The 144,179-nt window shown below is 38.3% G+C and overlaps 3 protein-coding genes and 1 non-coding gene across 4 annotated transcripts; 1 reads left to right on the top strand and 3 right to left on the bottom strand.

The window, feature by feature from the left end:
• Positions 1 to 46,703: 46,703 nt before the first annotated feature.
• On the bottom strand, positions 46,704 to 46,810 carry LOC138884433 (small nucleolar RNA R71). Its single transcript, XR_011404627.1, has one exon. It is a non-coding gene; the product is annotated as a small nucleolar RNA R71 (small nucleolar RNA).
• A 5,354-nt stretch (positions 46,811 to 52,164) lies between these two features.
• LOC104222132 (patatin-like protein 3) lies at positions 52,165 to 54,386 on the top strand. Its single transcript, XM_009773326.2, has 2 exons — positions 52,165 to 53,197; positions 53,629 to 54,386. The coding sequence occupies exons 1-2, from the start codon at positions 52,256 to 52,258 to the stop codon at positions 53,968 to 53,970; spliced, it is 1,284 nt and encodes a 427-aa protein (XP_009771628.1). The 5' UTR covers positions 52,165 to 52,255; the 3' UTR covers positions 53,971 to 54,386.
• Positions 54,387 to 58,084: 3,698 nt separating this feature from the next.
• LOC104222130 (casein kinase 1-like protein HD16) lies at positions 58,085 to 66,499 on the bottom strand. Its single transcript, XM_009773323.2, has 17 exons — positions 66,199 to 66,499; positions 64,908 to 65,389; positions 64,590 to 64,715; positions 64,433 to 64,506; positions 64,257 to 64,326; positions 64,115 to 64,170; positions 63,892 to 63,963; positions 63,614 to 63,708; positions 63,302 to 63,368; positions 63,083 to 63,212; positions 62,769 to 62,987; positions 62,552 to 62,682; positions 61,070 to 61,244; positions 60,879 to 60,969; positions 59,166 to 59,323; positions 58,898 to 59,086; positions 58,085 to 58,476 (listed from the first exon to the last, which is right to left on the bottom strand). Exons 2-17 carry the CDS (start codon positions 65,337 to 65,339, stop codon positions 58,417 to 58,419), a joined length of 2,145 nt encoding a protein of 714 aa, XP_009771625.1. The 5' UTR covers positions 65,340 to 65,389; positions 66,199 to 66,499; the 3' UTR covers positions 58,085 to 58,416.
• A 13,222-nt stretch (positions 66,500 to 79,721) lies between these two features.
• Positions 79,722 to 96,598, bottom strand: LOC138883438 (glycine-rich cell wall structural protein 2-like). The gene is made up of 4 exons (XM_070164126.1): positions 96,549 to 96,598; positions 96,141 to 96,398; positions 84,280 to 84,537; positions 79,722 to 79,740 (listed from the first exon to the last, which is right to left on the bottom strand). Exons 1-4 carry the CDS (start codon positions 96,596 to 96,598, stop codon positions 79,722 to 79,724), a joined length of 585 nt encoding a protein of 194 aa, XP_070020227.1.
• Between the last annotated feature and the right edge of the window lie 47,581 nt (positions 96,599 to 144,179).

Below are 144,179 nucleotides of genomic sequence, written 5' to 3'. Positions count from 1 at the left end.
AACACTTTGACCTTTGCTTCCCCTTTTGAGCCTTATTTACTCTTTCATACCCCTCTTTTGGAATCTGTAATGAAAACGAAAAAAGTAATGATAATAAGAACAAAAGAAAAGTCAAGAAAAAAAACAAAGGAATGGGAACTACGTTTGACCTGATTCCTCAAAGAAGGATACGTAGGTGCCTCACGGCTCGGTCATAGTGTAACATAGTGTGCATAAGGTAACATATTGTGACAAAATAAAAATCCCCAAGCAAGAAAAACTGGGGCAGAAGTTGGCGCTTGTAATTTTGGCAAGAAAGTTTGATTCCAAGAGTTGTACTATTTTACCCCTAAAAATTATTTTTGAACTTTTGATACCCCCTTCTCCTTTCAGCCATACATAAAAATCCCTATTGATGTCCAAAAAAGACCTCCCGATCAGTATCTGAGAAGTGCTAAGTCAATGCAAATGGAAGTCGGGAATAACACTCTGATCCCCAGCAAAGAAGAAGATCATAAGCTGGAACTGAATTGATAGCCGAAAGAATCCCCAACAGAGAGAGTCATATCGGCAACACTCCAATTCCCAGCTGAAAAATAAAATAAAATGAGAGAGTCTTATCGGTGAAAACCTTCACAGGCACCATAAGGCGACAGGAGTTGAGAGAAATGAGAGAGTCTTATTAGTGAAAACCCCTCGAAGGGCACTATGAGGCGACAAAACAAGATTGGCGGGAAGGATCCGCAAAGAGTTGAGTGCCTGTTTATCCCCAGCAACATGAGGCCGTCTGGAAGGTTGATTGATACAAATAGACTGGGTTGATTAATCCGGAATGCGCGACATGATCGTTGGAATCGGTTATATCATTCAGATAAGTTCTTTTCTTTCCTTTTCCCTAGCATTTGTTCAGAAAGACTTCTTCTTTTTTCTATTTTTTGAAATCATCACTTTTTTATTTCTTGGTTTAAAAGACTTACCTTCCCAGCAGTTTGTTTTTGAAAAGGATTTTCAGAGCTTACTACCAGTTGCCAAAATGATGCAAAGCAAAATGCGAATAGGACACGCCAAATATAAGGCGATAAAGAGAAAAGAAGTTGGTCGCAAGACCAAATGATGAAAGGGACCTAGATCCCAATAGGACCAAATTTCCAGGGGAAGTTGGAGAAAAACAGGAAAACAACAGTTGAGAAAATTGTGGACCTAATTCCAAGAGGGCCCCCGACAGATCATCGAGATGTAGGAGCATCCCCAACAGATTTTCGACCAAGTTCCAAGAGGGTCGGACAACATAGAGTGGGGAAGGGAGAAAGGGAAAAAACCATCCCAGTAGGAGTATCATAACCAACCACCGGGTTTTTAAACTAACAAATTTTGTTTGGTTTGAAACAGGTAAATGGAATGGCAGTGAAGACCATAAGGGAAAATGCAAACTGGGGCAGAAAATTTTCTTTTCAGTTAGAAAATTTTCTGGAAATCAGGTACCCATTTGGGGAAGAATAAAGATAGCACCAAGGAAGTGGTCTTTGAACCAGGGTTTCCCCCAACATAATAAGCTTCCAATGGAGGAAGTTGATCCCCAGCAGACAAAACAAAGAGATGACATTTGTGCTCAGAAAAGCAAAGAGCCATTATCCTCCCCAGCAGCTTCCAGAAGAATGAAGCATCAATTTGAAGGGATAAAATTCCCCAGCAGCGTTATCCTCAACAACGTTATCCCAAAAAGATAACACTTTTATCCCCAGCAGTGTTAAGAAAAAAAAAAGAAAAAAGAAAAAAAATTGAATTTAAAGGAAGGAAAGAAAGGAGACTCCCCCAGTGGTATTATCCCCAGCAATCAGGCATCCACCTGGAGAACAAGGATGAGTAGTTGAAGTATTAGTAATCAGGCATCCACCTGGAGAACAAGGAAGAGCAATGAAATATCAGAAATCAGGCGTCCACCTGGAGAACAAGGAAGAGCAATGAAAGAAACAACAATCAGGCATCCACCTGGAGAACAAGGATGAAGAAAAGAAATAGCAATCATCTGGAGAACAAGGATGAAGAATTGAATTAGCAGTCAGGCGTCCACGTGGAGAACAAGGAAGAACAGTTGAAATATCAGAAGTCAGGCGTCCACCTGGAGAACAAGGAAAAGCATCAAAACTGGGGCAGAAGATTTTCTGCCATGGTCGAAAATTTTCTCAGAAGAACAAGGAAATCAATTCAAGTTTTAAGAGATAGCAAGACAACAAGATTTGGAGAAAAACAGTCGGAGGTAAGACAATTCCAAGATGTTGAAAATGGGATCATCCGCCCTCGAATAGGATATTTGGGTTCATCCACCCTCGAATAGGATATTTTGGGTTCATCCGCCCTCGAATAGGATATTCTGGGTTCATCCGCCCTCGAATAGGATATTTTGGGTTCATCCGCCCTCGAATAGGATATATTGGGTTCATCCGCCCTCGAATAGGATATTTGGGTTCATCCGCCCTCGAATAGGATATTTTGGGTTCATCCGCCCTCGAATAGGATATTTGGGTTCATCCGCCCTCGAATAGGATATATGGGTTCATCCGCCCTCGAATAGGATATTTTGGGTTCATCCGCCCTCGAATAGGATATTTTGGGTTCATCCGCCCTCGAATAGGATATTTGGGTTCATCCGCCCTCGAATAGGATATTTGGGTTCATCCGCCCTCGAACAGGATATTTTGGGTTCATCCGCCCTCGAACAGGATATTTGGGTTCATCCGCCCTCGAATAGGATATTTGGGTTCATCCGCCCTCGAATAGGATATTTGGGTTCATCCGCCCTCGAACAGGATATTTTGGGTTCATCCGCCCTCGAATAGGATATTTGGGTTCATCCGCCCTCGAATAGGATATTTGGGTTCAACCGCCCTCGAATAGGATATTTTGGGTTCATCCGCCCTCGAATAGGATATTTGGGTTCATCCGCCCTCGAATAGGATATTTTGGGTTCATCCGCCCTCGAATAGGATATTTCGGGTTCATCCGCCCTCGAATAGGATTTTATTTTTTAAAGTTGTTGAAATCAGGAGCCCCCTGAAGAACAGAATGGCGATGTATTGGTTGAAGAGAGGAATGACATTCATTTTTAAAGTTGTTGTTGAAGTTGGGAGCCCGCCCATAGAACAGAGGCATACATTTCAGTCTTTAATTTTCAAGCATTGAACTTGGGAGCCCGCCCAGATAACAGAGACATACATTTCAAGTCTTTAATTTTCAAGTATTAAAATTGGGAGCCCGCCCAGATAACAGAGGCATACATTTCAAAATCAAGTCAGAGGACAATAAAACAGAGGGTTACAATAGGAATCCCCAGCAGGAAACAATAAAATTCCCCGGCACCGGGAAACAGAAGGTTGCAACAAGAGGTCACAGTACAAACTCAAGTACATGTGTCAAAAGAAGTAAAGCACCGAAAGAAATGCAAGCAGACAAGGAAGCAAGGCAACAAAAACAAATTGTACTCTAGCCTAGCTTCTTGTTTTTTTTAAGCACGGTGTAACAAGGAGATCGGTAAGCAGTAGTAATAGCATGCAACAACAGTAACATTGCAGTCCAACGGTAGTCCCAGCTACCAAAATTTCTCGAACTACATTGACCTGATTCCTGTTTAGCCCAGGATATGTAGGAAACCTTTGAAGCAAAGGTTCGGTCAAATCTTTTTCAAAAAAATGCTTCAACGGAGTACTCGGATGGGCAAAAATCGCTCGCTTTATCTTTGCACGAAAACCCTTCGTGTCTCCGGGCAAAGAGGGGCAGCTGTAAGCACGTGATTTTTGCCCTATATGAGAATTACTCCCAAAAAATTCAAAAATAAAATGATTTTTCTTTGGTGTACAATTTTGTGATATTTTGAAGAATTATTTGTATTTGTCTGTGCGTGTTTATTCGCTAAATTAATAAAAAATACAAAAATATGTCGCATTTTGCATGTAGGATTTAATTCTACAATTGTTAGTAATTAAAATTGTTTTACAAAAATTAAAAATTACAAAAATAGGCATCGTTTGCATTTTTAGCATTTAATGTCCAAATATACAATTTTATGCTTAATTAATACTTAATTGTGCGTTAATTGTTATTGGGAGTTAATTTGCGCCTTTATAACTTAATTTAGTTCTTAATAATAGTTTAAGTATTTTTATAATTTAGTTTTAGAAAAATAAAAGAAGAAAAGAGAGCGAAAATATAAAGAAAGTCGGAATTGAGCCTCTTCTTCAATTTCAAGCTATAGGCCCAAAAAATGGCCCAATCTTCCCTACGACCCAGTCCATTTCGAACTGGGTCGACCCAGTCCATTAACCCAACACCCCTTCTTCATTTTTGTCCAACACAAAACAAAACCAAAAAAAAAAAAAAAAGTGAATTATCACTATTAATAGTTTTATTTTTTGTTTTTTTATATATATAAAAAAAAATCCGAAAATATTTTATTTTATTTATTATTTTTATTTAAAAATATATATATATATATATATATATATATATAGTAATTTCGGAAATGATTTTAAAAAAATAAAAAATAAAAAAATAAAAAAAAAGTAAAAGAATGTAGAAATTTTTTTTTAAAAAAAAGTAAAAAGTTTTAAAAAATTTAAAAGTAAAAGAAGGTTGGAATTAAAAAATAAATATAAAGATATCTGAAAATTTAAAAAATTTAAAGTAATTGAAAGTAGCATTTTTAAAAGAAAAAGAAAAGATAGTGGTTTATTTTTTAAAGAAAAGTTAAATAAAGTGAGATTCTCTTTTAAAAAAAATAAAAAGTGGGATTTTAAATAAGATAAAGTAATTAAAGTTGGAATTTTAAAAATAAAAGTAAATAAAGGTGGGATTTCTTTTTCTAAAAAAATAAAAGCAATTTGTAAGTGGGATTTCTTTTAATTAAAAAAATAATAAAATAATAAAAAACAAATCTGAAAATTTCGAAAATTTTGCTATAAATAGAAGAGAAAATTTAGGAAGAAGGGTGGGAAAAAAAGAGGAAAAACTAGATAGAGAGAAGAAAAAAAGAGGGGGCGGAGTGAGAAGTATACACCCGATATACATTCTGGATACACTGAATATACAGGGGCAGAATTCATTTTGGAGAGTTTTGAAGTTGAAAAAGAATAGTTACTGTTTCATTGCCTCGCTTAAGATCTGAAATAGTCAGAACCTTCCTGCCTTTTACTTCTTCTCTATACTTGGAGTCGTTTATAGTCTCCTGGGTTTTCTACTATTCCTACTGTTACTGGTCTATTCCTGTGTTGCTGGACTGTCGTTGTTGTGCTACATTGTTACTACTGTTGCTGCTTCTCAGCTTCATCTTCTCTTGTTTTCCAATACCAGGTACACGAATGTAATACTAGTTATTGCAAGCTAAAAATGTGGAAGCATGAATACATATGAAGAATCGAATTTTGAAGTTTTAATTTCGCTTTTTCTCTGTTCCTTTTATTGATTGTATTTAGGCTATTTTATGTATTATTGAATAATAATTGGAATAAGAGAAAATAACATAAGTTAGTCTTTAATGAATCGGCTTGGCAAAACGGGTTAATTCACTAGCTATGAAGGTTCTAAGATTATCAACAGTAGGTTAATTGTGAACAAGTACTTAAATTTAGCTAAGGCATGAATTTGAACTAAATTTCGTGAATTAGGTATTAAGGCTTGATTTGAGTTCAAACAAAATTAGAAGAACGTTTAAGTCTAATAAACTTTCTATTAAGCTTTAGTATTATGGTTAAATCCAGTTTCAAATGGTTGTGAATAATTAATTTCAGTAGTTTTTTTTATATATATAACAATGCGAGCTTCAATCTAACTATATTTGATTCTTTTGAATATTAGTTGTCAAATTTTTATTTTATTTATAATTTCGAATTTTTTTAGTAAAATTCTTGTTCATCAATATTTGTATTAATATAGCAATTAGTATGCCATGCTTTCTTAAATAAAAAAAAGCTCGTAATTAATTAGGATTTTCTTTATTTATTTTAGAGACTAATTTTAATAGAAAAGATGTAGTCGCTTTAGGATTTGTCCATTTAAAATAAATGAGATGAGCCTCGCCTAGTAAAATATATAGATTGCGGGGCCCTCACAAATGTATGTGTTAATTACTTAGAACTCGGGATCGGCCGCTTAGCGAACTTCACGGCCTTTTCTCAAAATAACCCTGCGCTAGTCGCTTTAGGCGCGTATTTAATAATGTTATCTCCTTAAACTCGGGTGCACATTTATGTGACCCAAATCCAAATCTCAACGAAATCGAAATGTGTCTCTAATCACGGGTACATTGATTGTGACGTGGTCTGAGATGTATTTCCATGACATTGCAAATTCTTTTTAATAATGAATGAGACGAGCCTCGACAAACAAAAAATGCACAAGCTGCGGGGCCCTCTAAATGTATATATTAAAATACTTAGAATTCGAGGACAGGCCGTTTAGCGAATTTTACGGCCTTCCCCAAAATAACAAGACGCTAGTTGCTTTAGGCGCGCCTTTAATAATTTATTTTCCTTAACTCGGGTGCACATTTATGTGACCCAAATCCAAATCTCAACCGAGTCGAGATATGCCAAACAACTACGGGTGCATTGATGTAACGTGGTTCGAGATATGTTTCCACGACGTTGCAATTCTCGTAAAATAATAACAATAAGTAAGAAAGCGGTAAAAAGATAAAATTTTGCACATAAGTTCATATTTGTATAAAATCAGATAATCAAGCCGAATATAACAGTTGAGCGACCGTGCTAGAACCACGGAACTCGGGAATGCCTAACACCTTCTCCCGGGTTAACAGAATTCCTTATCCGGATTTCTGGTGCGCAGACTGTAATATGGAGTCATTCTTTTCCTCGATTCGGGATTAAAATTGGTGACTTGGGACACCCTAAATCTCCCAAGTGGCGACTCTGAAATAAATAAACGAATCCCGTTTCGATTGTCCTTTAATTGGAAAAAACTCCCTTGTACCCTCGCGGGTATGTAAAAAGGAGGTGTGACAAGAGTATCTTTCAGTTGTCGAAAGGTTATTTTCGTAAAAGAATGGACAAGTTTGTAAAGCGTCATAAAATAATCCTCCTCGGCCTCAAAATTCATGTGAGAGTTGGAAAGGGCCACGTTTGCAAAAACAACCATTTGGTTAAAATTAGCAAATGGAAGAAGGAAGTTGGCCATTTGTTTTTGAAGTTTGTAAACCTTTTGATTAAAATAGGCGGGTTGTTTGATTTTCAAGTTTGTAGGTCATCTTTAAACCTTTGAAACCCAGTTTGTTTTAATATGAAATGTGAAAAGAAAAAATGTTCATTATTGTTTATCTTTATTGGTCCGAACTACGCAAGGTCTGATTCATGCGGGGTCATGATACGTAGGAAATCTCCATAAGATTCGACCGCCAGTAATAAAGAAAAAGAAAATACAAAATAGGATAAATACAGGGGTTCCCAAAGTACTTCAAAGGGGCAAATAAGTAAGCCGGGGTGACGCATGTTGTTTGAAGCAAAGCATGTTAGAAACGGTTAACTGCCTAGGGGCATTGCATCCTCAATGTGTTGTTATCAAATCTGTTACACTCTAAACGCTAACAAGTTTGTTGTTTTCCGAATCTCAAACAGTTAGTTGTTAAAGAATTCTGGCAACACACCCTTACCAAACTAGATCCAAAGGACCGATAACAACAAGCATGACTACTTCAGAGAATAGTACCGAGGAAGAAAGGCCGATGAGCCAGTTGTTAAAGGAAGCGATGGGAAAGATAGAAAGGATGGGACTAGATATGAATGCAATGCAGCTAGCTCTAGCCAAAGCACAAAAGAGCCCTGAGCCATTGGGGCACATGCCGGAATACCCTCACTCCGGCCCTTCAACAAGCCTCCCAAATCCCCGTTACCATCAAGAAAGAAGCCCTCATGATTCCCAGGCTCCACCACCCCATCAACCTCTCCCCACACCCGATATTCCCACTTTTGTGGGACCCACATCAGCCCCCTTGCACAGAACGACCAGTGAGCCATTGTTTCAGGCTCACGATACGCAATACTATCCCCCTGAGCCTGCATTCCATGCCCCCGAACCACATGCTTACAATCCACACTTGGAGGTACCGGCAGAGATCGAAAAACCGGTTAAAGCCCCTGAACAGGATGAGGTGTTGAGAAAGTTCAAAAGCCTGGAGCAGTCCTTCAGGAGCCTGCACGGTTTGGGCAACCAGGTCAGCGTGGCCTATAAGGATCTATGCCCTTTCCCGGACGTCCAACTCCCGGCCGGGTTCAAGATGCCTAAATTTGATTTATATGAAGGGCACGGTGATCCCATGGTGCATTTGCGGGGATTCTGTAGCAAAATGAGAGGGGCAGGTGGCAAAGATGAGCTGCTGATAGCTTATTTCGGCCAAAGTCTGAGTGGATCGGCACTAGAATGGTATACCAGGAAGGATTCCAGCAGATGGTATACTTGGGATGATCTGGCGCAGGCTTTCGCAGGTCATTTTCAATACAATCTCGAGATAGTCCCTGACCGTCTCACATTGCTGAGGACTGGAAAGAAGCCTGGGGAAAGTTTTCGTGAGTTTGGGTTCCGCTGGAGAGAGCAAGCGGCCAGAGTTGATCCTCCCATGAAAGAGGGAGAAATGGTGGACTACTTCTTGCAAACACTTGATCCAACTTACTTTGGTCACTTGGTGACAACGGTTGGGAAATCCTTCAATGAAGTGGTAAAGATAGGGGTCATGATAGAGGAGGGCCTAAGGTCTGACAAAATCCTAAATTACTCAGCGCTCAAGGCAACGACCCAAGCTATTCAGAGCGGCGCGGGAGGTGCGCGCGAGGTCGCATCAGTCGAAGCAGGTACTAGGTCCAAATTCAGAGGTCCTTCCTCTCACTACCAGCCCAAACCCAGTCATCCAAATTATCCACGCACTCCATACAACCTTCCACAACCCTACTACCCACCATCAGAGCCACTCTTTTCAGCCTATCATGCCCAAGCCTGCCCCCGAGCTCCATATAATCCGCCTCAATATTATCCTCCAAACAAGGTCCGGTCGCAGGGTCAACCATCAGGTCACCCCGGCTGGCGAGAGCCAGCACCACGTAATGCATTCTTGCCTTCACATCGTTTCCAAGCACCCAACGACCCTAGAAAACAGGGGCATGGGGGAAAACAAAGGCAAGGAAACAATTTCACGCCAATTGGGGAGTCCTACGCAAGTTTGTTTGAAAAGCTAAAGCTTTCAGGACTGATTGAGCCGCTCCTTGGCTATACTCCAGATCCATATGCAAAAGGGTTCAATCCTGCTGTACGATGCATGTACCACTCTAATGTCCAAGGACATAGCATTGAAGATTGTCGTTCTTTGAAAAAGGAAATCGAAAGAATGATTCAGGAAGGGGCAATTGTGATCGACGACAGTGACAGGGAGCAGGCGAATCATCTTGAGAACTTGTTGATTGATGTTGATAATACTGAAGTTGGGGATGGTCTTGGCAATGTTGATATAGAGCTCAATGGCTAAAATGTCATGCTTTGCAGTTGGAAGATACTCCATTTTGGGTCAGCCGGAGATGCCGTGCTTGGATAGTTGGAAAGACACTCCATTTTGGGTCAACCGGAGAGGATCTTTGATGGTCTATTTTGTTGTCATTTCCGTTGTTCGGATTATTAGGATTGTAATTCGGATTTGTTTTGTGTCAATGACTTTCCGCTTATCTTTCTGTTTTGTCATAGCGGTTTGATTAAGTTTTGTCTAAGTTGTCTAGGATTTTATTCCGTTTTGTTTTGTTTTTAAAACCATTTGTTCAGTCCAATGCAAAAAAATTCAGTCTTTGATTATTCCCAGTCATCTTTCTGTTTAGTCATTATGTCATTTTTATTCAGCACCGATTCTAGTGACACGACATGCGCACACAGTTTGGGCCTAGTCTTTAAAGTCAATCATAAAACCCCAGAAAGGCGATCAAACCATTTAAAGAAAATAAGGACGGTTTGAGATTATTTGGAGCCCGAGTCATGTGGAACTGGGGCAAGTTAAACACAAAGAAAACCGTTAAAGAAAGATTCGCCTAAATTGGCATGAGGGTCGTTCATAATAATGAGGATGAGAGTGTCGCCCAACGGTGTTTTAGAAGTGACAAGTGAACAAACAGATGTTGAATATAATTGTCAAGTCCGGCACCATCGGAAGAGACTATAAATCTATTGTTTAATTGTGTTGTTTGCGCTTGGCATGTTTTGAAGACCGGAATGACGAAGGCATTTTGTTCTGCTACCCAAACACTTTATCCTTCGTTACCCCTTTTGAGCCTTATTTATTTTCTTTCATACCCCTCGTTCGGAGTTAGTAGAAACGAATAAAATACGCAAGCATGGCGGGTAAGAGAAAAGAAAGAAAAGAAAACAACAAAATAGGAAAAGAAGAATGAAAGAAAAAGAGAAAAAAAACGACAAAAGAAAATGAGAAAAGAAAAAGAGAAAAGAAAAATGATAACAAAAAGCAAAAAAGGGAAAGTCAAATGAAAAAGAGGAATTGGGAACTACGTTTGACCTGATTCCTCAAAGAGAATACGTAGGCGCTTCACGGCTCGGTCATAGTTTTGAAAAATGAAAAAAAAATCAATTAAAATATCCCCAAGCAAGAAACTGGGGCAAAAGTTACGTTTGTTGTAAATAAATCTAATTCCGAAGGTTGTAATTAATAACCCAAAAATTAATGCATTTTTGAGCCTTTAATACCCTTTCTTTCTAGCCCTATCCAAAACCCACGTTACGGTCCAAAGAAAGACCTTCTGATCAGTTTTCAAAAAATGCCAAGTCAGACAAATGAAGAGTCTTACCGGCGAACATAACATTCTGTTCCACAGCAGAAAGGACTCTAATCTCCAGCGGAAAGAGTCATACCGGCGACACTCCAAATCCCCAGCTGGAAAGTGATACAAATGAGAGAGTCTTATCGGTGAAAACCTTCACAGGCACCATAAGGCGATGAAAGCTGAGAGAAGAACCAAAAATGAGAGAGACTTGCTAGTGAAAACCCTTCGGGCACTGCAAGTCGAATAAGATTAAGAATCAGATGGGGAATCACCAATTGAGGATCTCGAAAGATGATTGACGGTAAAGGATAGGCCCCATATGCATGTCATGGCCATTAGAGTCGGTATCTGCATTTGATAGGGTTTTATTTATAGTTTCTTTTGTAAGAGAGTCATCGTTTTCCTTTGTTTTTTTATTCTGTTCCCTGTTATCTTTTTCCTTTCATAGAAAATCCCCAATAGAGTCTGTCTGGTCAGAACAAGTATGGAATGACTTCAAATATGCCATCAGCTTTTCAAGATGAGATCTGACTAGTACATCCAAATGGTATAGTCAGCAAGGAACAAGCGTGAGGCCAGTGTCAATAAAGATATCCCCAACAAAAGGGAATTGACAAAAGGATTGACGAGCGTCAAGAGGGATATCCTTGCCAAAACCAAGGTTATAAACCTCAAAGACAAGGCCCGTGAACAAAGCAAGGAGAACAGTGAGCATGATTTGGCGAAATCCATACTAGACTAAAAGGTCGGGGAAATGCCAGTTTCCAAGCTATGCCACAAAAGAAGAGGGATATCCCCAGCTGGAAGGGATTATCCCCAGCACATAATATCATCCCCAACAAGTTGTGGAACACAGAGCAAGGAGGGAGAAAGGGAAAACCATCCCAGCAGGAGTATCACAACCAACCACCATGTTTTAAACTAACAATTTTGTTTGATTTGAAACAGGTAAGGGAAATGGCATTGAGGCAGAAACGCATGCCACAAGGGATATTATCAAACTGGGGCAGAAAATTTTCCTTCCATTTAGAAAATTTTCTGGAAGTCAGGTACCCCCAGCTGATAACATTTTACCCCCCAACAGGTAAGTAAATCAAGGGAGGTAGTCTTTGAAGGAAGAAGCTATGCAAAAACAAAACAAAAAAGGGAATTAAAAAAAAGAGGAATAAAAAAAAAGAATAATAATAAAAAAAATTTGGGGAAGGTAGAAAAGGAAAATTCATCCCAATCCCCAGCAAGTATTCGAGGTAAGACATTTTCAAGTCTTAAAGATAGTTTGGGTTCATCCGCCCTCAAATAGGATATGTTGGGTTCATCCGCCCTCAAATAGGATATGTTGGGTTCATCCGCCCTCAAATAGGATCTGTCGGGTTCATCCGCCCTCAAATAGGATATGTCGGGTTCATCCGCCCTCAAATAGGATCTGTCGGGTTCATCCGCCCTCAAATAGGATCTGTCGGGTTCATCCGCCCTCAAATAGGATATGTTGGGTTCATCCGCCCTCAAATAGGATATGTTGGGTTCATCCGCCCTCAAATAGGATATGTTGGGTTCATCCGCCCTCAAATAGGATATGTTGGTTTCAGTCTTTTTATTTCAAGTTTTGAAGACAGGCGCCCACCTGAATAACGAGAGGAATACATTTTGTCTTTTCATTTCTGTTCTAGGTCACCCACCAGTATAATGCGGGAATACATTTTTGTCTTTTCATTTATGTTCTAGGTCACCCACCAGTATAATGCGGGAATACATTTTTGTCTTTTCATTTCTGTTCTAGGTCACCCACCAGTATAATGCGGGAATACATTTCTGTCTTTTCATTTCTGTTCTAGGTCACCCACCAGTATAATGCGGGCATATCATTTTTCATATCTTTACAACCAGGCGCCCACCTGAATAACGAGAGGAATACATTTCAGTACTTGCATTTCATGTAACCAGGCGCCCACCTGTATAACGAGAGGAATACTTTCAGTCTTTAAGTTTCTTACCAGGCGCCCACCTGAATAACGAGAGGAATGCTTTTATGTTTTAGTTCGACCAGGCGCCCACCTGTATAATGAGAGGAATACATTCAGTCTTTACTTTCAAGTTGAAGTTGGGAGCCCGCCCAGATAACAGAGGCATACATCCAGTCTTTTTATTTTAAGTGTTGAAGTTGGGAGCCCGCCCAGATAACAGAGGCATAAATTTAGTCTTTACTTTTCAATGTTGAAGTTGGGAGCCCGCCCAGATAACAGAGGCATAAATTCAGTCTTTACTTTTCAAGTGTTGAAATTGGGAGCCCGCCCAGATAACAGAGGCATACATTCCACGTCTTTACCCATAGGAGATGCATTTCCTCCAAAGCTAAGTTTCAGTTTCACCAGTAGGAGACGCACTTCCTAAGCAAGTTTCACCAGTAGGAGACGCACTTCCTAAGCAAGTTTTATCAGTAGGAGACGCACTTCCTAAGATAAGTTTCACCAGTAGGAGACGCACTTCCTAAGCAAGTTTTATCAGTAGGAGACGCACTTCCTAAGATAAGTTTCACCAGTAGGAGACGCACTTCCTAAGCAAGTTTTATCAGTAGGAGACGCACTTCCTAAGCAAGTTTTACCAGTAGGAGACGCACTTCCTAAGCAAGTTTTACCATAGGAGACGCACTTCCTAAGAATAGGTTCACCAATAGGAGACGCACTTCCTAAGTTAAGTTTTACCAATAGGAGACGCACTTCCTAGATCCATTGTACCAATAGGAGACGCACTTCCTAAGAATAGTTTCACCATAGGAGACGCACTTCCTAAAAGTTCAGTTTCACCATAGGAGACGCACTTCCTAAGCAAGTTTTACCATAGGAGACGCACTTCCTAAGTTCAGTTTCACCAATAGGAGACGCACTTCCTAAAAATATTTCACCAGTAGGAGACGCACTTCCTAAGCAAGTTTCACCAGTAGGAGACGCACTTCCTAAGCAAGTTTCACCAGTAGGAGACGCACTTCCTAAGTTCAGTTTCACCAATAGGAGACGCACTTCCTAAAAATATTTCACCAGTAGGAGACGCACTTCCTAAAAATATTTCACCAGTAGGAGACGCACTTCCTAAAGAAAGTTTCACCAATAGGAGACGCACTTCCTAAGCAAGTTTCATCAATAGGAGACGCACTTCCTAAGTCAGTTTCACCATAGGAGACGCACTTCCTATAAGTTCAGTTTCACCAATAGGAGACGCACTTCCTAAAAATATTTCACCAGTAGGAGACGCACTTCCTAAAGCAAGTTTCACCAATAGGAGACGCACTTCCTAAGCAAGTTTCATCAATAGGAGACGCACTTCCTAAGTCAGTTTCACCATAGGAGACGCACTTCCTAAAAGTTCAGTTTCACCATAGGAGACGCACTTCCTAAGTTCATTTCACCCATAGGAGACGCACTTCCTAAGTTTAGTTCTACCAATAGGAAACGCACTTCCTAAGTTCAGTTTTACCATTAGGAGACGCACTTCCTAAGAATAGGTTCACCAATAGGAGACGCACTTCCTAAGTCCATTGTACCAATAGGAGACGCACTTCCTAACCTAAGTTTCACAAGTAGGAGACGCACTTCCTAAAAAGTTTCACCAGTAGGAGACGCACTTCCTAAGTCAGTTTCACCATAGGAGACGCACTTCCTAAAGTTCAGTTTCACCATAGGAGACGCACTTCCTAAGTTCAGCTTTACCATTAGGAGACGCACTTCCTAAGAACAAGTTTTACCAGTAGGAGACTCACTTCCTAAGAATAGTTTCACCCAGTAGGAGACGCACTTCCTAAGAACAGTTTTCCCCAATAGGAGACGCACTTCCTAAGTTTATTTCACCAACAGGAGACGCACTTCCTAAGTTCAGTTCTACCAAGAGGAGACGCACTTCCTAAGTTTAATTTCATGCACAGGAAACGCACTTCCTGAATTAAGTTTTCATTATTAGGAGACACACTTCCTAGTCTGGTTCACTCAGGTTATACTTTTGCTTTAGGGGACGCACTCCCGAGTTTGGCTTTTTAGATTATATTTTATTTCAGGAGACGCACTTCCGGAATTGAGATTTCACCCCTAGGAGATGCACTTCCTAGTTTGATTCATTTTAAGTTCGACCATAGGAGACACAATTCCTAGTCCAGTTTTTTGAAGTTTACCCGTAGGAGACGCACTTCCTAATCGAGATTTTATTCATAGGAGACGCACTTCCTAGTTCTAGTCACTGAAGTTTTCACCCTTAGGAGACGCACTTCCTAGTTTAGCTCATTCCGATTCAACCATAGAAGACACACTTTCTAGTTTGAGTCATTGAGGTTTTTATTTTAGCAGACACATTTGCTAGCAAGAGTTTTGGTTTTACTCATAGGAGATGCACATCCTAGCCTAGTCTTTAGTTTACTCTCATCATTGCATCAGTAGTGTAAGTGAGTTACGATTTTGCTAACGACTCACAAATCTTCCCAGTACAAACTGGGTTAGGAAATTTTGTTTGTTTTGTTTGTTTTGATTGTCAGGGACCCGCCTGTAGAACGGAGGTTGTTGCGTGTCAAAGATAGAAGAAGTCAAAGATCGAAGAAGTCAGGAGTCCGCCTGTCAAAGATCAAGCAGTGACCCACTGGAAAGCAGAAGGATTACAACAGAAATCCCCAGCATTCAATCCAAGTTAGAAGCTCGCCTCAAGAACGCGAATCAATAGTCTGGGATGATCAACAGAAGCTGGTCACAAAAAACAAAAAAACAAGAAGAAAAAAAAAACAAATTACGGAAGTGGAGAACAAATGTGGTATGCTCAAGAACTAGCACCTACAACTAGCAAGTATCAAGGTTCAGATCCAAAGTCTGTATGAAGCACCATTCAAGACTCAAGACCAAGTTTCAGAAGACTTAAGAGATAGGAATCCTTGTAACTAGTAGCTGATAGGCTTAGTTAGTCTTTTTCAGTTTTCATTTTTGTTGTAATGACAGGACCGCGGACCGGAACCTCAACGGAACGGAACCTCGATCGGCTCTTCACCTCGGTACACTCTACCATCTCTCTCATTCCCGAACTACACGTGGCCTGATTCCTGTATAACCAAGGATATGTAGGCAGCTCAGATACCAGGGCTCGGTCACATTCCCTTCCTTTCCTTAAGTGTAGTCCGTCCAAGTAATGGTCGGGTCAAAAACACGGCTAGTCGTTCTTTGTCGGAAAACTCTTCGTGTTTCCAGTCAAAGAGGGGCAGCTGTAAGCACGTGATTTTTGACCCTCCCCGAGAATTTTCACATTTTTAGCGTGAATATGTGAAATTGGGTCTAGTATAGCTATTTTAACTATTTTACCTTATTTTGTTGCAAAAAGAAAAAATCACAAAATATATATATAAATTTTAGTTTATGTATTTCTCATAAACTTGAAAAATACAAAAAAATTGTACTTTATTTTGGTACTTTATATAAAATTCGAAAATTACAAAAATATATAGTTCTATTAATGTTTGTAGTCATTATAATTTTGGAAAATACAAAAAATATTACTTCATATTTTTGTCTTTATTAAAGAACGAAAATTACAAAAAAATAGTTCTATTAAGGCTCTATAGTCATTTTTAACTTTGAAAAATACAAAAATATTACCTCATATGTTATCCTAATATTTAAAAACGAAAATTACAAAAAATAGTTTTATTAATATTTTGTAGCTATTTTAAACCTTGAAAAATATTTAAAAAGATATAGTTTTGTTTAAATACTAGTCTTGTTTTTGGTAGTTATTTTGCTTACATAGGACTAGTTAAGCAACGTGTTCCTATTTCTCGGGTCCGGGCAAAAGAATAATATTCAGGTTTAAACTACCCGGTTTTAGGTCTAATTTTCGGACCTAGCCCATAATAAACCGTGTCCAGGACACATGGGGAACCCCACCACGCGTGGGGGACATATGCCTCGAACCCCACCATGCGTGGGGCTCATTTTCATGGGCATTGCATTACAAAAACACGGACAGAAAGCCAAGGACTTGGAGGATTTTTGGATTTGGAAAAAGGACTACTGTTCCTCTTTCTTCTTCAAAGAAGAAAGTAAGAAACCCTACGAAAACCAGTGAAACCATCCAGCTCCCCTCCCCTCGTCACCACTGTTCGCCACCTTCTTCCTCATCGTTACGACCACCAGTCCAAAACCAACAACCCGTCAGCCACCTTCCTCGTCGGAACTCCATCGTCGACCCCGTCCAAACACCCAGCAAAACCCAGCAGCCATCGTCGACCACTATACACGACGACCTCCGTCGTTACTGTCCCCAACCCACTGTCCAAGCGCCAAACCCTCCTCCTCTCACCTTCACCATCATCGCAACCCAACTCCCTCCAGCTCCATCCTGTCCGACACCACCAAAACGACCAACGAACCAGTCGAAAACCCTACTCCAAACACCAACACCAAACAGGCCCGTCACCGTCCTCGACCTTGCTGTCGCCACCAGCTTCGTCGCACCCCCCGACCAGCAAAACCACCAGAACCAGTCCGCCATTTTCAGTCCGATGTCGTCAACCTCCAAGCAGTCGTAGCTGCGTTTCCGAGCAACGATGGGTTGCTTCGATCCTGCTTGGCCGAGTTTTCCGTTTTCCGTTGAGGTCGTCTTTGGTTCGTCGAGGTCCAGTACGTCGAGGTTGTTGTCCGAGGTTTCGTCGCGGGTCCAACGCATCGGACGATAATATCAAGTAGGTCATCTCTGTCCATGTCCTTCATATTTGTTGTTTAGTAACATGAACATGTGTTCGTTGAGATACAATCCTAGTTCATGCGAATAGTATGCAAATGAGCGAGACATATTCACATGATGTTTGTAAGTTGCTATTCCTTGTTAATTAACTCCGTATGATATTGAAATTTGTTCGGGAATGTATTTCTTTTGTTCCGTCATGTTAAGTAGTTATTCGGCATTTTGTTTCTTCACGCTCAGATTGTTGTTATCTCAATGTTTGTCTTAATAGTTGTTTGAACATGTAGTAGCAATGTTAAAATCATAGTAGTAATTTAATCCCGCGGAAAAATACTCGTTTCATCAAATAAGTTTAATCTACGATCCATGACCTCGCGAAATAGCAAAGAAATGTAGCCATTTTAGCCTTGTTTTTTTTAAAAAAAAAATAATATAAAAAATATATATAAAAATAAATAATAAATAATAATAAAAAATAAATAAAAAAGAGACGAGCTTCGCTAAATAAAAATGTACAAATTGCGGAGCCCTCGCAAAATATATGTATTAAATACTTAGATTCCGGGACGGGCCGTTTAGTAAATTTCACGGCCCTACCCCAAAATAATAATGCGCTAGTTGCTTTAGGCGCGCCTTTAATAATGTTATCTCCCTAAACTCGGGTGCACATTTATGTGACCCAAATCCAAATCTCAACGGAGTCGAAATATGTCTCTAGTCACGGGCGCATTGATTGTGGCGTGGCCCGAGATGCATTTCCATGACGTTGCAAATTCCTTTTAATAATAAATGAGACGAGCCTCGACAAACAAAAATGTAGAAGCTGCGGGGCCCTCTAAATGCATATATATTAAAAATACTTAGAATTCGGGACATGCCGTTTAGCAAATTTTACGGCCTTCCCCAAAACAACCATACGTTAGTTGCTTTAGGCGCGTCTTAAATAATCTATTTTTCTTAATTCGGGTGCACATTTATGTGACCCAAATCCAAATCTCAACCGAGTCGAGATATATCAATAACCACGGGTGCATTGATGTAACGTGGTTCGAGATATGTTTTCACGACGTTGCAAGTCCTATAAAAATAACAGTGAATGATAAAAGCGGTTAAAAGATAAAATTGGCACATAAGTTCATACTTGTATAAAATCAGATAATCAAGCCGAATATAACAATTGAGCGACCGTGCTAGAACCACGGAACTCGGGAATGCCTAACACCTTCTCCCGGGTTAACAGAATTCCTTATCCGGATTTCTGGTACGCAGACCATAATATAGAGTCATTCTTTTCCTCGATTCGGGATTAAAATTGGTGACTTGGGACACCCTAAATCTCCCAAGTGGCGACTCTGAAATAAATAAACCAATCCCGTTTCGATTGTCCTTTAATTGGAAAAAACTCCCCTGCGCCCCCTCGGGCGCGGAAAAAGGAGGTGTGACAGGCGTATCCAAGTTGGGTTCACGTGAAACCATACTCCTTTCCTTAAACCATATATAACAATGTTATATTTCTTCAAACTTACTTAAATATATCCACAAAGTTATAATAAAATAGACTTCCTACATATTGATATCAAAGCTTCTACGATCTTGGGAGAGAATTAAATAGCTTTTGTTGCCGGAGGGTGGCGCTAGCTAAAGTGTGCCACTCGTCTGGCCAAAAATATGATAGCAAAATCATAGATAGTTGTCAACAAAATTAGATTATTTGATAAAAAGTTTCAAGATAGATTCAAGAAAAAAATAAGTTTAGAGATGTGCAAACAAATATGGCACCAGAGGAAGAAACTCTTCTCTAAAAGTTAGAGAGAATTTTTAAAAAGTTAGAAGTTGATTACGTGCTTCAACAAAATTGAGTGTTTGTGACAAAATGCATCAACTGGTGTTGAAGGCAGGTGCTTCAACAAAACTGGATGTTGATGACAAAGTGCATCAACGGTTGGTGACAAAGTGCATCAATGTGAGTTGGTTATAGGTGCTTCAACAAAATTGGGTGTTGGTGACAAAGCGCATCAACGAGAGTTGGAGACAGGTGCTTCAACAAAATTGGGTGTTGGTGAGAAAGTGCATCTACTGGAGTTGAAGAGAGGTGCTTTAACAAAAATTAATTGTTGGTGACAAAGTACATCAACGGGAGTTGAAGACAGGTGCTTAAACAAAATTGGTCGTTGGTGACAAAGTGTATCAACACGAGTGTTGGAGACATGTGATTCAACAAAAGTCAAAGTTGGAGAGAAGTGTTCTAATGCACGAGAAAAACAATGGATGTTGAAGAGACGTGCCTCAACAATTGAAGATTGGAGAGAAGTGCTCAAAGACAAGAGAAAACATATGCAACTTTGAATTACGGGAGAACGTTGGAAAACTAATTCAAAGTTGTAGTAGGAAACCTTAATTGTTTAGGATTTGGTTTATTTAATTCATGTTTCAATAGGATTTGTAGTCAGAATTAATATAAGAATAAACTTTCCTATTTCTAATTAAAATATGTTTCGTACTATTATAAATAGAGGTAGTACTAGCTTATTTTAATGTGTGGAAATTTATGGAGGAAACAAAGAATTGTAGAGAGTTTTCAGAGAGTTATAATAATCTTTTCCTTCAATATATGTACGTGAACCCATGATCAAAGACTATTATGGTACAATTATTATGGGTGTACCTCTATGTGGTGGGTGGGTGTGAAAATTACTAAAATTTCAAAAAAAAATAATATAATTTTGAACCTATAATTTTAAAAGTGTAGTGGGTCATGGTAAGAGACTATAGTTAAACCAGTCAAATATAAATTCTAAATCCACCTCTTTATCATAGTACACTCATCCTCTTGAAATTCTAAATCCGCCTCTGATTATGAGTACTCGTACTTTAGCACTAATATTTTTTGTCAATCTTCATTCTTAAGCATCAAGTTACACAATGGTGTTTTTTATTCATCTTTATATATTTAATTAGTTTACTCTAAATGGCATTTTGAGTTATTTTTATATATTTGAGTTTGTTTTCAATGTACTAAATAGAAAAATATATATATTAGGAATGCAATGCACCAAATCTTCACCAAAGGTTTCTTTCTTTTACTAATAATATGGTATTGCTATCGGCTAAGGAAATTGAAGAGAATCTCGTACCATACTCATGTCTGGTAGGTGGTGGACCTCATTCCTTTGCCTTCCCCTTTCCCTGCTTCAGTAAATGTCTTTGTCTAAAAATTAGTGATAACAACCTCTTGCAAAAATATATAATAATATTACATCAATAATATCTCATGCCTATGTAGCTAAAATTTGAAGAAAAAAAAGGGTATGTAAGCAATTAGTAGTAAGAAGATTATTCGCTTTTATCCATTAGTGTTAAGCAACATCAGACAAAAGTGAATACTATTTTAATATGATGAACATTAAAACCCCTTTGGGCCAAAACCAGAATGATTATTAATTTAAATAACACCTCTTATGATTAAAGTGGCAGCGATTAGGATACCAAATAGTTGGATACAAGCATTATTAGGGGCATTTGTATCTATATCCGCTTTTTGTGTCACATTTTAACTTGTGTCCGCTTTGCAAAAAAAAATTGCAAGCGTACCCGCTTTTTCGCATAACTTCAGCATACGGGGCTGAAGTAGCAAAGACAATCACGCAAAACTTCAGTATTCTAGTAGCGGGGCCTGAAGTTCAGCTCTAGAGCTGAAGTTTTTGTTTTGTAACTGTCGAACTTCAGCTCTAGAACTGAAGTTTTTGTTTGTAACTGGCGAACTTCAACTCTAGAGCTGAAATTTTTGTTTGTAAGCTTCAGCTCTAGAGCTGAAGTTTTTGTTTTGTAACTGTCAAACTTGTTTGTAACTGGCTTTTTGTTTGTAAGCTTCAGCTCTAGAGCTGAAGTTTTTGTTTTGTAATTGTCGAACTTCAGCTCTAGAGCTGAAGTTTTTGTTTGTAACTGGCGAACTTCAGCTTTAGAGCTAAAGTTTTTGTTTGTAACTGGCTTTTTGTTTGTAAGCTTCAGCTCTAGAGCTGAAGTTTTTGTTTTGTAGCTGTCGAACTTCAGCTCTAGAGCTGAAGTTTTTGTTTGTACTAATATTTTACTTGGCTAATAATGCAGACAAAACGTCCTAGACACCATCATTTGCTATTACAAGTATTCTTCCAGCTGATGATAACTGTTTGAACAAAAAAAATATTAAAAGAAAGCTTGTGTAGCATTAAAACATTAAAAGATTCAGACACATTTAGAGGCTTTCGTTCAAAGAAAAGAATTTCTTCACAATATTAGGAGATTTCAGAGGCTCTGGGAAGCAAGAAAGTGAATTGTTTCAATTAAAATAACTTTATGTTTACAAATATTACCTAAAATTATACTTTGATTCAGCAATCATGTACTATATGAACAATTCCAGCTCCCTCTTCTCTCACTATGAGTAATTGAAAATGGAAAGTATGACTAGACTATCATAATTTGCTATAACTTTTTCAATACAGAGGTTCAAAAAGATATTAGGTCATTCTGGGACGCTTTGTAATAGCAAACAGTTAAATTTTTTTGCATTATTAGGCCAGTTGAAAGAATATTAATTGAGACAAAACGAAGAAGAAATAATCTGCACCAACAGCAGCAGAAGAAAGAAGAAGAAAGCGAAGGAGGAGAAAAGGGGCTGAATTTATTTAAAAGTGAGTACAAATTAAAAGTTTTAAAAAAAATAGGTATAGGTTAAATGGGAGCGACCAAATAGGACGCCCCATGCAATTTTTACACATTATTAGATGTGGGATAAATTTATCCTTAAATTAAGTTTCATTGTCGGAAGTGAATTTAGTTTTCGATCAAACCTTGGATTATACGCTTGCTTATCAAGATTTTTCTTACATCTTTTTGGTTAAAAAAGAAATTAAACTTCACCTTGAAGGCAATGGTCCGACAAAGGTTTGTGGTTGATGTAATTTTTGTTGTACGATTTGCACCATTTTGTTCTCTCCACTTTTTTTATTTTAATTTTTGGTTGTATAATCCTCTAATTATGGACTTTGAGCTCATCTCTACCTACTGCTTAATAATTTGGCGGTGTGTCCCCACATAAAAATCTTGTTGATGTGCTCTCAGAATAATGTGTGGCTATTTTTTATTTATGTTTTGTTTAACGCATTTGTTGTCTGAATTGAACTCAATGGCCGTCGGTGATCCACGCCTAATCCTTTACTAACATTTGGAATTAGATTATATATAAGGACAATATAAAGGATTATATATAATACGTTAATTATCATTTCTAATATATGTTACGGATTACTTACCATAGAAATTTATTTGTAATTTCTATAATTATCTTATTACTTATAACGTGAGAGTTGAAGGCTGTAATGGGTGTGATGTTTACACTTAGCGCAGATCTCATAAGTTATTTGATTTAACCAAAAGTCCTTTGAATAATCAAATAGTCAATACGGTCACAATTCAAATTGAAATAATGTTATAGTAATGATGAGTAATCTCTTGGTCACAACTGTTCAATTATGTCTTCCGTACTTTCTTAATTATTAACGAGTATATAAAATAAAATAAATAATGAAAAACATTTACATTGACCACGCTAAAGTGAGAGTTCTAGGATATCTAATTACACAATAGATGACATTATTAACACTTATTCTGGATTTGATGAGTTATAATATACATATAATTTATGTATTTGTTGCGGCCAAACGCGCACACAAATATATGCGGTCGTCAAGTAATAAAGTGATAAGATAGAGTGTCGAACCCACGAGGACTTGTGATTAACTATTAACTAAATTAGACTATCCTAATTATCTAAACAAGAATTAAACCTATAAGTATATGATTCTAATCTAATTAAAAGAAGAAGAAAAAACAAATAATGAATTCTAAACAAAAGAAGAGCATATTTTATGTTATCAATGTGATGAACGATCTAGGGTTATAGGCTATCTAACAATCCTATTGTATTCTTCGATTGAATTGACTAACTAATTCATCTAGCTTGGTTGACAGAGTTAATATTGTTCGTAAGAATCTGTTGAGTTCTTATTCGCTTATTCAAGCTAACCTAACGCCTATATGTCTATGGAATTAGAACTAGCAAGAACGCATTTATAATTCCTGTACATCAATCAAGCAAGGCAATTAGGTATATGTCTATCCTAATCACGAATCCATTCCCCGATGGCCAGGTTCAAGAACTTGCTTTACTCAATCCTATGTGCAATCTAGAATTCCCACTTTCGAGTTCAATTCTAGATTCGTAGATAGTATTCAATTGGTGATCAAAAAATCAAATAATTAAGCGCAAGATTGAATAAATAAACTAATACAACAAATTAAGAAATCAAAATCAATATCTCAATAACAATAGTCATGAAAGAACCACAACCCTAGAACATGAAGTTTAGCTCCACATAGACATTGTAGCCAAACAACAAATCATACAAAGAAACATAAAAATTACTAAGTTTGATGGAAGGAAAGATGAAACTCGGCCTTCACGGCGGCTCTGTTCTCTCCCTTTGTCAAATCCCCTTCAAAAAGTGTGTTCATGACCTAAAAGAAGTGTTTTTGGCTTATATATTGCGTAAAGAAGTCGTGGGCCAAAGTTTTCCTTTTCCTCTTCCGAATCAGCTTCAGGAATTGATGCTAGCTTGAACATTCTCAGCATCGGATGCTGGGGTGGATGTTTTGCATCCACCCTCTGTTCCCTCAACCTTGTTGTGCCTGGGTGCGGATGCTAAGGTGGATGCCTTCTCCCAACTTCAGTGCTAAGGGTGAACCAACTAGCCTTCTTTCCATGGTTGAATGCGACGCATCCACCCTCTTCTCCTCTAGTTGGAAAATCTTTTCTTCATATTTTTGCACTTCAAATATTAGTCTTAAAACTAATAATTAACACATGTCGGGTAATTTTATAGCACCAAAAAGCGGTTAAAATATGGGTGAAGTAACATTAAAATATATAAAAATATGCCCAACATCAGTATTATATATGTATGGTCAATATATAATTTATTTATATAATTAGAAAAAGTTAAAAAAATAAATATAGTCGGCTATTTGTGTAAATATCCCATTAATGCATGTTACTTCTCTTGTCATTTGATGACCTATAAATTAAAAGATCGATTTATGCAAGTAACTGTAAATTGACGAGTTAAATAAATTCTTTCAGGTACGGCAAACCAGTTAAAATTAAATGACAAGTTGTTGACGGCATAAATTGAAATGTGTTGACTTTTCTCCTTTCTATCGTTTAACTAGGTGATGGTAGGCCCGTGGCTAGCACGGGCCCAATCTCGAAACTGAGTATATTTTATACGTTTCTCTATAAAAAAACGTTCTACTTTTTACGTGATTGATTTGTGATATTCCTAGATTAGTTTCTTGGGTCTTTGAGAATATACTCACTTCCAGATCTTATTTAGGTAAAATAGATCTACTTTAGTTATAAGTTTTATAGGTAAAGAAGTGCATGTTGACTATTTGTGCTTGAGCAAAGGCATAATATTTATCTTTCAGTCATGCGAAGAGAAAATATTTGAGATTGTGAGATAAAGACCTATGCATGAGATTTTGTATGTGGTTATATTGGTATGCCATATAATTATTTTGATTAGTGATTGGCATGGCTAAAGTTTGAAATCTTCTTTATTGTTCTACATTTCCACTTTCCCAGCGCCTAGTTTGCTTTTGTAAAATGCCGCATGCTTATTTGTGTGATGTTATGTATGATTTCTTGTAATTAAGTCAGGTGTAAAATTGTGCTTCCCTTTTTAATCATGTCTTTCTGATTCAGTTCCATACAAATTGCAATTTTGAGCTCAGATAATTTTTCTTTATGTGAAAACTTAATTTTATGATTCTGGACCTCACCTTATTAGACACTATTAAATACTAATTGTTATTGGTGAAACTTTTTGGTAAGACACTAAGAGTTGTATTTCATTTTCAAATTTGGGATATATCGACGTCTTGACCTTTTAACTTTGTGAAAGCCACAATACTGCTGCTTCCTCCTATAACACAATCATTTGTTGAACTATTCTTCATTATTATATTGGTTTGTGTTCATTTTCCCCCCATGTATTTCAATGTATTTCTTTTTTGTTTTAAATGAAATATTATAAGAACAAAGTGAAAAGTTTGGGTTAAAGAAATATAAAGATATATTTGATCAAAACCTTATTTTAGTTGAAAATACTCTATTAAACAATGCCTTGCATGATTATTTAATTAAATGTGGCATGTGCAAGAACAATAGAAGATATTGCAAGGACCAAAAGGTTTCCACGGATTAATGATTCAGTGGAATATCTACAACAAATTTTTTCACATATTAATCTCACTGGAATGTGTTAGAAAATAATAATCAAAATTGGCTTTGAGGCGTGAAAATCGACTGTCCTTAAAGAGTTATCGCATGTATACTAATTTAGGGAAAATACAAAACGATTCTCCTCAGGATACAACAAAGTCTGCAATAACACTTGTGATTTTCTATTTTCACTTCGTTGGAATTCTTGTGTATTTATAGGCAACCATCAGACCCTTTCAGAAAAGATGTCTTGTTTCACAAACAGACACGACTATTTATTCGAATTTTGAATTTAAAATTCAAATAAATTTGATTTTTCTGTTAAAAATAATTAACTCTAGGATCTCGTGCCTGTTGAGTCAATCTCGTGCCTGTTGAGACAATCTCGTGCCTGTCGAGTCAGTCTCGTGCCTGTTGAGACAATCTCGTGCCTGTTGAGTCAATTAGAAAATTGATCAGTTCCGAGGCTAACAGGCACGGTACGAGTAAGGTCGGTCTCGAAGGTGTTTCACATAACAGGCACAGAACTTCTTTCTTCCGATGTGGGAAGAATCCCACTTTCAACTTGCCAATAACAAACTATCTTACAATCCCCCACTAGTTTGTTATTTCGCTTCATAACACTTGTGAATAATTGAAAGTATATTTTACAGATTTGAACTTTCCTTTAGTGTAAGTATATTAAAGTTTTGACGAAGTTAATGGTATCTTAAGATTTGAACCACAACTCCTTGTTGTATTGGGAAAAAACTGAGTTTATATTAAAGATGATGTGGCATGACACGTGGTTTAGTTAAATGGTCAAAGCGCAACAATTGACTAAGAGGCACGGATGGAGACAGTCACGGGAAGAAGAATTTAAATAGGCATGAGACGACGTATAGATACGAGTCTCGTACCAATTTAAATTATTTACAGCCAACGGATTAGAAGGCATTAAAGACAAGGATTTGATGACAGAAAGGAGTCCAAATTCATTATTAAATACTTGATACGTTAAAAAATTGGTATTTAATAGGAATGATTGTATAACGGCTTATTTAATGTCATTTATTACTCATGATTATATCATTAAAGCTGAGGCTTCATTCCTTTACCTAGAATTATCTATAAAAGGAAGAAGTATCATCATTTGTAAGGACACAGAATACTATTGAGAATTCATTGAAATACATAACTATTTGCTGTTTTACCATCATTCTCAAAAGTATTTTATTTTGTCTCTTGATTATCAGTAACCCGAATTTCTTTTAAATTTTGACCAAAGAACTCAGATTTTTTGTTAAACAAATTGGTTCCGTTACCGGAAATCTAATAATCTTTCCTTTTAAGCTATATCTTATCTATTGTCGTCACCATGTCAAACAACAACGCCGACAACAATAGTAATAACACATTGGGAAACCATGAGAATCAAATACATCAAAATCAAGATGACGTGGTTCCCTCTCCTCTAAATTCACCACGTCAATCTCGTGAAGGCACTCCTGTTACTGAATCCCGTGCTGATCAACAAGAGCAATCTGAACATTTTGAAGGAGTTACAACTGAAGCTTTACAAAAGCTAATTGATGCACAGGTCGGCAAAGCTCTTCAGGCACTTGTTAGTCGATTGCCTGCTGCGCCACCCACACCAACTCCTAATAATAATACATTGGAGAATCCCCGTTCTGGTCTTGATAATTCTGGAAACGGAGCAACCCCCAGTGAACCACAGGAAGGGGGACCAGGTAATTTAAATAATTCATATTTGCAAAATTTAGTACTAACCTTGCAGAAACAGCTTAAGGAACAAAATGAGCGTATTGAACAAATCCCTGGAGTTCCGCCTGTAATAAAAGGAGTAGACATGGACAAATACTCACAACAACCATGGAAGCCTAGTGCTGCTCCCCTTCCAATTCCGAAAAAGTTCAAAATGCCTGACATCCCGAAATATGATGGTACTACAGACCCACGTGACCACGTGACTGCATTTACAACCGGCGTAAAAGGCAACGACTTGACCAAACAAGAAATTGAATCAGTATTGGTCAAGAAATTTGGAGAAACACTCACCAAGGGTGCATTAACCTGGTATTCTCTTTTATCTGAAAATTCTATTAATTCTTTTGCTGAGCTTGCAGATTCTTTTATTAAAGCACATTCGGGAGCACAAAAGGTTGAGAAAAGAATGGAAGATATTTTCAAAATCAAACAAGGGGATTCGGAGCTGCTTAGAAACTTTGTTGATAGATTCCAGCGTGAAAGAATGACTCTACCTCGTGTGCCTGACAATTGGGCTGCTATAGCCTTTGCAAGTAATTTAAATGACAAAAGTTCTGAAGCCACGAGACGACTCAAAGAAAGCCTTCGAGAATTTCCTGCAACCACATGGAATGATATTTACAACAGGTATAGCACGAAGCTGCGAATTGAAGAAGATAATGTACCTAAGCTTCATCATGAAGAAAGGGGCGGTACCCGAAGGTCAGAAACCGAAAAAGATCAGGTAAAAACAGGTACGATCCATATATGGGACCTGCAGGAAAAGACCCACGGTCGAAACAAGATAGCCAGCAATATGATCAAAAATCGAGGAACCGGGATTCTGGCTCTTCTTCAAAGTTCAAGAATGATCGGAACAGACAAGAATCACAAGATGATGACAGGAGTTTAAAGGCACGATTCGGTGGATATAATTTTAATGTCTCTACCTCCGAGCTCGTAGCTGTTTTAAGAAGCATGGGAGATAAGGTACGGTGGCCAAAAGAGATGCGGTCAAATCCAAGTAGACGCAATCCGGATCATTGGTGCGAATTTCACAACGATCACGGGCACAAAACTTCAGAATGTAGATTCCTGCAGAGTGAAGTGGATCATTTATTGAAGCAAGGGTACCTCACTGAGTTATTTAGTGAGAAAGGAAAACAAGCTTATATGAAAAACAGGCAAGAGCCACCACAACCTCCTTCACCCAAGAGGACAGTGAATGTCATAAGCGGGGGAGAAGATATTCACGGTATAACCTACACAGCCTCCAACAAGGTTTCTAAGGTAACAATTACACACGGGAAACGGGTGCGGCAGGTCCTTGAAAATGAAAGTATTTCGTTCGATGACGCAGATACCGAAGGAGTGACAACTCCACAAATGACGCACTGGTAATATCTTTACTTGTACATGATACTAATGTAAAACGAGTTTTGATTGATCCAGGGAGTTCTGTAAATATTATATTACTAAGGGTACTACGGGAAATGCAAGCTGAAGACAAAATGATACCCAAGGCGCACACCTTGTCAGGCTTCGACAATTCAAGTGTAGTAACAAAAGGTGAGGTATTTCTAACAACTTTTGCTATGGGTGTTGTGAAGGAAACTAAATTTCAGGTAGTTGATATGGAAATGACCTACAATATGATCATGGGGAGACCATGGATACACGATATGGATGTTGTCCCATCAACTCTACATCAGGTTATTAAATTCCCATCACCATAGGGAATTTGCCAAATTCGTGGGGATCAGCAGATGGCTAGAAGTGTTAACGCTATAACAAGTACGAGCACCGCAAATAAAGAAAAATAGCAATTACAGGAAACAGTTGAAGGTAAAAAAGATCAAACTTCAACTGAACAAGAAAAGACGGATTTGGACTCAAGGCCTGACACAATTCAAGAACCTGAAGAAAATGAAAGCATCAAAACGACAATTGAAGAGCTTGAGGCAGTGATGTTATTTGATCAATGGCCTGAACGGAAGGTTTATGTCGGGGCCAATTTAAGCACGAACATGCGAGGTATGATAATCGAATTTTTAAAAGCTAACTTAGATTGCTTTGCTTGGTCACACGCTGATATGACTGGGATACCACCGAATGTGATGACTCACAAACTCAATGAGGACCCTTCTTTCACACCAATAAAGCAAAAGAAACGAAAGCAAGGTGCTTTCAAGAACCAGGTGATTCAGGATGAAGTCCAAAAATTATTAAAAATCGGATCGATCCGTGAGATAAAGTATCCTACTTGGTTATCTAACACGGTGGTCGTACCCAAGAAAAATGGTATGTGGCGTGTTTGTGTGGATTATACCGATTTAAATAAAGCCTATCCAAAAGATTCCTTTCCCTTACCACATATAGATCAACTAATTGATGCGACCGCAGGTCATGAACTTTTAAGTTTTTTAGATGCATACTCAGGATATAATCAAATCAAAATGGATCCTGGTGATGAAGAAAAAACTTCTTTCATCACAGACAGGGGGACTTATTGTTATAAAGTAATGCCCTTTGGTCTCAAAAATGCTGGGGCAACCTATCAAAGGTTGGTCACCAAAATGTTCCAAGAACATTTAGGGAAAACAATGGAGGTATATATAGACGATATGCTCGTCAAAACCCAGCAATCTCATGATCATATTTCTCATCTATCTATTACTTTTGAAATTTTGCGAAAATTTAATATGAAACTCAACCCAGAAAAATGTGCATTTGGAGTTGCATCAGGTAAGTTTTTGGGTTTTCTTGTTTCTAACCGTGGTATTGAAGTGAATCCTTCTCAGATCAAAGCAATAGAAGAAATCCCTGATATCCTTACTAATAAAAAGGAAGTACAAAGATTAACGGGAAGAATTGCAGCTTTGGGGAGATTTATTTCCAAATCCTCAGAAAGGTGTTTTAAGTTTTTCTCTGCACTTAAAAAGCAAGATCATTTTGAATGGAATGAAGATTGTCAACAAGCCCTTAGAAATTTGAAAGCTTATTTGTCAAAACCACCGTTGTTGGCAAAACCGAAGGTGGGGGAAAAACTTCTCATTTATCTGGCCGTATCTGAAGTCGCAGTAAGTGCTGTTTTAGTCCGCGAGGACCAAGGTAAACAATCTCCTATTTATTATGTAAGTAAGTCCTTATTGGAAGCTGAGACACGATATCCACAGTTAGAAAAATTAGCATTAGCTTTGATCATGGCATCTAGAAAATTAAGACATTATTTTCAATGTCATCCCATTAATGTAGTTACTGCTTTTCCGCTTCGAAATATTTTGCATAAACACGAACTTTCAGGAAGATTAGCAAAATGGGCTATAGAACTAAGTGAGTATGAAGTTATTTATCAACCCAGGACCGCTATAAAGTCTCAAGTACTAGCTGATTTCGTGGCTGATTTTAGCCAGGGGATGCATTTAGAAGCAGAAAAAGAATTACTAGTTTTTAATGGTGCGAACCCGGGGACTTGGGTTTTATTCACTGACGATTCATCTAATGTAAAAGGGGCAGGCCTAGGAATAGTCCTCGTACCACCTGCGGGTGAGACCATTAGACAGGCTATAAAATGTCATTCTATAACTAACAATGAAGCAGAGTATGAGGCTATAATTGCAGGTTTAGAATTGGCACGAGAACTCGGCATAACACAGATTATAATCAAGAGTGATTCTTAACTCGTGGTTAATCAAATGCTGGGGACTTATACAGCCAGAGAGTCACGAATGCAAGAATACCTCGCAAAGGTACGGGAGTTAATAAAGCAATTCCAAACTTGGAAAGTAGTGCAAATCCCAAGAGATGAGAATGTAGAGGCAGATGCTTTAGCAAATCTCGCATCCGCAGCAGACGTGGAAAAGAATGCAAATGCTTCAGTCATACATCTATTTCATTCCGTTCTTGAATCTGATAAAAACGAGGTAAATTTTAATCATCTAACATGGGATTGGAGAAACGAAATTGTTGCCTTTTTACAGCACGGTACCGTGCCTAATGACAAAGGAAAGGCTCACGCGCTTCGCAAAAAGCTGCACGATATTGTTTATATCAAGGAAATCTTTATCGAAAGATGTTCGGTGGACCACTAGCAAGGTGTCTCGGACCCTCTCAAACAGAATATGTCATGAGAGAAGTACACGAAGGACATTGTGGGAATCACGCAGGAGGACGGTCACTGGTAAGAACATTAATTCGCACAGGATATTATTGGCCTAAGATGGAAGAAGAGGCAACCAGTTTCGTGTCCAAATGTGATAAATGTCAAAGGTACGACAATAATATGCACAGACCAGCTGAGTTACTACATCCTGTTATAGCCCCATGGCCCTTTATGAAATGGGGAATGGATATCGTAGGTCCACTTCCACAAGCAAAAGGTCAGGTGAAATTTCTACTTGTACTTACAGATTATTTCACTAAATGGGTAGAAGCAGGGGCATTTAAACAGGTACGAGAGAAAGAAGTTAAAGACTTCATATGGCGTAATATAATATGCCGCTTTGGAGCACCAAAGGAGATCGTGTGTGACAATGGACCACAATTCATTGGAGCTCAAATCACAGAATTTCTTCATAGTTGGCAGATCAAAAGAATAACGTCTATGCCATATCATCCAGTAGGGAATGGACAAGCAGAATCTACTAACAAAGTCATTATCAATAACTTGAAGAAGAGGTTACAGGATTCAAAAGGTAATTGGCCTGAGGTGTTACCTGGAGTATTATGGGCTTATCGTACAACGACCAAAACAGACACTGGAGAAACACCATTTTCAATGGTTTATGGTGCGGAAGCCTTAATTCCAGTTGAAATAGGTGAGCCAAGCACACGATACGATCAGGCAACGGAGGAATCTAATAATGAAGAGATGCGGGTTAACCTAGATTTACTTGAAGGGAGAAGAGAAGCTGCATTGATAAGGATGGCAGCACAAAAGCAAGTAATAGAACGATATTACAATAGGAAAGCACGCCTTAGATTTTTCAAAATTGGGGACTTCGTGCTTAAAAAGGTGTTCCAATCTACAAAGGCTGCTAACTCAGGAAAGCTAAGTCCAACATGGGAAGGACCGTACAAAGTCCGTGGCATTGCGGGAAAAGGAGCATACCAGTTGGAGACAATGGATGGTAAAGTTTTACCCTCACATTGGAATGCCGTCCACTTAAAAAGATATTACTTTTGAGAAAGAACCTACGGTCAGGTATCACCATGTTAAAATCTCTCTATTGGATTATTAATATTTTACTAACGATTTTAGATGCTAGGCAAAATACCTTAACTCGTGCCAAATGATGAGTCACAACCTGCAAGGAAAAATGGAGTATTCTTAAATTCCTAGCCCAGGGTTACAATTAATCTGATGGAAATATACACGAGTTAGGCAGTCTTCATCTATAATCGCACCTTCGGGTCCCGTATATCTTTCTGTTTCAGGAAAAAGGGCCAAAGTAAAAGAAATAAACAAGTGCTCGAGGCTTCATACTTCACCGCTCAAACACTTGGGGGACTACAATACTGTATATAGATACGTGTAGAAATGCAGATACGCAGATACGAATATCGAACAATAGAGTCAAGTGTTGAGAAAAAATTACGAAGTCTTCAGTATTCATGAGAACAACAGAGTCATCTCTCAAACTCATAAACAAAGTCACCTCTCAAACCCTTCTTAATATGTAAAGATAGGGTCATGACTATGTACTGAAACAGGTTAAAAAAACTAAGTACAAACTTAGTCAACAAAGCATTTGTTTTTTACAAATGCCCCATTATGATAACTGGGGACTTCATCAAAAGATTCTTTACAGCAATTTCATTTTTAGCTAGTCACTAAAGGGTTTGGAGCATCAGACGTTTTACCCTCGAGAGCAAGAATTGTAACTCCAATTACTGCAGTAGTCACTTCTTCATTTAAAAGTTCTTCCATTCCAGGAACTTCAAGTACAGGAGAAGGAGTATCAGTAGATTGTTGACTTTTCTCGATGGTATCTACGACTTTGGCCAGTTCAGACTGCAAGTCAAAACCTTCTTGAGCAGCTTCCGTCAAAGCATCACGGTGAGATTTCAGGAAAGCCCAACTCACCTCTATGTTGAAGTTCTCCTCCAGAAGTCCATATTCCTTTTCCCACATAGCAAGATCGTTTTTTAAGATTTGATGCTCAGTTAAATGGGAATCAAGGGAAGCTTCAAGAGAGGCATGAGAACTCTTCAAGGAATGAATCTCGTCAGAGGAGGTCTGTAAGTCAGCCTGAGCTTGAGTCAAGTTTTGCACTAACTCTCCTGCATACTCTTCCTTCTTAGCCAAAAGTGCCTTAAGCTCCCTAATTTCTTCACTAGCCTTGGATAATTGTTCTGATAAAGAGCATTCCAAAAGCTCTTTGTCTCTTTTAAATTAGCTTGAAGAAGCCTTGGCAGTTGCCAATTCAGAAGTCAAACTACGGTTTTGCTGCTCCAGGAGGTTTTTATTTTCTTGCAACTCCTCTATGGTCCCTTGAGCATTCTCAAACTGTTCCTTCCAATTGGTTGCTTCAAGCTGGGCTCCCCTGGCTATTTCTTCGGTCTCGTGGACAGTTTTTTCAGACTCACGAGCTTTTCTTTCCAGAAGGGAAATTCTTCCCATTAATTCCGTACCAATAAGGTTACCCTACAGAGACAACTCATAGAAATGAGGGATTGAAGATAATTAAAAAAAACTTGTTGGTAAGAAGAAAAAATACCTTCAAAGTAGAATTAACTATGTCATTCATCAGAGTTAAGCAGCTATGGCTCTCCATCTTCTTCTTCTCGATATCTCCAATTAGGGGCTCGAGCCAAACATCGGCTCTACCAGTCTTCCTCAAGAGGCTATGATTGGCAGGAACTTCCAGAGTAACACTTCTCATAGTCATACTTCCACTGCTAGAACCCGTCTCTGTACGATGAATAGAGGGAAGAGGAGCAACGGAAGGAATGGAAGGAGAAAATGTAGAAACAGGAATGGAAGGAGAAGATGTAGGAACCAACGCAGGAGTGGAAGCAGGTGCAGTAGAAACTGCCAAGGGAACGGACATAGGAGCGGTAGAAACTGGCAAAAGAACGGAAGTCGTCAAAACTGGTAAAGAAATACTTACGGTTGGCAGAGGAATGGAGGAAATAGGAACAAATGAGGAAAGAGGAGCTTCATCAAAAACAGGGCCGAGCTCGCCACTCCCGAAACCACTATCAAAAAGATGCTGAATTGACTCATTATTATCTCTTGGTTCGGTGTCCTCGTCAGAATGAATTAAAACAGGCTCGGTGGTGGAGGTTCGAGCAGGAGTGTTTTCAATTTCATCATCAATGATTATTCGTCTCCTGACCCTTAGCCTGGTAATTAGGGAGGTATCCTCCTCTTCTTCTTCAGAACTTTCCTTTATAGCTTTCCTTTTTGGCATCAAGGCTCGAGCCTTATCCAAATCAAGAGCAGCATTCGCAGACATGCGAATGGCCATAGCTACTTCAGCCGTCATTCCTCTAATGCCAAATCCTGATTAAAGGATGGATATACATGATCAAAGTTGAGGAAAAAATGCTTAACATGTAAAAAAACATATAAAAAGGGGGATACCATGTGTTTTGACCTTCCAACCATGTAAGGATGAAATTGATTTCCAAGTTCTTTGCTCCCTAGAAGCAATCTTCAAAAGTGAGTCTACCCAACCACGAAAGTTGGGAATAGGTTCCACATCTCCCATGGTTTCTACAAAAAACCAAGAAGAGACGAGGTTAAAAACAAAATTTCTTTTGAAATTCTCAAAAGTAGGTACGGTAAATAAAAGGAAACCTACGTTCAAAATTCCACTTCTCAGGGAAGGGAATATTTGTTTCGCCAATCAAGTCCACCATACGAACAGCAACGTAACGGATATACCATCCACGATCTTTGTCATCTTCAGGATTTACCAAAACTTTTTGCTCCTTGCAGTTAAGGTAAAAACCCCATGGCGTATTAAGTTAAGATGGTACAGATGAATGAGGTGAGAAAAGGTGAAATTGACATTGGCTTTGGAGGATAAATATCTCAAACAAGCCACTGTTCTCCACACTAGTGGACCGATTTGGGCCAAACAAATTGTAAAGAAATGACAAAATCAAGAATAACTGGGTCAATCGGAGGATTAAAACCTAAAGTGAAAGGGTAAGTATAAACAGAAGAATACCCACTTCTAAAGGAGGAAATTCTTTGATTTGGGGAAGGAATTGACATTCGGAGACTATCCTTCCAGTTACAATCTTTTCTTATGGTGGGGATTGTAAGCTCGGTTACTATTGTAGGGTAAGTATCGGCTTTTTCTAAATTTGTAATTTGTTTTTGAAGAGACGTTTTGTCACTTTCAAAAGACAAATCGCTGGGAACTATCTCATCAACTGAGGGTTCTTGAGAAGAATCAAGAATTTCTCTACTTTTAGAAGAGGGGGCCTTTGGGATAGAACTCCTTGAAGAAGAACCAGAGGAGCCGCCTCGAGTAGATTCTAACTCTGTTCGAAGCCTACCTCCTCCGCCCTTCTGTGTCTAATAGGGGCGTTGGGGAATTGGTCTAGAATTGGAACTTTTTTACGGTTAGGGTTTGAAGAAGACATTGTTAGGAAGGATGAGTCGAAAGAGTAAAAATAAAGAAGAAAGTGTTTGCTGAAGATTTGTGAAGAAGACAAAGGAAGAAAAAGTTATGTATAAAATGGGAACCGTCAACCTTAGAAGTGTAATGATGGAAAACCTATAAAGGCAGCTATCACTTCGTGAATAGTGAGAATGAAGAAGTATCGAAAAAGGGTAGCAGAATCAATCACAAAATGACACATGGGCAGAACATTAAATGGAAAAGACTACTGAGGCGTCAATACTGTCATAAGCATTAATTGTGGCAAAAATTCCTTTTTCATGAAGATCCACTTCCCAATTATTTAATTGATAAATAAATGGAAAGTGGGGGGACTATCTGTATTGGGAAAAAACTGAGGTTATATTAAAGATGATGTGGCATGACACGTGGTTTAGTTAAATGGTCAAAGCGCAACAATTGACTAAGAGGCACGGATAGAGACAGCCACGGGAAGAAGAATTTAAATAGGCACGAGACGACGTATAGATACGAGTCTCGTACCAATTTAAATTATTTACAGCCAACGGATTAGAAGGCATTAAAGACAAGGATCTGATGACAGAAAGGAGTCCAAATTCATTATTAAATACTTGATACGTTAAAAAAAATGGTATTTAATAGGAATGATTGTATAACGGCTTATTTAATGTCATTTATTACTCATGATTATATCATTAAAGCTGAGGCTTCATTCCTTTACCTAGAATTATCTATAAAAGGAAGAAGTATCATCATTTGTAAGGACACGGAATACTATTGAGAATTCATTGAAATACACAACTATTTGTTGTTTTACCATCATTCTCAAAAGTATTTTATTTTGTCTCTTGATTATCAGTAACCCGAATTTCTTTTTAACTTTGACCAAAGAACTCAGATTTTTGGTTAAACACTTGTGCCAAAACCGAAAGTACCACACACACAGTGTTATCTAGTAGCTTAGAAAATCCAGTATTCGCTTTAGCACGTTTACGGCCATGTGCTCATCCTGAATTCATGAATATTTACAAGATCAACCCTTTAAATCTTGCTAGAAGCGACACCACTTCAATATTCATATAGGTGGAATTTGTTACTATGTCCCTGTTACTCCAGACATTAATAATTCCATTGAGATTAATCAACCTCTTCATGTAACAGTATGCACTTTGGAGTTTGTCTTTATGCCCCTGTTATAACAAGCATTTAACAACTCCTTAACTCCTCATATAACAGTAAGTAGTACAATAGAATTAGGGCTCCTAAAGAGGAGATCAGTGCTTAAACAATACAAGTAACTTGTTATTACCCATTGAACTTATATTGTTAGAGTGTATACTAACTCAAAGTGGGGTTCCTATTCCTTGTATTTAATTTAAGGGTCTCAGCCCCATCCCTCCACAAGTTTGTTGTACTACATCTCTACCTAATGGCTTCGTAAGTGGATCAGCCAAATTCTTATTTGATCTCACATATATTATAGCTATAGCTCCATTTGTAATTAATTCTCTTATATAAGCATGTCTCAAGCTTATATGTCTCGATTTCCCATTATATATTTTATTGTGAGCAACACACATTGTAGTCTCACTATCACAGAATATGGAAATGGCTGGCATAGGTTGTGGCCACAACTTTATATCAAGTAACATATTCCTCAGCCATTCTGCTTCTTTTCCAGCAGCTGCTAATGCAATAAATTCAGATTCCATAGTAGAATGGGAAATACATGTTTGTTTCTTGGATGCCCAACTAATGGCTCCACCGCCTAGAGTAAATATCCATCCTGATGTGGATTTATTATCATTAACACTTGTAATCCAACTTGCATCAGAATATCCCTCTAATACATTAGGAAAACCATTATAGCAAATGCCTAAGTGCTTTGTATATTTTAAATATCCAAGTACTCTACTTATTGCTTTCCAATGATCATTACCTGGATTACTGGTAAACCTTGAAAGTTTACAAACAGCAAATGCAATGTCGGGTCTAGTGCAATGCATTGCATACATCATACTACCTATCACACTTGCATACTCCAACTGTGCTACTGCTCTTCCAGTAGTTGCAGTTAGCTTAACACTAGAATCATAAGGAGTATTATACCCCTTTATTCCTAAATGACTGAATTTAGTAAGGATTTTATCTATATAATGTGCTTGTGACAAAGTCACTTGCTTGTTATCTCTTTTGACCTTGATTCCCAAAATAGTATCAACTTCATTTAAATCCTTCATTTTAAAAACTGAGGTTAGATACTTCTTGGTCTCGGTAATTCCTTGTAGATTCGTACCAAAAATCAGCATGTCATCGACATATAAACAAATTATTACTCCATATTCTTTTGTAAATTTAGAGTAAATGCACTTGTCTGCATTATTATGTACGAATCCGGTTGATAGTATTACACTATCAAATCTTTCATGCCACTGTTTAGGCGCTTGTTTAAGACCATAAAGAGACTTTATCAATTTACAAACTTTCTTCTCGTTTCCCGGAAGAACAAAACCTTCAGGTTGTTGCATATATATTTCTTCACTAAGGTTCCCATTTAAAAAGGCTGTTTTAACATCCATTTGATGTACGTAAAGATCATAGATAGAGGCCAAGGATAAAAGGACTCTAATGGATGTTATTCTTGCAACAGGAGCATATGTATCAAAATAGTCTATGCCTTCCTTTTGAGTGAAACCTTTTGCAACTAATCTTGCTTTGAAGGTTTGGACAGAACCATCTGTATTGTACTTTCTCCTAAAGACCCACTTACAACCTATAGGTTTTGATCCAAGAGGAAGATCAACCAAAACCCAAGTGTTGTTGGATATAATTGAGTCCATTTCATCATTAATGGCCTCTTTCCAAAAGGCAGCGTCTCTAGAAGACATTGCTTCTTGAAACGTCTTTGGGTCTTCTTCAACATTTAATACAATAGGAATTTGATTACAAACGTTTGTCCTATCTCCTTCAACAAGAAATACTATAGATTGTGAAGAAATAAAATCAGAACCAAGATGTTTTTCTTTTCTTATTCTTTGGCTTTTCCTTGGTTCTATCTGCATATCATCACTTCTTTCCTTAGTTTTAATAATTTCAGAAAGCGACAATTTATTAGCATCGATACGTTTTCCATTTATTTCAGTCATTTCATCAACATTGTCATTTATAAATCTATTTTCAATAAATTCAACATGTATAGATTCTATAATGACATTAGATTCTAGATCTAGCAGTCTATAAGCTTTGGAGTGTTGTGCATATCCTACAAAAACACTTTTAATTCCTCTAGGACCCAATTTTGTTCTTTGATGGTCAGGTACTCTATAATAGGATATACACCCCCACACTTTAAAATAATTTAAATTTGGTTTTCTACCATTCCAAAGCTCATAAGGCGAAATATGCATACTCTTTGAAGGCACTCTATTTAAAATATAACATGCAGTTAGTAGTGCTTCACCCCATAAATTATGTGGCAAATGTGCATTAAGTAACATAGCATTAACCATATCCACCAAAGTTCTATTTTTTCTTTCCGCTAACCCATTTTGTTGAGGAGTATAAGGGGCACTCATTTGATGTATTAGGCCATGCTCTTCACAGAACTTATTAAATTCGTTAGGAAAATATTCTCCGCCTCTATCACTTCGAATAATTTTAATTTTCCTACTCCTTTGATTTTCCACAACAGACTTGTATTCTTTAAACTTTTGAAAAGCTTCGTCCTTAGTTCTAAGTAGGTAAACATATGTAAATCTAGAGAAGTCGTCTATAAAAGTAATAAAATATCTTTTGCCTCCTCTAGTTAATTCTCCATTTAATTCACACAAGTCTGAATGTATTAAATCTAATAGTTCTGTGGATCTTTCAACTTTACGAAATGGTTTCTTTGTCATCTTTGCTTGTATGCAAATTTCACATTTTATATGTTGAGTTTTACATGAGATATAACCATTTTTGGACATATAATTCAAGGAGCCAAAATTTAAATGTCCTAGTCTAGCATGCCATAAACAAGAATCAGACTCAACGATGTAAGCAGAAACATAATTTATTTCATTAATACTCAATTTGAACATGCCGTTACAGTTATAGCCTTTTCCAACAAAAACATCATTCTTAGACACTATTACATGATCAGACTCAATAACTATCTTAAAGCCTTTCTTTGACAGCAAAGCAGCGGACATTAAGTTTTTCTTCATATCAGGAACATGATACACATTCAGTAATGTCAACTTCTGGCCAGATGTGAAGTTAATCTCAATACTTCCTTTTCCAGCAACATCTGCCGCAACATGGTTTCCCATCAAGACTTGTTCAGAATCCTGCACTTCTGCATATGTCTTGAACATCTTCTTGTCATAACAGACATGAATAGTAGCACCCGAATCTAGCCACCAGTCTTGAGTATTTGTAGCAGCGGTAGCCACATTCAACTCTGTGACCATACCAATTTGCATTGCGGAAACCATGGCAACCAGTCCTTGGGCAGAATTTTCCACTACGTTTGCCTTTTCAGAATTTCCAGATTTTTTAATCTTTCCAGACTTTTCGGTTTTGCCTGCATTGAAATTTATTCCTGCCTTTCTATATCTGCAGTCCCGAATCATATGGCCTTTCTTTCCACAATGATGACAACTAAAGTTCTTTCTCTTTTTAAAAGAAGACTTTTTGGAAACTTTCAGATGTTTGTTCCCACTTCCTGAATCATTCTGACTGACAAAATTGACTGCGGAACTCGAAGGCTGACTAATAGCATCACGAGCACGAGTCTCACTTTCAATTTGAATGTGAGTACGAAATTGTTCCACAGTCATTTTATCCATAGAATGTAGGATTTTCTTTCTATAGTCATTCCAAGAGGAAGGCAATTTCGAAAGAATAGCACCTATTTGAAGTGCATCAGGAATTTTAACTTCAAGATCACTTAGTTTTGATACTAAGATTTGCAGTTCATGAATCTGATCCATTATAGGCCTAGTATCAAATATTTTAAATTCAAAGTACTGCAGAGCCAGGAATTTGTCAATACCTCGTTTTTCATTCTGGTATGCAGTTTGTAGAGCAGTCCAAATCTCTCTTGGCGACTTCAGATTGCAGTAAAGATCATAGAGTCGATCTGTCAAAGTATTCAGAATATGGCCGCGACACAACAATTCATCATGTTCTCGTTTCTTCCTTTCTTCCTTGACTACGTCAGAATCTTCTGCTGTGGGCTCAGCCATCAGAGGCAAGGTAGAATCAAGAACATAGTAGATATTGAGAGCGGACAACAAGAATATCATCTTGTCTCTCCAACGGGTAAAGTTCGTTCCATCAAAGCGATCAAGTTTGATGAACTCCTTCGGATTCTCAACAACAGACATCAATTTCTCCATAGCAGAATAACTCTTTAAGATTGTTAGAAAATAATAATCAAAATTGGCTTTGAGGCGTGAAAATCGACTGTCCTTAAAGAGTTATCGCCTGTATACTAATTTAGGGAAAATACAAAACGATTCTCTTCAGGATACAACAAAGCCTGCAATAACACTTGTGATTTTCTATATTTCACTTCGTTGGAATTCTTGTGTATTTATAGGCAACCATCAGACCCTTTCAGAAAAGATGTCTTGTTTCACAAACAGACACGACTATTTATTCGAATTTTGAATTTAAAATTCAAATAAATTTGATTTTTATGTTAAAAAATAATTAACTCTAGGATCTCGTGCCTGTTGAGTCAATCTCGTGCCTGTTGAGTCAGTCTCGTGCCTGTTGAGACAATCTCGTGCCTGTTGAGTCAGTCTCGTGCCTGTTGAGACAATCTCATGCCTGTTGAGTCAATTTCAAAATTGATCAGTTCCGAGGCTAACAGACACGGTACAAGTAAGGTCGGTCTCGAAGGTGTTTCACATAACAGACACGAAACTTCTTTCTTCCGATGTGGGAAAAATCCCACTTTCAACTTGCCAATAACAAACTATCTTACAGAATGCCTACAACATATTCTCCTAAGTATCAATAATTAACTTACATTCAATTGCATATAACTTATGCCATAAAATCTTCGTCTCAGTTGTTAGCGAATTTCCTAATCAAACAAGTTTGCGGCCGACATATATTTACATGACAGATAAATATTTTTTTCGGAGACGAAATTAAAAAGGTGGATGAGCATACTCCAACTTGGCTCCGATTTTAAAAGCTAAATAAATGTATGCATATATCTCTTTCTGTCAGTATTTTTATTTTCACTCTCGTAATTATGCCTTTACTAATAAATAATTTTAATTATTTCAAAAAAAATAGTTGTTATTTGTATTTTAATCCTTTTTCAAATTTTATAAAACAAAAATAATTCTTATTTGAGTTACGTAGAAATTGTCATACTAATAAAATCATTTTGACTTGTAAGTATAAGTTTAACCTACTTGTTAATTTTGACGATTAATGATAATTCAGACACAACGATTAGATCACAAATTTTTGTGTACCATTTTTTTTTTTTTTTGAAATAATTATACATAATTGTTGAGTTTTAAATTCAAGATTAAATTAAAAAAAAAAGGGGGTGTTGGACAAACATTGAAAAGCAATATGCCACTAATATGACATCATGTGCAGTAGGTGTACAATTTTAAACTCAGTGACTCCACATAATAAATGAACATGGGCCCTCAAAACAAAAAGTGGCGATTCCTTTTCGGCAGTTGATAAGGTCCAAATATTAAGGCAGTGAGAACAGCTCTCTTAAGCATGCTAAACCTATAAAATGTCAGAAGTACCCTTAGATGCCAAACAGATATATCGTCTAATTCCCTCTTATAAGATAGTAGAAATCTTTGTCGTAATAAAAATATCGTCCAAAGTAAAAAAAAATCGGTCGGAAAAAGAGTCCTAAATTAAAAGGATACCGAACATAGAAGGAGAAACAAACAAAAAATCTCAAGTGTGGTTAGGCTATACCTATATTCTATGTGAAACGAATTACTATAGTTAACTCCTTTTTTCCAGCAAATAATAATAATAATAATAATAAAAAACTTTTTTTATTAAATATACATGTAATAATAACAATAAAAGAATAGTTCTCCCTCCGATCCACTTTAATTGATTTTGTGGCTTTTTTTTGTGGTTCACAATATTTGATTTTTTTAGATATCAAGAAGAATTAACTCATTTTTTTCAAAGTTGCTCTTGGAGTAAAGAGTATATTCAATGAACAAATTAAGATTAATATACTCCCTCAGGTCCACAACAAGTGACCAATTTGCTTTTTTATTTTGGTCCAAAATAAGTGTCCATTTATATAGTCAAGAAAAAATTCAATTTGTTATTCCAAAATTACCCTTATGTACGTATCCCTAAAAAGTCATTACTCCTCACATTTGAGAATAGAAATAAGTGCTACTATAACTATCCTGCAACATTTAATAAAGGATAGTTTAGTCACACTAATTATTTTTGTCTAAAATTTAGTATTTTCTTAATGGATATGTCCAAAGCAAATTGATCACTTATTGTGGAGGAAATAGTTAATTTTATTGTTAATTAATATTAAAAGGTGGATTTTTTAATATGTGTGAAAACAATAAAATAATTAAATTGGACCGGAGGGAATAATATAGTAGTATTCCTATATATATATATATATATATATATATATATATATTTCAACTTTCATTACTGAGACAAAATATTAATTAGCGTAACGTAAGAAAACCACATGTGGTATGCATGCAAAAATACAGATGACTCTAAGGCATGAGGAATTGAGCCATTGAGGTCGTCCCCTACCCATTCCTACCTGGTGTACTACTTTAATAATGGGTAAGTACAGTCGTTGAGAGCCTTATAATGCAAATTCCAGTGGGTGAATGAGATGAAAAATCTTGGCAGGCAGCCCTACCCCTGAATGTTTGGCTCGAATCCGGATATAATCTGACTCTAATGCGAGTATCGAATACCGGTGAGAAACAAAACAAAAAAAAAGAATGAGATGACATCGTTATTGGTAAGTAAAATGCATTGTTACTCTTACTATAGGCAGATCCAGAATTTAATTAAACGTTGTAAGTTCAACCTTTAATATTTTTCCTATTCAATCCATTATGTTTTAAAAGTGTTCATATCTATTATTTATTTCAATTTTAATGAATTATAATATATAAATTTATACTCCACTTCAAAAGTATTGGGTTCAGATAAACCCGACACTCAAACACTACCTCCGCCCTAGTTTGCTACTGCTACTGCAAGTGAGTTTATTATGGTAAGAGAGTAATGGATAATAACTGTTCAGTCCAGGGACATCAATGGACACTTGGTAAATATCTATATATGCTCTTCTAAATTTAAAGTTTTTTGGTGAGTATGCCAGCAACTCTTAACCATTTATGCTCAAACAGAGTTTCTGTAAAATCTACGTAATTAATTATATATAACGTATCAGAAATACTAATTTGACACTAGAAAAGAAGTTGACAATATTAAATTTTAATTAATTATTACGTATCATTTGCATTTACGTAATAGAATACTCCATAACAAAGGCATTTAATCCTTTTTGTACTTTTTGGAAGTATCAAGAAACCCAAACGATGTGACAAGGAGTGAAATCAAGAGAAATCTAACGGAACTACTATATATATATATGTATGATAATAGGTGAATTGGACTATAATTAGGCCCTAAAGAACCACCTTCTTGTATAGTTTTTATGGTAAAAAACGATAACAAAATGCTATGATTAGTGTTTTTCATGCTTTGCACGCTATATACAATAAAAGCAGTCTATGAAGTACTTTTGGGATCAATTACGGAGAAAAAGAGGTCAATCTTACAATATCCGCTAAGTGCACCACGCGAAAGCAGCAAAACCAGAACTGAAGATGGACTGCCGCGGTCCCGGCGTAACCGCGGTCGGACCGCGGCAGAAGGCTATTGCGGATTCTGAGAGGCTAGTTGGACGCGGTCCTGGCGTAACCGCGGTAGGACCGCGATAGGAAGCGGAAAATTGAGGGACTGAAGTGCAAAACACGGAATTTTTAGCCCAAAACCCTATATTAAACAATAGAACTCGCCCAAGGGAGGCATGAAATGTTTTAGAGAGTACTTTGGCAAGAAAAACAAGTGTGAGAGATCACCCAAAATATCATATTTTCTTCTTGTCTTTATTTTTCTGGCAATTTTGATCATGAATATTTTCATAGTTTATTTACCCATTGTCATGAGTAGCTAAATCCTTTGTCTAGGGTTTTGATGGAACCTATTGAAGGATGAACTTCTTGATTATGTTAATATAGTTTGCCAGTTTAATCTCTATTTGTTCAACTACGTGTTTGTTGTAGTTAATTGACAGGATCCTCAATTAGCTGTGCCTATTTAGTATGCATAACTCGGGAGAGAGTGCATATTTAGGTAATTGTTGAACAACATCACTCCCAAAGTATAAGAGGGATCTATAACTGCGGGTTTAAAGGCGGGATTAGGGATAACGAAGTCTTGGGTGCAATCTAAAGTGAACTGTAATAAACAAAGCCAGCTAGCGTATCTCGGGAGAGTGCGTCTAGTAAATTATCGTGATTACTCGAGAGAGATTCATGGTAAAAAGAGTGTTCATGATTGATAGAGATGTGTTGGTAAATCTATATGAAACATAAACAGAAGGGATTCCATCAATAGGGGAAATCACTACCTTAGAACCTTCTCATTATTGTTCACAACTTAAGCATATTTAGTTTACAACTGTTTATTGACTTTCAATCTTAGTTATTAAATATACCATCAACTGTTATTCACAACGTTTGGGGAAGTTGATTCTAAAGAATTTAGTAAGTCCAACGAAAGTAATTGATAGGTTAATTCTCTGTGGATTCGACTCTAGGCATAAATACTCAGGTTATATTTGCAACGTCCGCATTGTCCTTTTATAAGACATAGTTGGGCGTGATCAAATTTTGGCGCCGTTGTCGGGGAATTAACGGTGTTATCAATTACAATTTAAAGAAGTGCATGCCTAGAAACTCATCGAGATCTGGTGAAGTATTTGAAGCATTATCAGACCTCGAGAAAGTTTTCAAGGCCTTGAATCGGGCTAATCGGAAAAACAAACAACAACCAACAACTGCACAATTCGAAACAGTCATGGGGGATCACGAGGAAAACCCAGCGGTACCAATAGTGCCAGAGGCTGCTCTCTATGACTGGGCACAACCCACAGCTGAAAATCTGTCCACAACCATTGTAGTTCCGCAGATACAGGCTGAGTCAATCCAAATTACGAATAACATGTTGCACTTGTTGCAGAACAAGGGACTATTTTCGGGGTCGCAAGTCGAAGATCCTCAGCAGCACTTGAAGAACTTCCTCTCTATCTGCAAAACCCAAAGGCAGCCCAACGTAACTCCTGAAGCAATCAAGTTGTTATTGTTTCCATTCTCAGTAACAGGAGCTGCCCAGACTTGGCTAAACTCACTTCCCATAAATTCTATAACAACTTGGGATGAGTTAGTCAGGCAATTCCATAACAAGTTCCACCCACCCAATAAGACTGCTCAACAAATTGATGAAATTTTGAGTTTTAAACAGAGACCAATGGAGACACTGCATGAAACATGGGAGCGCTTTAAAGGGATGCTGGTTATATGCCCGCACCATGGTATTCCAGATCTGATGTTGGGGCAGCGGTTTTACATGGGATTGTCAGATAGCGTGAAGAACATTGTTGATGCTTCAGCTGGTGGAGCATTTTTGAGCAAAACATGGAGAGAAAACCAGAGTCTGCTTGACAAGATGGCACAAAATTCGGGATGGACAACCAGGAATGCACCTATCACTCCAGTGGTTCACTCAGTGCCCTTAGATCCATCCAACTCTATGGCTGAAAATATGACCACCTTATTGACACAGATGAGTATACTCACCAAAAATGTGGAAGAGTCAGGGCAGAAGCAGCAGGTACACATCGTAGATACTACCAATGGGGGCTTGTGCGCATCTTGCATTAGTCAGCCAATCGGTAATCAATGGAATGCAGAACATGATCATCACCACTACCCTGAAGACATGAATTATGTGTCTAATTATGGAGGCCAGAGACAGGGTGGTCAGAATTGGGGCCAGCAAAATCAGCAATACAGGCCAGTCCATCCACAGTTCAACAATGGAAACATGGGAGGTATAAGACCCCCTAACAATATGGCACCTTACCCAAGGCCACAAGGATATAATAATCAGAATCAGCAACAAGGGTATCACCCTCCTCCTCAGCAGCATGGTGGAAGGTAGGAAGATGGGTTTGCTAGACTTGAGGCAATGATGCAGCAGGTTATTGGGCTAATGCAAAGATTAAATTTTAATTATTAAATTTTAATTAATTATTACGTATCATTTGCATTTACGTAATAGAATACTCCATAACAAAGGCATTTAATCCTTTTTTTACTTTTTGGAAGTATCAAGAAACCCAAACGAAACTAGCGAAGAAAAGCTGCAATTTTGGCATTCAACCGATGATGCATATTTTTTAGGGCAGCCCAGATTTTGTATGTGCAGTTTTTGAGCAAGAGAAGAGTGCAGTGCAGGAAATTGTTTTGAATGACAATAGGCCTCACTCTGATAATTATGATATTGTACATACGTATGGTAATAGTGACAATCATAAGTGTGGTAGTAATATAGTTAGGTATAATACTTTAGCACCCACTGCTGGTGCATCGGTATGTATGAGGATGCACTACGGGCATCCAGTCTCTGTACGCAATCTTTAATCTAATCTATGTTTATCTTTTAAACCAAAAAGAAAAACCAAACGATGTGACAAGGATGAAATCAAGAGAAATCTAACGGAACTACTATATATATATATATGTACATATTATATAGATGACAAAACAAGTTATAAATATTTGTGGCTCACAAATCTTAGTCATGATTCATGCATTAGTTGATTTTCATGAAGAGGACATATGATAAACCTACTTATTTTACAGTACATAAAGTTGTTTGGCAAACTGCTGGTAAGTGTATTCTTAGCTTTGACTTGTGGAGGACCCCTACACGTATATATAGCCTATCTACAAAAAGAAATATCATATACTTTTGTGTGAAAATGCAATAAACGGGGCTGTGGAATATCTTTACCAATGATCATTTATTGCTGGGATTTGGGGCGGCAATTTGAGCCCAAACTCATCTAACCCGCCCAATTAATTCAGAGATTAATGGGTTGGGCTACAAATATTTTAGCTCATGGGTTAATTTAAGTTGAGCCTAAGTTAACCCATTATTTTTTATAGCTCATTCTGACCCATTTAACAGCTCAAATACAACCCATGAAACTCACCCAAAACAAAGGATCTCAACCCAACTTATCTAGAAATTTACTTAGTTGCCCCAATTTTATTTTATTTTTTGTGTTTTTAATTTTCTGTTCTTTTGTTTTTCTACACCACCCACCCTACCCCTACCCCCAAAACCCCCCAAAAAAATTTTACTTTTTTTTTTTTATTTTTTGTTTTTCTGCGCCACCCACCCTTACCCTACCCCCCTCCCCCCCCCGCAAAACCCCTAAAAAAATTCACTTTTTTAAATTTTTAATTTTTTGTTTTATTTTTTATTTTTCTACACCACCCACCCACCCTACCCCCTCTCCCCCCTCCCGCGCGCAAACCCCCTCCAATCCTTCCCTCTTTGTATTTTCAATTTTTTATTTTTCTGCACCACCCACCCCACCCCCCGCCGCACGCAAAAACCCTCAATTTTTTTTTGTACTTTCTGTTTTATATTTTTTCGTTTTTCTACACCATCCACCCACCCCAACCCCCCTCCCCCCCACCCCCACCCATAAAATATTTGTCAGCTCACATATTTTAAGGTAAAAGATTTTTTTTTATTCAAGATGAGCATGGTTCTAAAACATGAGTCAAGTTGGGCGGGTTGGATTATGACCCATTGTTTAGCCCATCTTAACCCAAATACACTTTGGGCTAGATTGGGCAATAACTCATTTATTGACCTAACCCATCTTGACCCGTTCAATTTCAGCCCAACCCGCCCATTTGCCACTCCTACTAGGGTCTTATATATATCTGTGTAGGTGAGAAAAGATCCATGCATCTATGAGCTCATACTTCTGCCCTTTGACCTTCATTTAGTTTAGAGTAGATTTAATTTATATTCACTAACAGTAATTTATATTCACTAACAGTAACAGTGAAGTAAAATGTACTTACATAGTACTATCAATGCAATTTACTCGCGCGATCGTAAATATTACTGTATGTCTTATTTTTTAGATCACCAATTCTACTTATTATGGATTATTTATGTATGTAAATATGCTAGTAGTAGATTCTTTACTTAGCTAACTGGTGCAACTGCAGAAGTAATTGCAGAAAAAAAAAAAGACAACAAAAAAGGAAAACGAGCTCATAGGCATACTAAATGGAGAACATGATGGGTGATAAAGTTGTAATTACTCCTTCATTGTTAGTTAGAGCTTTTGAGTTTGAGTCTTAATCCCGGATATAAAATTGTTTTTGTTAGAGAACATTTTACCCTTATTTTCTAGCGCGAATCCAAATTTATTTAGGCCCAAATACAGAGGCGGAGCTCGCATATTAGGTGCGGATTCGGCCGAACACAATTACTTTTGCTTAAACACTATATTTGTATTAAGAAATTTATTAAATATGTAAAAATATTTAATTGTTAACCCAATAACTAAGACGAACTATGGGTTCCGAAACAAATTCAAAAATCATACACTTTAAATCCTAGCTCCGCTTCTACTCGAATGCGAATATCGATTACGAAATGAAAAACAAAGAAAATGAGAACACGAAGTGGTAGTAAACTATTAGTAGTAAATAGGAGTAACAGATTCAGATGTCGGTACATGAACCGTACAACTAGGAACAAGGCAACTGTTCTTTCTTCTTTTAAAAATATTTTTCCGTTATAAAATAAAGTTCTAACTATAGAGATCGGGCCAGCTTATCCATGACTAGGAGTGTCAAACGGGCGAGTCGGATCGGATATGGTTTGGGTCGAAAACGGATAATGAAAAAACGGATCAATTATCCGATCCGACCCATATTTAATACGGATAAAAAACAGGTTAATCGGCGGATAATATAGGTAACCATATTATCCATGAATTCTTGCATATGATCACTTTTGGGAGAATTCTTAGTCCCCCTAACTTGAGAACCCCAATTTGAGGCTTTACAAATGTAAAAGTTAGACCCATTGGTTATCCATTGGTTACTCATTGGTTATCCATTTTCTGAATGAACAATATGATTCTTTTCATATTTGACCCATTTTTAAAAAGTTCATTATCCAACCCATTTTTTAGTGGATAATATGAGTAGTTAACTGTTTTCTTTTAACCATTTTACCACCCTTACCCGTGACTAATTTTTTTTGGTACCTATTATCTTTTATCAGCATAGATATTGAATAACTTGTTCATAAAAACTTAGGAAAAAATTATCTAACATTTTTCCCTTTGCTGAATTTTAAATATGAGATTGTATAATTTTTAACCCTCGTTATTAGATAGTCACTAATCCACTTGGGTGCATAAAAGAGAGTAAAATATTGACAAGAAGAAGAAAGATGAACGAAGTTAAGGGGTACTGGCCACGACACATGATATCTTTACAAGTCCCTACCTCCAGATTTTTCATTGATAACTACGTTTTTCACCCAAAATTTTGTTACCAAAACAATGTCGTCATTTCATTTCTATAGTAGGAAATTTTAATAACAACATACAATCCTCCCTTCCCGCTTAAACCTTCTTTTTTTTTTCTTCGGTGTTCAGTATCCATATTGAAGCCCGATTAAGTTCGAATTCGCACCAGAAAGCTCCACATTAGGGTGAAATGCTTTCTAACAAAGACAACTTTATACTCAGGAACTCAAATCCGAGACCTCTGGTTAAGGATGAAGAAGTACTTAACATTTCACCACAACCCTTGTTGGTACGTAGACTTAGACCTTACGCCAGAGAAAAACTGAAGCTTACATTTAAACAAGTGTATCTCTTCTCTTTACAAAATCTAATACACAAGTTGAAGTAATCCGAATTAATTAAAGATCTTGAAAAAACTATTAGCGTAAACCCATAAATTAAAGGGTGCATACTGTCCCCACCTGAACTCTAAAACCTTAGACTACAGGCATAATAGAGTGACACAATCTTAATAATTTGGGAATCTAAAGCCTTTATTTTTTAATCAATTAATTTAAGTAAAAAACTTTGTCCTGGTTCAGACGTTGAGATTGAAAAGGTTGTTGGTAAAAAATACTTTTTCTTTTAACGAATTCTACGCAATGTGAATCTGGATTAACCGTGATGGGTTGATTTCGAACACCAAATAATTACAATTTTTATACACTGACAATCTAAATAATTTTACACTATCAAATCATCTTACATAAAACAGTTTATAACAAGGTATGCTACTGTAAAAGTTAATAATCTAACAGTTAAGATATATAAATTCTTACAACAATTTAAAATACTCTGTAAAAAAGGAACGATATTGTATACTCTCTGTTTCAATTTAGAGGACACACTTTTTTTATTAGCCTATTTTAAAAGAATGACATATTTCTACAATTGGAAATAATGCAATTTTAAACTATTTATTTTATTCATTTTACCCTTAATGAAAAACTTTTATAATCACACAAAAGTCATGTTCCTATAAAGCTTTTACCCCTTAAACTTTTAAAATTACAAATTTCAAAAAATAATTCTTAAATTTCATACTAAATTAAATTACTTTATCTAAATTGAAACGGATGGAGTAATAAGTTGTAAAAGACTATAATGTGTGTCTCTTTCAAGTCAATAACCTCACGCTTGCGTTCCAACTACCCCCAACCCCAACCCCTCCCCCTACCCCCATCCCACACAAAAAAATCCTGCGGTTTCATTCCTCTATTTAAGTGTAATTATCTTTGCATGTATATATATATATATACTTGTCTACCTGTTCTTTTCATCTTCATTCTTCTCTTTTCACTTTCTAAAACCATTGATTCTCATTTGTCTTCCCAAAGAAGAAGAAACAACACATAAAACACAAAAGATGGCAGCAGCTACAATTTCTACCATCTCAATGATCGACTCCAACAAAATGGAAGTTGACAAACTCACGTACGAAATATTTTCCATTCTTGAAAACAAATTCCTCTTTGGTTACAATGACCCAACACTTTCTCCTACATGCAAACAAAACTGTACTAATACGTTAACACCCTTTGCCGGAACAAAAACTGTCGCCGCCGGAAAAATCAGAATTCTCTCAATTGACGGCGGTGGCTCCACTAATGGCATTCTAGCAGCAAAATCTTTAGCCCATTTGGAAGCAACCCTTCGTTGTAAAACCGGAAATAAAAACACCCACATTGCCGATTTCTTCGATGTTGTCGCCGGCTCCGGCGCCGGTGGTGTCCTCGCCGGTCTTCTTTTCACGCGTGGGAAAGATGGGATTCCGATGTTTACTGCTGAGGAAGCTCTTAAATTCCTTCTTGAGAGTGATAGGAAAATTTCACGGTGTTCTAACCGTGGATTTTTCCGGCGTGTTTTCCGGCCGGCGAAGGTGTTTGATAAATTATTCAGCGGTTTAACTTTAAAAGATACGGTTAAGTCGGTTTTAATCCCCTGCTACGATCTAACTACGAGATCACCGTTTGTATTTTCGCGGGCTGATGCGTTGGAGATGGACGGTTGTGATTTTAAGTTGGCGGACGTTTGTGAGGCCACAGTGGCTGATCTTTCGGTGGAAGTGAAGTCAATTGATGGAAGAAGGAAGATCACAGCCGTTGGTGGTGGGGTTACGATGAATAATCCAACGGCTGCAGCTATCACTCATGTACTTAACAATAAACAAGAGTTTCCCTTTGCTAATGGAGTTGAAGATTTGTTAGTGGTTTCTTTGGGTAATGGAGAATCAGATTCCGGTACCGGAAATGTGATGTTATCCCCGGCGGCATTTGTTAAGATTGCCGGAGATGGAGCTGCCGATATGGTAAGCTTATCTTTTTTATTTATGCAAAATATGTTAAATATTTTTAAACAAAGAAAAAAAAGTTGAATAATTTATAATATTTAAAATTGCTTTCGTTAGAATAGTTCGTAAGTATGAAAGTTGGTACTTTGGATTTAATGAGTTTTATTTCTAAGAATTCTTCCTTTTTTGGGCATGGGACCTCGTATGTATTACTCAGAGGCAACAAAACGAAAAGTTGTACATATTAAATAGTCCACAAGTTAATTTTGATTAAATAGTGCACCTAACGATATAGTAGTATATTAAGAACTTTAATTTGGAATCTTAACTAAATAATCGAACAATAAATTTTCCATCTTTATTAACTGATAGAAAAAGTAAAATATATTTACTTTATCTACACAAATTATTGGACTAAGACTAATGTTGTAACCCTATAAAAAATGCAGGTAGATCAAGCTGTATCAATGGCATTTGGACAATTTAGAAACAGTAACTATGTTAGAGTACAGGGAAATGGAATTGTTGGGAAAAAACACGAATCGACGAGCAAGACAGTAGCCATATCTGAAGAAATGCTAAAGCAGAAGAATGTGGAATCTGTGTTATTTCAAGGGAAGAAATTGGTGGAATACACAAATTTGGATAAGTTGGAAATATTTGCTGGTGAATTAATCAAAGAGCAAAAAAGTAGGAAAACTACAATATTACCCCCAGTCATGTTGAAACAGGCATCACCATCTCCTAGAACTTCATCTGCAACAACTTCATCCACCATTTCCTCATGTTAATAATCTAGCTCAAGATTTTAAAAAATAAGGGGAGAAAATTAATTAACGTAAAGTAAAGAAGACCTATGTATCATGATCATATATTAGACCTATGTTCCATTATTATTAATTAGGTTAGAATATTATAGCGAGGTAATTAAGGTAGGGTGGGTTAAGTTGAATTAATGTTGAAGTATGGGTTTGAAGCCACTCGTGAATATTTCAGACATCCGAGTTTGAGCTGAGCTGCCTGCTAAAATAGCCTGAGAATTTTTTTTCTAGTTTTTTTTTTTATCTTGAGGTTGATTTGTAGTGAAATGTATGTAGGGTTGAATCTTGATGAATGTGTGTATGTATGTGATGTTAATATTATAAATGTATTGCTTGTTAGAGCAATGAGAAGCACTTGGTAATTTGTAAATGTTATGTTACCAACACTAGCTAGTTGCTTTTAATGATCATTTATCCCGATTGTTTTGTGTGTTAACTTGCTAACTTTAACTCCCTTCGCTCGAATCAAACATACAACAATAACTACGTCTCAATGATGAGAATTAGTTCAGTTCAGATAGGAAGGAGTAACATCTTTTCCATATAAAAAGATTTACAAATTTTACAGTAAAAGGTTTGAAGGAAGCATTGACTAGGTTACATCTTATTTATTGATCTAATTATGTTAGTATTCTATATTTACTGTCCCCACTGCAATTTAATATGCTAATGACTTTAATAATTGTTGTGTTTATGACGCTTTGAACTAATAATGCAGCTACTCCAGGATTCATGCATGGCTATCATTCACCGAAAATTCTTAAAGAAATATATCGTAGAGTCGGATTATAATTTTTTTGAGACTGAAATATCAAAGGGCAGCACCATCATCACTACAGCAAGAGGAGAGGAAATAGTACATTAGTCAAGACGGTAAGGGTGGCAAGTGGGCGGCCCGGGCCCGCGGATTAAGTGGGCCGGGACCGGTAGGACCGCTAGAGATGAGCTTGGGCCGATTTTTGTCAGGGAACCATTTGGCCCGCCAAGGGACCGGGCCGGTCCCTGGCAGGCCAAGCGGGCCCGATGGTAAATTTTTTAATAAAAAAATCTAGTTGTTTGGCTATTTAAAAATAGACAATGAATTAATGAATTCTCTCTATTCTAATAATTATAATACTATTGATGAAAATGATGATGAGGAAATTGATTTTGATTAAACTCAACCGGATGATGATACACCCACTAGATCTGCTTCTAATGTTAATCCAACTAGTGATAACGTTGCTAATCCAAATGATGATCCATCTGATACTCCTGATACTGCCCCTGCTTTTTCTAGACGACCTACCAAACGGCTAGAAATATCTCATGTTTGACCATTTTTTACTCAACTAGTTCAACAAAATAAGGCTAAGTGTAAAACTTGTGGTATGGAGTTAGCTTTTAATGGTTTAGCGCTTGAAGATGATGAATTTCCTAAACTTCCGGAAGCAATAGCATCAATTAGAATAAATGCTCAAACTATTTATAATTCGTATAGAGTTGCATAAATCATGCTAGACCAAATGTTCCAACTCCATCTTCTTCTGATTCTCAAACTTCTAAAACAACTGCAGGAGTAAAAGGACTTAGTGCTTGGGCTGGGTTTAGGGATTCTTTTGGTTCTAGTATAATAATTTTTCACAACTAAATAAGCTTGAAGTTTATTTGTCGCAGCAACTTGAGGAAGTGAATCCCGACGACTCCTTTAATATTTTGCAATGGTGGAAGGACAAAGAAAAACACTTTCCGGTTCTTTCAAGGATGGCCTGAGACATTTTACATACTCAAGCTTCAACAGTGGCATCGGAGTGCGCTTTCAGTCAAGCAAGACTTCAAATAGGTAATTATAGAGCATCTATGAGGGAGAGCTTGAAAAAATCAATACTTTTCAGAGATTGGATCCGTTCGGAAAGAAGAAATTTTGGACTTGCTGAATCACACCAGAGGAAGACGAAGCTTACAAAAATCCTAGTTGAACTTGCTGAGGATGTTGCTTCGCCCGACAAAGCGATGACCGAGCTACTTTTCCACCACCACCAACAGAAATTCCTCCGAACCTTGAAGGATTTATGAAGTTTGTAAAAGATACCATGTAACTTGTATGAACAAAAATTAGTATTTATTATGTAATTTGTATTTTGGCACATCTTGATTAGTTTCTTTTTCTTCTCAATAGTGGTATTAGCACCTTGTTGTGCTCATTCCATTGGGGGGAGAAAGACAAAGAAAGATATTGCCATATTTTTTTAATGCTATAATAAAAGTACAAGGCATTGTTTTGAATATCTTTTTACAATATTTTTGTCTTTAAATTTGAATTAAAAAATTAGGTCACAATTCTATAATAAATTTACAAGGCATTGCCTTAGATATTTTTTTTTAACATCTTTTTGACTCTAATTTCTATTTAATTTTTTAAAAAATCACTATTTAGTCGTTGAGCACACTCAGCCCACTTAGCTCGCGGGCCCGGTCCGTTTAGCTCAGGACCATGAGTTTGTGGGTCCGGTCCCGGACCAGTTCCTACAAAAAGACCATTTAGCCTGGGATCGCTAAGCCCTTTTATTTAAGGATCGGGACCGCGGCCCATAAGACCAGCCCACTTGGCCTAATTAGGGCTCGGATCGGCCCACTTGCCACCCCTAGTCAAGAGTCATCATACTTCTGTATAACATAAATATACAGAGAGATTTAAAATATATACACACGGGTAGTGGTGAAGATTTTCTAGACTGACTCCGTAGATTTAACCTATTGTTCCAAATTAGTTAACATGTTTATTAGATTACTACTACTTAATGTTTAACATAGAGATTTATCCGTTTTAATTACTAATAGTATAAATTATTTTTTACAACATCAAATACATTGCCTTTTCTAAACTAGGACTTACCTTGTTTAGGTATTCATTGGTAAGTGCATGCATTAACATAAATGGCGGCAATACAAAAGTGTCTAAACTATAACAACTGAGTCAAAATAGATTATCCAAATTACAGGAATAGCAGGACACTTGTTACCATCCCAAGGTAAGGAATAACCAGTTATGTCAAAATGCCGAGGCATTTGCATTTATACCCATTTTTTTTGTCACGTTTTAACTTGTACCCGCTTTGCAAAAAAAATATCAAGCGTACCCATTTTTTCGCGTAACTTCAACATACAGACCTAAAGTAGCAAAGGTAATCACGCAAACTTCAGCATTCTAGTAGACGGGCCTGAAGTGTGCTGAATTTTTTGTTTGTAATTGTTGAAGATGCTGTAGTTATTTAGTTCATTTGTAAAAACTTCAGCACTAAATAAGCTGAAGTTTTTTTGTCTTGGACTCATTAGTTTTGTCATTAAGCTTTTTCAAAAACTTCAGCAGAAGAGCTGAAATTATTTAGTTCATTTGTAAAAACTACAGCACTAAATAAGCTGAAGTTTTTTTGTCATGGATTCACTAGCTTTTTCAAAAACTTCAGCAGAAATGCTGAAGTTATTTAGTTCATTTGTAAAAACTTCAGCACTATATAAGCTGAAGTTTTTGAAAAAGCTTTCTAACATACTAGATAAATAATCACCTTATTCTTTCATAGTGTATTATTACTATAAAATAATCAAATTGCCAACAATATCTAAATCGTCAATTTTGAAAACTATTAACGCGAACATAACAGAATTATCACGAAAAGAATCACTAAGTGTGACCTTAAACTTCACGTACGTGAAAATATTTACAAATTATTGTCTACTAACTTATGTAATTATTCATAATTTATTTTTAAATAATCTGATAAACATACTTATGGCAATCATCCCATGAACTGAAGTTTCATAGCAGCACCAACAGCACAAAAGAAAGAAGAAGAAGAAAATGAAGGAGGAAGAGAAAGGGGACTGAAGTAGTTTAAAAAGTGGGTACAAGTTCAAACTTTTTTAAAAAATGGATATAAATGGTCGCCCCGTGCAATTATTACTTTTTTGGCTCACTGGGAATAATGAAATTGGCTACCTTATTGCAGGGGACCAGCACTCAAAAGCTTAAAAAAGGTCGGGGTGCCCGGGGGGAGGAGCAAGGGCAGGACATCTCTTTTGATTTCTCCCATAGAAAAGCCTAACATGCAGCAAGAATGGATATATTATGGAATAAATACACCCTTCCAATTTTAAGGTACAAATATGTTAAGCAATCCACCATTTCTTAGCCTTAATTGCCAAAACTAAAATATTATGTCGTTGACGCAATTGGTGTTACTAGCCAAAGCTTGCAGGGCCCTAACTCATCCGTTTCTTTCGCATTACACAGTTGTACAACACAACACAATGATTTTTACATGAAGAAAAAATGAGGACTGACTTGACAAGGCAATCCCCAACAGGACCAGCTGAATTCATCCTCCATCTCTCATCAATTACAAGACACTACAATAATTGACAACTCGGCAGTCCATGTCAGCAGACAGTTCGACCATAGCAGATTGATGCAATGTAAAGATTTTTAGACCATTTTTCCTGCAAAATGAGAATTTGCAATGTTGAAACTACAAAGGGAAAAGATTTAAAAGAGTACATGCATAACTAATATGCAAATTGCATTCCGCCAACTCCTGTCAGTTGAAGCTTCATTATTACAAACATTTGTTTCATATAATTTTCACAGCGTTCAAGAATTCAAATTCATTTTTAAAAACTTTGATGTGATAATTTCTCTATCAAACTAGCTTTTTAACCATTACTTTGATATTTCTCCCACGACTAGTACAATAACCAAGCAACAAAAACAACTTAAATTCCATTTCCAGTCAAGGAAACATCATAGAAACTGGATCACAACGAGTAGTTTGTAAATTCCCATCACAACTTGAACCTGTCAGATTTAAGGAAAATGCAAGGCAAACAGGTAACATTCAGGATTAAGGAAAAGACTAGTTACCTTAACATGGGTACTTGGGAAGGCAGATGTCCGTAAAGTCTCTTGAGTCTCATCAATCATTTTACGTCTTGGTACGCTCAATATGAAGGCTGCTTGATCGGCAGTGGCAGCCATAGAAGTTATTCTATAACCACTTTCCCACCGTCGATGTATTCCTTCACTTGGGTAAAGGAAGTCAAGCTCAACAACCTACATGGTTATCTGCTTTAAGCCACTATTGTTGAGGAAAGTAAGAAATGGAAGTAACGACTGAGTAAAAACTAATCACCTGTTCTGAATATCCAGAATTTCGGGACATGACCACACCCCAGCGACTGCCAGCAGTGGTCATGGATGTGACATGGAAACCTTCTTTCCACTTTTTGTTTATCCATTTGAAAGGGAAAGATTCACTCACTTTGTAAGACTGTTGTGTATATGGAGTTCCTGACCATCAAACACCAAGAGAAATTAATAGATTGTTCATAGGACCATCAACAAATAAATCATAATCAAATTGATTCACAGCAAGTCCATTCCTGGTAAGCAATCTGCAGTGGATAGTCTTAGCAACAAAATGCAGCTCGCTAACCGCATATACATAAAGTTGGGTTACTCATAATAAAACAGAAATTAAACCATCTATATCTTATTTGCATGCCAAAGGTTGAAACATGCAAATAAAAAGCAGACTAAGTAAAAGACCATATCAAAGAACCAAAAGGTAGGAAATTTTTTCAAAAGAAGCAGCACACTAAGGCCAACAAAGAGAGAGTGTCAGCACACTAGGCAGGTGGTGAAAATAGGTAAATAATTCAGCTCCAGTTGCTTTGACAACACACCAAAAGGTTCTGGTGCAGCCACGACTAAAATACTTATGCAGGCCATTAGCCTGAGGTCTTAAACTTTTTTCCTTTTTTTTTATGACCAAGAAATCCCTATTAGTTAGGTGGTCCAACCCCAATTGTGTTCACAGGTTCAAAACTCGGAGGAGTATGCACCCACCTCTCTACCCTGCTCCCACATAAATACCAAGCTTCGTATCAGTGACAGGGTCTGAACTCATGACATGCACCAATCCATGCATCCTTGCCAAATTTGCCCTACTTTTGCAGCAGCTAACTAATGGAAAGTTTGGTACATTGCTACTTGGTATTTTAATTCTACCAACAGCAACTCACATTCGAAAACATTTCGTAGATGGCTGAAGTATGGAAAAGGTCTCAAAGACGTGGGCTAATCATCAAGCTCCAGGCTACCCTTATAAGGGGCATAATTCTACATTTGACAACGTTTTTGTTAAGATCCCTATTGTTCTTCAGTATTAGAACTGTATGAACATCCCACTTCACCTCCTGGTCACTCTTGTACCAGGAAACTTCACATGCTAAAGATATCTAGACTGAACCGCATGAACATCCCCATTGCTCATTGGTACCACAACACCCGTCCCCTTTCGACCTTTCTGTTTCTCGTATCTAAAGCTGCTTAAACCAACAAGCAGGAATAACCACACTCTTGAACAGCGAAAATCTATCCGGACCTCTTCCAAAACAGGTATTATTTTCTGTTCCATCCTTTTTTATTTGACTAAAGACCAGATTTGTGAAAGCTTAATGCAATAAAGTGAAGAAACATAGAAGTACAGGTTCCATGAATTTCAAATAAGTATCAGACTGAACTTAATCTGTTAAAATTAATACTACTTAGGATCACTGGTAATGAATACAAGATCCGTGTTTGATCTATATGCATTTCAAGCTATATTCTTATAACTGCATAGTATGTCGCATATCTAATTATTATATATATATATATATATATATATATATATATATGCTGGTTTTGTTAAAGCATAAACTCTTTCACTAATAAAGAAAATCTCCCACCAAAAATAGCAAGATGGAAACAATATCATTCACAAGGAGAAGTCCATCAGTTGATCCTTCAGTAAACACCTCAAATTGTGAATCAGTCAGATCAGTTTCCATTAATATCTAACCTTTTGACATAACGACCAAGGAACTTCCGTTAGCTGCACCAGCTATTGAGCTGATGTAGTAGTTCTTTTCCCACTGTTCCATTATCCAATCCTGAAAAGAATCACAATTATTTGAGCATATCCCACGAAAAGAAAGAGATAAAGATAATCACTGAATATGATAGAGATAAGGTGATTGAGATGATAACAACCTTATGGAGGAAGACAGCTGAAAGCTCATAAACCTGGGAAGAGAAACCGGTTCCTGCATCCATGATTAAGGCCCACAGATTGGCTGCTGAAGCCACACAGCTGATGTAAAGACCGTCCTCATTTCCTTTGTCTACATGCTGCCGGAGCCTAGAGTCCGCTACATTATAGTGGTACCTACAAGATCATCATTAATAATTTTATATCAGCAACTGGCATTAATATAGAAATCACATGCATTAAGAAGATAATTTAACATGAAAATCCATGCATTTAACACTCAATTTGTCAATAGTTTATGTAAGCAAAGAAAGTGAGATAACACTTGAAGTCCTCATGTAAACCTAACAAGTCAAACAGTTTATACAAGAATGTAGCCCGTCTTACCAGATTCTATAATATGATCCATTCAAAGATAGAAGGTAGATAAATAGGAGTCAAAGATTTTAAGAGGTGCGCCAAAAAGATTGCATGAAAATTGAAAGGGTATTCAGACATTAGATTTCCTTCTCTCCCCTTAAGGAATAAAACGGAGGTAAACATAATCAGGCGTGTACCTAAAATATCCATGCAAATATAACACAATTACATTTCCTACCAATTTTCGAAAGTTAATCCTATGCTTCGATTAACTTAGCCATATCATTTTTCCTGCTCAACCCCAGAAGTTTACTGCCCAAAAATAAGAATAATGAACTCACGAATTTTCTCACATGAGGCAAAAGGAAGTTCTAAACATTAAGTCATCAAGACTACATGAAATATGAACCGATCAACCAAAGCATAAGGCATGTATCCAAACAAAACAGAAAGGATACCTGTATTAAAGAGAAAATCAGTTTCACTTCAAACTAGAAGAAAAATAAAGTGACCACTAACAGAGATGCAGTGATTAATGCATGGAAATGATTCTCAAAGGTTCTCATAGGCCAGATTATCCGAAAACGGCCAACCCAAGAATCATAAAATCAAATACTCTCTTAAATGTTAAATCCTCAAACCTACTTGGATTCCTGCTTTATATACCGTATACGTGAATAGTAAATCCAATTTTCATTAGTAAAACTAGTCGTCCTCCTTAACAAAAAACCTAGTCCTGTCCTAAAAATAAGTAATCTCTCAAACCTATAGTATGTCCAATTGGGAAAGGACACAAGAACAGAAGACATGAAGCAACAAGCAAGTTCACTTGAACTTTTATACAAGCCAAATTTATGAAACACACCAAATACGAATGTCAGAGCGGCAATTTTATGGCATCTCAGATGCATAACTAATTAAAACATTAAAAAGGCTTTATTTGGATGTCTAGAGTTCGATGGATACTTTTGATAAGATCCAAGACCAAAAAAAAGTCAAGCACTTGCGGCACCTTTTTAAGGAATTACAATAATGGCCAGACACAACAAACCTCGTAATCACACTTTTATTAATAGCTGAACATGTCAAAACTCATAATCACACTTTTATTAATAGCAACGTACCTCTGCTTCATGGGACGTCGTGCATTATAAACAGAAATCCATTGTGTTGCAGGACTACCTAATCGTACTTTCTTCTTTGGTTGCTCATCTTCCTCCAAGTTTATTAGCAATCTTCCCCGCTTCTGCCCAACCTGATTAGACAAGAGGTGACAACTGAGTAGGGGAGCAATATTGCCATGCAAACACCACACATACATGCACGAATATGGATAGGAACCTTAAGAGCTCCATCAATTCTTATTGGTCGTAGTGACGTGACTGGCTCAATAAGACTCTCAAAGAAAGAGATAAGCTTGGCATAATTTGGTTCCTCATCAAATTTCATATTTGTCACTGCCTCAAGGAACTGCTTGAATGGGGCCGGACAAAAACAACACATCAACTCTGGAGAAGTGGCCATTTTTTTCTTGCACACAAGAAAACTCTTGTTGTCACCCTATCACAATTCAAAACAAATACAAGAGAATTATAAAATTTTGTAAGTCAAAATTAAGCCTCTACAAAAACTTACAGAAGCATATAACAACCAACCTGATATCCTTGCCACGGTAACCTTCCCTTTATCAGGAATATTAATGTGTATGCTAGTGACTCAAGGTCATCTCTTCTACTTCCCGTCCGACCCAAATGCGCATGCACACTTGCATATCTTATGGTTCCCCTGTCAAAGCAAACATATGAGCCCACATTCAAAAGGGTTGTTGAATTATATGCCCAAGATTATTTAAGTTACATTCCAAATGAACAAACCTGAATATATCTGGCCTCTGGTCATATTCAACATGCAGACCAGATGCTGCATCTTTCCATCTAGATGCTGCAGCAATGATCGATATCATCAAGACCAGTACTCGAGATTAACATCAAACGAAAAGAAATGGTATTCTTCAGGTGTAGTAGACCAACAAGCAGAACTGATCCGACAGAGGTATTTCTCAACGTGTGATAACAAATTGACAGGATTAATGATGCTTTACAATAAATTAGAAAGAAAACGAAATGGACACTCCAAGAAAAAGATAGGGCGATAAACAGAAAAGATCATAATATAATGCATCTTACCCAAACCGAGATCAATAAGATACAGCTTCTTCTCATCAGCACTTCCTGGCAGACCAAGTAAGAAATTTTCCGGCTTCACATCTCCATGCACGAACCTTAAAGTGAGAAAAAAGAATTAGATGTGGAAAAAAAATAGGTCACTGATACTACTTGACTTCTGAGTTTAGAGTGCTGAAAGTGAAATGAAAGTGAACAATCAAGCAAAGTGATATGCCAGAGGAAAATATCATGAATAAATGATGAAATAACATATGTATTGCTGGAGGGATAACAGTTACCCCTTAAGGTGCAGTTTTTCAAGAATCGATATTGCCTCCACCGCAATACAGGCTACCATATTCGGCGACATCCTGTTGCAAGGTTAATAATCATCAAACAGAGAGAAATACAGACTACAGCATATGCATGCCCACAAAAAAGTATACGTGGTACATTGTTTTGTCGGCATTCCTATGTATGTGCAGGAAAAATCAATGCAAATAGAAAAAGTTGGAAACTTACGACTGGCCTAAAGAATTCCAGACATCCCACAAGCTAGGTCCCAGCATGTCCATGACCTGAAAATATTTCCAGGAAATATCAGTAACACAAAAGTGATAGAACAAGAAATTCTTTTTACAAAAAGATGAAAACCAAAAGTTACCAAGATGTAAAAGTCTCCCTGACGACCCTTATAGTGAACCCATGGGATACCATAGCATCCATTCAGGGTGCTGTCAAGGCAAAAAAAAAAAGTTCACAATTGGATAATAAGTAAGACATCTGAAGACTGAAAAATACAAAGAAATAAGAGATTCTGAAATAAGGATTCATGCTTACTTGTACACCTGCCACTCATAAGGAGGGCCATAGTTGCAACCCTTACTATTTCGATGCTCAAATTTCAATGCAACCTAGTGAGAATCATTATCGCTGTATTATAATCCAAATAATGTCAGAAAGGCTTGTAAAAGATCCACTATGTCATAGGCAGTACCTCAACAGCATCTGGTCCTGTTCTCTCAGTTCCCCCACTTGTTCTTCGACCAACATATACTTGCCCAAATCCACCCTTACCTAACTTCCTTTCTGTTTTATATACAGGAGAATTACCCACTTGCACCTGCATCAAGATAGAAAGCATTCTTCTAAGAATTCTATTTACAATAAGAGTATATATACGATGTTGCAGAAATTTAGCCTACACGATGTCATTAATGATGTCAAGGTATTTCCTAGGCAGCTGGTGGAATTTTCAAGGCAAAAGTTAATAGAACACAAATGGAAAGAGACTTAAGAGCAAATAGGAAGATACCCTCTCAGGTACAGGAGTTGCGCTTGATTCTTCTTCGACTCCCATTACCTTGTCTGCACTTCCACCACCATCCATTGCAATATGTTTATCTGCAGCACCCTCAATTCTATTAAACGCTGGCTCGGCAACCCCAAGAGGAGCAGCTTGAGGAAGAACCTCACACGGCGTCTCTGGGTCCAAATCTATCAACCTAATCCCCCTACCCCTACCAGCACCACTTGGCCTTGCACGTGTCGTCCCTGAAGGCCCTTTTCCTACAGCCGTTGCAGCATTACCCCTTCCTCTTCCTCCACCACCACCTCTTCTTCTGCCTCTGTTCTGAGTAGGCGGCAAAACCAAGTTTTCCTCTTGGCCAACAGGTTGAGGGGCGGCAGGCTGGAGATCACCAAGCCGTTTTGATCTCCTTGCTCCACTACGCAACTCTGGCATCATCACCCATGCAAATCACACTCAACTCGGTTCACCCACCTTGCCTAGAAAATCTGGTGGTAAACACAACAATAACAATGAATGCAAGAATCCTGTATTAACAACAACGTGGACTTTAAATAGAAACCGATAAAAAAAAAAAAAGGCGAGGCACTCAACACACCAGCATCTAAGAAAATCACAGTTTCCATGAATCAAACATGATATTTACATTAATTCCCAAAAGTTCTAAACTAAAGTTCTGAACTTTTTACCCATAAAAAATTAAGTTAACTAACATAAGAAGATTCATATTTCTTGCATACTAAAAATGGACCAGATTATGCAGATAAGGATATCTTTACGATTATAAGAGTGACATCTATATTTCTATAATTAGTTCGTTTCTCTTCTATTTTTCCCATCTATCTACTTCACTATTTATTACAAAGCTTCACGAACCTTCCCTTATTTCCAAACAAGAAGTGACACTGGAAGTATATATACATCAAAAAATTAATAACTTTAAACTTCAAGAGAAAACTAACATCCTAGAGGCTTGATTCCAACATAAATGAAAGCTTTAAACTGTATAATCAAGAAAATTATACAAAGGAAAACAGCATCATTGGAATAAATTTAAACAAAATCAAACCAATCAAACAAAAAGCTCCAATACAATGAAATTACAAAATATAAAAAATAATAATAATCTTTAGAAAACCCAAATGGATCACCTTCATCACATCACACGTAACTCAACCGATCATCAAACAAGCAACAAAAACTGAGCATTTTAGGCACATTTCCACAGAAACACAAGAACCCCACAAAGGGAAAAGCCAAGAAAATCATATAAAAACAGAAAAAATCAAATCTTTACCTCAGAAACAGCAAAAGCCAGAAAGGATCGGTGTGAAATAGAACAAAAATCAACAAATTTGAAGGAAGAAAAATGGGTTTTCAAATCGCCGATCAAAATCAGATCTTTAGATAAAATCAACAAGAAACCACATGGGATAGTTCAAAGAAAAAGAAAAGGAAAAATCTTATCTGTAAAAAGAAAAGGAGAAAAAAAGCTGGTTTGGTGTTTAGTGTATACGGGGATGATGATAAGGTGTGTTTAGCTTGAATGAAGGATGAAGTAACGTTACATTCGGTGAGCAAAATTTTGGATTTTGGGAAATTTGATTGAATGAAATGAAATACTAATAATGAGTGGGCGGAGGACTGTGTGTGTGTGTATTTGTGTGCGGTATGGAGCCCTGTATTACTACTTTGGTGCCTGTGCTGTATCTGATTACGTATTTACTGTAATCTAATGTACTCTTATCTAATTATCTATTTACTATATATCTAACCTATTTATCTTTTCCATCTAGCTATTCTAAACTCATTTGCCACCGGAAGGTCATAGGTTCGAGCCGTAAAAACAGCTTCTTGCAGAAATGCAGATAATTTTGTATACCCTTGTAGTTCGACCCTTTTTCGGACCCCGCGTATAGCAGGAACTTAGGGGTCATTTGATAGGGCGTATAAGAATAATGCTAAATAAGGTGTATTAGTAATGCAAGGGTTAGTAATGCAAGCATTAGTTATACAAAGATTATTTTTTATGCATTATTTGGTGTGGTGTATTAAAAATTAAAATGCATTGCATAATTTTTAAGAAATTTAATTGTTTACAAAACGCCCTCCATATTCTTTAACTTAAGGGACTTTAAGGATAATTTTGTCTTTAACCATGCTAATGCATGCATTAATAGCCTTTGTATAGCTAATGACATGGTTTTCTATGCATTAGCTATACATAGGATAATACCAAATCGAGGGTATAACTAATGCTTGTATTAGTTATACATAGGTTGAAAAAGTGTACCAAACAAAGCATTACTAATACACAAAGCTAATGCATGCATTATTTTCTCTAACACACTCTACCAAACGACATCTTAGTGCATCGGGCTGCCCTTTTATTCGAAACTCATTTGCCCTTTTTCAAAAATTATTAGTTTGATCGAAACTCACTATCCTAACTAATATGAATTTACTTCGAATAGATCTATTAAATTCACTAGCTTTAGTGTACATGCGTTGCACGTGTGTTTCGCGTCATTCAGTATAAAATATATAAAATAAATAAATAAATTATTGTATACATTGAAACAATATCTTCTTAACATACAAAGATGATGAATATAGTCGAATTAGTTATATAATATTTATAATTATAATATCTTGTGAAATAAGAAATAAATATGTCATGTTGTTGTATCTCGTCTAACATCTCTTTGGAATACAAGTAATACAAATTTCGACTATCAATTAGACCAATGATAGTATTATATTACGTCACAATTTGTCAAAATTGTTATTTCATCAAAATATTATAAACCTTAACTACTGAATATAAATATTTTACCTGATTGTTTATTCGGTAGATGCGTCACTACATTCCCAAATATATCTACTAAATAATGCAATTTTTCATAAAATTTCAGTCACATAATTAGGTCAGTCTTCGGGAAGTTGTTCTTTAAACAAATTTCCTTAGATCTTCATCCAATAATATTAATTAAATAGTTATTATTTTTCTTAAAAATATTAAAAGCTTGAAAAATTGAATAATAACTTAAATTTTTTAAAAGGAGATATAGTGAATTCCTAAAATCACCCTACAAGGAAATAATAACATTTTTTATTAATTATCAAATAATGAATACAAAAAATAATGAAGCTTTAAAATAAATGATAACTTTTTCACAATTAATTTATCTTCAAGATTCTAACACAAATATTTTATGTAGAAAATTGAAGGTAAGCTACTTTTTATAACAAAAGAGATTACAAATTTAAAAAAATTGTTAAATATAAAAAATACGTGGTATATAATAGAGAATTATATATTTAAAGATTGATTTTTCTAATGTAGAGGAAGGTTTAGTAAACAAAATTTATTACGACTATAGATTATAAGTAAGTATAATTAGTTTTCCATTTCCATGAAGAATAATAAATAAAACCTAATTTAATTTGTCAACATTCTAAAATAAATATTTTATGTAGAAAATAAATTATTTTTATATAACAAAGTGATTAAAAGATTTAAAATATGTTCTGATTTTTTTGTCGGGTTGAGTCTTCCCCCCCCCCCCTTAAAATCTATATGTCCATTACTTACATGGTGGTAATATTTGTTTTTTGTAATCAAGATACATAATATTCATTCATATCGACTCAAAATCTTTCTAACTTTGTATTAAAATTAAAAGACAACGAAAGTAATTATCTTGTCTTAAAAGATATGGCGTTGGTAAATAGAATATGGTTATATAGTTGATTTTAAATTCTTAAAAAATTTGGTTAATTTAAAGGTCCTAAATCTTAGGGAGATAATTAAATAACTTTTTTGTCTAGGGTAAACTCTAATTTTAAAAGGGTAAAAAAGACGAACACATTTCGCCAAGGGCCTTTGTGCTTTTAATATAGTATAAGTTTTTAAGTGTAAGATTTACATAAAATAAACTCTTAATATTTTTAAAGGTTTTGGACTTTTTACATAATTTAAATAAGAAAAAAATTAATAAGTAAAATTTTAATTAATTTTAAACTCCTAAACATAGATTTGTATAAAGTAAACTCTTTTTTTGGTAACTAAACATTTTATTTACCAAGTAATATTTACAAACTATTTCTATTATTTAGTTTGATCTTGGACATCATCCCCAAATTCAAATTATACCTGTCAATGCTATGTCTTCTAACTACTATCCCTATTACATGACATTTGGGTAGTAATTAAGAACTAATAATCTCTTCTTTAACCTTTGCATCATGTTGCCTCGACCATGAATTTCTTGAACTAGTTGTCTCACAATTACTTCAATGCTCCTCTGTTTCTTTTGGAATATTCTTGAGTTCCTCTCTTGCCATATGCAATAGACTGCACCTGTTAGGGTCATTCTGTACACTTCTGTTGTAGAGCTCATTCCTTTGTAATGATTTGCAGCCCATTCTAACTCTTGCCCCCATTCCATCACTTGTCTTTGTATTCCTTGCCACTGCAGTAGTGTTGTCTATATCTTTGCTGAGTAAGAACATTTAAAAAACAAATGCTCAATGGTTTCTTCTGCTGTTTTGCATAGTATGCACACTATATTCTCAACACAGCCCTATTTGTTTAGTCTATCTCGTGTTAGCAACCTTCTGTGTGCAGCCATTAGCAGTGTAAATTTCCACTTAGGCATTCATGCATTGTTGCATGTAATTCTCCTCCATAAAACTTTAGTAAATTCACCTCTAAGCTTCAAATACATTGCCTTGGTTGAAAACTTGTCCATCTGTATAAATTCCTCTTCTGTCAGCCCAACTTCTTCCACTTGCTTCTTTGCCTTCAGTATCTTTTGAACCACCCATGATGCCTGTTTTGGGATTCCACCTACAATCATGTATCGTTTGTAGTAGAGGTGCACCCATTGTATCCAAATTTTATCTTTATTTTTGCTAAGGTTCCAAAGTAGCTTACATATAGCTGCTTTATTCCAGATTCCTATGTCCAGTATATTCAAACCTCCAGCTACTTTTGGCCAGCATAATCTGTCCTAAGCCAACAATGCTTTCTTTGTGATTTCTACCCCTCCAGTCCATTGGAATCTCCTGCATATACTCTCTATTACTTGGATTAATTTCTTTGGCAGTATGAACACTTATGACCAAAATACTTGTATAGAAAACAATACACTCTTGATTAGTTGAACTCTGCCTACGTAAGATAAGAATATGACAGTCCATGATTGAATTCTTCCCAGCATCTTTTCTATCAATGGTTGACATTGTACCGCTGATAATCTTTTAGTACTTAAAGGAACCCCCAGGTACCTCACAGGCATTGATCCTTTACAAAAGCCTAGGGTCTGTAATATCTCCTGTTTTGTACTCTCACTAACTCCACCAAAGAAAGCTGAGCTCTTGTTAGTATTTGCAACTAGTCCAGAGGCTTTAGAAAATTCTTGAAAGCATTGGTAGAGTAGTTGTACAGAGATAGTGTCACCTCTACAGAAAAGCAACAGATCATCAGCAAAACTTAGTTGTACTATGTTCATCTTAGCACATTTAGGATGGTAATTGAAATTTGGATTCATCTTCAATGTCTTCAGAGTTCTTGTCAAGTACTCCATGGCCAATACAAATAGATATGGAGACAATGGGTCTCCCTACCTCAGTCCCTTCCTCGCATGAAATGGTGGTGTATGCTAGCCATTGATAATGATAGAGTAAGATACACTTCTCACACACTTCATGATCCAGTTGAGAAATCTCCCAGGAATTTGTAAATTTTCCAGAACTTGTTCCATATAATCCCAGTCAATAGAGTCATAAGCCTTTTTCATATCAATCTTCATCATGCATCTTGGTGACACACCCTTCCTGCCATACCCTTTGAGTAATTCATGGCTAAGTATGATATTATCATTTATCAGCCTCCCTGGTACAAAGGCAGATTGGTTTCTATCTACTATATCATCCATTATCCCATGCAGCCTGTTTGTGATCACTTTTGAGATTATTTTATATAGTATAGTACAACATGATATTGGTATGTACTCAGTAATGCTAGTAGGATCCTTCACCTTTGGTACAAGAGTCACTGTTGTACAATTAATAGGTTGATAGAGTTCAGAGTTTGTGAAGAAATCCATTACTGCCTCTGTCACTACCTCACCAATCACAGGCCAAGCCCTCTTGTAGAATAAAGCATTGAACCCATCGCAACCAGGTGTTTTGTTGTCTCCAATTCCTAGCAGTGCATCATAAACTTCCTCTTTAGATATATTTTTAACCAATTGAAGTTGTTGTTGTCTGTTCACCAGGCCTCCATCTCTCATCACTACTGGATTTATAGTTGGCATAGTTCCATCCGATGATCCCAATAGTTGTTTATAAAACCCAAGCACTTCTTCTTCAATCTCATGTTTGGATTGTGCTACAGTTCCATTAGCCTTTGTTAGTCTCTTTATTTTATTCTGGGAGCATCTATTCTTCATACTTGCATGAATATAAGCTGTGTTACCATCCCCTAATTTTAGCCAATTCACTTTGGATTTCTGTTTTATGATGCCTTCTTCTACCTCCAGCCATTTCTCTAATTGAGCCTTCATATCTTTTTCTACCAAAATCACATCTTCCTTTTGCCCAGGATCCCTCATTTGCTCCTGCAGTTCTGCAAGTTGATGTCTGCATCTGCTTATCTTCTTATCTACTTCATTATATTCAGCTTTATTAAGTATCTTCATTGCTTGTTTCACCCTTTTTAACCTGTACCATACATCATTCATTTTGTTTTCCCCATTTCCTTTTTGCCATGCTTCCTTTACTCTTGCAAAGAATTCTTTATGTTCAGCTAAATGATTGAGGAACTTGAAAGGCCTTGATTCTCTTTCTGCATTCTCTTCAAATTTGATGCTCAAAGGAGAGTGATCTGAACATCCTGGATCCGTGACTCTGACTTTTAGTTGTGGCATTTGTATTATCCATACATCATTTACTATAGCTCTATCTATTCTGCTATAAGTATGTCCATTGGTCCATGTGAATCTCCTCCCAACAGTTCTAATTTCTGTTAGGCCATTTTGCTCCATAAATTCATTGAGATCCCTGACTTCAACCTCTTGTACAGGTTTGCCAACTGGTCTATCCTCTTGTCCTCTAATTGTATTATAATCTCCCATTATCAACCATGCTCCTTGTTGTATATTGCTCCACCCATTCAATTCATTCCAAAGCCTTCTTCTATCTTCAATTGTATGTAGTCCATATACTGCAGTAAAAGTAAACCTCATATTCATACCTTTTAGGTGAGCTTTAGTATGAATGTATTGGTCAGATTTCCCCAGTTCTCTGCATTCCACTTCATTAGGATCCCACAGTATCCAAATTCTTCCTTTATCACTATGCTCATAGTTGGCTAGCCATTTCCATCCTGGAGTGATTCTCCTTATTACTGTTGTATCATTCTGCTTCTTTATTTTATGCTCTAGTATTGCAATTATACTTATTCTATTACTTTTAATAAACCTCTTGACCTCTTTTTGTCTAGGGACCTTGTTCAATCCACTTATGTTCCATGTAGCAAGAATCATACTGGGATGAATAGGTTTTGATCATTTGTTCCTACTTCTCCATTGCTCCTCTGTTTGCTTGTGCCTTCATCTATTGCTCTGTTGTATGCTAGCTGCATTCCAGTCTCTGCCAGAACATTGAACCCATTTACCATACTGATAGTTCCATTTTCTCGTTTCTCCTTGCTTTTAGCTACTGATTTCCTAGTAGCTGTCTTCCATGCATGTTCCTATTCCTTGATTGGCCCTGCATTGTTACCTTGGGCCTCATTGTAACCATCTATTTCCTTGTCTTTGTTTGCCTCTACCTTCTGCTGATTTCCTTTTTCATTTTGGATCACTTTGGGCTGCCACTCTTGTTTCTGCTTCTGTTTCCTTATGTTGTCCTTAGTGTTTTTTTACTCTTCTGCATTACATTGATGTCCCACTTGCATACAAGTAGTACAGAATGCAGGAACCCAGTCATAAACCACCTCTTGTATAAACACTCTTCCATTAGGATCTATTACCTTCACTGCTTTAGGAAGCTCTTTAGTAATATCTACTTCAATTAAGACTCTAGCATAGGAAATTCGATCTAGTTGAGTTGTACATGCATCTACATATAGTGGAACTCCTAAACTGCTACTGATTCTGCTTAGTGACTTTGCTCCCCAACAGTCAAGAAGAAGGTTAGGGAATCTTACCCAAATAGTGATAATCTGTAGCACTTCCTTATTAAAGTCAAAGTCAGCAGTCCATACTTTCATTATAATTGGCTTGTTGTTTAACATGTGAGGTCCAGAATATAACACTTCATCTCTATCATTCAGGGAATTGAATCTCACCACAAAGTATCCATCATTATGGAAGTAAACTTTTGGCTTCGTTGCAAAACTCCATTCAAACGCAATAAATCTCTCCATAATACCTATAGTTGGGGTACTTCCAACTACATATAGAATCAAAGCTTGTTTCCACTTCTGCGTTTCCTCTTCTATTTCTTCCTTCCTCAACTCAACTATCATCTCACCATTTTTAATAGTTTGAGCAATGAAACTCAGATCCATCCCATTCGCCGCCATTCTGTTCTCTACAAACAGATTTGTCCACTTCTTTTGCTCTGGCTCCATCTTCTCATTACCTATTGCATTTTGTCTCTTTTCCGTGCTCTCCTTGTCCTTAATTTCCCCAGATTCCCCAGCAATTGCACTTGAATTACTCCCATGCATTGCTCTACCTTCATCAGATTTCTTCTCACTCAACATTATCGGATTAATGTTCATAGTAAGAGGAGTTTTCATACCTTCCTTCATAGCTGTTAGCAATGACCACTGTTCCATTGAATTTTCCTCTTCAATTTGTGAATTCTGGGTTTTCAGCTCACTACTCTGAGTTCTACTGCTTGTTCCTGCTAGATCTGTCCTCTGAATCACACCTTTATTTTTCTTAGGTCTGCCCCTCGCCATTGATGAACAACGTACGTTAGCAACCACGCTTATCGTGCGCTGGGAGGAACGGTCGAGAGAGAGTCAATATCCCACTGTTATATCTTATTGGCATCACTTGTAGTTTTATAAAGTAAACTCTTAACAGTTTTAAAGTTGTAAATGGTAGAACTTTCCGCATAATTCAAATAAGAAAGATTTTTAATGCGTAAAATTTTAATTCATTTAACTGTTAAATATTAAGAAATAATTACTTGGCTATTCAATAAATTATTTCTCGTACTACTTGACACATACTCCAAGGACTACAGTTTTTGTTTATTTATAATTGAGACAAAAAAAACCGTTAGTTTTAAGTTCCAATAATCTATTTTAGGAAAATATTAATTCATTGGTAGTCGTATTTTACTGATATTGTAGAATTAAGAAAATATATAATTGGTAATATATCTCTTGTTAATGAAAGGAAACATTGTTTTTTTTAAAGTGACTAATATAAGGTAAAAGTTAAATTGATTTTAAATTCCTAAATTTTAGGATTTTCTACCCAATTTAAATAAGGAATGATTTAATACTTAAAATAAAGTAATTAATTTTCAAATCCTAAATATTAGGAAAATTAGTTAAATGACTATTTTGTCTAGTGCAAAATTAATTATTAAAAGGTAAAAAAGGCGAACGACATTTCGTTAAGGGCCTTCGTGCTTTTAATATAGTATAGATATAGATAAAGTATTTTCTACCCCAAAAAAATTCTATCTTAGAGTTACCTCCTACTTGGAATATATATTCACATATATTTAAAAATATTTTTAATTTTTTTTAGTTTTTACATATTATTATACAAGAATTGTGAGTGTAGTTATACTTTAACACTTTATTGGATTAATACTCCATATTTGCCTTTGTCTTATACATAGATAAATATAACATACAACTATATGTTATGTTATACCTTCGTGCGAATTTGTTTTTGCATGTTTTGTGCAAGTTATATGCATAGTTCATAAAGTATATCTAAAGTTGTTAGTACACTGTGTTCAGAAAATTAGAAAACCGAAGGTTAGAATAGAAAATGCAAAATAATTTTGAGCCCATAATTTTCTTTGTGTATCATTAAGTAATTTAACCCCTTCATTGTTGTCTAAGGTATTTGGATTAATTCTTCCCAAGTTAAAGCCAGAAACTATTATGTAATAGCGATACTTCAAATTCATAACTTCGACGAACCCACATAACGGAATAACTCACACAATACATACTCTATTTAATTTTAGAAATATGCAGAAACTTTTTGGAAATTTGGTAGTTAAAAATCTTAAATAATGACCGTGTGACAATGAAAGAATGAGGTGAGGATGTGTAATCGAAAAAGTGCTTTTTGTATTTCATATACACACCCTTTAAAAAATCCAACAAAAGTAACAATGAGAAATATTCAAATATTAATTGGTTAATGGCATGAGGAAGACTCAGGGATTACAAAATAAAATGGTTCTGAAAAACTTTGAGTTAAATTTTCTATAATAAAGTATTTTAGGCTGTAATGCATTAAATTTTTTTGCACTTAATATACAACAATTTTACAAATAAATAATCTAAACATGAAACTACTTAAGCACAATACAATTAGCAAAGGAATCATCGTACATTGATATATATATATATATTAAAGCAAGAAAGTTACTACATATAATTGACATTATGGTTAAGCCAAGTGGCAAACTAATAAATATCAATAGTATATGGTAACTTTATTCTAAATTTGATTATTTTAGTTAAATACAATATATATATATATATATTAATTATTAGAAATGATAAATGAAAACATAATTAAAGGAAGTAGTTTAATGAATCTTATACATAATCCAAATATATCTTAGACAAATCTAATCTCTCTCTCTCTCTCTCTCTCTCTTTATATATATATATATATATATATATATATATATATATATATATATATAAGCAAGAAAGTTACTATATATAATTGACATTATGGTTAAGCTAAGTGACAAGCTAATAAATGTCAATAGTATGTGGTAACTTTATTCCAAATCTGATTATTTTAGTTAAATACAAATATAATATATATACGGAATTTGAATTAAAAGATAATTTTGAATTTATAGATAAAGTTCTAAAATTTGAATCTATCTATATCTATATTATATTAAAAGGAGAGTAGTATGCATTGTGGTTAAGCCAAGTATCAAGCTAAAATGAAGCCACTTGGCAATTTTAAGTCAATATTAACAATTAGAAATTATAAATGGAAACATAATTAATGGAGGTAGTTGAATTAATCTTATACATAATCTAAATAGATTTTAGACAAATCTAATTTATATATTTATATTTATATTTATATTTATATTTATATTTATATTTATATTTATATTTATATTTATATTTATATTTATATTTATATTTATATGTATATTTGTATCTACATCTATATCTATATTTTGTATTTATATATTGATCCACACATAGATTTTCTTCTATATTAGCCAGAAATATAGAGGTGAAAAATTAATTGAAAAGCTATAATAGTGTCACGACCCGGATTTTCCACCCTCAGGGTCGTGATGGCGCCTACTAATAGGAGCTAGGCAAGCCAACTTAAATTACCTTTCGTTTAACACACATTCTTTTCCATAATTATCGACATGTAATAAAGGCAACATAATTAAAAATTTCAAGCGGAAGTCTTAACTTATATAAAAACTGAATAGAAATGCGGAAAGTTTAACATAATCCTCTACCCAAGTTTGGTGTCACAATGCTCACGAACTTCTAAGATTTACTAAATACAATCGTCTGAAAGAAAATTATAAACTGTTTGTTTCAGTACAAAAGATGACAAACTGAATAAAGAGAGAGAGACTCCGGGCCTGCGGACGTCAGCAAGGCTACCTCAGTGTCTCTGGACTGAAGTCATCTCCCGATCAAATCCTACTGCTGAGGTCCAAAAGCTGCTCCTGGATCTGTGCAAAAAGATGCACAGAGTGTAGCATCAGCACAACCGACCCCATGTGCTGGTAAGTGCCTGACCTAACCCCGGCGAAGTAGTGACGAGGCTAGAACCTACCAAAAATAACCTGTGCAGATATATGCAATAAAAGGAAATATACAAAATTTAAACAGCTAAGAGAGGGGAGAATGCTATGGGGAGCTAACAGTTTCAAATAGAATTCCTCAATAACAGAAAGAAGTAACAAAGCCAGAATGTCAACAAGAATCAAAAATCAACAATTTGCACGGCATCACCCTTCGTGCTTTTACTCTCGTCCTCACCAAAATAATACACGGCATCACCCTACGTGCTTTACGCTCTTCCTCACCCAAACAACAATCACAAGGCAAATAGGGTAAGGAAATCTATAACCTCGAAGTAAATCAAATAAGAATAAGTAACGAAAGAAACAACATAACTCGGATATCAACAAAGAATCAGAAAGCAACAAATACACGACATCACCCTTCGTGCTTTACGCTCCCGTCCTCACCAAAGCAATAATATAAATGAAATATGCACGTCATCACCCTTCGTGCTTTTACTCTCTTTCCTCACCATATAATCAATAAAATCGGCACGGAATGGTACATCGTGCGGCACGGCATCACCCTTCGTTCTTTACACTCTTTCTTCACAATAGCAAACAATGCACGACATCACCCTTCGTGCTTTACACTCTTTCTTCACAATAGCAAACAATGCACGGCATCACCCTTCGTGCTTTATCACTCTTCCTCACCCAAACAACAATCACAAACAAGGGGCAAGGGAGTAGACAAATAATGATAGAAATCCCGGCAAGGGAATACAAATAAACAGCTAACTCCCGGCAAGGGAGCACAATTAAGCAGTTAAAAAAAACTCGGCAAGGGAACAATATCAAAAATCTCAGCATCCAGGCAAGAGAGATAGTCAACAAAGCAACAAGCATCCCGGCAAAGGAGCAGTTCAATAATTCTTTCTCTTTCTTTCACTTTTACCTCTTATCTCATTTTACCACCTGAGCCAACGCTCCAAAGGGGTTCAATCATTTCATATACTCTCACGCTTTATGATATACTCGAGCCAATGCTCCAAGAATGTACAAATCATAATTCTTCCTCAAAGTCTTAACATTATATGAAATTTATCAATTTAACAAGGAGGTATCACAAAATCCGAATAAACACAAATAAGACTCACGGTCATGCTAGACTCCGGTGTATATATACTCGTCACCATGCCTATACACCGTACTCAACAATTAGAAAATAGCAAACAACACTCTAATCCTATTCCCTCAAGCCAAAGTTAGAACAAACACTTACCTCGGTCCAAAGAATAGCAATCAACCCTCAAATACTGCCTTTCCTTTATAATCCGACTCCGAAACAACGATATCTAGGCATAATTAATTCAATAATATCAATAAAGACTCGATAACAAAATTACATAGCTTAGATATGAAGTTCCTAGCATTCTTCCAAAAATACCAAAATTCAACCCCGGGCCCACATGGTCCAAACACGAGGCTCGGACCAAAACCCGAATATCCATAACCCCACGAGTTCAAATATATAATTTATTTTAAGATCCGACCCTAAATTGAGGTTAAATCACTCAAAATTCCCCAAAACCTAACTCTACCCAAAACCCCTAATTTCTACTTTGATTTCATGATTTAGGTTTAGAATTTCAGTAATTAATGAAGAAGAGTGAAGGAAATAGGTGGGAAATTACTTACCCAAAAGACTTTGATGAAGAAGAGCTTCAAAAATTGCCCCTAGAGCTTGGAGAAGACAAGTTTTATGAAAAATGGTAGAACTCCCGTAATGGGTCTGTTTTGGACTTTTAAAATAACTGGGCGGAATTGCCCTAGGCGATCGCGGGAAAGGGAATGCGATCGCATAGGGGAAGGTAGGCTGGTCACTGCGATCACATAGGGGAAGGTAGGCTGGTCACTGCGATCGCAGGATGACGAGTGCGATCGCATAGAGGGTCAAAGCGGGGCTGGGCCTTTTGTGAATTGCGATCGCAGAAGGGAGTGTGCGATCGCATAGAATGAGTTTGCAGAGGTACGTGATCGCATGGCCTATAACGCGATCGCATAGAACAAAACTGGGCGGCTCCAAAATAACTCTACGCGATCGCAGACATACCTATGCGATCGTATAGAAGAAAATGACTGGGCACTGACTGCAGAAATTCTACAACACTTCCTAAGGCCAAAAACACCCCGAACCGCCTCCGAATCACTCCCGAGCCCTCGGGGCTCCTAACCAAACACACACACTAACTCAATAACATCCTATGAACTTACTCGAGCAATCAAATCGCCAAAATAACATCAAAATCAATGAATCAAGCCTCAAAATCATCATTTTTATCAAACTTCATAATCTTTCTGTCACAACCCAAAATCCTACCATATGAGTCGTGATGGCACTTAGTATCTAAGACTAAGTAAGCCGGTTATAATAACAATTCAAGCCATTTTTGTTTTTAAAATAGATAATCGAAACCAACAGCAAAAATAAAGATACAACCTCCCAAGACTGGTAGTACTGAGTCACGAACTCTAACTGAATACATGAAATGATCTGAAGAAAATTAAATATACAATACTGCTCGAATAATATATGATAGTACGATAAAAGGGAAAGACTCCAAGGGACTACGACGACCAAACAGCTCTACCTTGAATCCTTGCGATCACTCTCTAACTCTTTCCGAGTCCTATATCTCCAATACCTGGCTCTGTACATAAAAAAAATGTACAGAAGTGTAGTATGAGTACACCACAGCGGTACCCAGTAAGTATCAAGACTAACCTCGGTGGAGTAGTGACGAGGTACATTCAAGACACATCTAATAACCTGTGCAATATATTATACCACAATAATAGGAAACAAATAGCAATGATACCAACAATTATCAACTAGTGATATAAACAACAGGACAACAGGAACACCATAAATATCGCTCAACAAACTATGATTACAAGTACAACCATTTAATCAAGTCCTTCAATTACACATCTTTCATCTAAAAGTTTTCCAAATAATAATCTTTAGAATATAATACTTTACCAATAAATATATTTCGAATATACTTCCTTCAAATAAATATCCTTCAAATCTAATTCTTTGAAATAATATTTTGAATATAATTCTTTCAAATAAAAGTCACATTGTGACACCTCATTTCACAATCATAAAAATACTAGTCTCAGCCCACCTTCATATTTTTCGTAATACGGGCCTCACCCCACTTTCATATTTCCACGGCACCTCGTGCCCATATTTCTATCACAACTGCATGGACAACTGACATGCCAAAAATATCAATATGCACGACCAATTTACTTTACAAATAGTTTGAGTGAAGAAAATGACATTGCACTTAAATTAAAGCATCATATAAACTATTGATTTGAATGTAAAACTTATTAATTTAAAACATAATAGTAATTTCTTTTATTTAAAACAACTCAATCATTGAAAATCGCTAAAAACCAAAAATATAAATCTTCAAAGTCTCGTACTAAAAAGTCAAAGCGAACACAATGCAACAAGGACCACAAAACACATAATAATAATAATAATAATAATAATAATAATAATGTCAACTAGTACATCACGAAAGAAGATAAGAATTTACATATTAATGAAACAAAATCACCAAAGACAAGAACATAAATAAAGAAATATCAACAGGACACTACCGAGGTACCGCCTCGTAGTCCTAAATCGTAAATAAATTCACAATATCTCATTTTCTTATATCACGCGGGAGCCTTCACATATAATTTGAAATAAAACAATTTTTCCCGAAATAGCATCCCGCGTTTTAGCCACCCTTATCACACCGCATGACTTCTAGTAGTTCCCCTACTAGCCACGCGTTTCAAGTCACCTTATCTCACCGCATGTGTTTCAACACCCTGGCCTTATATCACCGCATGCATATCAATATCACAATATTTCACAAATCGCACCTCAAGTGCCCAAATATCACAACATAATACAACTTGCACTCAAGTGCCCAATTATCGCAGCATAATACAACTTGCACCTCAAGTGATCACATATCAAAGCATATCACAAATTGCACATCAAGTGCTCAAATATTACAACATATCACAAATTTCACATCCAGTGCTCAAATCTTACAACATATCACAAATTTCACGTCAAGTGCTCAAATATTATAACATATCATAAATTTCACATCCAGTGCTCAAATCCTACAACATATCACAAATTTCACGTCAAGTGCTCAAATATTACAACATATCACAAATTGCACATCAGGTGCCCAAATATTACAACTTGTCACATGAATCAACAATACATTATTTTTCCATAATAAGAAGCCCACGGCTCGGTCATAATGCGCACAAAAATTCTAACAAAATATCTGGGAGTGAAAACTCAACAAAATAATATTTCACAATTTAACACTTCGCCTCAATATGATTTATAGCCTTTATAACTCAATATCAATTTCAACAACATGAATTGAAAAGAAATTCATCAAGGGACAACACGTTTGTTTTTAAATTCACAACTTCATGAAATAAATAGATTTATTCATCTTATTAACTAAATTTCTCATTTAAATTGTATGTAGATAAAATCAATAATAAAAATTATTTCCATAAAAATAGCAACTCAAACAAATACAAAATTCACATAAAAGTCAAGTAGCAATCGCACCAAATTATCATATAAAAATAATCTAGACAAATAAGGAATGAGACATGACAAATAAGAGATTTAATAAGTCCCAACAATTTTCTAATTTAATACATAAGGTTGTCTACGAATTTTAACCGATATAGTTTGCATATATAAACCAAGTACATACTCGTCACCTCGCGTACATGGTTTTCAATCACACAATTTCCACATAAGACTCAATGTCTAAGGGGAAATTCCCCCACACAAGGTTAGGCAAGATACTTACCTCAAATCACGCTATCTCAATCCAATAATTGACATTTTTTCTCGATTATCCAACTCTGAATGGTTCGAATCTAGCCAAAAATAATTCAATACAATCAATACAGATTATTGGAATCAATCCCATGTGAAAATACCAAATTTTCCAATAAAATCCGAAATTAGATCAAAAATCGCCCGTGGGACTCACATCTCGGAATCCGACGAAAGTTACAAAATATGAACACTCATTCAACCACGAGTCCAACCATACCAAAATTAGTAAATTCCAACAACAAATCGACCTCCAAATCTTAAATCTAAGGTATAGAGAATTTCTACCATTTTCAACCAAATTCACTAATTTCATGATAAAAACAACAATAGATTCATGTATTTTAACCAAAATCGAGTTAGAATCACTTACCCCAATCCATATGGTGAAAATCACCTCAAAAATCGCTTCAATCCGAGCTCCATAGCTCCAAATGTGTTAAAAATGGCTGAAACTCGCGTTTTGTAATCTGTCCAGGTAAGTCGCAGGTGTCGAATACGATTTATAAATCGCATTGGGTAACTGCGATTTGCCTCTGCCCTAGAATACATCATTACCCGCCTTCAGTAAATTCACCATAACCTTTTGTACAAATGTCCAAATGATGAACGGTTTGAAGCGTTAGAAACTAGACTCAAAGACCTTTAATTTGATAGGTTGTGTATCATATAATACCTTATATATATATAGATGTGCTCGTCCAAAGTATGATCTTGTGCTTGCTCATTTAGAATTTTAGCCTATCTTGAAATTTTCCAACTTGGCTTAGACTTAGGCTTTTCCTTAGACCCCAAATCACTTAAAATATACTTTGTATGCTTATTATCATATCCAATTGATATCCATCATATTAATAGTCCGTCTTTGCGCACAAAATAATATAATTAGCGCACATCAACTTTCTTAATAGCTTAAGTACTTCAAAAATTTATGAGGTGTTACATTCTCCCCCACTTAGGATCATTCGTCCTCGAATGAGAAGTAGAGTCCACCCCAATTCTGCACATAGCTTCACTCTTTTCTCACACACCTCAAGTTCCCAAAATTTTGACTAACTCTCAAATTTTCTAGAAATTTCGGCAGAGTCTCCCCTGTAATTGGATCTATCTACTTGTCAGAGTAACACCAAAATAACTCCTAACAACCCATCCACAACCCAAATCAATAATACTAATCTCAGCATTACAAGAATTGCATCATCATAGTGATATTTGACCATAAAACACATCATATATATGTCCATAACTACATCTTTGGTCTTAATAATTATCCATAATTGATTACAACATCGCCAATTAACTTGCTGAAACAAAATCTCGTTTCGAACCTCCACTTTACTAACAACGAGGTGCGATGCATGAAGACCTCGTAATTATTTACCTAAATTAACGAGTCACATTTTACGCCACTTGGCACTCACCTCATAGGCTGAAACTAAATAATTATAACACGAATTTAGTAAAAATATGCACAATAACACATAAAAGAATTATCAAATAAGCCTAACAAGCATGACTCCCTGCTAATACTATAGTACAAATTCTAATTTCACAAAAAGGATAATTTAAACACATAAATTTTCATCCCAAGGATCTCGTCCTCATATAACTTCAATAGCAGCTGTAAGCACGTGATTTTTGACCCTCCCCGGGAATTTTTACGTTCTTAAGCTTAAATATCTAATTTAGGACTAATATAGCCATTTTAACTATTTTTACTTTATTTCGTTGCAGAAAGAAAAATTTCAAAAAATATATATATAAATTTTAGTTTATGTATCTCTCATAAATTTGAAAAATACAAAAATTGCACTTTACTTTTGTACTTTATATAATTTCGAAAATTACAAAAAATAAATAAAATATAGTTCTATTAAGGTTTTATAGTCATTTTAACTTTGAAAAAAATACAAAAATATTACCTCATATTTTATCTTAATATTTAAAAACGAAAATTACAAAAAATAGTTTTATTAGTCTTTTGTAGCTATTTTTAAACCTTGAAAAATATTTAAAAAGATATAGTTTTGTTTAAATACTAGTCTTATTTTTGGTAGTTATTTTGCTTACATAGGACTAGTTAAGCAACGTGTTCCTATTTCTCGGGTCCGGGCAAAAGAATAATATTCGGGTTTAAACTACCCGGTTTTAGGCCTAATTTTCGGACCGAGCCCATAATTAACCGTGTCCAGGACACGTGGGGAACCCCACCACGCGTGGGGGACATATGCCTCGAACCCCACCACGCGTGGGGCTCATTTTCATGGGCAAAGCATTACAAAACACGGACCAACGAAAAGGGACGGGGGGACTTTTTTAAAAAATGGGAAAAAGGGGTACTGTTCCCTTTTCTTCTTCATAAAGAAGAACGAACGAAAACAAAAAAAAAACGGGGAAAAATTGGAAAGAAAGAGGTACTGTTCCTCGTCTTCTTCCTGAAGAACAAAAAACCCTACTGGACGACCCCTCCCGTCGTCAACCTTCGCACCACCTCCCACGTCCAAAAACTCCAGTCGAACCCCGTCTCCGCCATAACCACCAGCTCCATCGCCCCCTCCACTGTCCGAACACCACCCCAAACAGCTCCCCCCCAGCTCCTCACCTCCTGCCCAAACTCCATCTCCATCCCAACGACCACCCGCCAGCAGACCCCTCCATTGTTCGAGCTTCTTCTTCCTAAAGAAGAAGAAGCAGAAAACCTAAAACCATCGTCCAAAAACTCCAGTCGAACCCCGTCTCCGCCATAACCACCAGCTCCATCGCCTCCCTCCACTGTCCGAACACCACCCCAAACAGCTCCAGTCCGTCGACCCACCAGCTCCTCACCACAACCCAACACCACGACCAACAGTTTTCCCCGTCGTCAAGTCCGCCATTTTCAGTCCGCCATTTCCAGTCCAAGGTCATCAACCTCCAAGCAGTCGTAACTGCGTTTCGCGAGCAGTTGTGGGTCGCTGCGACCCCGCCTTGCCGAGTTTTCTGTTTTCCGTCGAGGTCCGGTACGTCGAGGTGCTGTCCGAGGTTCCGTCGTTGTTCTTCGTTCAGAGAGGTCCGGCTTGAGTTCCGTCGGAATCGTGTTTGTCGTTCTAGGATTGTCGAGGTTCGAAGGTCGGTGTTCTTCGTCCTTTGTTTCGTTTCATTCATTTTTTTGCATATTATGGTTCAAGGCAATAAATGAGAATATTCGATATATATGAATGTCAACAATGCAATTTTTGTTGTTGTGTTAAAAATGTTTATGTTATGTTTAGTTACTGCATGTTTAAAGTAAATGTGAGCATATGAACGAGGTTATCCTATTTTTCATTTTTACCATGGATATTATTACCTGTTAGAATCGTTTTTTTTTTTTCGTTTAATCTCGGATGGCTTCACTAGTAGGAAATCGTAGTTGTTTTAAGTTTGCCCTTAAAAAGTAAAAATGAGACGAGCCCCACAAAAAATAAAAAAAAAATAAAAAGAAAAAATGCACAAGCCGCGGGGCCCTCTAAATGTATATATTGAATACTTAGATTCCGGGACGGGCCGTTTAGCAAGTTTCACGGCCCTACCCCAAAATAATAATGCGCTAGTTGCTTTAGGCGCGCCTTTAATAATGTTATCTCCCTAAACTCGGGTGCACATTTATGTGACCCAAATCCAAATCTCAACGAAATCGAAATGTGTCTCTAGTCACGGGCGCATTGATTGTGGCGTGGCCCGAGATGCATTTCCATGACGTTGCAAATTCTTTAAAAAATAAGAATGAGATGAGCCTCGCCGAATAAAAATACAAATTGCGGGGCCCTCAGTAAATACTTGTTTAAAATTACTTAGAATTCAGGAGGGTCGTTTAGCGAATTTCGCGGCCTCCGCAAAATAATAACGCGATAGTCTCTTTAGGCGCGTGTTTAATAATTTACTTTCTTAAGCTCGGGTGTGCATTTCATGCGACCCAAATCCAAATCCTAAAACATCAAATAAAATATGTTTCGGATTGTGGGTGCATTTCATGTGACACAGTCCAAAGATATATTTTAAGCGATGTTCACATTCTTATAAAAACAATAATAATAAAGCGGTTAAAAGATAAATTTGCACATAAGTTCATATTGTATTAAAAATCAGATAAATAAGCCAAATATAACAGTTGAGCGACCGTGCTAGAACCACGGAACTCGGGAATGCCTAACACCTTCTCCCGGGTTAACAGAATTCCTTATCTAGATTTCTGGTACGCAGACTGTAATATAGAGTCATTATTTTCCTCGATTCGGGATTAAAATTGGTGACTTGGGACACCCTAAACCTCCCAAGTGGCGACTCTGAAATAAATAAACCAATCCCGTTTCGATTGTCCTTTAATTGGAAAAACTCCCTTGCGCCCTCTCGGGTGCGGCAAAAGGAGGTGTGACAGCTCTGGCGACTCTGCTGGGGAATTAACCCAGAACCACTGGTTCAGGGTTAGAAATTCGAGCTTAGATAAATTGTTATATTTGGCTTTATCTGATTTTTTTTACATGTTTTGAGCCTAATGTGCTAAATGTTGCTTTTACCGCTTTGATATTATGTGAACTGTATATAAACTGTGCCGAAACCCATATCCTTTCTGAGTCTTCTAAATCATGAAGAAGGGTGTACTTCGTACGACTTCTTTTCTGTATAGTGTCAAATCCCAATTTAGAACGAGGTTCGGACAAGTTGCTAAGCCGGTGAAGCTTCTGTATTCCCGGTACGCTGCCCCCCTCGGCTCGAGCTGTCCGCTCGGGTAAGCCAGGTCTAGAACAAACACCCAGGTTCTGAACCTAGTATAACAAAGCCACATGCCGGATCCCTAGTAGGAACGTTTATTTGCATCATGTGCATTTGACTTAGGGGACTCAACACAGGGGTTGGGTCCGTCTAGGACAAGCAACCTGAAAATAATAGACAATCTTTCGGCATCCTATGTGCTACATGTTGTATTTAGTCAAGGGCGTATGGGTCATTGGGTCATTTCCAGCATGATGTTATTTTAATCAAAGCATGGGGAACATTTGTGGAATCCAAGAAGCCTTGGAATTCCCTATGTCCCCCACGCTTGCTTTTTGGGAAAACACATGGGGAACATTTGTGGAATCCAAGAAGTCTTGGAATTCCCATATGTCCCCCACGCTTCATATGTTGGGAAAAGCGCATGGGGAGCATTTGCGGAATCCAAGAAGTCTTGGAAATCGTTATGTCTCCCATGCCACATTTTTGAAAGAAATAATAAATAAATAAAAAAATTTACAAATAAAACAAAGCATGAAAATTCAAAAAGATTTTGTATGTTTTCATTATTTTCCACAGATTAAAAATAAATCGTGAAAAAAAGGAGAAAATAACAGCATAGAAGTCCGAGTAGAGTCGAAACTCTGCCGAAATTTTGAAAATGAAAAAATGTCTTGTTAGTTTGTTATATTTAAAGAAAAGGAAAAAAAATCATCATTGTTCTGTCTTGTTTTTAAAAAAAATATAGAAAAGAAAATATTTGTTTTGCCATAAAAATGAAAAAAAAAGGTTTTGTTTTAAAATGGGTTTTTATTTGTTTATCTGTTTATGAAAATGTCAAAATAAAAATGAAAATAGTAAAATAAAAAAGAGTCCGGCGTTGAATGTGATTTTATTATTTGTTCCAAAAATAAGTATATATATAATCCAAAAAAAATTCAAAAGAAAGTTCAAAATTCAAAAAAATAAAATAGAAAAACAAATCCGAAAATATTTTGATTCTTTTTTCGAAATTGAAAAGAAAATTCAAAATTCAAAAAAAAAACATTTTGAGAAGCATTTCTTTTATTAAAAGCAAAATTCCGAAAAATATTTTCCTCTTCTTCTCTAGAATAAAGAAAAAAGAGCAAATGAAAATTCAAAAATATTAGTCTTTCTTTTAAAAAGAAAATCAATCAAAAAATAATATTTCCTTGCTTCTTTTAAAGTAGTTCTTTTAAACGAAAATTCAAAAAAAAGTTAGTTCATCTACTTATTCTTGATTGCCCGAACTACGCGGGTTTGATTCTCACCGGATGTGAGATACGTAGGCAACCCTCATCGGGTCCAACCCCCTTTTTGCTAAAAAAGCCAAAAACAAATAATAATAAAAAAAAAAAACATGTCAAGTTTTTATTCATAAATAAGTCGGGTGATGTCCAACTTCCCCTTTTACAAAAAATAGCAAATATGTCAAGTTTCATAAAGAAGTCGGGTGATGCTGTTTTATCAAGACATAGCCGAATGTTCCCGAAAGGGACGCCGGAAGGCTGACTTTGCATAAACAGCCACTTTTGGGTCATTTTTAAGACTTGGTCCATTTGACCCCCACAGCCTAAAAATCTTCGTCCCCGAGACGTTGACAGGCCGTGTTTGCAATATTGAGTTTCCTATTTTTGAAAAAAACAATAAAAGAGCCATAACTAAGTCAGGAGATGTTGTTTGTCATAAATAGCCGAATGTTCCCGAAAGGGACGCCGGAAGGCTGACTTGGCATAAACAACCACATTTGGGTCATTTTGAGATATGGACCCACACGGCCTTCAAAATTTTCGTCCCTGAGGCGCTAAAGGGCCGTGTTTGCAACACCAGGTTTTCATTATAATTGGAAAAAAAAACAAAGAGTCGGCGGTCAGGTGAATACCGTTTGAATTTTGTCATAATAAGCCGAGCCAGCTTCGGCCGCGTCTTAAACCGTTCTTGCCGAAATAGCCTTAGAGTATCTTTCAGTTGTCGAAAGGTTATTTTCGTAAAAGAATGGACAAGTTTTAAAGTGTCAAAATAATCCTCCCCGGCCTCAAAATTCATGTGAAAATTGGAAGGGGCCACATTTGCAAAAAATAACCATTTGGTTGCATTTGTCGAACAGAGAAAGGGAGCTGGAATTTTGTTTTTAAGTCTACCAATCTTTTGATTAGAACATGCGGGTTGTTTAATTTTCAAGCTGGTGAGTAATCTTTAAATCCTTGAAACCCAGTTTGTTTTAAATTAAAAAAAAATGTGTGTGTTTAGTGTTGTTTATCTTTTATTGGTCACGAACTACGCAAGGTCTGATTCATGCGGGGTCATGATACGTAGGCAATCTCCATAAGATTCGACCACAACAACAAAAAAAAATGAAAAAAAAGAAATGAAAAAGAGAATGAAAAAAGAAGGAAAAAGCGAAAGAAAAAAAAGAAATGAAAAAAGGAAAAAAAAAGAAAAAAAAGAGAAAAGAAAAAAAATGTTGTCAATAATAAGGACCGACTGAGTCCATTCCAACCTGTTTGTTGTGCAAATAAAATTAAGGTGGTTGGTTTGTGGTAAGCCAGACAGTGACACCCAGAATCCTTTACTTGCACCTCATGATGCACACTCTGCGAGGATCAGGCCTGATGACAGAAGCATTCGAATCCTGTTGGAAACTTGTTGACGGAGATATGGAAGCTGGTAATGGTCTCGGCAGTATTGATGCAAAGCTCATGGGCTAAGATGCCAGTTCTTGATAAAATCGGGGGCCGCTCCGTTCCTGGTTAGCAAGAGAGAAGCTGTTGGTGGCTTATTTTGTTGTCATTTCGGTTGTTCGGATTATTCTTAGGGTTGTAATCCAAGTATTTTCTTGTGTCAAACCTTCCTATCTTTCCATTTTGTCATATAAGTTTGTTCAAGTTTTGTCGAGGCTGGGTTAGAATTTTATTCTGGTTGTTTTGTTTGTTTGTTATTCAAACCATTTCACAGGTAGTCTAGCACAAAATCCAATCTGTTATTATTTCCATTCACCTTTTTGTTTAGTCTTTTTATCATTTTTGTTCAGCGCCGATTCTAGTGACATGACATGCGCACACACTTTGGGCCTAGTCTTTAAAGTTAATCATAAAACCCTGGAAAGGCGATCAGACCATTTAAAGAAAATAAGGACGGTTTGAGATTATTCGGAGCCCGAGTCGTGTGGAACTGGGGCAAGTTAAGCACAAAGAAAACCGTTAAAAGCAAGATTCACCAAACTGGCATGAGGGTTGTTCAAGATAATGAGAGTTAGAGTGTCGTCCAACGGTGCGTTAGAAGTGACAAATGAACAAACATATGTTGAATATAATTGTCAAGTCCAGCACCATCAGAAGAGACTACAAATTTAAAGTGTGTTGTTTGCACTTGACATGTTTTGAAGGCTGAAATGACGAAGGCATTTTGTTCTGCTACCTAAACACTTTATCCTTCGTTAACCCCTTTTGAGCCTTATTTATTTTTCTTTCATACCCCTCATTCGGAATCGGTAACAAAACAAAAAAAAAGAGAAAGAAAGAAAACAACAAAACGAAAAAAAAAAGAGAAAAAAAAGAGAAAAGAAAAAGAGAAAAGAAAAAGGATAACAAAAAGCAAAAAAAAAAAAGAAAGTCAAATGAAAAAGAGGAATTGGGAACTACGTTTGACCTGATTCCTCAAAGAGGATACGTAGGCGCTTCACGGCTCGGTCATAGTTTTGAAAAATGAAAAAAAAAATCAATTAAAATATCCCCAAGCAAGAAACTGGGGCAGAGGTTGCGGTCGTTGTAAATAAATCTAATTCCGAAGGTTGTAACTAATAACCCAAAAAAAAAAATTAATGTATTTTTGAGCCTTTTATACCCTTTCTTTCTAGCCTATCCAAAACCCACATTACGGTCCAAAGAAAGACCTTCCGATCAGTCTTCAAAAGATGCCAAGTCAGACAAATGAAGAGTCTTACCGGCGAACGTAACATTCTGTTCCACAGCAGAAAGGACTCTAATCTCCAGCAGAAAGAGTCATACCAGAAACACTCTAAAATCCCCAGCTGGAGAGCGATACAAATGAGAGAGTCTTATCGGTGAAAACCTTCACAGGCACCACAAGGCGATGAAAGCTGAGAGAAAAGCCAAAAATGAGAGAGACTTGATAGTGAAAACCCTCCGGGCACTACAAGTCGAATAAGATTGAGAATCAGAGGGGGAATCGCCAATGGAAGATCTTAAAAGATGATTGACGTCAGAGGATAGGCCACATACGCATGTCATGGCCATTAGAGTCGGTATCTGCGTTTGATAGGTTTTTATTTATAGTTTCTTTTGTAAAAAAGTCATCGTTTCCTTTGTCTTTTATTTTGTTTCTGTTATCTTTCTCCTTTCATAAAAGAATTTTCCCCAATAGAGTCTGTCCGGTCAGAACAAGTATGAAATGACTTCAAAATAGGCCATCAGCTTTCCAAAATGAGATCTGACTAGTACATCCAAGTGGTATAGTCAGCAGGGAACAAACGCGAGGCCAGTGTCAAAAGATATCCCCCAGCAAAAGGGAATTGACAGAAGGATTGACAAGTGTTAGGAGGGATACCGTTGCCTTTATCAAAAGTTATAAACCTCAAGGCCAAGGCCCATGAACAAAGCAAGGAAAGGAGAGCATGATTTGGCGAAATCCATACTAGACTAAAAGGTCGGGGAAAATGCCAGTTTCCAAGCTATGCCACAAAAGAAGAGGGATATCCCCCAGCAGGAAGGGATTATCCCCAGCACATAATATCATCCCCAACAAGTTGTGCAACGCAAAGCAAGGAAGGAAAAAAGGAAAAGCCATCCCGTTGGGAGTATCACAACCAACCACCATGTTTTAAACTAACAATTTTGTTTGATTTGAAACAGGTAAGGGAAATGGCATTGAGGCAGAAACGCATGCCACGAGGGATATTATCAAACTGGGGCAGAAAATTTTCCTTCCATTTAGAAAATTTTCTGGAAGTCAGGTACCCCCAGCTGATAACATTTTACCCCCAACAGGTAAGTAAATAATTCCTCAACAGTGTTATCCCTAGCAGTTGCGAGGGGTCCAACACAAGGTTGGAAAGTCGGTATCCTCAGCGGTTAGACTTCAAAGGAGGAAGCTAATAATAATAATAATAATAATAAATAAATAAATAAATAAAAAAAAGAATAATAATAAAAAGTGGGGAAGGTAGAAAAGGAAAGTTCATCCCAATCCCCAGCAAGTATTCGAGGTAAGACATTTTCAAGTCTTAAAGATATTTTGGGTTCATCCGCCCTCAAATAGGATATGTCGGGTTCATCCGCCCTCAAATAGGATATGTCGGGTTCATCCGCCCTCAAATAGGATATGTTGGGTTCATCCGCCCTCAAATAGGATCTGTTGGGTTCATCCGCCCTCAAATAGGATATGTTGGGTTCATCCGCCCTCAAATAGGATATGTTGGGTTCATCCGCCCTCAAATAGGATCTGTCGGGTTCATCCGCCCTCAAATAGGATATGTTGGGTTCATCCGCCCTCAAATAGGATCTGTCGGGTTCATCCGCCCTCAAATAGGATATTTTGGGTTCATCCGCCCTCAAACAGGATATGTCGGGTTCATCCGCCCTCAAATAGGATCTTATTTTCAAAGTTATTGTTGAAGACAGGCGCCCACCTGAATAACGAGAGGAATACATTTCTGTCTTTTCATTTTTTGTTCTGGGTCACCCACCAGTATAATGCGGGAATACATTTCTGTCTTTTCATTTCTGTTCTAGGTCACCCACCAGTATAATACGGGCATATCATTTTTCATATCTTTACAAACAGGCGCCCACCTGTATAATGAGAGGCATAAATTCAGTCTTTTATTTTAAGTGTTGAAATTGGGAGCCCGCCCAGATAACAGAGGCATACATTCAGTTTTTACTTTCAAGTGTTGAAATTGGGAGCCCGCCCATAATAACAGAGGAATACATTCAGTCTTTTATTTTAAGTGTTGAAATTGGGAGCCCGCCCAGATAACAGAGGCATACATTCATGTCTTTTTAATTTTAAGTGTTGAAATTGGGAGCCCGCCCAGATAACAGAGGCATACATTCAGTTTTTACTTTCAAGTGTTGAAATTGGGAGCCCGCCCATAATAACAGAGGAATACATTCAGTCTTTAATTTTAAGTGTTGAAATTGGGAGCCCGCCCAGATAACAGAGGCATACATTCAGTTTTTTTATTTCAGGTGTTGAAATTGGGAGCCCGCCCAGATAACAGAGGCATATATTCCACGTCTTTACCCATAGGAGACGCACTTCCTAAGAAAGTTTCACCAGTAGGAGACGCACTTCCTAAAAAGTTTCACCAGTAGGAGACGCACTTCCTAAGCAAGTTTTATCAGTAGGAGATGCACTTCCTAAGATAAGTTTCACCAGTAGGAGACGCACTTCCTAAGCAAGTTTTATCAGTAGGAGACGCACTTCCTAAGATAAGTTTCACCGTAGGAGACGCACTTCCTAAGCAAGTTTCACCAGTAGGAGACGCACTTCCTAAGCAAGTTTTATCAGTAGGAGACGCACTTCCTAAGATAAGTTTCACCAGTAGGAGACGCACTTCCTAAGCAAGTTTTATCAGTAGGAGACGCACTTCCTAAGATAAGTTTCACCAGTAGGAGACGCACTTCCTAAGCAAGTTTTATCAGTAGGAGACGTACTTCCTAAGATAAGTTTCACCGTAGGAGACGCACTTCCTAAGCAAGTTTCACCAGTAGGAGACGCACTTCCTAAGCAAGTTTTATCAGTAGGAGACGCACTTCCTAAGATAAGTTTCACCAGTAGGAGACGCACTTCCTAAGCAAGTTTTATCAGTAGGAGACGCACTTCCTAAGATAAGTTTCACCAGTAGGAGACGCACTTCCTAAGTTCAGTTTCACCAATAGGAGACGCACTTCCTAAAAATATTTCACCAGTAGGAGACGCACTTCCTAAGCAAGTTTCACCAGTAGGAGACGCACTTCCTAAGCAAGTTTTATCATTAGGAGACGCACTTCCTAAGATCAGTTTCACCATAGGAGACGCACTTCCTAAGTTTCAGTTTCACCAATAGGAGACGCACTTCCTAAGATATGTTTCACCATAGGAGACGCACTTCCTAAAGTTCAGTTTCACCATAGGAGACGCACTTCCTAAGTTCAGTTTCACCATAGGAGACGCACTTCCTAAGTTCATTTCACCCATAGGAGACGCACTTCCTAAGTTTAGTTCTACCAATAGGAGACGCACTTCCTAAGTTCAGTTTTACCATTAGGAGACGCACTTCCTAAGAATAGGTTCACCAATAGGAGACGCACTTCCTAAGTTGATTTCACCAATAGGAGACGCACTTCCTAAGCTAAGTTTTACCAATAGGAGACGCACTTCCTAAGCTAAGTTTTACCAATAGGAGACGCACTTCCTAGATCTATTGTACCAATAGGAGACGCACTTCCTAAGAATAGTTTCACCCAGTAGGAGACGCACTTCCTAAAAACAGTCATCCCCAATAGGAGACGCACTTCCTAAGTTTATTGTACCCAATAGGAGACGCACTTCCTAAGTTTATGGTACCCATAGGAGACGCACTTCCTAAGTTTAGTTCGACCATAGGAGACACAATTCCTAGTCCAGTTTTTTGAAGTTTACCCGTAGGAGACGCACTTCCTAATCGAGATTTTATTCATAGGAGACGCACTTCCTAGTTCTAGTCACTGAAGTTTTCACCCTTAGGAGACGCACTTCCTAGTTTAGCTCATTCCGATTCAACCATAGAAGACACACTTTCTAGTTTGAGTCATTGAGGTTTTTATTTTAGCAGACACATTTGCTAGCAAGAGTTTTGGTTTTACTCATAGGAGATGCACATCCTAGCCTAGTCTTTAGTTTACTCTCATCATTGCATCAATAGTGTAAGTGAGTTACAAATTTTGCTAACAACTCACAAATCTTCCCAGTACAAACTGGTTAGGAAATTTTGTTCGTTTTGTTTGTTTTGATTGTCAGGGACCCGCCTGTAGAACGAAGTTTGTTGCGTGTCGAAGATAGAAGAAGTCAGGAGTCCGCCTGTAGAACGGAGAAACATTTTTCAAAATCAAGCAGTGACCCACTGGAGAGCAGAAGGATTACAACAGAAATCCCCAGCATTCAATCCAAGTTAGAAGCTCGCCTCAAGAGCGCGAATCAATAGTCTGGGATGATCAACAGAAGCTGGTCACAAAAACAAAAAAAAAAAATATACAAAACAAGAAAAAGAAGAAAAAAAAAAGAAAAAAAAGAAAAAAAAGAAAAAGAACCCAAATTACGGAAGTGGAGAACAAATGTGGTCTGCTCAAGAACTAGCACCTACAACTAGCAAGTATCAAGGTTCAGATCCAAAGTCTGTATGAAGCACCATTCAAGACTCAAGACCAAGTTTCAGAAGACTTAAGAGATAGGAATCCTTGTAACTAGTAGCTGATAGGCTTAGTTAGTCTTTTTCAGTTTTCATTTTTGTTGTAATGACAGGACCGCGGACCGGAACCTCAACGGAACGGCACCTCGATCGGCTCTTCACCTCGGTACACTTCGCTGTCTCTCTCATTCCCGAACTACACGTGGCCTGATTCCTGTATAACCAAGGATATGTAGGCAGCTCAGATACCAGGGCTCGGTCACAATCCCTCCCTTTCCTTAAGTGTAGTCCGTCCAAGTAATGGTCGGGTCAAAAACACGTCTAGTCGTTCTTTGTCGGAAAACTCTTCGTGTTTCCAGTCAAAGAGGGGCAGCTGTAAGCACGTGATTTTTGACCCTCCCCGGGAATTTTTACGTTCTTAAGCTTAAATATCTAATTTAGGACTAGTATAGCCATTTTAACTATTTTTACTTTATTTCGTTGCAGAAAGAAAAATTTCAAAAAATATATATATAAATTTTAGTTTATGTATCTCTCATAAATTTGAAAAATACAAAAATTGCACTTTACTTTTGTACTTTATATAATTTCGAAAATTACAAAAAATAAATAAAATATAGTTCTATTAAGGTTTTATAGTCATTTTAACTTTGAAAAAAATACAAAAATATTACCTCATATTTTATCTTAATATTTAAAAACGAAAATTACAAAAAATAGTTTTATTAGTATTTTGTAGCTATTTTTAAACCTTGAAAAATATTTAAAAAGATATAGTTTTGTTTAAATACTAGTCTTATTTTTGGTAGTTATTTTGCTTACATAGGACTAGTTAAGCAACGTGTTCCTATTTCTCGGGTCCGGGCAAAAGAATAATATTCGGGTTTAAACTACCCGGTTTTAGGCCTAATTTTCGGACCGAGCCCATAATTAACCGTGTCCAGGACACGTGGGGAACCCCACCACGCGTGGGGCTCATTTTCATGGGCAAAGCATTACAAAACACGGACCAACGAAAAGGGACAGGGGGACTTTCTTAAAAAATGGGAAAAAGGGGTACTGTTCCCTTTTCTTCTTCATAAAGAAGAACGAACGAAAACAAAAAAAAAACGGGGAAAAATTGGAAAGAAAGAGGTACTGTTCCTCGTCTTCTTCCTGAAGAACAAAAAACCCTACTGGACGACCCCTCCCGTCGTCAACCTTCGCACCACCTCCCACGTCCAAAAACTCCAGTCGAACCCCGTCTCCGCCATAACCACCAGCTCCATCGCCCCTCTCCACTGTCCAAACACCACCCCAAACAGCTCCCCCCAGCTCCTCACCTCCTGCCCAAACTCCATCTCCATCCCATCGACCACCCGCCAGCAGACCCCTCCATTGTTCGAGCTTCTTCTTCCTAAAGAAGAAGAAGCAGAAAACCTAAAACCATCGTCCAAAAACTCCAGTCGAACCCCGTCTCCGCCATAACCACCAGCTCCATCGCCTCCCTCCACTGTCCGAACACCACCCCAACCAGCTCCAGTCCGTCGACCCACCAGCTCCTCACCACAACCCAACACCACGACCAACAGTTTTCCCCGTCGTCAAGTCCGCCATTTTCAGTCCGCCATTTCCAGTCCAAGGTCATCAACCTCCAAGCAGTCGTAACTGCGTTTCGCGAGCAGTTGTGGGTCGCTGCGACCCCGCCTTGCCGAGTTTTCTGTTTTCCGTCGAGGTCCGGTACGTCGAGGTGCTGTCCGAGGTTCCGTCGTTGTTCTTCGTTCAGAGAGGTCCGGCTTGAGTTCCGTCGGAATCGTGTTTGTCGTTCTAGGATTGTCGAGGTTCGAAGGTCGGTGTTCTTCGTCCTTTGTTTCGTTTCATTCATTTTTTTGCATATTATGGTTCAAGGCAATAAATGAGAATATTCGATATATATGAATGTCAACAATGCAATTTTTGTTGTTGTGTTAAAAATGTTTATGTTATGTTTAGTTACTGCATTTTTAAAGTAAATGTGAGCATATGAACGAGGTTATCCTATTTTTCATTTTTACCATGGATATTATTACCTGTTAGAATCGTTTTTTTTTTCGTTTAATCTCGGATGGCTTCACTAGTAGGAAATCGTAGTTGTTTTAAGTTTGCCCTTAAAAAGTAAAAATGAGACGAGCCCCGCAAAAAATAAAAAAAAAAAATAAAAAGAAAAAATGCACAAGCCGCGGGGCCCTCTAAATGTATATATTGAATACTTAGATTCCGGGACGGGCCGTTTAGCAAGTTTCACGGCCCTACCCCAAAATAATAATGCGCTAGTTGCTTTAGGCGCGCCTTTAATAATGTTATCTCCCTAAACTCGGGTGCACATTTATGTGACCCAAATCCAAATCTCAACGAAATCGAAATGTGTCTCTAGTCACGGGCGCATTGATTGTGGCGTGGCCCGAGATGCATTTCCATGACGTTGCAAATTCTTTAAAAAATAAGAATGAGATGAGCCTCGCCGAATAAAAATACAAATTGCGGGGCCCTCAGTAAATACTTGTTTAAAATTACTTAGAATTCAGGAGGGTCGTTTAGCGAATTTCGCGGCCTCCGCAAAATAATAACGCGATAGTCTCTTTAGGCGCGTGTTTAATAATTTACTTTCTTAAGCTCGGGTGTGCATTTCATGCGACCCAAATCCAAATCCTAAAACATCAAATAAAATATGTTTCGGATTGTGGGTGCATTTCATGTGACACAGTCCAAAGATATATTTTAAGCGATGTTCACATTCTTATAAAAACAATAATAATAAAGCGGTTAAAAGATAAATTTGCACATAAGTTCATATTGTATTAAAAATCAGATAAATAAGCCAAATATAACAGTTGAGCGACCGTGCTAGAACCACGGAACTCGGGAATGCCTAACACCTTCTCCCGGGTTAACAGAATTCCTTATCTAGATTTCTGGTACGCAGACTGTAATATAGAGTCATTATTTTCCTCGATTCGGGATTAAAATTGGTGACTTGGGACACCCTAAACCTCCCAAGTGGCGACTCTGAAATAAATAAACCAATCCCGTTTCGATTGTCCTTTAATTGGAAAAAACTCCCCTCGCTCCCCTCGGGTGCGGCAAAAGGAGGTGTGACAGCAGCACATAGCCCGTTTTAAATATTTCACATCCTCTAAAAATTGTGAGAACCTCGTCCTCAACTCTGAATCATAAGTATTTTGCACATTGTGCCAACTGAATTCTTTTCATTTCCTTTCTTTCTTCTTTTAAATAATTTCCGTTAAATAAAATCACAACATATAAAGAACCCTCTATCGACAGGGAATATAATTCACAATTGAAACTAATTATTTGGAAATTACATCAAACTCACCGAAATGATTAACAAAAATCACTTTTAGCCTCAACACTATTCTTAGTGACCAACACATAATGATGGACATAGCTATCTCTATAACATCTCCCAACAGGAGTATTCATATAAGTAGATTTTAGGATTAAGAAACTCACCCATGAGTGGAGAATATTAGGAGGATTTGCCTCGCTACTCAGAACCATATCAAGTTAATGAAATTGTTACTTTGTAATAACCCCAGATCGTATTTGTAATGAAACTATCTGGTGTAGCGACCTCTGTCATACCATAGAAAATATATCAATGGGCTGGGCCCCACCTCTTAGGTGCCTCTACCCGCTTGTCCTCCACTTCTAACTGATAGTGTATGTAGAATGGAGTATGTGGTCTGTGTGTTCCGATAAAAATAGGTTTCTCCCAAGTCTCGGATAATTTCTCATGATGTGCCTAGTATCACCACACTCAAAGCAACCCACTTGCGGTTCGGCTTCTCATACTGAGTCTGTGCCGAATAACTGAATAACTATTGTAGGAAATCTCGTGCCAGTGGTGCATTAAAAGATGACTATCCCACATGAGTGCCCTGATTAATTGGAGCACAACGAGTATTCGAAAATGCGGTCTGGGCTGGCTACCGCCCAAGCCTCCGCCATAATGAGTTATAACTACAAAGAAGAATCTGTCGAATTCTACAAAACCTCGAGACCTTTTGGTCTCCTCCGAACACGTTCTAGCATCTTAGAATTTTTTTTTACCACTAGTTGAAATGAAGTATCAGCCTGTAGTTCCCGAGTCATACAAAATTTTATGATCATAATAGAGTCCTTTAATGAATCCATGGACTCGTTCTCTTGCTGTCGGAACGAATGTAGGGATATGACGTGCTAATGCACTGAACCTGATGGCATATTCTGATATTGTCGTGGTGTTCTTACACAACCATTCAAACGCTGCGCGCCACACATTATGGAGAGTCTGGGGAACAAACTCTTTCAAAGCATTTCTGAAGACTGAGCCCAAGTAGGTGGTGTTGCATTGGTTGGTCTGCCCTCTCCATATGCTTTCCACAAACACCGATGGAGAATTATCTCTCCCAATGCCAATTTCTTCTTTTACTATGCTGACTTAACATTGTTAAGTTGATCCATTTCTTTACATACTCTTCGATTCTTGCTTGGGTTAACTCTTCCCCCTATTTATACACAACGATAAGTAAAGCTCCATACAGACAAATCTTGGAACGAACCACATAGTCTAGAAGCTCATCAGCCACCGTACTTCCTCTGAAGCACCCCAGAATCCGCAATCGAGACATTCACGCTGAGTAGACCTTCTATAAATTTAAATTGGTTTATCTAACTCCTTTGGTACTGAAGTATAGGATTATTAAGGACGCAAACATACCGTAAGTCCCAAATTTATCCCTTGCAAAAATCTCAAGCCTTAAACATGTGCAAATTTTGGGGAACCTTATAGTACCACAAATATACATATCAGGCCAAGACTAATATAACATGTGACCCCACAATCCGTCCATTGATAGTGGACTCCCCCACTTGGCGCTAAGTCATAGGTCACAACGTCCGATGATCCACAATATTAACCTTTACAGCTCGTACAAATCAACCAGATGCCAAGGTCTATTCTACCCCCACACGATTCACGAGTGATCTTTCAATACATCCGCATCTTTAGTCGGGACCACATATTGAGACAATGTTGAGCATTTCTAGTTGCCTTATAATCCCTCTATAGTATCACGAACAATTGGCGTATAATTGATATCGAGTGCGTAATTTCATACACGAGTGGATGCAAAAGAACATAAGATATATGCTTCAAGCTGAATAAATACCGCACGATAAGGAATGAAAGAAGTGAAAATTTTCCTAATAGCTCTGTAGCCTCTCAAAGATAAGTACAGACATCTCTGTACCGATCTGCAAGACTCTACTAAACTCGTTCGTGACTCGTAGAACCTATGAACCTAGAGCTCTGATACCAACTTGTCACAACCCAAAATCCCACCATATGAGTCGTGATGACACTTAGTATCTAAGACTAAGTAAGCCGGTTATAATAACAATTCAAGCCATTTTTGTTTATAAAATAGATAATCGAAACCAACAGCAAAAATAAAGATACAACCTCCCAAGACTGGTAGTACTGAGTCACGAACTCTAACTGAATACATGAAATGATCTGAAGGAAATTAAATATACAATACTGCTCGAATAATATATGATAGTACGATAAAAGGGAAAGACTCCAAGGGACTACGACGACCAAACAGCTCTACCTTGAATCCTTGCGATCACTCTCTAACTCTTTCCGAGTCCTATATCTCCAATACCTGGCTCTGTACATAAAAAAATGTACAGAAGTGTAGTATGAGTACACCACAGCGGTACCCAGTAAGTATCAAGACTAACCTCGGTGGAGTAGTGACGAGGTACAGTCAAGACACATCTAATAACCTGTGCAATATAGCATACCACAATAATAGGAAACAAATAGCAATGATACCAACAATTATCAACTAGTGATATAAACAACAGGACAACAGGAACACCATAAATATCGCTCAACAAACTATGATTACAAGTACAATCATTTAATCAACTCCTTCAATTACACATCTTTCATCTAAAAGTTTTCCAAATAATAATCTTTAGAATATAATACTTACCAATAAATATATTTCGAATATACTTCCTTCAAATAAATATCCTTCAAATCTAATTCTTTGAAATAATATTTTGAATATAATTCTTTCAAATAAAAGTCACATTGTGACACCTCATTTCACAATCATAAAAATACTAGTCTCAGCCCACCTTCATATTTTTCGTAATACGGGCCTCACCCCACTTTCATATTTCCACGGCACCTCGTGCCCATATTTCTATCACAACTGCATGGACAACTGACATGCCAAAAATATCAATATGCACGACCAATTTACTTTACAAATCGTTTGAGCGAAGAAAATGACATTGCACTTAAATTAAAGCATCACATAAACTATTGATTTGGATGTAAAACTTATTAATTTAAAACATAATAGTAATTTCTTTTATTTAAAACAATTCAATCATTGAAAATCGCTAAAAACCAAAAATATAAATCTTCAAAGTCTCGTACTAAAAATTCAAAGCGAACACAATGCAACAAGGACCACAAAATACATAATAATAATAATAATAATAATAATAATAATAATAATAATAATAATAATAATAATAATAATAATAATAATAATAATGTCAACTAGTACATCACGGAAGAAGATAAGAATTTACATATTAATGAAACAAAATCACCAAAGACAAGAACATAAATAAAGAAATATCAACAGGACACTACCGAGGTACCGCCTCGTAGTCCTAAATCATAAATAAATTCACAATATCTCATTTTCTTATATCACCGCGGGAGCCTTCACATATAATTTTAAATAAAACAATTTTCCCCGAAATAGCATCCCGCGTTTTAGCCACCTTTATCACACCGCATGACTTCTAGTAGTTCCTCTACTAGCCACGCATTTCTAGTCACCCTTATCTCACCGCATGTGTTTCAACACCCTGGCCTTATATCACCGCATGCGTATCAATATCACAATATTTCACAAATCGCACCTCAAGTGCCCAAATATCACAACATAATACAACTTGCACCTCAAGTGCCCAATTATCGCAGCATAATACAACTTGCACCTCAAGTGATCACATATCAAAGCATATCACAAATTGCACATAAAGTGCTCAAATATTTCAACATATCACAAATTTCACATCCAGTGCTCAAATCTTAAAGCATATCACAAATTTCACGTCAATTGCTCAAATATTACAACATATTATAAATTTCACATCCAGTGCTCAAATCCTACAACATATCACAAATTTCACGTCAAGTGCTCAAATATTACAACATATCACAAATTGCACATCAGGTGCCCAAATATTACAACTTATCACATGAATCAACAATACATTATTTTTTCACAATAAGAAGCCACGGCTCGGTCATAATGCGCACAAAAATTCTAACAAAATATCTGGGAGTGAAAACTCAACAAAAGAATATTTCACAATTTAACACTTCGCCTCAATATGATTTACAGCCTTTATAACTCAATATCAATTTCAACAACATGAATTGAAAAGAAATTCATCAAGGAACAACACGTTTGTTTTTAAATTTACAACTTCATGAAATAAATAGATTTATTCATCTTATTAACTAAATTTCTCATTTAAATTGTATGTAGATAAAATCAATAATGAAAATTATTTCCATAAAAATAGCAACTCAAACAAATACAGAATTCACATAAAAGTCATGTAGCAATCGCACCAAATTATCATATAAAAATAATCTAGACAAATAAGGAATGAGACATGATAAATAAGAGATTTAATAAGTGCCAACAATTTTCTAATTTAATACATAAGGTTGTCTACGAATTTTAACCGATATAGTTTGCACATATAAACCAAGTACGTACTCGTCACCTCGCGTACATGGTTTTAAATCACACAATTTCCACATAAGACTCAATGCCTAAGGGGAAATTCCCCCACACAAGGTTAGGCAAGATACTTACCTCAAATCACGCTATCTCAATCCAATAATTGACATTTTTTCTCGATTATCCAACTCTGAATGGTTCGAATCTAGCCAAAAATAATTCAATACAATCAACACAGATTATTGGAATCAATCCCATGTGAAAATACCAAATTTTCCAATAAAATCCGAAATTAGATAAAAAATCGCCCGTGGGGCCCACATCTCGGAATCCGACGAAAGTTACAAAATATGAATGCCCATTCAACCACGAGTCCAACCATACCAAAATTACTAAATTCCAACAACAAATCGACCTCCAAATCTTAAATCTAAGGTATAGAGAATTTCTACCATTTTCAACCCAATTCACTAATTTCATGATAAAAACAACAATAGATTCATGTATTTTAACCAAAATCGAGTTAGAATCACTTACCCCAATCCATATGGTGAAAATCGCTTCAAAAATCGCTTCAATCCGAGCTCCATAACTCCAAATGTGTTAAAAATGGCTGAAACTCGCGTTTTGTAATCTGTCCAGGTAAGTCGCAGGTGTCGAATACGATTTATAAATCACATTGGGTAACTGCGATTTGCCTCTGCCCCAGTACACAGCATTACCCGCCTTCAGCAAATCCATCATTACCTTTTGTACAAATATCCAAATGATGAACGGTTTGAAGCATTAGAAACTAGACTCAAAGACCTTTAATTTGATAGGTTGTGCATCACATAACACCTTATATATATGTAGATGTGCTCGTCCAAAGTGTGATCTTTTGCTTGCTCATTTAGAATTTTAGCCTATCTTGAAATTTTCCAACTTGGCTTAGACTTAGGCTTTTCCTTAGACCCCAAATTACTTAAAATATACTTCGTACGCTTATTATCATATCCAATTGATATCAATCATATTAATAGTCTATCTTTGCGCACAAAATAATATAATTATTGCACATCAACTTTCTTAATAGCTTAAGTACTTCAAAAAATTTCTGAGGTGTTACACTTTCAAACTTAGAGTTTTAAGTCCGAAACACGTCAAATGACGTCCGATTTCAACCAAATTTCACAGGAAGCGCTTAAACCACATATAAGACCTGTACCGGGCGCCGGAACCAAAATATGGGCCCAATACCAACGCTTTCTAATCCATTTTCATTTCAAATTTTCAAATAAATTTTAGAAAAACAATTTCTTTAAAAAATTCATTTCTCGGGACCTCAGATTTCGATTCCGAGCATACGCCCGAGTCCCATATTTTTCTATGGACCCTTTGGGACCGTCAAATCATGGGTCTTGGTCCGTTTACCCAAAATGTTGACCAAAGTCAACTTTAACCATTTTAAAGCCATAATTTATCAAATTTCACATAATTTAACACATAAGCTTTTCCGGCTACGCGCCCGGACTGCGCACGCAAATCGAGGCAACTAAAGGTGAGGTTTTCAAGGCCTCGGAAGCATGGAAAAAGGGAGAAAACCGGTGATGACCCTTTGGGTCGTCACATTCTCCACCTCTAAAACAACTGTTCATCCTCGAACAGAAATAAGAAGGAAGTACCTGAGTCGGGGAAAATGTGAGGATAACGGTCTCGCATATCGGACTCGAACTCCTAGGTCGATGCCTTAGGAGGCTGACCTCTCCACTGAACACGAACCTAAGGAAAACTCTTCGACCTCAACTGGAGAACTTGCCGGTCTAGAATAGCTACCGACTCCTCCTCATAAGATAAGTTCTTGTCCAACTGGACAGTGCTGAAATCTAACATGTGGGATGGATCGTCGTGATATTTCTGAAGCATGGACACATGAAACACTGGATGTACGGCTGATAAGCTCGGTGGCAATGCAAGTCTATAAGCCACCTCTCCCACTCGATCAAGAATCTCAAATGGACCAATGAACTTAGGGCTAAGCTTGCCCTTCTTCCCAAATCTCATCACGCCCTTCATAGGCGACACTCGGAGCAATACCCGCTCACCAACCATGAAAGCCACATCTCGAACCTTTCGATCTGCATAACTCTTTTGCCTGGACTGAGCTGTACGAAGTCTATCCTGAATGATCCTGACCTTGTCCAAAGCCTCTTGAACCAAATCTGTATCCAACAACTGAGCTTCTCCCGGCTCAAACCATCCAACCGGAGATCGACATCACCTACCATACAAAGCCTCATAAGGAGCCATTTGGATACTCGAACGGTAGCTCTTGTTGTAGGCAAACTCTGCTAAAGGCAAGAACTGATCCCACGAACCTCCAAAGTCAATGACACAAGCTCGGAGCATATCCTCCAATATCTGAATAGTCCGCTCGGACTGCCCGTCCGTCTGAGGATGAAATCTTGTACTCAACTCAACCTGGGTGCCTAACTCTCGCTGGACAGCTTTCCAGAAACGCGAGGTAAACTGCATACCTCGGTCCGAAATGATAGATACCGGCACACCATGAAGGCGAACAATCTTCCGGATATAGATCTCAGCTAACCTCTCAGATGAATAAGAGACTGCCACAAGAATGAAATGCGCTGACTTGGTCAGCCTATCAACAATGACCCAAACTGCGTCGAACTTCCTCAAAGTCTGCGGGAGCCCAACAACGAAGTCCATAGTGATTCGCTCCCACTTCCATTCGGGAAGCTCAATCCTCTGAAATAAACCACCAGGCCTCTGATTCTCATATTTAACCTGCTGACAATTCAAACACCAATCCACATAGGCAACGATATCTTTCTTCATTCTACGCCACCAATAATGCTGTCACAATTCCTGATACATCTTCGCGGCGCCCGGATGAATGGAGTACCGGGAGCTATGGGCCTCCTCTAAAATCAACTCTTGAAGCCCATCCACATCAGGCACACAAACTCGACCCTGCAATCTCAAAACTCCATCAGCATCTAAGGTAACCTGCTTGGCACCTCCACGTTGTACCGTGTCCCTAAGGACACACAAATGGGGATCATCAAACTACTGATCATGGATACGCTCCCATAACAAAGAACGAGCGACCGTGCAAGCTAATACTCTACTAGGTTTAGAAATATCCAACCTCACTAACTGATTGGCCAAAGCCTGAACGTCCAAAGCAAGCGGTCGCCCGGGTGATATAGGATAGTGATGTCATAATCTTTAAACAACTCCAACCACCTCCTTGTGAGCACGTGATTTTTGTTTCGCGCGACAATCGCTCCAAAAGAAATAAAAATGATAATAATTGGTCCTGCTGTACAATTTTCGGATTTTTACATGGCACTTTGTTAATTATTTATGATTTTTTGCCCATTTTATTTTATTAAAACAAAATACAAAAATGTATGTGTCATGCATAATTTGAACCGTAATCCGGTTGTTAAATAGAAAATCATAAATAGGCATCTTTGTCCGTGATTTTGTTCTTGCTTGATTTTACCTATTTTAAAATATTTTAAGGTGTGTGCAAACAATTGTATTAAGTGTTTATTTAATTTTAATTTGATTTACCTAGGTTTTTGTTTTTAAAATAAAGAAGAAAATAAAATAAAAATAAAAAAAAATAAAAAAAAAAGGAAGAAAGAAAGAAATCTTTTCGGACTTGGGACAATTTTAAACAAATTGGCCCAAACAAATAATGCCCAAAACCAGGCCTGCCCGGTCCAGTCCAAGCTGACACCAAGGACGTCCAAACGACGTCGTAATGGCTGTGTCTGATCTGAGCCGTTGATCTCCGAATGATCAACGGCCAAGATCACCTCCCCATAACCCATTAATGAAACCCGACCCGAACCAACCTTGACCCCTACTAAGCCAAACGACGCCGTTCCACTTAAGTCCTCAGATCCAGACCGTAGATCTGGATTGATCTAACGGTTGAGATCAAGCCATCCACCCCGTATATAAACCCTTCCCCCTTCACCCCGCGCCCTAATCCAAACCCCCCTGCCTTAGTTCGTCTTCACCAGACCCCAACCCTCCAAACCCTAGCCGCCCCTGCATACCTTCGCCATGAAAGCCGGCGGCATGGACGCCGGTGACCCTACCCTTAACACCATAGATGCTAATCACCGTCCTGGACCCAAATCCACTAACCACCTAGCTCGAATCCCTTCCCACCTTCTCGAATCTTCATTTGAAGATTCGAGTCGGAACCTGATCTACACCGATCTGCCCTAAATTCATACCAGACACTCCCCAGACCCCCCTCGTGACCAAACCATACTTGGTTTGGTCCGAATCTGACCAGGGAAGCATGAATCCCGGATCTAGTTTTTGAACCTTAGGGTTCCTCGTCACTGGTCCGTGTCTTGTTCGAGCCAAAGAAATTAAGGTCTGAGAAACACTTCGATTAAAGTCCGTTCAGCCTTAAGAAAGGTCTGTCCGAGTCCGAGTTATGGTTTTGATCTTTCGAGGTTTAAGGTGAGTTCTTTCTTTTCTTATTTGTTTTGGTTCATCTGATTGTTGAAAGGTCTGTTCATGTTTTGTTTGTGTCCTTGACTTTTATCAACTGTGCCTTGACCACTTTGCCTGAACCTCTGTTGTTTGATTGAGTCTTTCCATTTGTTCTGATAATGTGTATGTAAGTGTTGTGCAATTAGCTGATTTTCAAATTTGGACTGACTAATTGATTCCTCGAGTACCACTTTGCTTAGTCAGTATAATTCAAATCATGTGTCGATACTGTTAAATGTCTGATTTTTGGTTACGATTGTATGTGTTATAACTAATATAGTCGAGTCGACATGTGTCGTCAATTAGTTTCAGATGTTTGAACAACAAACAAATCGACCTGCTTCTGTTAAAGCATTTGCCTGAATCGATTAAGAACTGAGTTTAGTTACTTATAATTGCTAATTTGATTTCAGAAATCTAAGGTTAGGCTGTAATGGTAATCTGAACTGGAGGGCATGTGCACAACATGGGCATAAAGGCCCTTTTTGAATTATATAGTTTGACAGCATTGCTGTCAGACTACATCCTGCTGCCCATGTCTGCTTTTAGTCAATAAAATGGGAAAGTTAAGTCTGCCAGGGAATGTTGATGGGGGTTAATACTTAAATAACTAAGTGGAACTGAAAAGAGGAGGGCACATGGGAGGGGTGTTCTTTTGGGTCTAACAGGCTGTTAAAGGGCTGAGGTTTAGGCTTATAATAGAGGGAGGAGAAAAAGAAAGGGGGAGGAAAAAAAAGGGTGAACACAGAGGGAGAGGGGATTAGGAATAGACACAGATTTCCATCAGTTGGAAAGGGGGTTAACATCTGATATTAAAGAGATCAGAAGGCATAGATAGGGACGGAGGGAATTGTTAAGGAAAGGATAAAAGATATAAGAGAGAACTGGGAAGGGAATTAAGGAGAAGGAGAGCTGAAGTTCTGGGAAAAAGATACACACATACAGAAAGAGAGATGCACATAAAACACTGAGATTGAATGTTGAGAGTTTTGAGTTCTGAAAAACAGAAAACTGGAAAAAGGTCTCTTTTGATAACTCAAGCATAAGTTCAAAACTGAAAACTGATATTGGATCTTGAAAAGAAGGAGATAGGGAGAGGGATAAACAGAAAATCAACATCTATTTCTGCCTTGTTCGTGTGATTCTCAGTTTGTTCAACCTGTTCAATCAACTCTGTTTTCTTTCAAGTATCAGCTGAGTTCATTGGTTGATTCACATTGCTTGTTTCTCCTGGATTTGGTCTGTCTTTGACTATTGTTCCTACTGCATTGTCTGCTGCCACCTTCCTGCCATTTCTTATCGGTTCTAACTGTATCTTGCACTGGGAGCTGTCCTATTTGTACCTGCTGTTACTGCTGCTGTTTGGTGTTGCTTCTATTGTCCTACTGACCCCTTGCTTCTTCTGTTGTATCCAACATCCAGGTACATACTAAGACTTTGCATCTGATGTAACAATGAAAGCATGAAATCAAAGATATGCAGGAGTTTAATCATTCGTTTGCTGCAGTTACAGTTTTACAAATGTTATTAAGATCTGTGTAATTTGCTTAGTTTGTAATTCAATAAAGAAACACGTAGGTAGCCTTGTACTTAATCGCAGCTTAGTCCGTCCTAAATTGTGATTTTGTTTGCTTAATGGGTTGTCTAATAAGGAATGCATGAGTGTTTTAACACACAAATAATTAGGTAACTTTTCAACTAATATTCTGCATGTATAGAAAAGATTGCTTTAAGCTTGCCAGATATGATGTTTAGTTTTATTGAATCTTCGTATATAGTTCACATGATCCTATTCAAACTCTATTAGTAATAGTTTCCGATAAGTTAATTCCACTGATTTGGTTTAAATAAACGAGTTTCAAACTTAGATCTGAGGAACATTTATTATAAGCTTTTAACAGTTCTATTAATCTTGTATATTAATTTCCCTTGACAATTTAACAACATGCTCCTCCATGAAATAAGGCGCAAAATAATTCACGCCTCATAAGATCAAATAATCAAGTAAGGATCCGAAGCGGGTCAAGCATGTAATTAGCACGTAATCCTTTTTTTTATTAGAGACAAATGTAATAGAAATGTAGACGCTTCAGGATATCCTTTTTCTAAAATAATGAGACGAGCCTCGCCAAATAAAAATGCAAATTGCGGGGCCCTCAATAACTAAACATAATAAATATTTAGAATTCAGGGCAGGCCGTTTAGTAAACTTCATGGCCTTTCCCAAAAGTAACAATACACTACTTGCTTTAGGAGCACCTTTAATAATTTAACCTTCTTAAACATGGGTGCACATTGATGTGACCCAAATCCAAGTCTCAACGGAGTCGAAATGTGTTAACAACTACGGGTGCATTGATTGTGACGTGGTTCGAGATGCATTTTCACGACGTTGCAATTCTATAAAAAATAAATGATAATAATAAAAGCGGTTTAAACTTAATAAAAGCACATAAGTCACAACATGTATTTAAATCAGATATTTAGCCATTATAACAATTTAAGCGACCGTGCTAGAACCACGGGATTCGAGGGTGCCTAACACCTTCCCTCGGGTCAACAAAATTCCTTACTTAGAATTTCTGGTTCGCAGACTTCATTTGGAAAAGTCGAAAATTTCCTCGATTTGGGATTCGAGATAAACCGGTGACTTGGGACACCAAAAACCAAACCTTTCCCAAGTGGCGACTCTGAATTAAATAAATAATCCCATTTCGAATATTGTCACTTAAATTGGAAAAACTCCCCTCGCGCATTTATCCTTCGGGGCGGGCGCGCAAAAAGGAGGTGTGACAGCTCTGGCGACTCCGCTGGGGAAATAACCCAGAACCACTGGTTCAGGGTTCAAGAATTCGAGCTTAGAATAATTGTTATATTTGGCTTTATTATCTGATCTTTATTACATGTTTTTGCATAACGTGCTAAATGTTGTCTTTTACCGCTTTGATATTATCTGAACTGTATATAAACTGTGCCGAAACCCTTCTCTTCTTACCTCCGGGGAGAAGCTCGCTGGTCGAGACTCCCTATTCTGTTAGTGTCAATACCTGAAATAAGAAAGAGGTCGGACAAGTTACAAAGCCGGACGATCTCGCGGGTCCCCGGTACGTAGCCCCCTCCTCGACTCGAGTTGTCCGCTCGGGTGCACAGTCTAGAACAAATACCCAGGTTACGAACCTAGAATAACTTGACTTCATGCCGGATCCCTAGTAGGAACGCTTATCTGCATCATGTTGCATTTGACTTAGGGGACTCAACACAGGGGTTGGGTCCGTCTAGGACAGGCAACCTGAAATGAAAAGACCACCCTGCTGCATTCCTATCTGTTTTGCGCATTTATTTGCTTCAGTTCCGCATGCTGACCGGTTCCTAAAAAAGAAAATAGCAGCGTAGGGAGATAATTACTTATTTTGGAAAAATAAAACCAATGTCCAAGTAGTGTCAAAACCTCGCCGGAATTTCTTCTAAAATGTGTATATATAAAAAAAAAGAGATTGTCCTTTAGTTTGATTTTTTTTTTTAAAAAAAAATATATAAAAATTTTCTTTTATCATTTTTCAAAATAAAAAAAAGAGGGTATTTATTTTTAAAATTAAAAAAAAAACGGAAAAATTCATAATTCAAAAAAAAATGTTGTTTCTTTTGTAGTACCCCTTTTATAAATTCAGACTAATAGTCCAAATATTTCCTAAAAAATAATTAGTAATAAATATTTTCTTTAATCTTTATCTCTTTTCAAAAAATAATAAAAATACGTATTCTTGATTTTTAGGTTTATTTGATTTTCTCTATTCACGATAGCCCGAACTACGCCGGTTTGATTCTCACCGGATGTGAGATACGTAGGCAACCCTCGTCGGGTTCAACCCCCATTTTTTGCTAAAATAGCCAAAATCAATAAATAAATAAAAAATGCGTTTCAAACTTTAAAAAAAAAAGAGTCGTAAATAAATCGGGTGACGCTATTTTGTCATAAATAGCCGAATGTTCCCGAAAGGGACGCCGGAAGGCTGACTTTGCATAAATAGCCACCTTTGGGTCTTGTTTAGCATTTTTATCCAATAGACCCACACAACCTTAAAATCTTCGTCCCCGAAGTGTTTAAAGGCCGTGTTCAAAACTTGATCCCCTCTGTAAAATATTTTGAGTCAGTTCGTTTTGTTAAAATCACCTTAACAAATGTGCAGGATGAGCACGATGCAAAATGAACATTTTTCAATAATGACCAAAATCCCTGTCAAGTTACGGCTATGGTGGAATGATCTAGGTGTTGAAGGACAAAATGAGGTCAAGAAATATCTGAAAGGTCTCGTGGGTTTGTTGGAAATCCAGCCTCGGGGAGATATCATAAGAGCTTTGGTTACCTACTGGGACCCGGCGCACAATGTTTTCCATTTCTCTGATTTTGAACTCACCCCGACTTTGGAAGAAATGGCCGGATACATCGGGAATACTGAACTTCCCTTGAGGGAAAAATACTTGGTCGCCCCAAGAGTCGTCACGGTACATCGGTTCCTAGATTCATTGAAGATACCTAGAACAGTCCACAACCCGGATCTGGCAGCCGGATTTTGTACTCCATGCTTCATATATGATAGGTACGGTCATGAGGGGGGATTCAATAATCCAATCAACAAACTGTGCAGCAAAGGAGTTCGTCAGAAGTGGGACAAGCACAGACGGGTAGCGTTCATGATGATGTTCCTGGGCCTTCTGGTATTTCCAAGGAAAGACGGAAACATTGATTTGAAGATATCCGGGGTCGTCAGCACTTTACTCACGCAAAGTGACAGTACTCTCGCGCCTATGGTGGTATCTGACATCTTTCGAGCTCTTACAGCTTGTAAAGCTGGGGGAGATTTCTTCGAAGGTTGTAACTTGCTCCTACAGATATGGATGACCGAGCACCTCTGCCATCATTCCGAGATTTTGAGCCATGGTTCCCCGGAAAAGACCTGCATAGAAGAATCTTACACGAGAACCAAAGAGATCAGTTTGCCCAAAGGAGTCCTGGCATGGACCTCGTTCTTTCAAGCTCTTACTGCCAGCCAAATACAATGGACGTTGGGATGGTTGCCTGTTGATGAGATCCTATATATGTCTGCAGCTAAAACTCATTTCTTACTGATGGGGCTTAAGAGCATTCAACCTTACGCACCCTGCCGAGTTTTGAGACAGTTCGGAAGATGCCAGACAGTACCTCATGAGGAAGATCTTAGCACTCAAGCAGTTGAAATAAGTCCTAACGGACAATTCCCAGAAGCGAAGATTCGCCAAATCTGGAGTGAGTGTCAATATTTGAAATCAGATACTTGCGTGCGGGATCGAGCCAAAGGAGAGACGGCACCAGGTTACCTTGCATGGTATAGAAGGGAACTTGAGCATGAAAGGCCAGCTAAGAGACCCCACATCCGGAATTTCACTGAATCATCGCAAAGACAGTGGGATTGGTTAGCGAAGGAAAGAGGCTATTGCGCCGAAATCAGCAGGTTAAAGCAACAAGTGGGAAGCTTGAAATATGAGCACAACATACAAGTTGCTACCAATCTGGGAGAGCGGAACAGGTTAATTCAGGAAAACGAAATGCTCAGAGCCCAGATCAAACAGATAAGGGTGGATGCAGATAAACAACCAAGGCGTCGATCAGACGAGCAGCTGATAAAAAGGCTAAAAAGTGAAATCAGGGAATGGCAAGATGGTTTGGAGAAATCTGAAAACGCCATAGCAGAACTCAGGGCACAGCGGGATACAAGAGCAGATGAGCATCGCCGATACCTGAATCAATTGGAAGGCGACCACGAGAAGACTGTTGCTAAAATGAAGAGAGAGATGGCTACACTTGAGATCAAAGCAGCTAATCAGGCCAAGGATTTCCAAATTGAGAGCAGATACTGGTACGACTCAATAGCCCAGATAAAGTTGGAAGTACGGCGACTGAAGCATCAGCATATACAGGATGCTCAAGTATTCAAGATATGTAGCGATCAGATAAAACGCCTACTCGTAGAGAAAAAGCAAACCAGAGATAGGATCAAGGCCATTGCCCATGCCATCACCAGACGATGTCTACGATGTGAGAACATGTCCAGCATTACCGTCCTGAGAGAGATCTCATGCCTAGGACCGCGGTGAGGCCGAACGATGCCCCGCGGACACCAATTTTCAAAACCATAATGCACTCATAGGTCAAATCTGTATCTTAGCATCTTCTGCTTGTTTTTCCCATCAGGGTGATTTTTAGTCTATTTTGAGTCTAGGTTTATTTTCAAAGTTCTCTTTTTCTTTTGCAAAATGTAGTTTGTAATATACCATTTCAACAATAAAGAGGTTGCTTCTTTTACGATCATTTGTGTTTTTCGAACTACGTGATGATCTGATTCACGTAGGCATCGTGATACGTAGGCAATCCTCATCGGATCCGGTCGCATTTCTTTTACTGCAAAACAAAAAAAAAGAAAAAAAAAAGAAAAAGGGGGAAAAACTAATAAAGAGGAAAATGTCGGAATGACGCATGCTCTCGTAGCAAACATATATTAATCCACTTAACTGTATAGGTGCATCATGCCCAACGTGAGATTAACTATCTGTTATTTGCTGCAAATTAACCGTGCGTTTGTCGATGAGTATCCAGGGTTGTTGAAAAGACGGTTGGTTTGGTGAAAGTCTGGCCTCGCACTCATACTTAACGAGGTCAAAGAGAAGTGTTCAACTACCTGTTGTTAGGACCAGAAGCAGTACTCACACTTACTTCACCAGGTCAAAAGGAAGTGTGGAAATGTCTTCAGAAATTCCATTACAAACAATCCCTGTTTCCGAGGAGAGCTCGATCTCAGCCGTCCTCACACCTGAATCCGCAACTGCAGAGGAAAATAGAATCCTACGGCTCCGCATGTTGGAAATGCTGGACGATTGGAATAATGGGAAAGAGCCGCCAAGTGTCGTCCCCGGATTCCCTGAATTATTCTCCAGGTCAAGTGGGACTTCTAATGTCCCCATAAATTATCCTGCTACCCCATTCGGGTACCCAGCCACCTCAGCCTTCTCTGCTGGATCGCCTTCTGAGCCTCATCCCCGAATGTCATCCACTGATGCAAGCATGAACATCTTTACTGCATCGCCTTGCCCGATTACGGCACAGCCTACCACGTACAAGCCAAGCTTTGACTCATCCTCTTTTACATTCCAAGCACCATCGTTCTCAATGGAACCAATTAGGTTCGCTACCAGTACTAACCCTCTACCGCCTCAGTGCGAGCCCGCACCTGGGCAGGATCAGAACCCCAGAACTGCAGAACAAAATGAGATTGCCAAGAGAATGAGAAGCCTTGAACAAAGTTTGAAGAATATGCAAGGATTGAGCGGACAAAAGAGCGTCTCTTACGCCGACCTGTGCATGTTCCCTCACGTGCACCTGCCAACGGGTTTCAAGACCCCAAAGTTCGAGAAATACGATGGGCACGGTGACCCCATTGCACATCTTAAGAAATACTGCAACCAATTGCGGGGAGCCGGCGGAAAAGAAGAACTGCTAATGGCATATTTTGGGGAAAGTCTAGTAGGGATAGCTTCGGAATGGTATATGGATCAGGAAATGTCCCGATGGCATATATGGGATGATCTCGCCAGAGATTTTGTAAAACAATTCCAGTATAACATCGACATTGCGCCAGACCGAAACTCTCTGTCGAATTTGAAGAAGAAGCCTTCGGAAAGCTTCAGAGAATATGCTATTAAGTGGCGCGAACAGGCGTCGAGAGTAAAGCCTCCCATGGACGAAGTGGAAATGGTCACTACCTTTCTCCAGGCTCAAGAGTCTGACTATTTCCAAAACATGATGTCAGCCATGGGTAAGCCATTCGCGGAAGCGATCAAGATAGGAGAGATGGTAGAAAATGGGCTGAAAACAGGTAGGATTCTGAGTCAAGCAGCCATAAGGGCGACCTCCCAGGCCGTCCAAAGCGGGTCCGGAGGAACGACAAGGGGAAAGAAGAAGGAAGAAACGACTATGGCAGCCTCGGAAGCGAGGGAGTATCGTCATCCCAGGCCCCATTTTCCGGAAAGAGCCCCACAACACTACTACCCCCACTCAAATTTGGCATATGCTCATCAACCTTATATGGTCATGAGAGCCCAGCCTTATGCCCATCCACCACAACAAGCCAACCGTGGCCCAGCTCCACCTCCCAGAAATCAGCCTCCTTACCGCAACCACTATAACCCACAACCCCCGCAGAATAACTTCCGCCCTCAGGAGCCACCTCGACGGCGAACTTTCACGCCCATCGGTGAATAATACTCTACTTTGTTCCCGAAGCTAGTCCAATTGGGTTTCTTGCAACCAATCCCTCAAACAAGGCAAAACCCGATGTCACCTTCTTACAAAGCTGGAGTCAGATGCGCCTATCATTCAGGAGTCGAGGGACATGACACAAATGACTGCTGGTCGTTGAAAAGAGTGGTCGAAAACTTGATAGAGCAAAGGAAAATAGTTCTAAGGGACGAGGAGATCCCGAATGTAACTAACAATCCATTACCCGCTCACAATAATGGGCCGTTAATCGGAATGATTTGTGAAGACAAAGAGTTCGACCCTACACTGAAAGCCATAATTGCCATTGTCGACACGGGGAAGAGGCCTGAGACAAACCAGAAACCAGAAAAGGGGGAGGTCAAAGCTATAAAGAAAGTGCCTGAAAAGAAGGTAGAGAAGAAAGTGGTACCGGTAAAGGATGAAGTTCTTTACATACCACGAGGTCAAGCTGAGAAGACGCAGAACTTCGGAACCAAAAGGACAAAACCTATGTACGTGCCAAAAGGGGCCTATGTGGTCCGGGGGACGATTCAACCACCTCGGCTGAATGAGCCAGTGGTTATCGGACGCGTGCCACAAAAGCCAATAACCAACCCGTCCACAGTGCCGTGGAATTATCAAGAGACCGTGGTAGTGTACAAAGGTAAAGAGGTCATGGGAGAACTTCCAGAAAATACTTTCATTGGAAGGTATTCAAACACCCAAGAACTGAACAATGCTACACAAAGGCGCTTCCCGCCAAAGAAGCCCGTAAGTGTTGAAGAGGCGGAAGTGTTCTTCCAACAAATGAAAATGCCGAATTACAAAGTGATAGATCAACTGCGCAAGTACCCCGAGCAAGTGTCCATGCTGTCATTGTTAATGAGGTCGGCCGAGCATCAAAAGATCCTACTGAAGACTCTGAATGAAGCATATGTGCCAGTTGAAACCTCGGTAGAACAATTAGAGCGGATGACAGAAAGATTCTTCGCCGTCAAACAAATCTCTTTCAGCAAGAATGATATACCCCCGGAAGGAGCAGCACACAACAAGGCTTTGCATTTAACAGTTAAATGCGAGGACTACTATGTCAAGCGGGTAATGTTGGATGGGGGATCAGGTGTTGACATTTGCCCGTTTTCCACGCTACAAAGGATGGAAATTGGGACCCAAAGAATCCGACCCAACAATGTCTGCGTAAGAGCTTTCGACGGCATCAAGAGAGATACCATGGGAGAAATAGACCTGTTGTTGGTCATAGGACCAGTCGAATTTCGAGTAACCTTCCAGGTGATCGACATGGACACATCCTACAATTTTCTCCTTGGCAGACCTTGGATCCATGCGGCAGGAGCCGTGCCTTCCACTCTTCACCAGATGGTGAAGTTCGAGTACGAAGACCGAGAGATCGTGGTCCATGGGGAAGACGAACATGCCATTTATCGGGACCCATCCATCCCGTATCTTGAACCGAGAGAAGGGAGCGAACATACGGTCTATCAAGCTTTCGAGATTGTACTGGCAGAGCAACACGAAGAGGGAATACCTTGCCCCCAGCCTTTCTTGTCTAACGCCTCGTTCATGGTGGCCAAAGAGATGATCCGGCATGGATTTAGGCCAGGGAAGGGACTTGGACGAACCCTTCAGGGAATAACAGAACCCATTACTTTGCCAATCATCAAGAAACCTTTTGGACTAGGTTTCAAACCTACTCCAGCAGACGAAGAGTGGGCAAAGAAAAGGAAAAATGAGGGTTGGAAGTTACCTCAACCACTGCCAGATTTATATGCAACTTTCATCAGGCCAAGGTACGTTGAAGAAGAAGATGATGAGGTCTTCACAGCTGAGGAAATCGAGGAGATATGTGGGGCGATGAGAGAGATGCTCTACGAGGTCCACATGGTTCAACCAGGTGAAGGCACAAGCACTGCGGAGATGCTATACATGGGGCCGAACGCCCGACTTCAAAACTGGGAGGCTACGCCATTCCCGACTAGACGGAAGTCCGGGTAGACCTGTCCTGCCACCTTTCCTGTGTCACAAGTTATCTCCAGGACATGACTTGAGCGTTTTCTTCCTTTCAATTGTTGTTTTGAATTCCTAAGTTGTAAACATTGTTGTCTTCCAACTTTCCAAAGAAAAATAAAAAAAATCATCATTGCTTTCCCATTCTTTCTTTTGTTCTAATTTTTGTTATTTTTCCTTTTTATCTTTCTTTTCAGTCATAATAATGCGGCTTTAAATATGACATGCTTGCGGACTTCACGCCCAGATCACAATGAGTTATTTAACTGCGAATTAATGAACCCAGAACCAGAATATGATGCGGAAGAGGCTTTTAGGGAAATAAACCGAGAGTTGGAATATTTCGAGAATAAACCTAAGCCAAATCTGAATGACACTGAACCGGTAAATTTAGGAACCCCGGAAGAAATCCGGGAGACCAAGATAAGCATTCACACAGACAAGAAAACGCGAGAGGCGATAATTCAACTTCTTTTTGAATTTAAAGACGTGTTTGCTTGGTCATATGATGACATGCCGGGGCTAGGTGTTGATCTAGTGGTTCATAAATTGCCGATTCATCCTGATTGTCCCCCAGTTCAACAAAAGCAACGAAAGTTCAAAACTGAGGTCAGTGACAAGATTAAAGAGGAGATCACCAAACAACTGAAAACAGGAGTGATTCGGGTAGTCCAATATACAACATGGTTGGCGAATGTGGTTCCAGTACCAAAAAAGGACGGGAAAACTCGGGTATGTGTAGATTACAGAGATCTGAACAGAGCAAGTCCTAAAGATAATTTCCCGCTGCCCAACATCCACATCCTCGTTGATAATTGCGCCAAACACGAGATACAGTCTTTTGTAGGATTGTTACGCTGGGTATCATCATGTACTGATGGATGAAGAGGAAGCCGAGAAAACTGCCTTCACCACGCCTTGGGGCACCTACTGCTACCGGGTCATGCCATTTGGTTTGAAGAATGCGGGGGCTACTTACATGAGGGCCATGACTGCCATTTTCCATGACATGATGCATCAGGAAATAGAGGTGTACGTGGACGATGTGATAGTCAAGTCCAGGACACAGGATAATCACATCCAAGACTTGAGGAAATTCTTCGAGAGATTAAGGAAGTATGACTTGAAGCTAAACCCAGCCAAATGTGCTTTCAGAGTTCCGTCGGGCAAACTTTTGGGCTTCATCGTAAGCAGGAGAGGTATCGAGCTAGATCCAACTAAGATAAAATCCATCAGAGATCTGCCTCCCCCAAGAACAAAGAAAGACGTGATGAGTCTTTTGGGCAGGTTGAACTACATCAGTCGGTTTATTGCCCAGCTGACAAGCACGTGTGAGCCCATATTCAAGCTGTTAAGGAAAGATGCGGCGATTAAATGGACAACTGAGTGTCAAGAAGCCTTTGATAAAGTCAAAGAATACCTTTCGAATCCCCCGGTCTTGGTCCCTCCAGAACCGGGAAGGCCACTTTTCTTGTATCTAACAGTCTTGGAGAACTCTTTCGGCTGCGTCCTCGGGCAACACGACGTAATCGGAAAGAAGGAGCAAGCAATCTACTACTTGAGCAAGAAATTCACCGGCTACGAGGCCAAATACACACTGTTGGAAAGGACATGTTGCGCTCTCACATGGGTTGCTCAAAAGCTGAGACATTATCTCCAAGCCCACACTACGTTCCTCATAAGCAGGTTGGATCCTTTGAAGTATATATTTCAGAAACCAATGCCTACTGGGAGACTGGCTAAATGGCAAATCTTGCTTACGGAATTCGACATAGTTTATGTCACTCGCACGGCAATGAAAGCCCAGGCGTTAGCAGATCATTTGGCCGAAAATCCGGTCGATGAGGAATACCAGCCATTGGATACCTACTTTCCAGATGAAGAAGTAAACACCGTAGAAGTGATCTCGGAGGAAGCTCATGTTTGGAAGATGTTCTTTGACGGAGCCGTGAACGCCAAGGGTGTAGGGATTGGGGCAATTTTGATCTCGCCTTCTGGTCAGCATTATCCCGCCACAGCTAGACTTCGTTTCTTTTGCACAAATAATACAGCTGAGTATGAAGCTTGCATCATGGGCATGCATATGGCAATCGATCAGGATGTCGAAGACTTACTGATTATGGGAGATTCTGACCTGATCATCCGACAAGCCCAAGGTGAATGGGAAACTCGGGATGTCAAACTTATCCCATACCGACAACATGTGGAGGACCTCAGCAAGCGCTTTACATCAATAGAGTTCAGGTATATTCCGAGGTGTCACAATGAACTGGCAGATGCACTTGCTACTTTGGCTTCAATGCTACCATACCCGGGCAACGCCCACGTCGATCCTTTGGAAATCCAAATCAAGGAAAGACACGGTTACTGCAATGTAATCGAGGCAGGATCAAATACGCATCCTTGGTACCATGACATCAAGAAATTCCTGAAGACACAAGAATACCCCGAGCACGCTACTAGAGATCAGAAGAGGACCATTAGGCGACATGCAAGTGGTTTCTTTCTAAGCGGTGAGTTGTTATATAAGAGGACCCTGGACCTCAATCTCCTAAGATGTGTCGATATCGAGGAATCGAGAAAGATCACGCACGAAGTGCACGCAGGTGTGTGTGGACCTCACATGAACGGGTATGTCTTAGCGAAGAAAATCCTTCGAGCAGGTTATTACTGGATGACCATGGAAAAAGATTGCTTTAGCTTTGTTCGGAAGTGTCATCAGTGTCAGGTGCACGGTGATTTGATTCATGCACCTCCCACGGAGTTGCATCCCATGTCTGCACCTTGGCCATTTGTCGCATGGGGCATGGACGTCATTGGACCAATCGAACCGAAGGCTTCGAATGGACACAGGTTTATACTGGTTGCCATCGATTACTTCACAAAATGGGTAGAAGCTGTCACTCTCAAGTCGGTCACTAAGAAAGCTGTAGTAGATTTTGTACACTCAAATCTTATCTGTCGTTTCGGTATTCCTGCGACTATCATTACAGATAATGCAGCAAACTTGAACAGTCACTTGATGGGAGATGTATGCGAGCAGTTCAAGATAACGCATAGGAATTCTACTCCTTATCGGCCGAAAGCCAATGGTGCTGTGGAAGCTGCAAATAAAAACATCAAGAAGATTTTGAGGAAAACGATCCAAAGTTCCCGACAGTGGCATGAGCAGTTACCTTTTGCATTATTGGGGTACCGCACTACGGTACGCACATCGGTGGGAGCGACTCCTTATCTTTTGGTTTATGGGACCGAGGCTGTAATACCGGCAGAGGTAGAAATTCCTTCGCTTCGAATCATTGTCGAAGCAGAAATCGAAGACAGCGAGTGGGTCAAGACTCGGCTAGAACAATTGACTTTGATTGATGAAAAGCGAATGGCCGCAGTTTGTCACGGACAATTGTACCAACGAAGAATGGCCCGCGCTTACAACAAGAAAGTCCGACCCCGGAATTTCGAAGTAGGTCAGCTGGTACTGAGGCGTATTCTGCCGCATCATGAAGAAGCAAAAGGAAAGTTTGCCCCAAATTGGAAAGGCCCATACATCGTAAGGAAGATATTGCCGAGAGGAGCCTTGTATTTAGGTGATATCGAAGGAAATGACCCCGACACAGCAGTAAATGCAGATGCAGTCAAGAGATACTACGTCTAGATCATACTCCAGTGATCCTGACACATTTGAAAATGGCGAAGGTTTTATCCCCCACTACTCCCAAACACTACCCAATCCTCTCTACAAAAAAAAAAAAAATAAATAAAAAAACAAAACATTGATTGAGGCCTAAACTACATTTGACTTGATTCCGAAAGGATACGTAGGCAGCCTCTCCCTGAGGTTCAGTCACACCAACAATAAAATCCCATTCACCCTGAAATTGAAACCGGGGCACGTCGAGCAGTTTAGAAGTTAGTATCATCTACCTCTCTTTACCAAGCACAAGCCTTCAGATCAATTACCAAAGATAGTGGGAAACCAATAAGCGTCACAAATGGAGACCGGCACACTCTGAATTGAGAGAGATAAAATGAGAGAGTCTCGTCGGTGAAAACCTTCGGGCACCACGAGGCGACGGGAGTAGAGAAACCAAAATGAGAGAGCTTGTTTAGTAAAAACTCGCAAAGAGTGCTATCAAGTGATGACAGGAAGAGAAATGAGAGAGGTCAGCCAGCGAAAACCCGCAAAGGGCGCTGTTGGCCGAAAAAGAATGACTCTACCCCAAGGAAGTCTCGGCAAAGTTTTATCGGTTTGGAATCACAGATCCGTTCTGGTTCAAGGAAACGCAAGTTCATGGAAGGTCAGGCGTCCAGTCCAAAGAGCATGTCATGTCATTCAAAGCCAGCGTTATCTTCCTCAGATAAGTCTTTCTCGTCCCGAAAAGGACACTCCCTTCCTGAAATTTGTTTTTCTCCTTTCTTTGTTTCTTTTCGAATCTCTTTTATGTTTTAACCCCAAGTTCAGGATACACCGGAAAGGGCTGGTGGCAGGTTTGTTTGCACGGAATCCCGTTTCAGGAAGGAAAACGCCTCATTTCATTGTTACTATTGCCCGAGCCTGATGAATCATGATGTGTGATGGTGTTTAAAGTAAAGAGGAAAAGAGAAATTCCCCCCAGCAAGTCCACTTTCAGATAAATCCCCACAGAATCTCCCTCTGTACAAATCCCCACAGAGTCTCTCCTTTTGTACAATCCCTACAGAGTCTCCCCAATCAAAAAAAAAATGGAATCTCCCCAGCACATCCCAGCGAGTCCCTTTGTAAAAATTCTCCAACAAGCTTACCTCAACAAATCCTAGAAAGCCCGCTTTGAAATAAATCCCCAGCATGCCCCATTGTACAAAAATCCACACAAAGAATCCACTTTGTAAATATTCCCCCATAGAGTTTCCTTTTGTATAAATCCCCACAGAATACCTCCAATAAAACCCCCGTTGAGAACCTCCAAGCAAAACGGGACAAAAAAAAAGGAAAAGAAAAAAAGGAGCCTTACGAGGCAAGTCATCACAGAATATGGAAATGCAAGCTTGAGCAGTCTAAAGGGTTCCGACATATGAATCAAATCGATAGCGGGACTTCGCGACAGAAATGAAGATGCAACAAGGCAACCGGGAACGATCAAGGTCACCAAATCGACTGTCATTTCCCGAACTAACAAGTGTTCTTTGTCTGAAAAGGTTCAAACAGGCTTAATCCAAGACAACCGTGCAAGAGGCAGGTGTCGCCCAAAGAAGAAGGTACATGGGTACAAGAAACATTTTGGCAATAAGGAATTCACTCGAAAGGTAAGTTTCCACGAAACTCCCTTTTATCCTTACTAAAACAAAAAAAAAATTTCAAAAAAAAAAGAGAAGTCAGTTGTTGTTCTCGAATTTTGTCCCCAGCCATCAGCATTAGGGTTTTAAACCCTAAACTGAATTTTTCCATTCAGCCAGCATTAGGGTTTTAAACCCTAAACTGAGCTTTTCCATGCAATCAGCATTAGGGTTTTAAACCCTAAACTGAACTTTTTCCATTCAGCCAGCATTAGGGTTTTAAACCCTAAACTGAGCTTTTCCATGCAATCAGCATTAGGGTTTTAAACCCTAAACTGAATTTTCCTTTTAGCCAGCATTAGGGTTTTAAACCCTAAACTGAGCTTTTTCATGCAATCAGCATTAGGGTTTTAAACCCTAAACTGAATTTTCCTTTTAGCCAGCATTAGGGTTTTAAACCCTAAACTGAGCTTTTCCATGCAGTCAACATTAGGGTTTTAAACCCTAAACTGAACTTTTTTCATTTCAGTCAGCATTAGGGTTTTAAACCCTAAACTGAACTTTTTCATTCAGCCAGCATTAGGGTTTTAAACCCTAAACTGAGCTTTTCCATGCAATCAGCATTAGGGTTTTAAACCCTAAACTGAATTTTCCTTTTAGCCAGCATTAGGGTTTTAAACCCTAAACTGAGCTTTTTCATGCAATCAGCATTAGGGTTTTAAACCCTAAACTGAATTTTTCTTTTAGCCAGCATTAGGGTTTTAAACCCTAAACTGAGCTTTTCCATGCAGTCAGCATTAGGGTTTTAAACCCTAAACTGAGCTTTTTTTCATGCAATCAGCATTAGGGTTTTAAACCCTAAACTGAATTTTCCTTTTAGCCAGCATTAGGGTTTTAAACCCTAAACTGAGCTTTTCCACGCAGTCAGCATTAGGGTTTTAAACCCTAAACTGAACTTTTTCATTTCAGTCAGCATTAGGGTTTTAAACCCTAAACTGAACTTTTTCATTCAGCCAGCATTAGGGTTTTAAAACCCTAAACTGAGCTTTTCCATGTAATCAGCATTAGGGTTTTAAACCCTAAACTGAATTTTCCTTTTAGCCAGCATTAGGGTTTTAAACCCTAAACTGAGCTTTTCCATGCAGTCAGCATTAGGGTTTTAAACCCTAAACTGAACTTTTTTCATTTCAGTCAGCATTAGGGTTTTAAACCCTAAACTGAACTTTTTCATTCAGCCAGCATTAGGGTTTTAAAACCCTAAACTGAGCTTTTCCATGTAATCAGCATTAGGGTTTTAAACCCTAAACTGAATTTTCCTTTTAGTCAGCATTAGGGTTTTAAACCCTGAACTGAACTTTTTCCTTTTCAGTCAGCATTAGGGTTTTAAACCCTAAACTGAACTTTTTCCCATTCAGCCAGCATTAGGGTTTTAAACCCTAAACTGAGCTTTTCCATGCAATCAGCATTAGGGTTTTAAACCCTAAACTGAACTTTTTCCCATTCAGCCAGCATTAGGGTTTTAAACCCTAAACTGAGCTTTTCCATGCAATCAGCATTAGGGTTTTAAACCCTAAACTGAATTTTCCTTTTAGCCAGCATTAGGGTTTTAAACCCTAAACTAAGCTTTTCCATGCAGTCAGCATTAGGGTTTTAAACCCTAAACTGAACTTTTTTCATTTCAGTCAGCATTAGGGTTTTAAACCCTAAACTGAACTTTTTCATTCAGCCAGCATTAGGGTTTTAAACCCTAAGCTGAGCTTTTCCATGCAATCAACATTAGGGTTTTAAACCCTAAACTGAATTTTCCTTTTAGTCAGCATTAGGGTTTTAAACCCTGAACTGAACTTTTTCCTTTTCAGTCAGCATTAGGGTTTTAAACCCTAAACTGAACTTTTTCCCATTCAGCCAGCATTAGGGTTTTAAACCCTAAACTGAGCTTTTCCATGCAGTCAGCATTAGGGTTTTAAACCCTAAACTGAACTTTTTCATTTCAGTCAGCATTAGGGTTTTAAACCCTAAACTGAATTTTTCCTTTAGTCAGCATTAGGGTTTTAAACCCTAAACTGAACTTTTCCTTCAGTCAGCAGTAGGGTTTTAAGCCTTAAGCTGAACTTTTCCCTAGTTGGTCAGTATTAGAGTTTCGACTCTAAAACTGAACTTCTCCCCAGCTAGTCGGTATTATGGCTCCAATCCTGAACTAAGCATTGTTATCTTCCTTCATCAATTTTATGAACTTCCTGGCGAATAATTAACGAAATTTTCCTAGTGAAACTGGGGCAGAAAATTTCGTTCGTTTGTTCTCTCCCGTAGGTCTAACCTCGAACCGCATGGATCGAAATGACCCACGAGATGAGTCCCAGCTCGAAATCAAAGAAGAAAAAAAGAAAAAAAGAAAATAAAAGATGTCCCGAGATATCAGAGTAAATGGAAGGCAGATTGACTCCAACATTTGATTAAGGTCTTGAACCCTGCCGATCGCGTCTCACTCAGCATCCCAGAGATTAAACAAGTCGCAGCAACTCGCAAGCATCAAGATTTTAGATCGGAGTCTACAAGCAGAATCAGCTAAGACCCAAGATCAAGTCACAAAAGAATCATAGATAGGAATCTTGTAACTAGCGGTTGACATGCATATAAGTAGTTAGTTCAGTTTCCAATTTTCCTTTGGTTGTAATAAGGCGGTCAGTGACGCAGCAGTGACAACAGCAACAGCAGTAACAACAAGCATTGCAATCCCATGGTAGTCCCAGCTACCAAAGCTTCTCGAACTACATTGACCTGATTCCTGTTTAGCCCAGGATATGTAGGAAATCGTTGAAGCAAGATTCGGTCAGATTTTTCAAAAAAAACATGCTTCATACGGAGTAGTCCATAGGCAAAAATCGCTCATACACGCTCACTTTATCTTTGCACGAAAACTCTTCGTGTTTCCGAACAAAGAGGGGCAGCTGTGAGCACGTGATTTTTGTTTCGCGCGACAATCGCTCCAAAAGAAATAAAAAATAATAACAATTGGTCCTGCTGTACAATTTTCGGATTTTTACATGACACTTTGTTAATTATTTATGATTTTTTGCCCATTTTATTTTATTAAAACAAAATACAAAAATGTATGTGTCATGCATAATTTGAACCGTAATCCGGTTGTTAAATAGAAAATCATAAATAGGCATCTTTGTCCGTGATTTTGTTCTTGCTTGATTTTACCTATTTTAAAATATTTTAAGGTATGTGCAAACAATTGTATTAAGTGTTTATTTAATTTTAATTTGATTTACCTAGGTTTTTGTTTTTAAAATAAAGAAGAAAATAAAATAAAAAAAAGGAAGAAAGAAAGAAATCTTTTCGGACTTGGGCCAATTTTAAACAAATTGGCCCAAACAAACAATGCCCAAAACCAGGCCTGCCCGGTCCAGTCCAAGCTGACACCAAGGACGTCCAAACGACGTCGTAATGGCTGTGTCTGATCTGAGCCGTTGATCTCCGAATGATCAACGGCCAAGATCACCTCCCCATAACCCATTAATGAACCCGACCCGAACCAACCTTGACCCCTACTAAGCCAAACGACGCCGTTCCACTTAAGTCCTCAGATCCAGACCGTAGATCTGGATTGATCTAACGGTTGAGATCAAGCCATCCACCCCGTATATAAACCCTTCCCCCTTCACCCCGCGCCCTAATCCAAACCCCCCCTGCCTTAGTTTGTCTTCACCAGACCCCAACCCTCCAAACCCTAGCCGGCCCTACATACCTTCGCCATGAAAGCCGACGGCATGGACGCCGGTGACCCTACCCTTAACACCATAGATGCTCCTCACCGTACTGGACCCAAATCCACTAACCACCTAGCTCGAATCCCTTCCCACCTTCTCGAATCTTCATTTGAAGATTCGAGTCGGAACCTGATCTACACCGATCTGCCCTAAATTCATACCAGACACTCCCCAGACCCCCTCGTGACCAAACCATACTTGGTTTGGTCCGAATCTGACCAGGGAAGCATGAATCCCGGATCTAGTTTTTGAACCTTAGGGTTCCTCGTCACTGGTCCGTGTCTTGTTCGAGCCAATGAAATTAAGGTCTAATGGACCTTAATCGAAGTGTTTCTCATCTGAGAAACACTTCGATTAAAGTCCGTTCAGCCTTAAGAAAGGTCTGTTCGAGTCCGAGTTAAGGTTTTGATCTTTCGAGGTTTAAGGTGAGTTCTTTCTTTTCTTATTTGTTTTGGTTCATCTGATTGTTGAAAGGTCTGTTCATGTTTTGTTTGTGTCCTTGACTTTTATCAACTGTGCCTTGACCACTTTGCCTGAACCTCTGTTGTTTGATTGAGTCTTTCCATTTGTTCTGATAATGTGTATGTAAGTGTTGTGCAATTAGCTGATTTTCAAATTTGGACTGACTAATTGATTCCTCGAGTACCACTTTGCTTAGTCAGTATAATTCAAATCATGTGTCGATACTGTTAAATGTCTGATTTTTGGTTACGATTGTATGTGTTATAACTAATATAGTCGAGTCGACATGTGTCGTCAATTAGTTTCAGATGTTTGAACAACAAACAAATCGACCTGCTTCTGTTAAAGCATTTGCCTGAATCGATTAAGAACTGAGTTTAGTTACTTATAATTGCTAATTTGATTTCAGAAATCTAAGGTTAGGCTGTAATGGTAATCTGAACTGGAGGGCATGTGCACAACATGGGCATAAAGGCCCTTTTTGAATTATATAGTTTGACAGCATTGCTGTCAGACTACATCCTGCTGCCCATGTCTGCTTTTAGTCAATAAAATGGGAAAGTTAAATCTGCCAGGGAATGTTGATGGGGGTTAATACTTAAATAACTAAGTGGAACTGAAAAGAGGAGGGCACATGGGAGGGGTGTTCTTTTGGGTCTAACAGGCTGTTAAAGGGCTGAGGTTTAGGCTTATAATAGAGGGAGGAGAAAAAGAAAGGGGGAGGAAAAAAGAAAAGAAAAGGGTGAACACAGAGGGAGAGGGGATTAGGAATAGACACAGATTTCCATCAGTTGGAAAGGGGGTTAACATCTGATATTAAAGAGATTAGAAGGCATAGATAGGGACGGAGGGAATTGTTAAGGAAAGGATAAAAGATATAAGAGAGAACTGGGAAGGGAATTAAGGAGAATGAGAGCTGAAGTTCTGGGAAAAAGATACACACATACAGAAAGAGAGATGCACATAAAACACTGAGATTGAATGTTGAGAGTTTTGAGTTCTGAAAAACAGAAAACTGGAAAAGGTCTCTTTTGATAACTCAAGCATAAGTTCAAAACTGAAAACTGATATTGGATCTTGAAAAGAAGGAGATAGGGAGAGGGATAAACAGAAAATCAACATCTATTTCTGCCTTGTTCGTGTGATTCTCAGTTTGTTCAACCTGTTCAATCAACTCTGTTTTCTTTCAAGTATCAGCTGAGTTCATTGGTTGATTCACATTGCTTGTTTCTCCTGGATTTGGTCTGTCTTGGACTATTGTTCCTACTGCATTGTCTGCTGCCACCTTCCTGCCATTTCTTATCGGTTCTAACTGTATCTTGCACTGGGAGCTGTCCTATTTGTACCTGCTGTTACTGCTGCTGTTTGGTGTTGCTTCTATTGTCCTACTGACCCCTTGCTTCTTCTGTTGTATCCAACATCCAGGTACATACTAAGACTTTGCATCTGATGTAACAATGAAAGCATGAAATCAAAGATATGCAGGAGTTTAATCATTCGTTTGCTGCAGTTACAGTTTTACAAATGTTATTAAGATCTGTGTAATTTGCTTAGTTTGTAATTCAATAAAGAAACACGTATGTAGCCTTGTACTTAATCGCAGCTTAGTCCGTCCTAAATTGTGATTTCGTTTGCTTAATGGGTTGTCTAATAAGGAATGCATGAGTGTTTTAACACACAAATAATTAGGTAACTTTTCAACTAATATTCTGCATGTATAGAAAAGATTGCTTTAAGCTTGCCAGATATGATGTTTAGTTTTATTGAATCTTCGTATATAGTTCACATGATCCTATTCAAACTCTATTAGTAATAGTTTCCGATAAGTTAATTCCACTGATTTGGTTTAAATAAACGAGTTTCAAACTTAGATCTGAGGAACATTTATTATAAGCTTTTAACAGTTCTATTAATCTTGTATATTAATTTCCCTTGACAATTTAACAACATGCTCCTCCATGAAATAAGGCGCAAAATAATTCACGCCTCATAAGATCAAATAATCAAGTAAGGATCCGAAGCGGGTCAAGCATGTAATTAGCACGTAATCCTTTTTTTTATTAGAGACAAATGTAATAGAAATGTAGACGCTTCAGGATATCTTTTTTCTAAAATAATGAGACGAGCCTCGCCAAATAAAAATGCAAATTGTGGGGCCCTCAATAACTAAACATAATAAATATTTAGAATTCAGGGCAGGCCGTTTAGTAAACTTCATGGCCTTTCCCAAAAGTAACAATACACTAGTTGCTTTAGGAGCACCTTTAATAATTTAACCTTCTTAAACATGGGTGCACATTGATGTGACCCAAATCCAAGTCTCAACGGAGTCGAAATGTGTTAACAACTACGGGTGCATTGATTGTGACGTGGTTCGAGATGCATTTTCACGACGTTGCAATTCTATAAAAAAATAATAATAAAATGATAATAATAAAAGCGGTTTAAACTTAATAAAAGCACATAAGTCACAATATGTATTTAAATCAGATATTTAGCCATTGTAACAATTTAAGCGACCGTGCTAAAACCACGGGATTCGAGGGTGCCTAACACCTTCCCTCGGGTCAACAGAATTCCTTACTTAGAATTTCTGGTTCGCAGATTCATTTGGAAAAGTCGAAAATTTCCTCGATTTGGGATTCGAGATAAACCGGTGACTTGGGACACCAAAAACCAAACCTTTCCCAAGTGGCGACTCTGAATTAAATAAATAATCCCATTTCGAATATTGTCACTTAAATTGGAAAAACTCCCCTCGCGCATTTAACCCTTCGGGGCGGGCGCTCAACAATTCCAACCACCTCCTCTGCCTCAAATTCAACTCCTTTTGCTTGAACAAATACTGAAGACTCTTATGATCCGTGAACACCTCACACGCCACACCATACAGATAGTGCCTCCAAATCTTCAATGCGTGAATAATGGCTGCCAACTCCAAATCATGCACTGGATAGTTCTTCTCATGAACCTTCAACTGCCTTGCCTTCCTGCATCAACACTGCACCAAGTCCAATACGAGATGCATCACAATAGACGGTATAAGGCCCTGAACCTGTGGACAAAATCAATACCGGTGCCGTAGTCAAATCTGTCTTGAGCTTCTGAAAGCTCGCCTCACACTCGTCCGACCATTTGAACTGGGCTCCCTTCTGGGTCAACCTGGTCATCGGGGCTGCAATAGATGAGAACCCCTCCACGAACCGACGATAGTATCCTACTAACCCCAAGAAACTCCGAATCTCTGTAGCTGAAGCTAGTCGAGGCCAGTTCTTGACTGCCTCTATCTTCTTAGGGTCCACTTGAATACCCTCTACTGATACAACGTGACCTAGAAATGCAATCGAGCTCAACCAGAACTCACACTTTGAGAACTTAGCATATAACTGACTATCCCTCAAGGTCTGAAGAACCACTCTAAGATGCTGCTCGTGCTCCTCCCGGCTGCGGGAATATATCAAAATATCATCAATGAAGACTATCACGAACGAGTCCAAATAAGGCATGAACACTCAGTTCATCAAATCCATAAAGGCTGTTGGGGCATTGGTCAACCCAAATGACATAACCAAGAACTCATAATGCCCGTACCGAGTGCGGAATACTGTCTTAGGGACATCAGATGCCCTAATCCTCAACTGATGGTAGCCAGATCTCAAGTCAAACTTTGAAAATACCTTGGCACCCTGAAGCTGATCGAACAAATCATCAATCCTCGGCAGTGGATACTTATTCTTAATTGTAACCTTGTTCAATTGCCGGTAATCAATGCACATTCTCATCGAGCCATCCTTTTTCTTTACAAACAGAACCGGTGCACCCCAAGGCGATACGCTGGGTCTAATGAAACCCTTCTCAAGCAAGTTTTGCAACTTCTCTTTCAACTCTTTCAACTCTGGCGGGGCCATGCGATATGGCGGAATAGAAATGGGTTGAGTGCCCGGAGCCAAATCGATGCAAAAATCAATATCCCTATCGGGTGGCATCCCTGGCAAGTCTGATGGGAAAACCTCAGGAAACTCATGAACCACGGGCACAGAATCAATAGAGGGAATCTCAGCACTGGAATTACGAACATAAGCCAAGTAGGCCAAACACCCCTTCTCGACCATACGTCGAGCCTTCATATACGAAATAACACTGCGGGTAAAATGACCAGGAGTCCCTCTCCACTCTAAATGGGGCAAATCCGGTAAGGCTAAAGTCACAGTCTTGGCATGACAATCCAAGATCGCATGATACGGGGACAACCAATCCATCCCTAATATAACGTCGAAATCCACCATATCTAAGAGCAACAAATCAACACGGGTCTCAAGACCCCTAAACACCACAACATAGGAACGATGAACCCGATCAACCACTATAGAATAAAATATTCGTTTGCACGATTTATCAGTATTAATATGAATTTATTATTCTTGTTATTAAAATATCTTTTGTTAATTATTTAATTTTTCTCTTACCTTATAAATAATTTGTATACTTTATGTAAGATCTTATTTTGCTGCTTGAAATTATTTAATTTTTAAACTCAATAAATCCTTAATATCTTAAGTAAATTTTAGTTTTATTTTATATTTTAACTTACTCCAAAGTATAAATAGTTATAGGTTATCTCAATTTACGTCTTTATATATTTTTATTTTTTTCTATTATAGTTTTTAATTAATTTTAATATAATATAGATTACTTAAACATTTAGATATAATGTGTTCGAACAATTAAGAATTTTTTTCTATGATTATATTTGAATTAAGTTCAGTTAGTTTAAATTTGAAAGCATAACATAATTTTTTGAAAATATATTCCAATTAAGAAAATAGAATAATAAAAATTATTTGAATTTGAGATGAGAAAGTTTTTAAATTTTTATTTATATTATATTAGAATGAGTGTGGTAAAAATAGATACTAAATTCAAACAGGCTAATAAAAATTCACATGACAATGCAATAATATTAGGTATTAAATAATATAAAATCAAAAATAAAGAATAAATAGAGAAAAAATAAATATTCAGATTTTTTATCATAGGAAAAAGGGTAATACTTATTTAAATTTGAGAGTAATTGAGTGTTGCTCGGTGAACGACGTATTGGTTATGTCCTATCAGGTTTGCGTGGTATATGTTACTTGTTTCACCGTGGGTGTAATGATCTGCTTTGGTTCCAGACATCAAATTGTGCGTGGTTGTCAATTTCGAGCATAGTGACTTGAGGTATCTCATGTGGAGCAGTGTTTGGATATGATCGCACATTGTAGCGAAGCTATGTAGGATATGACCTTGTGGGTTAGATTCGTGTGTTCTATTCTATGATGTGAGACGGGTTCTTAGCCTTGTGTTGTGATGGTATTGGTGAGCTTGAGGGGCAACTCTTTCGTTAGAGTCATTTTCATGATTTGAGTATGTTCGGACCGTTGCTTATTGGTGTGTGTATTATGCAAGTTATGACTTACGCTTGTATTGATGTGTCATGTCACCAGAGTGGTGTGTTGGATTTGAGGAGATCGTTGGGATTATTAATGAATACGAACGGATTCGAGTTCAACATGTTGGAAGGATAAGATCGAGGTTCTGCTCGAAAATTTGCTATGGTATTTGTCAGGGGAGAAGTAACTCCATGAATGGTTGACCTGAGAAATGGTCATGGTTTAGTGCGTATTTCATTTATTGTTGGCAGTATATGAAAGTGTTGGAATGAGACTTTAGTTGATAAGAGGTTTTCTACCAGTATTCGGTTGTTGTGGGCACCTTCTATGAATAGAAGTTATCGCTACGAGTGTTTGAGTTATGTGGTATATTATGGGATTGCTCCCGAGGTTGCAGGCATGGGTTATTACAGCTGGTTCGGGTATATTCAGAGTATAGGTGTGAGGTTGTGATTGTATTGATGGTTTCGGAAGTGAAAATATGGTTCTATGGCTTATGGGCAAGACTGGATTGTGTAATTTCAGTTGCAATGTGCTATCGGACCTACATGAGATAGGGTGACGTGGGATCACCCCTGGGTATATGCATGGTAAAGTTATTCAGCTACGAGTTGGCTTTTAGAACAACTCTAGGTACGTTCGAGGACGAACGTGTGTTTAAGTGGAGGAGGGTGTAAGGACCCGACTGGTCATTTTGAGCTTTTGCACTTTGATCGCCATTTCTCGGGCATGACTTGCCCCATGTGATATATTATGATTGATGTAAATCGTTGGTTTTGGTTTTCACGGAAATCGATATGAATTTGAAAGAACAGTCTCAGTTGAAAGCCTAAAATTTGAAAGATTTGACCTATTTGTATATGATCTCGGATCGAAATTTTTATGATTTGGTTAGCTTTGTTGGGTGATTTATGACTTAGGAGCGTGATTGGAATTGGTTTTGGAGGTCCAGTGTAGAATTAGGCTTGAATTGGCGAAGTTAATATTTTGGCGAATTCCGGTTGATAGGTGAGATTTCGATCCGAGGGTCGGAATGGAATTCCAAGAGTTGCTATAGCTTCGTTATGTCATTTGTGATGTGTGCGCAAAATTTCAAGTCATTCGGACGTGGTTTGGTTGGGGTTTTTGATCGAAAGCGTATTTCGGAAGTTTTTAGGAAACTTAGGCTTGAATTCGATGTGAATTGATGGATTTGATGTTGTTTGAAGAGTTTTGATGATTGAAACAAGTTTGAATAAGGTATTGGGTCATGTTCGTGCTTTTGGTTGAGGCCCCGGGGGGCCTTGGGGTGATTTCGGGTGGTTATCGGAGAATTTGAAAATTTTTGCAGCTTCAGATTTGCTGCTTCTGTTATTTCCGCATCTGCAGGTTGTGGACCGCAGATGCGGTGCCGCATGTGCGTTTGATTAGTCGCAGAAGCGAAAATGCGCCTGCTAGGCAAAGACCGCAGAAGCGGTTAGGCGGGCCGTATCTGCGATGTCGCAGATGCGGGGATTTGATCGTAGATGCGATTGTTGGCCAGTTGAGTGATTTCTGCAGATACGGAGAAATGACCGCAGAAGCGGTACCGCAGGAGCGGTGGTGGGGTTGCAGATGCGAAAACCCCTGGGCAGAATATTTTAAGTTATTTCATCCGCGATTTTGAGTTATTTTTCCTCCATACCTGAGCATTTTGAGAGCTTTTTGAAGGAAATCGAAGAGGCGTTCAAGGAGAAACGTTTGGAGGTAAGATTTTCGAACCTAAAACTCGAATTTATTGTGAAATCCACCTAGAAATTTATGGAAACTAAGCAAAAAATGGAAGAACTAGGTCTTGGGATTTTTGAAACTTTTAAATTGGGATTTGAAGGACCATTTGAGAACTTTTGATATGTATGAACTCGTGGAAGGATAAGGAACCCGTTAATGTAAAAATTTCTGAGTTTCGAGAAGTGGGCCCGGGGCTCGAATTTTGGTAATTTCGGGATTTGTGTCCGTTATTGATTGTTTTCGCTTGGGCTTTGTTCCCTTAGCATATTGTGATGTATTCGTTCTGATTTTGGATAAATTCGACGCGCGTGGAGGCCGATTTGAGGGTCAAGGGCGTCGCGAGCTAGGGATTTCGCCGGTTCGAGGTGAGTAATGATTGTAAATGATATCCTGAGGGTTTGAAACCCCGTATTCGCACATCGTAGTGCTATATTGAGGTGAGACACACGCTTGATGATGAGCGTGGGGTCGTTTACTATTGGGGATCGTGACTTGGTCTGTCCCGATTGACGCTTTACCGCGTATTTGATTGAAACTTATTTGTTATCATCATTATTTGGACTAATTGTCATATTTGAGCTTCGAGACAACTATTTGAACCCTCCGGGGATTTTTATCACTATTTTCTCACTTTTTTGATCTACTACTTGAACTCAGTCGTACTGTTTTCCACTGTTTTACAACTCAACCACTTTTACTCGGTTTTGAAACTAAAATGATATAGTAAATGATGTTTTGGGCTGAGAACTACTATTTTTACTAATGCTTGAGGGGCTTATGTGATTTCTGGACTGAGTATGGCCGAGGGCCAGATGTGAGGATACTAAGGGATCAGGCTATGCGCCGCAGTAGTGTTATACTGATATTGATATGAGGCGGAGGGCCTAGCTTTTGATGCTACGATATGGCTTTATATTGCGCTTGGGCCGTAAGGGCCCCCTTCCGGAGTCTGCACACCCCTAGTGAGCGCTGTCGACGAGATATATGGATCGAGCTGCACGCCGCAGCGGTGCTGGTACTATTCTATGTGTTTACTTTATTTCATTTGTCTGCCATTATCTGTTGTTTGTGCTACTTCATGTGATATCTATCTGATTGCATGGCATTATCTGTTAGTTGAGTGTTGTGCCCGAGGGGCGGATTTCCGTGCTTAACTGCACTATTTGTTTTGCACTCATTTGCATAACCGTTGAAAAAGGTCATTTTTAAAAGAGGTTTAAACTGAGCTAAGATGTTTTTCCAAGGATTTTACAGTTTCACTGCTTTTACGCAAAGGGTTTTAGACTGCTCTATACAGTATGATGGTTTGCTTTACGTGATTTCTTACTTCTCAGTTGTTATTTACCTTTATTACTCATTGAGTTGGAGTACTCACTTTACTCCCTGCACCTCGTGTGCAGATGCAGGTATTTGTTCACCCGGTAGCGGGTTTTGAGCTGGTCAGATGCTAGGCCTTGCAGTTGTATTTATACTCTAATAGATGCTCGTGACTTGTGACACCCCGGTTTGGGCTGTGTTTGGGTTGTATTCCGCACTTAATAAAGAAAACTTTTGTTTAGACTGTGGTTATTTAATTATGCTAAAACTGTTTATTAATATTAACTATTCTGAAAAGGCAAAATGGGTTGGTTGGCTGGCCTTGTCTTCACGAGAGGCGCCATCACGACCGGATCGGGGTCTGGGTCGTGACAAATACAAAATTAATTATAAGAGAACTCAATACAGTTGGAACATGATAATTAAATAACTTATGTATTAATATTTTAGACTAATTAAAAGTTACAATTTAAAACAAAATATGACATTATTTTGGCTCTAGGTAAAACATTAATATAAAAACTAATTAACATTTGTAGTAGGGAAGAGAATGTACATAAAAGAAAATAGAGGTAATGTGAGGATACTTATACTTTAAATCAATTTAAAAATAAATAAAATAAAATAATTAAATTATATTTAAAAATATTACTGATAAATTTAAATAATTTAAATATTATGATTAAATATTAAGTAATACAATAACTATAAGGAAAAAAAAAGAATTTATATAAAAGTGATGTGATGAATAAGATATATTTGACGTCGAGATAAAAATAAAGTGATAATAAGAATTTTGTTAAGATAATATGATCTAATGTGCTCGAACAAAATAGATCACAATATGGCATGTTTAGTATTCTTTAATATCGACATCGGAACGAAATACAAGTACCAAAATCAAGGGGTTAGATTGTTACAAATATATATTAAAAAGATTGGTTGTTCACTACGAGATTTGAACAATAATTTCATATCATGTTTCATAATTAAATTCCCATGTTATATAATTTTTATCTGAAAGGTTTATATTTTAAGATTATTTGTACATGATTCAAATAACCTACATCGCAATTTGAAATGATTTATCCGCGCATCGCGCGGGAACTGATACTAGTATCTATATATATATTAAAGCAAGAAAGTTACTACATATAATTGACATTATGGTTAAGCAAAGTGGCAAGCTAATAAATGTCAATAGTATATGGTAACGTTATTCTAAATTTGATTATTTTAGTTAAATACAAATATATATATATATATATAAATTAAAAGATAATTTTGGATTTATAGATAAAGTTCTAAAATTTGAATATATATATATATATATATTTATATATTAAAACAAGAAAGTTACTATATATAATTGACATTATGATTAAGCCAAGTGGCAAGCTAATAAATGTCAATAGTATATGCTAACTTTATTCTAAATTTGATTATATATATACGTAATTTGAATTAAAAGATAATTTTGGATTTATAGATAAAGTTCTAAAATTCGAATATATATATATATATATATATATATATATATATATATATATATATATATATATATATATATATATATATATATATATTAAAGCAAGAAAGTTACCATATATAATTGACATTATGGTTAAGCCAAGTGGCAAGCTAATAAATGTCAATAGTATATGGTAACTTTATTCTATATTTGACTATTTTATTTAAATACAAATATAATATATGAAATTAAAAGATAATTTTAGATTTATAGATAAAGTTCTAAAATTCAAATTTAAATTAAAAATAAAATTTATCTTTTTTTATTATGTTATTATACTTAATTTGGTTAATGATCATATGCAATCATGTTAGGAACTTTTGTTATATTTTATAACTATATAAATACTACTTCGCCTCTAGCAAAAAAAAAAAAGTACTCCATATAACTAAAAACTCTTTCACATTTAAAATTCTATAAGTATAGTTCTTTGAAACACTGTAGCTAGATTTGAATAAAATGAAATTCTTTTAAAATAAATGTAATATATAGGGTACACTTCTATGTTTATCTAAATAACAAAAAATTTACAAAACCAAATAAAAATTTACTTACATATATAATAAAGTGTGACGACCCGAAGGGTCATCACCGTAGTTCTTCCTTGTTCCGCGCTTTCGAGGCCTTGAAAACCTCGCTTTTAGTTGCCTCGATTGGCGTGCACAGTTCGGGCACGTAGCCGGAAAGTTTTTATGTTAGAATATGTGAATTATGTGAAACATTTGATGAATTTTGGTATTAATATGCATAATGTTGACTTCGGTCAATATTTTGGGTAAACGGACCCGGACCTGTGATTCGACGGTCCCGGAGGGTCCGTAGAAAATATGGGACTTGGGCGTGTGCCCGGAATCAAATTCTGAGGTCCCAAGCCCGAGAAATGAATTTCTGAAAGAAATTATTTTTCTGAAATTTGATATGAAAATTTGAAATAAAAAGGAGTTAGAAAATATAGGTATCGGGCTCGTATTTTGGTTCCGACGCCTGGTACAAGTCTTAAATATGTGTTAAGCACTATCTGTAAAGTTTGGCTAAAGACGAACGTCATATGATGTGTTTCAGACTAAAAATGGAGAATTTGAGTTATGAAAGTTGAAGAAAGAAAATCATGTGTTTGAGGCTTGATCCTATGTATATGATGTTATTTTGGCGATTTGATCGCACGAGTAAGTCTGTAAGATGTTTTTAAGGTTGTGTGCATGTTTGGTTTGGAGCCCCGAGGGCTCGGGTGAGTTTTGAATGGGGCCCGGGAGGTCTTGGACTTAAGAAAATGCAGGTTCAGGTGTTGCAGACACCAGCGCGGCCGCGGTCATTTCCGCGCGGTCCGTGTGGCTGAGTCTGAGGGCTAGGGTTTCAGGTCAACCAGCGCGGCCGCGCACCAAAACAGTGCGGTCCGCGCTGGAAGGGTTCAGAGAAGCCCCAATTTTTCTCCCACTCGGCGCGGCCGCAACACATTTTTGTGCGGTCCGCGCCAGGTCCTCAGAAAGGTATACAAGTTCGGAAATCTCAGTCATTTTTCACTTTTCAAAAACCCAAAACCTAAGAGGCGATTTTCCAAACAACTTTTCTTCTCCAAAACGATTGGTAAGTGATTTCTAACTTAATTTCTTTATCCCTTAACATCTTTTAACATAATTTCAACTTCAAATCAAAGATTTTCATGGGGAAAATTGGGTGTTTTGGGTAGAACCTAGGTTTTCTACAAATTGAGAAGTTGGACCTCAATTTGGGGTCCGATTTAAAAACAAATCATATATTTGGATTCATGGGGGAATGGGTAACCGGGTTTTGGTCCGAACCTCGAGTTTCGACCACGTGGGTCCGGGGGTATTTTTGACCTTTTTGGGAAAAACCTTGAAAAATCTATTTTCATGCATTGGGGATGATTCATTTAGTAATTATTAATGTGATTAAGTAACTTATGACTAGATTCGAGCGGATTGGTGGTGGAATCAAGAGGTAAAGCTATACTAGAAGCGTGAGTTGAGTTTGGAGCATTCGAGGTAAGTGTTTGTTCTAACTTTGGCTTGAGGGATTAGGATTTGGATGTTATTTGCTATGTGTTAACTGTGGAGTATGGTGTATAGGCATGGTGACGGTTATCTATGCACCGGAGTCTAGCATGACCGTGAGTCGTAGTTGCTTTTAAATTCGAAAGATGTGAAACAGTTGAGCTAATTACTTGCTAATATAATTATGAAGTGATAGTTGAGAAGCAGATGAGTTAAAGAAGGAAGTGTGGTATTTTTCCCTTGCCGGGACCTATTGTTGATTTGTTCTCCCTTGCCGGGACGTTTAATCTTGTTGTATATTCCCTTTCCCCGATTGGTTGTGACTGATGATTGGGTGAGGAAGAGAGATTATGCACGAAGGGTCTTTCCGTGCCATGTCTCTAATTATTTATACACGAAGGGTCTTTCCGTGCCATGTCTCTTATTATTTGAGCACGAAGGGTCATTCCGTGCCTTGAAGTGAGAGTTATGTGAGGAAAATCACGAAGGGTGATGTCGTGCACTATATTTGACAGTTTTGGTAAGTATTGAGAGTAAAAGCACGAAGGTTGGTGCCATGCAGTTGTTGATTCACTTGCTCTCTTTCATAGATGCTAATTATTCGGTTTCCATCTCTCTGTTCGTTGGTCTTATATCTAAATTGTTACACCCCACAGCATGTCCCCTCCCTATTATCTGTTTAAATTCTGTATATCTTTCCGTTGTTGCACATATATCTGTACAAGTTATTTGAGGTAGGTCCGGTCTAGCCTCGTCACTACCTCGCCGGGGTTAGGCCAGACACTTACCAGCACATGGGGTCGGTTGTGCTGATGCTACACTTCTGTGCCCTTTTTGTGCACAGATTCGGGAGTAGCTTACGGACCGCAGTAGCAGTAGATTGTGAGCGTGCCTTCAGTCCAGAGACTCCTAGGTAGTTCGCTGGCGTGCGTGGGCCCTGAGTCTCATCTATTTTATTTTTGTTTGTTTTCATTGTATCGAAGCAGACTCCTTATGTATTTTCTTTCAAACTCTTATTTGTAGTATCTTATAGTAGTCCGTGAGTATTGTGACACTAAATCTTGGGTAGAGGATGATGTTAATTTTTTCGCATTTTCGTTCATTTAATATTAAATTAAGGCTACCGCTTAAATTTATTGTTTTTATTATTATCTTGTTGAAAATTAGTTGAAAAGGTATGTTAAGGTTGGCTTGCCTAGTTCCGACAGTAGGCGCCATCACGACTCCCGATGGTGGGGAATCCGGGTCGTGACAAGTTGGTATCAGAGCCCTAGGTTACTTAGGTCTCACAACTCACGGACAAGCTCAGTAGAGTCTGAGGGATCGGTACGGAGACGTCTGTATTTATCCCGCAGAGGCTACTGAGTTAGGAAAACTTCACCTTGTTCATTCTTGTCGTGCGATTCTGTTTCTCAAGTACTGATTGTCTTTCCACTATGTTCTTTCGTAGATGGCGAGGACACGTGCTTCCTCTTCTATCGCGCAATAGCCTGAGCCCCCAGCCGCAGCCCCTATTAGGGGCAGAGGGCGAGGCCGAGGCCGAGGCCGGGGTAGAGTTCAGCCCCGAGCAGCATTTCCAGCGACGGAGCCTCAGGTCGATTTTGAGGTGGAGGTTGCGGCCCCAGCTATTCCAGTGGGCCCAGCGCAGGTCCCAGAGGGTTTCATAGCCACTCCAGTGCTTCAGGATGCTTTGGTCCGACTGGTAGGCTTTATGGAGGGCATTTCTAGGGCGGGTTTGCTTCCCGTAGCTCCAGCCATATCTCAGGCTGGGGGAGGAGTTCAGACTCCCGATACTCGTACTCCAGAGCCAGTAGCTCCTCAGGCTCAGGTTCCAGCAGTTCAGCCAGCCGTGGTAGTTCAGCCAGCTGTGGCAGCCCAGCCAGCTATTGCGGCTCAGTCCAGCGATGGTGCGGCTATGTCCGTGGATGCTTTGTGGAGGCTTGATCGTTTCACCAAGCTCTTCACAACCACATATAGTGGCACCCCCTCAGAGGATGCTCAGGATTTCATATTCAGCTGTCATGAGGTTCTACGGACTATGGGCATTGTAGAGACCAATGGGGTCGACTTCGCCACTTTTCGCCTGGAAGGATCCGCCAAGACTTGGTGGAGGGATTTCTGTTTAGCCAGGCCAGTAGGGTCACCATCATTGACCTGGGATCAGTTTTCAGAGTTATTTCTGGGGAAGTTCCTTCCAATTACTCAGCGAGATGCTCTTCGCAGGCAGTTTGAGTGTCTCCAGCAGGGTCCTATGACGGTCACCCAGTATGAGACCCGGTTCATTAATCTCGCTCGTCATGCCATTGTGATACTCCCCACCGAGAGAGAGGGTGCGGAGGTTTGTTGATGGGTTGGCCCAGCCGATCCGTGTTCAGATGGCCATGAGTGCCGGTGGTGAGATTTCATTTCAGGAGGCGGAAGATGGTGCCCGCCGGATAGAGATAGCACTTGCTCAAGGAGGTGGTCATGGGTCTGATAAGAGGCCCCATTATTCCGGTAGATTTAGTGGTACCTTGTCTGGATGTAGGGATTCATATGACAGAGGCCACTCTTAGAGGCCCTTCCAGTCGGCACTTCAGGTTTCTCATGGTACTCCAGGCGGTGGTGGTCCTCAGCAGTATTATTCGGGTCAGCAGACCTTCAGCGCACCATCAGCCCCCATCAGCGCACCGCCACTTCAGAGCTTCAGGGGAGGACATACAGGTTGACAGGGCCAGCAGTCCCAGCAGCCGAGGGCATGTTATGGTTGTGGTGACCCGAGTCACATTGTCAGGTTTTGCCCCCGAGCCTCGAGTAGTTCTCAGCAGCAGGGTCCTCGCCCTATGATTCAGGCAGTAGGTGATTCACAGGCCGCCCAGCCAGCTAGAGGTGGGGGTAGGGATCATAGGGGTGTAGGGAGAGACCATAGAGGTGGAGCTCGGACCGCCAGAGGCAGGGGTCAGCCAGCAGCCGATCGCCCCAGAGACACAGTTCAGGGAGGTGGGGGTAAGCCCCGTTGTTATGCTTTGCCGGCCAGGCCAGAGGCCGAGTCATCAGATGCTGTGATTACAGGTACTATTCTGGTCTGTGGTAGGGGTGCTTCTGTGTTATTTGACCCGAGATCTACGTATTCTTATGTGTCGTCCTATTTTGCACCCTATTTGATCATGCCTAGTGAGGCTTTGGGTATTCCTGTATATGTGTCCACACCGGTTGGTGAATCTATAGTGGTCGACCGAGTGCATCATTCATGTGTGGTGGTATTTGACAGTCTTGAGACCCGTGTCGACTTATTGCTTTTAGATATGGTGGACTTTGACGCTATATTGGGGATGGACTGGTTGTCCCCGTATCATGCTATTCTGGATTGTCACGCCAAGACCGTGACCTTGGACTTTCCAGATTTTCCCCAACTTGAGTGGAGAGGGACCCCAAGCCATGCCACCCGCAGTGTTATTTTGTATGTCAAGGCTCGACGTATGGTCGAGAAGGGGTGTCTAGCATGTCTAGCGTATGTTCGTGACTCTAGCGTAGAGGTTCCATCAATTGACTCTGTTCCTATTGTTCGGGAGTTCCCCGAGGTTTTCCCTTCAGACCTGCCGGGTATGCCGCTTGACAGGGATATTGATTTCTGTATTGATCTGGCTTCGGGCACTCAGCCTATTTCCATTCCGCCATATCGCATGGCCCCGCCAGAGTTGAAAGAGTTGAAAGAGCAACTTCAGGACTTGCTTGATAAGGGTTTCATTAGACCCAATGTATCACCTTGGGGTGCACTAGTGTTGTTCGTGAAGAAAAAGGATGGGTCGATAAGGATGTGCATTGATTACCGGCAGTTGAACAAGGTGACGATAAAGAACAAGTATCCACTGCCGTGGATTGACGATTTGTTCGACCAACTTCAGGGTGCGAGGGTGTTTTCAAAGATAGATTTGAGATCTGGCTACCACCAACTGAGGATTAGGGCGTCTGATGTCCCTACGACTACATTTCGCACTCGGTATGGGCACTATGAGGGTTTGGTCATGTCATTCGGATTGACTAATGCCCCAGCAGCGTTCATGGAGTTGATGAACCGAGTGTTCAGACCTTATTTGGACTTGTTCGTGATAGTCTTCATTGACGATATTCTTATATACTCCCGCAGTCAGGAGGAGCATGAGCAACACCTCAGAGTGGTCCTTCAGACCCTAAAGGATAGTCAGTCGTATGCTAAGTTCTCAAAGTGTGAGTTTTGGTTGAGTTCGGTCGCATTCCTGGGTCATGTCGTATCAGCAGCAGGTATTCAGGTAGACCCGAAGAAGATAGAGGCAGTCAAGAACTGGCCTCGACCAGTTTCAGCTACGGATATTTGGAGTTTCCTGGGGTTGGCAGGTTACTACCGTCGGTTCGTGGAGGGGTTTTCATCCATTGCAGCCCCTATGACCAGATTGACCCAGAAGGGTGTCTAGTTCAGGTGGTCGGACGAGTGTGAGGCAAGCTTTCAGAAGTTCAAGACGGCTCTGACTACGACACCGGTATTGGTTTTGCCCACAGGTTCAGGGCCATATACGGTCTATTGTGATGCGTCTCGTATTGGGCTTGGTGCAGTGTTGATGCAGGAAGGCAAAGTCATTGCCTATGCTTCGAGGCAGTTGAAGATCCACGAGAAGAATTATCCGGTTCATGATCTCGAGTTGGCAGCCATTGTTCATGCCTTGAAGATCTGGAGGCATTACTTATATGGCGTGACGTGTGAGGTTTACACTGATCACAAGAGTCTTCAGTATCTGTTCAAGCAGAAAGAGTTGAATTTGAGGCAGAGGAGGTGGTTAGAGTTGCTAAAGGATTATGATGTTACTATCTTATACCACCCGGGGAAGGCCAATGTGGTGGCCGATGCATTGAGCAGGAAGTCCGCCAGCATGGGTAGTCTTGCTTATATTCCAGTCAGCCAGAGATCGCTTGCTTTGGATGTTCAGGCCTTGGCCAATCGTCTTGTGAGGTTGGATATTTCTGAGCCTAGCAGAGTGTTAG

The sequence above is a fragment of the Nicotiana sylvestris genome, chromosome 12 (assembly GCF_000393655.2).
Source record: "Nicotiana sylvestris chromosome 12, ASM39365v2, whole genome shotgun sequence".
Classification (NCBI taxonomy): domain Eukaryota; kingdom Viridiplantae; phylum Streptophyta; class Magnoliopsida; order Solanales; family Solanaceae; genus Nicotiana; species Nicotiana sylvestris.
The sequence above is the reverse complement of the archived record's forward strand: the minus strand, read 5'-3'. Positions and strand labels throughout refer to the sequence as shown.

Coding starts and splice junctions, on each gene's coding strand:
- LOC104222132 (XM_009773326.2), top strand. CDS start 52,256: ATGGCAGCAGCTACAATTTCTACCATCTCAATGATCGACTCCAACAAA. Junction 53,198..53,628: donor GAGATGGAGCTGCCGATATG/GTAAGCTTATCT, acceptor TAAAAAATGCAG/GTAGATCAAGCTGTATCAAT.
- LOC104222130 (XM_009773323.2), bottom strand. CDS start 65,339: ATGATGCCAGAGTTGCGTAGTGGAGCAAGGAGATCAAAACGGCTTGGT. Junction 64,171..64,256: donor AGGGAGACTTTTACATCTTG/GTAACTTTTGGT, acceptor AAATATTTTCAG/GTCATGGACATGCTGGGACC. Junction 61,245..62,551: donor CGACGTCCCATGAAGCAGAG/GTACGTTGCTAT, acceptor ATGATCTTGTAG/GTACCACTATAATGTAGCGG.
- LOC138883438 (XM_070164126.1), bottom strand. CDS start 96,598: ATGGCGGACTTGACGACGGGGAAAACTGTTGGTCGTGGTGTTGGGTTG. Junction 96,399..96,548: donor GGTCGTGGTGTTGGGTTGTG/GTGAGGAGCTGG, acceptor CTTCTTCTTTAG/GAAGAAGAAGCTCGAACAAT. Junction 84,538..96,140: donor CAGGAAGAAGACGAGGAACA/GTACCTCTTTCT, acceptor CTTCTTCTTTAG/GAAGAAGAAGCTCGAACAAT.